The sequence below is a fragment of the Mytilus galloprovincialis genome, chromosome 8 (assembly GCF_965363235.1).
Source record: "Mytilus galloprovincialis chromosome 8, xbMytGall1.hap1.1, whole genome shotgun sequence".
Lineage (NCBI taxonomy): Eukaryota > Metazoa > Mollusca > Bivalvia > Mytilida > Mytilidae > Mytilus > Mytilus galloprovincialis.
Genome location: NC_134845.1, coordinates 82,199,913 through 82,344,091, shown reverse-complemented (window position 1 = coordinate 82,344,091; position 144,179 = coordinate 82,199,913). Strand labels below are relative to the sequence as shown.

Genomic DNA, 144,179 nt, shown 5'->3' with positions numbered 1-144,179 from the left:
ATTCTCGAAATCATTAAAAATGAAAACTCAATTGATATTCTGTAATGAGAATAAATGTATATATTTGCTCTTCCGTTATCAAATTTGAAATATTATACCAACTTAGATCTGTTTATTGGGACTGTTTTACCACGCAGTAGTTGTTACTTCTTAACTGTCGTCATTTTTGGAATGTTACAGTTTAGCCAATTCATATCGCAAATTGCTATTTTAATTTTGGCGTATCTTTGCAGTCTTTGCGTCGTGTTTGGAAATTTTGAAATTGTACCAGCGTCTCTGAGGTTCGCTTAAACTGTTTTTTTTTGTGTATAAATTTCAAGATTATGATAATTTTATAATTAGATATAGGAAGATGTGGTGTGAGTGCCAATGCGACAACTCACCATCCAAATAATAATTTAGAAAAAGTAAACCATAATAGGTCAATGTACGGCCTTCAACACGGAGCCTTGGCTCACACCGAACAACAAGCTATAAAGGGCTCCAAAATTACTAGTGTAAAACCATTGAAACGGGAAAACCAACGGTCTAATCTATATAAAATATAAAAAAAAACGAGAAACACGTATAAATTACATAAACAAACGACAACTACTGTACATCAGATTCCTGACTTAGGACAGGTGCAAACATTTGCAGCGGGATTAAACGTTTTAATGGATCCAAACCTCCTCCCTTTTTCTGAAACAATAGCATAACATCACAACATAGAAAAACACACAATAAAATATCAATTGGCAGGCTTAACTCAATCAAAAAACGTACATTAATACACTATAAACGAATAAATTTGATCTGCAATATCTGAATGCAATTGCACAGTTAATAAAATATTAGGGACACACATTCAAGTCCAAAAAAACACACAAACTAGTCCAAACAAAGCCAATTAGAATAGATTGACATGATTCGTTTTACATCGTGATCATACTGATGAAGGATATCTAACAATTGTTCATTTTATTGTTATTTTATGGTGATATACCCTTTTAGACTCAAAAAGTGCACATGTACAAAACAACACCAATAACAAAAAAAAAAGAAAACTATCAATGTAAGTATTTAAAATATTTCGGATAATAGATATCCTTCATTAGTATGATTATGATGTATGCAAACGAACCGTACGTTTGCGTTGTATCGCAAAGGTTTGCGCTATAACGGAAAGGTTTGCGTTATAACGCAAAGATAGGAAGAAAAATAAAAAAAAAATGTGTGGCGCTAATAGATCCTAATACGCTTCCGTACCATACCTAAGTGCATTGTAGTTATTTTTATAATGAAATTTGAAAATTTTCACACACTGTTTGCATTCAATAAACCTTTAAATTTTTCATTATCGGAAACTTTGGTCCAATATTACGAAAAGTACCGTTTTATGAGGTTATATATTATAACGATTTTATCAATGAAAAAATTGTCAAGTTTGGTACATATATCACACTTCATTAATGAGATTGATTTTATAACGTAACTTCTTTTTATAGCCGGTCTTTATATGACTTCGGTATTTCTGCTTTCAAAATTGGTGGGGAGTTGGAATCGACTTTCCGTGGTCTATACAAAAAAGATGATTGACAATGAAACAACTCTCCTTGACACCAAATGACACAGAAATTAACAACTATAGGCAAAGTACATTCCGCATAGTCAGCTTTAAACGGCATCGAAATGACAGATGACAATTGAAATGACCTAATTTATTTACCAAAAAAATGAATAAAAAAATATGTAACACATCAACAAACGACAACCACTGAATTACAGGCTCCTGACTTGGGACAGGCACATATATAGATTGTGGCGGGGTTAAACATGTTAGCGGAATCCCAACCCTTCCCTAACCTGGGACACTGGTGTAACAACACAACATAAGAACAAACTATGTGTTTGGAAATTTTGAAATTGTACCAGCGTCTCTGATGTTCGCTTAAACTGTTTTTTTTTTTTTTGTGTATAAATTTCAAGAATGTGATAGTTTTATGATTAGAATAGATTGATATGATTCGTTTTACATATCGTGATCATACTGATGAAGGATATCTAACAATTGTTCATTTTATTGTTATTTTATGGTGATGTACCCTTATAGACTCATGCAAAAAAGTGTACATGTACAAAACAACACCAATAACAAAAACAAAAAGAAAACTATAAACGTAAGTATTTAAAATATTTAAAATATTTCGGATAATAGATATCCTTCATTAGTATGATTATGATGTATGCAAACGATCAGTGCACTAGTATCGCAAAGGTTTGCGCAATAACGGAAAGGTTTGCAAAGATAGGAAGAAAAATTTAAAAAAAAAATGTGTGACGCTAATACGCTTCCGTACCATACCTAAGTATATTGTAGTTATTTTTATAATGAAATTTGAAAATTTTCACACACTGTTTGCATTCAATAAACCTTTAAATTTTTCATTATCGGAAACTTTGGTCCAATATTACGAAAAGTACCGTATTATGAGGTTATATATTATAACGATTTTATCAATGAAAAAAATGTCAAGTTTGGTGAACATATTACACTTCATTAATGATTTTATAACGTAACTTCTTTTTATAGTCGGTCTTTATATGACTTCGGTATTTCTGCTTTCAAAATTGGTGGGGAGTTTGGAATCGACTTTCCGTGGTCTATACAAACAAGATGATTGCCAATGAAACAACTCTCCTTGACACCAAATGACACAGAAATAAACAGCTATAGGCAAAGCACATTCCGCATAGTCAGCTATAAACGGCAGGGGTTAAAAAGTTTTGTTACAGCTAACTAGCCCAGGACTTATTGGCAGCCGGATTTTACTAGCCCTGTTAGGAGAACTGCTAGTCCATCAAAACTGACCTGCTAGCCCGAGTATGCCTTAAAAATTAGAGTTAGCTGCATAATACAAAGTGGGTGTAGATCCCTTGTTTTGAAGGCAGCATTAAACACTGTATTTAACATTTTTTGTTGATCTGCTATTTATTCTGTTGGTGCTTAACCATGTTAACCTAACTTAGAACTTTGTTCCCACATAATAAACGGCATCGAAATGACAGATGCTATTGAAACGACCTAATTTATGTACAAAAAAATGAATAAAAATAAAATATGTAACACATCAACAAACGACAACCACTGAATTGCAGGCTCCTGACTTGGACAGGCACATATATACAGAATGTGGCGAGGTTAAATATGTTAGCGGAATCCCATCCCTTCCCTAACCTGGGACACTGGTTTAACAATACACCATAAGAACAAACTAAAAATCAGTTGAAAAAGGCTTAACCCATCAGATGGATACAAATACTGAAATACAAATACTAATATAGAAATATCTAGTCGCGAAGTATTTGCCGTTTGAATAATTACATATAAATAACATTCAACAGTCATGGATGACAGCATAACACCAATGGTTTGATTATTTTATAAAGAATAAGTATAATTATAATAATTCATATTTTGAAAGTTGAAATCAGATATGCTGTGAGGTTTTCACACATACCAGAACTGGATCTTCAGTGGCCTTCACATATGTGTTAGCTAAATATGCACACGGGATATGTTGTGGTCTTCACATATGTGTTACCAAAACGGGATCTTTAGTGGCCTTCACATATGTTATACCAGAACGGGATCTTTAGTGGCCTTCACATATATGTTACCTGAACGGGATCTTTAGTTGCCTTCATATATTTGTTACCCAAACGGGATCTTTTGTGGCCTTTACAAAAAACTTACCAAAATGGGATCTTTTGTGGCCTTCACATGTGTGTTACCCAAACGGGATCTTTTGTGACCTACAGATATGTGATACCAAAAGGGGATCTTTTGTGGCCTTCAAATATGTGTTACTAGAACGGGATCTTTAGTGGCCTATACATATGTGTAGCCCAAACAGGATACTTAGTGGCCTTCACATATGTGTTACCCAAACGGGATCTTGTCTGGCCTTCATATATGTGTTACAAAAATGAGATCTTTTGTGGGCTTCACATATGTGTTACCCAAACGAGGTTTTTGTGGTTTTCACATATGTGTTACCAATAACGGGATCTTTTGTAGCCTTCACATATGTGTTAGCTAAATATGCACACGGGATATTTTGTGGTCTTCACATATGTGCTACCAGAACGGGATCTTTAGTGGCCTTCACATATGTTATACCAGAACGTGATCTTAAGTGGCCTTCACATATATGTTACCTGAACGGGATCTTTAGTTGCCTTCATATATTTGTTACCCAAACGGGATCTTTTGTGGCCTTTACAAAAAACTTACCAAAATGGGATCTTTTGTGGTCTTCACATGTGTGTTACCCAAACGGGATCTTTTGTGACCTACAGATATGTGTTACCAAAAGGGGATCTTTTGTGGCCTTCAAATATGTGTTACTAGAACGGGATCTTTAGTGGCCTATACATATGTGTAGCCCAAACAGGATACTTAGTGGCCTTCACATATGTGTTACCCAAACGGGATCTTGTCTGGCCTTCATATATGTGTTACAAAAATGAGATCTTTTGTGGGCTTCACATATGTGTTACCCAAACGAGGTTTTTGTGGTTTTCACATATGTGTTACCAATAACGGGATCTTTTGTAGCCTTCACATATGTGTTAGCTAAATATGCACACGGGATATTTTGTGGTCTTCACATATGTGCTACCAGAACGGGATCTTTAGTGGCCTTCACATATGTTATACCAGAACGGGATCTTTAGTGGCCTTCACATATATGTTACCTGAACGGGATCTTTAATGGTCTTCATATATTTGTTACCCAAACGGGATCTTTTGTGGCCTTTACAAGTTACTTACCAAAATGGGATCTTTGGTGGCCTTACATATGTGTTACCCAAACGGGATCTTTTGTGACCTACACATATGTGTTACCAAAAGGGGATCTTGTGTGGCCTTCAAATATGTGTTACTAGACCGGGATCTTTAGTGGCCTATACATATGTGTTACCCAAACGGGATCTTGTCTGGCCTTCAAAAATTACAAAAATGAGATCTTTTGTGGGTTTCACATATGTGTTACCTAAACGAGGTTTTTGTGGTTTTCACATATGTGTTACCAATAACGGGATCTTTTGTAGCCTTCGCATATGTGTTACCAAAGAGGATCTTTAGTGGCTTTCCCTTTCTATATATGCTACTGTATACTGTTATGACAATGGATTGATTTCATTAATTATTGAGATTTGTTTGATTTAAATTCATTTTATTGAGTGTTTCTCGAGAATCGTTGATACGAGTGAATTTTGTATTCAAATTTTCATAATCAAAAGTGAATACATTTTTAGGTAACGGTCGTGTAGGTAAATATTTTTTGTAAAGTGCATTTGAAGGCGTGAACTATAATTATCATTATAGTAAATTTCCTGTTTCAAAATATGGACTATGAAGGTAAAAGTACTATTTAGGATATACCACTTGTACTTATATTTTATATCTAAACGGGAAACTTGTGCACCCTAAAAGCTTCATAAAAAAGACATCAAGTGGCATTTTGCGTTTTGGGGTTTTTGTGATAATTGATGATTTTTTATTAACAAATAGTCGATAGACTTGTAAAATCTAGTGACAAGTATTACATGTAAATTTATAATTGTAACCGTTGAAATATTATTTACGTTAAACGACAATGTGGACACACCAAAAACACAATAAAAATACATTTTGCTATCAAATACAAGTAAAAAAAAAAATTTTTTTTGAGTTGTAAAATTAAATTGATTATTATCAACAAATGATTAATCGACTTTTATAGTTCAGTGACAATTTGACATAACCGTCCCATATTAGAGACATAAACAATTATGAATACATATGCTGCTTAGTAATAATTGGAGTAAACAAAGTAGATTTTTCAGTTCCCACAGTTCTTATTAATCATAGATATAGGAAGATGTGGTATGCCGGAGTGCCAATGAGACAAACCTGCATCAAAGTAACAATTTATAAATTAAAGTAAACCATTATAGGTGAAGGTACGGCCTTCAACACGGAACCTTGGCTCACACCGAACAGTTAGCTATTAAGTGCCCCCACAATTACTAGTGTAAAACTATTGAAACGGCAAAACCAATCTATATATAACAACGAGAAACACTTATGAACCACATAAACAGAGGACAACCACTGAGCATCAGATTTACTTACTTAGGACAGGTGCAAACGATTGTGCACAGTGGGATTAAACGTTTTAATGGTACCAAACCTTCTCCCTTTTCTGAAACAATAGTGTAACATAATAATATAGAAAGACACACTATAAAATATCAATTGGAAGGCTTAACTCAATCAAAAAACGTAGTCACACAAATTCATGAACACACAATTGATGAACGAATAAATGTGACCTGTGATACAATGCAAATACATAGTTAATAAAAAATATAAGGGATGAATATGTTAGGTAAAAAGTAAATAAATAGGTGAGTACAAAAGTACCTTTTTCCAGAAATATATTCAAAATAATCATAATTCCTGGAAAAGTATGTAGGAGTATGATTCTTTATGATATAAGTGCATACACATTATTATTTATGAAAATGCACAAGTGTATGTAAGTGTTTTTGATGAGTGACGGAAGCAATCCACTATTTCTTAAGTAGAGTTGGTGGAGATTAAAAATAAATATTACAACTATATCACGATTGTTTATGCGTACATGCATTTGGCTTAAATATTTTTTCTCTCTATACTGTATAAATCATTATATCCGGACTCGCAGATAAGATATTCTGACATTAACGATCTTCATTAAGGATTATAGTTTCCTAGATAGGTTTATATAATCACTGATATGTGTGTTTGGCAAATACTGGAAAACATTCTGTTTATTTAACATTACACCTTTATAATATAATACACAAAAGTATAGTCCAAAGTTCTTAATTACAACTACTTCAAGAAGAAAATCAGTTTATTGACTCGAGATATGGATGAACGGCTAACAGTTTTGCAAATAAGCCCTTCAGAGTGAAAATTTTCATATATAAATATCTAATAGAGAAAAAAAAAAACCATAACGTTTCTTATTAAATAAGTCATACTTTTTTTAAAAAGTTGAGTCAAGTCAGAAGAATATTTGATTAACAAAATTTTATACAACAGCTGGTCAAACAAAAACGACCTCAAGTATAGCCAAAATACAATATTGTTTAAATGATGCCAAAGTTACACAATAAAGTTTAAATATAGCTATAAAATGTATAATAACAATCGTCTGGGTAATCCGTTGGATTTTGTGATAAAGCGAATTTTATATGCCCTTCAAGTTATCTACCAACAAAAGTGCGGGATCTTCTCGCTGTATTGCAGACCCATTGGTGGCCTTGGGCTGTTGTCTGCTCTTCTCGCTGTATTGCAGACCCATTGGTGGCCTTGGGCTGTTGTCTGCTCTTCTCGTTGTATTGCAGACCCATTGGTGGCCTTGGGCTGTTGTCTGCTCTTCTCGTTGTATTGCAGACCCATTGGTGGCCTTAGGCTGTTGTCTGCTCTTCTCGCTGTATTGTAGACCCATTGGTGGCCTTAGGCTGTTGTCTGCTCTTTGGTCGAGTTGTTGTCTCTTTTACATGTTCCACATTTCCATTTTCAATTTTAACGTCTGTCCAGTCAGACATTGGCGATTTTGGTGTTTTCTTGTAGTAGAAGAGTATTCGGTTATACCAATCAGTATACGGCCTCGGTGAATCCGCTCATTCCTCTGTTCTACGGAATCTACCGACAGTATTCATAAATTGCCGATCTTTTGAATATAAAACGCGATGCCCTGTGACCCCGATTCATAATGAGTTATCAATAAATTATATAAAAAAACGCGACAAAAAGAATGTTCGTCCTATGCATAACTCTTGTATATGCCAAAAAACAAACCCTCTGTCCTACCCAACCCATGGTATCTATACAGGAGAAAGAGAAGAAATAAAAAAACAATTCCAAGCATTTTTTTAAGGGTTTTTGAACTCTCTAGCTATTTAATTTCGCAAGTAAATTGTTTAAAATGAAAACTTTATAACAACCCCAAAATAATATCCAGTGGATTATCCAATGACTAATTTTAAAAATAGATACATATTAAAACGATGCAAATGGAAAAAAATGTCGATACTGAGAAGAATATTAACCAAACCAATGATCCCGAAATTAAACATCAAATATCAGATGTGAAATTTATGGAGGGATTTAAAAGTTAAAGGTGAAATATCACTTCCTCGGTCACTAATTCTAAGAACTTCGTAAAATATTATTGAACTCTATCGCATAAAATATTATTGAACTCTATCGCAATTTGTTCCATTTCCAAATATACAAAATTTGTTACCTTACTAATATTGAACTTTTTCCAGCGATCTGTGACTACATACAGCTGCCAGCAATTAGTTTAGTGAAAATATCGAACGAAGTTTATGCTCATTATATTTGTTATATTTATTTACAATTCTTGTTTTAATTCTTTTTTGTTCACATGTTTTACTTATTTGCTTTGACGGCGTTAAAAATGAATAACACAAAAATGTTTAGAACGGGAACACTTTTAAAAAACAATCTTAATAATTTTCAACCTTCGAACCGTGACCTACTTTTCCCTATACGAGATTGTCAGTGCAACCTACATTCATTACATATATTATATGATGTCTTCCCATAGTTGTCTCACCTGTACACGTGACACAAATACACCACTAGTGTTCAAATAAATGTTATCTCTTGGCCTAGTTATTGGTAGGTTCATAAGTCTAAATCGGATCCCGAATTAAAAGTCGAATTGATTTGTAAAAAGTGAATGGCATAAACATGGCCGTATCAGATTTAAAGAAATACGTTCTTCCAACATGGATTTTAAATTGGTTTTATCTAACTGCAATTGTGTGCACCTGGGATGCATCTTTTATTTTATGTCGACCTCATAGTTTGCCGGGTGGTGCATGGAATGCATTATGGTATTTATGTAAGTTGACAAATATTTTTTATTCATTCATTTATTTGTTTTTTTATTTGTAGGTATTTATTCATTTATTTGTTTATTTATTTGTATTATTAATTAATTTTACATTATTATTTCGTTTATCTAAAAAAAGGAATATCTTATATTATATATTCCATATATATATATCTGATATATACATTCCTTGTTGTGTGGGCCTGTAAAATATCATCTAATATATATAAATACATATGCACTGAGTTTATATTTTTGTACACTAATTTATTTTCTTGTATTATATATATGGATACATAGTCTACATATATTTTTTTTACGGGGACAAAAAGTGATATCGGATAAGTATAATTATATGAAACAAACAACCTAAGTACATTTTGTGTTTCAAAAGAATGCAGCTAATTCAAATAGAAATGAAATTTATGTAAAAGTTTATAAGAAAATAATCTTACATATTTTTAAAACTTATTTTGGATGTTGTAATATTCAAAAGGTGGCTGCGGGTCTACGGCGTCAGGGGAAATCCTTATTTTCAATCGGAAAGATTTTTTAAGAGGTGGCAGCGAGTCTACGATGTCGGGGGGAAAATCCTTATTTTTATTCGGTAAGAATTTTTTTAAGAGGCGACCACAGCGGGTTTAAGATGTTAGGGGAAATCCTTATTGTGTGGGCATGCAAAATATCATATGCGAAATAAATTTAGTACATATCAAGATGAAAAGCTATGAGAAAATGTACATGAGAAAATATCCCATTCAAATATTTAGGAAAATTATATTTAAGAACAACAATCTGCTTAACTTGAGAATACAAGGGGTTTCTTTACTGAGTTATAAATTGTGTAGAATAGTTGATTTTATTCTATTTTTTTTGTAAACAACTGATTTTATGTTTGAGGACATTCCCGGTGTTCCTTAAAAATAACATACTCAATAAGTTGTCAGCCTTCATCATGTAAAACAAGGATTGTGTGTTTTTATGATTCCTACATTTCTTTACTGAGTTATAAATTGTGTAGAATAGTTGCTTTTTACTCTATTTTTTTGTAAACAACTGATTTTATGTTTTAGGACATTCCCGGTGTTCCTTAAAAATAACATACTCAATAAGTCTTCATCATTCTGTGTTTTTATGATTCCTACATTGTGGTCCTAAACGAGGGTTTTTAGGGGGGGGGGATGCACAGGATAGAGAATAATATGATAACTTATTTGCGAAACAAAACACAAATTTTGGTTATAGCAAAGATATAGACAAAACAAACATAAGAAAAACTCGACAATAATAGTGGACAAAAATATGAAAACTATTGAAAAGTGGATAAAAACATAAAGAATTGAAAATAATAGGTCGCTTAATGATAAGGAGAAAGAATAGTGGTTAGCTTAGATATAAAGAATTGAAAAATAATGTCTTAAAGAGATAAAGTATATTTGTAGAAATTACTGACTCTCTTAAAGTTTTCATTATGTTTGATCATGTTTGTTTTGTCAATGTATTTGCCATAACCAAAATTGGTTTTTGTCTGTTTTGCAAATAAAGAACTCTAAACGACGGTCACTCAGAATGTAACCATGTTCGGGTTGCTTGTCTTTTTTTTTCACTCAACAGTCCACTTTTAATCTGGATATCTTATTCACATTTTAATCCTTATCCTTTTATCTTAACCACAAACCAGGAAGAAAACAAAATGTTAAGTCCTCTGTATAAACTCGGTTATAAGTACACATGTTTTAAAACTAAATACCTGTATTTTACATTAGATATTTATTTTATAACTTCGTTTCTGTAGAAACTTACACGGAGGACGAAACACTCGCCCCCACTGTATGTCCTTTAAATGTTAATCAATATTGTTAGATAACTGTAAAATTGTTTATCAATTTTCGAATTTGCATTTGAAAATTATCATGTCAAGTACATGAACGGAATTTGTGTCATGCCTTATTAAATCATATCCCTCATTTAAGGTGGTACCCAACACTTTCACTAAAATTAATTTGGCTCGTTTAATTTTCATAAAATTTTGACAAAGTATTTACTTTGACCCTTTAACAAAAATATAAAAATTCAAAAATTTTGAACCAACCATTTTATCAGAAAAATTGCACTGGTTATATATAGCAGTTTGACAAACACCAATTTTGATCACTGAGAAGCTTAATGTTCCCTTTACAACACAACGTAATTAAAACGCTTAGCTGACTTTACAGAGTTATCTCCCTGTAGTGTTGGGTACCACCTTAATAAAAATTCACTTTTATTTGCGATACCGTTCCGTCGGATTCTTTAATTATTTTACTTTCATTCTGAATTAACATGAAATGATTGCCACTGGACATATTAAACAAACTTATTAAACATGAAAAAATAAAATGAAGAAATAATAAAGTAGTTTTTTTTTTTACTTTACTATGTTTGTGTTGCTGTTTTGTTTCTTTCTTTATTGTACTTTCGTCTGAATTAGCATGAAATGATTGCCACTGGACATATTAAACAAACTCATTCAACATGAAAAAATAAAATGAAGAAATATTAAAGTTTTTTTTTACTTTACTATGTTTGTGTTGCTGTTTTGTGTCATTCACTATTGTACTTTCGTCTGAATTAGCATGAAATAATTGCCACTGGACATATTAAACAAACGACAATCAATCAATCAATCTACCTTTTTTAAACAATCAAACCATTTGCGGTAGCTCAAGGCAAGAATTTATATATTAAGATATTACTATACAAATCCTTGCTCAAGGTCACGACTATCTCCCAATTTCATTCAAAATATATGTCATTCCTTATCTATTAATTAAACTAGTAATTCTATAGATATTAAATAATTGTTGACAAGGCCAAAATATTAAGGTTGACATCAATACACTATTGTTTGTTTATGTAACGATATATAATTATTTATTTTAATGTCCTTTAAATTCTCCAACCTAGATTTTTTTTTTATCGTTTCATTATTCAATAATTAATAACTAGGCTCTGAATTACATTTAAAACCGACACTGTAGCGGTTAAGTTTTTATAAGGTTTGAAACGTAACTTTATAATATTTTTTGGTGAAAACTTACTGCTAGCAGAGTGGCTGCTAGCGAGTTGCTGTCGGCTAGCTTGAGTCTATTAGAATTAAACAACAACAACTCGGTTAGCCGATTAAAATTCTATTTATCAATGTTTTTCAAAGGAGTAGGTACAGTAAGACCCCTTTTTGGCCCCAAATTATAGCAGTTTTAGAAAATTGTGAAAATGTAATCTTTAAGCTATATTTTGGAAAGTAAAATGCCTCTTCTACATAAATATGGGCAGTTTTTTTACAATACAATGGCTTTTTGCACATATATCGGGTAATATATAGCATCATTAAGTCATGCTAAATTACTGAAATCTTCAGAATTTGAGCATTTTAGTTAATTTCAGACGCTATCCGTCTTAAAATGAAAGTGGCCGCATTCGTGTTCATTCATAATATTGAAATGTAAGTTGTATTTGATGATAATACATAACTTATATAAAGTTGGAGGATGAACACGAATGCGCCCACTTTCATTTTTGACAACAAACATCTGAAAACACTATATATGAGATAACACAGAGGTCAACTTACCACAATCTCTGAAATAATTACTCCAGACTTTGGCATGTTTGATAGATTTTTCATATTTAGGCTTGAATCGGAGCGTTTTTAATCACTAAATCAGTTAAAATCTTTTACTTAACCTAATTGAATCAAATTATTATATAAATAGACACTTAAGAGTTTAAAAAGTGTCCAAAATCTTTCGTTCGATGAACCTGAAATTTGAGGACAAAATCGGCCCTTACCGGACCTACTCGGCCTTTATACGAATATCCTTAATTTCCATTTGATTGAGATTCCTACATTGTTTTCTCATATTTAGTTTACTAGAGGTAGACTTGTTGAACAATATTCATTTTGGTGTCGAAACAGACAAAAAACTGCAAGCCATATTAGATTTACAAAGTATGCAAGTATTTGGTTTTATTAAACAAATATTCTCTTGCCTGTGATTGACCGGATTTGAAAATTTGTCATGACCCAAAATATATTACAAAACCGACCTGACCTTGCTCTAAAACAGAATAAATAGAAGCATGGATATATTTAGAGATATCAAGATAACTATATATATTTAAAAGGAAACGATATGATATAACGATAGTGATATTTATAAAAAAAAATGTGTGGTACACATGTACTTATAAGTTCGGTACATACATGGTAAGCACACCGACACATACATGTTGGACCCTATTTCATTCTTAACGTGTATGTTCAAAGTCTGGAGTAATTATTTCAGAGATTGTGGTAAGTTGACCTCTGTGTTATCCCATATATAGTGTTTTCCGATGAATGTTGTAGCCGGCATGAACCAGGCTGTTGGTGTTTACTTTTGAATTGATTCACATTTCGTAATAAATTATCCCTTATTAAACTGAATGGGGTATGCTCATTGTTGAAGGCCTGTGATTGTCCTTTAGTCTTTGATGGATACCTACCACGTCTCTTTATTCATATGTATATACTAGTGGTATAAAAAAGAGAGTATCAACTAAACATGTCAACACCAAAGCGACAGCAACCTAACACGATATTAGAAAAAAAAATGACTATTCGAATGCTGGTTGACAGATGCATGCAATACAGCCGGTACCAATGCAGGCCAACTTTTGGTTCTTGCAATATGATTTAAATAGAAAACATTTTCACCTAAACATAATTCATTGTACTTAAACAAGGTACATAGTACTTAATTCAAAGACAACTTTACTTGGCCTCAAAAAGGGTTTGGCTGCTTTTTTTTGCTCTGTAGGATTTTTCAGTATACGGATATGGATAGTACAATGCACATTGATAGAAAATAATAAAATATCGATGCCAATATATGTGCATTGTATATCGTAAAAAACTGCCCATATTTAAGTAGCAGAAGCATTCTTCTGTCCAATAAATAACTAAAAGTTTACATTTTAACAATTTTGTAAAACTGCTATATTTTGGGGCCAAAAAGGGGTCTTACTGAACTTACTCCTTTCTACTTAACTATCACAATTTCCTTGACGAAAACAAATCCGAAATATTTGCTTGGGTTCATTTGTTGGTTCGTTTTTATTAAGCTTAGTCACTAAAAATGCTACTATGCAGCGACAGGCAGGCAAAGGAGAAAAACATTAATTTGCCGAAGTCGGAAAAACAGGAGAGAAAATTGAATTATTATTCGATTTATTAAGTGCCAACAAAAACATGTTTCATGTATTATGATATCGGAATGATTTATATATCCTTTAGGACGCATAAATGAACTTTTTAAGCTTAAAGAACCGAGCAAAATCTATAGTTATTTTCACGCTGATTCTTGAAAGCTTGTCAAGTAGGATGAGAGAATTTGCAACATGACAATTTCTCAAGAATTCATTTCTTATAGATCTAATTGCAATAAATAGATTTTTTTTGTTTAGTTTTTGTAAAAATCATCAAAAATAAATATTTTGTTTAAAAAAATATTAAATAAATGGAGTGAAATTATTTAACCAAATAATAATAATAATAATAATAATAATAATAATAATAATAATAATAATAATAATTTCTGAATAATAATAATAATAATAATAATAATAATAATAATAATAATAATAATAATAATAATAATAATAATAATAATAATAATAATAATGCAGTTTTTTTTTATTAATACTGATTTCTAACTATTCATATCTAGAGTGAAATATGATTATTGATTGTGTTTTCCACCCAACACCCACTTAATTATATAAAATATATAATACGAAATTATTGTGATAATTTTCAGTACAACATCGTTTTTACTCGGTGTTAATGACGTTGTTTAAAATGAGTAAAATTATCAGAATTATGGGAAAATGACGTCTGTGTTTTCTTCTTTCTATTAATTATTCGCCTACACGACGTACATTATATTATGGAAATAGAAGTTACATGAATTAAACTGATGAATGTTCATTTATTTGTTTAATATATACTGCGGTCAGACTTTAATAATAGTTTTACAGGTCAAGTTCAAGTTCTTGACCACTTAACGGACATTCATTACATTTTTATGTGTAATTGACTAAAATGGTCAAGGATTAACCCGGTAGCTCAGTACATGGCAGCCAAGTTCAAGTTCAACGTCAAAAAAGTCATGTGACTGTTATGAAAGAGATTTTAATAATATAAGGCCCTGAATGGGGGTTACAGAATAGAAACTAATCAGCGAAGTCAAACATAAAAAAAAAACAAAAAATCGGTGCCAAAAAAAAAAAAAACACGTTAAAAATTGAAAATAAAGGCAATAAAAAAGAAAGAAAAATTGCGGAATTGAAAAACGAAAGAATTTATTAATAAAGAAACCCCCCACGGCGGCCCTCTTAAAAATAGGTTCGAATATCGTAGAAGTTATGAATAATTATATGACCACGGTGTCTAATAGGTCCAATAACATGTGACTTCGGGGCTCTATTGTCTATGCTAGTGTGTTATTTGTTGTAATTAAGTATATACGTATGCAATTATACGACCGCAATTTTTTTTTTTGGGGGGGGAGGGGGGGGGTATACCATAATGGTAATACTATGATGTCGTCGTCCTCTGCGTCGTCCGTCTGAAGACATATTGGTTTACGGACAATGACTTTAGTTTACGTGAATGGATCTTTTTGGAATTTAATAAGAAGGTTCAATACCAAAACAGAAAGGTTGGGATTAATTTTGGGGATGATGGTTCCAACCTTTAAGGAATAAGGGGCCCAAAACAAGCATTTTTCTACTTTAAGGTTAATAACTTGTGTATTTATAAGTATTTCAATTGCTCTGAAATTGTTCCACAATGTTTAATACCACAAGTAGAAGGTTTTGATTCATTTTATGGGTTTTGGTGCCAACAGTTTAGGAATTAAGTGTCAAAAAGGGGCCAAAACGAGCATTTTTGTAGTTTCTGGACATAACTTGTATGTAAGAGTATGGATCTGTCTGAAATTGTACCAAAGGTTCCATATCCCAAAAGGAAGGCGGGGAATGAGTTTGGGGGTTATTGCCCCATTCATGCAGGAATTAGGGGCCAGAAAGGGCCAAATACGAACATTTATCTAGTTTCCAGATAATAACTTGTGTTTAATTGTACGGATATCTCTGAAATTGTACTACAAGGTTCCATACTACAAAGGAAAGACAGGGGTTGAGTGTGGGAGTAGTTGCTCCTATGAGGGATTAAAAAATTTTGGGGGGATTCCAAATTTTTTAAGGGATTCATTTTTTTTTCTTCAAAATTTCAATTAGTTTCAAGAAGAAATCTTTAAATGCACAGTATTGCGCAATAGATTTGTAAGATCTATATATAAGTTTTGTGTCAGAAACCTATATTTTGTCAAAAATTTGATAACAATCCAAATTCAGACAGTATCGAGCTTGAATATTGTGTCCAAATTTGGTCCAACTGTTCAGGGTTCAACATCTGCGGTCGTATCAGGCTGCGCTCAGCGAAGCATTTATTTTTAATTGAAATAAAGTCCAGACATTGGACTACCATTAAATGAACATAAACATGCACGTGTTGACATAATCGAACGAAATTATTTAACAACAATACAATTGTATTATATGTCTCTGGTATTTATATTGACATTGGCGGATCTAAAAAAAAGGGGGGGGAGTTGCAGCTCTTGGACGAACATCAATGTATTTGAATCGGGACATGTAGTTGGAAACCCCTTTTTATCCGGGGTTGGAAACCTCTCTTTTGAACCTGTTTTGTATGAGTAAAAAAGGTGTTCGTATCGATTTTGATAAATTATTTATGTACTGTTTTGTGTTTATAAATGTCATGCTTTCCGTTAAGAACTCTTAATTAAACAATCGATATTCCTATTTCTGTTCTTATATTCTTATGAGTGCTATTGGAACAATTTCTGTCGCATGCCGAGTAAACTTACCCAGCAGTGGCGTATAAAAAAAAGGGGGGGGGTCCGATGGTTGCAATATAATATTTCATAGTTCTTTCTTCAAGTGACCAACCATTCGTGGCTTATAAAACCTTACTTGGAAAAATCTTTAAAAGTGTACACCAAAAAGTAAGTATCAATACAGGAAGTTGATTACCTTAATGGCAAGTTTTGATGCATGTACACTTTAAAAAGTATTGTTCCCAGAATGCATTTTATGTGATAACTACCACATTTAATTCTAACTGAAGCTTATTTCTTTTCTAGATAAATATTACATAATAGTAGACAGACGCTATATGGACGAAGAGGATTCCTTTTCTAGAGGAATAAGTTTGTATGTATTTATGGATTTATGGACAGTTTGTAGGAACGTACACTCGACTATCTCTTATTCAAAAACTGTTTCAATTTTTTTTCTACGTTTCTTTTTTTTTTTGGTGGTGATATCATTTTATAAATATTCTTTATTTCAATTATTTTTTTACGGATTGATTTGCAGCTTCCTAAATAATGATAATTGTTATTTCGTAATAAAGCACACGATATTTTGAAAGATAACTGATTTTTTTTGGTATTTGTTTTTCGATTGATAGATCAATTTACATATTTTTATTTACGTACAGAGGAAATAAAAAAAAATCAATATACATAAGATGATGGCAATGTATGTCAACAAGACAGCAACCAACCGACACAAAGAACCAGTAATAAAAATTCACCTCGTGGTCAACATATGGGTTTCAACCAAACTCCGAAACAGCGGTTACGTCCTCTTTACTACGCTACGTTGACTTTTAACCAATAGTTTAGCGAAGCAACGTCACCACTGTTTCGGAGTTTGGGTTTCAACTACATGTCAAGCTCGTTCCGAGTGCAGAAAAAAACATGGCTTAAATATATCGTGCATATTCAAGATGAGTACCCTCTGCCAAGTGAAAAAGACAAGAATTGGGATGCCTCATGTGGTGCAGGATATATGTTTACCCTCCCGAAGCAATAGAAAGCATACCCGGATTTTGGGTTCGGGTAGCTCTGTCTTTAAAGTTAAATTTCATGGTAGTTAAATCGAGAATGGAAATGGGGAATGTGTCAAAGCGACAACAACCCGACCATAGAGCAGACAAAAGCCGAAGGCCACCAATGGGTCGTCAATATAGCGAGAAACTCCCGCACCCGGAGGCGTCCTTCAGCGGGCCCCTAAACAAATATGTATACTAGTTCAGTGATAATGGACGTCATACTAAACTCTAAGTATTTGTTTTGTAGAGAGTCGAAACTGTCCTTGTATATCCCGAAAACAGGCGTTTTGGACTGTGAGGTTAAAATTATAAAGAAAGCAAGCCGGTGACTTAATCGGCAGGTTCTTTCGACGTAGAAAAAAACATTGCATCAGCCTTGTAAAGGAATGCATAGGACGGGAATCGAATCCACGTACACCAGTACGCCTAAGTCTAGTTTTCGGTTTTAATTTAGTAGCTGTTTTGTAGATGGTCTTTTTTTTGTCATAATGATGCAGGTTTTATTTTTTACTTATGACTTTAACACTCCTTTTGTTATCTTCCATTTTAAAGGAGTTTTGGAAACGGAAACTTGAGTGTTGATCGAAAATTTACTAGATGTCTGGTGTGGCATTTTTGACTTCGAAGGTCAAACATATGGACATATGACCCCACCCCCCTTGTTGAACTTCCCGACCCCTGTTTTTAACTGTCAACATGTTGAATCAGTCAATTGCCTTTAAATTACCAACCCAGTGGCGAATAAGTTTGGATTCATTTAAATGAAAAATGATAAACTAGAACAATTTCCTAAATTCGTAAATATTTAAAGAGAGATAACTGTAGCACAAATCTCGTAATTTTTTTTTTATTTAACTTTAACATGAGGGTTTGGATGGGGTTAAATGATTAAAGAATAATGCCCTTAAAATGAAGATTAGAGAATAACGGGCCAAAAGAAAAATGAAGAATAGAGATATCCGTGGTCGAATTTTTTGAAGATTAGAGAAAAAGGGGTGAAAATTAAATGTTTACAGAATAACAGACCCCTCCCCCCAATCCAGACCCTCTAACATCTATTCTTTTTCGGATTAGTGGAGCTGGATATTAATTGGCAAAAAAGTAAGTTATTGAAATGTTGGACTACCATTATCCTCAATTACAATATGATCACAGAACGAATTGACAAAAGAACAACTGCAGCACAGTGAATAACTCAGTTTTGGTTTTTCATCACTACTAAGGCTAATTGAGTTGTCTCCCATGTTGCTTGCAAATTGATTGGAAGCAATTAATAATTCCATTGCTAGTTAAAAGCAATTTTGGTTGTTTTGCTCTGATTCCTAGCTAAGGTCTAATTAGATTATGTCGAATTATATTAAAAATATATATATATACAACTCGTCTAAACATCAACCCAACAATGTTAGATCTGTAAATTTGCTTTCGCAAATTTTTAGTTCTTCCCTCGCCGGGATTCGAACCCATGCTACTGTGATATCGTGACACCAAATCGCCATCACTGCAGCCGTCCCGCTAGACCACACGACCACCTGGGCTCTCAAAAAAAGAGCTTTCGCTGGCCATGTGTTACCTTTCCACGTCAGTTTTAATCTAGCGGCGTACTACAGTACATGATATATAAGGCATGAAGATATATAGTACTAGCGAACAGTCGAAGATTAAACCTATAAGCGATCGAAAGTACATTATAGCAGAATCTTTGTTACCTTATTAAAATTAAATACCAAGTTGGTCATATAGTTTGATATATTCCTATTTCATCAAACCTCCTGTGTCGGTAGTGTACACAATATGTACCCCACTTTTGAACGTCAATGTTGACATGGTTGATTCGACGACAAAACAACTATAAACTCAGCGGGCTGACAAAAGTAACACACACCATACCGGCAACAATCCAGAAACTTCGAGATTCCTCGGGCTATCCCTCGATCTTATGCCGGATGGAATTGTATGTATTCAGTTATTTGTGTGACACTAACAAAAGTCAACACGTAATGAAAACCATGATTCATCCGTAAATGGCTTCTTTTGACTTCTAAACTACACGATAAAAAACTCAAATAAACTATCAAAACAAAAAACAAACCAAAACAAACAAACAGACAGACAAAACCTTCTATTTTGATATTTTCTTTTTACTTTTTCAGATTAAATGTTGTAGAAGTGGTTCTTTCTGTACTAGTTATAGTATTGGTATGTTTATTATGGTGTCAGACCACCAATTACTCCCTCCAATTTAGAACGTATGTAAAAGTAGTCCTACTTTGACACAAAATAGTGCTTTTGATGTCATTGTTTACTTAAACTAACCAACAAATTTGCAGAAATGAAACTTTTGGTGAAAGGGAAATATATTTAGACTATTTTGAGCCAAAATTCACTTGTCTATGAGTTTGCATTAAAAATTCAGGATTAATGCGCTACATAGTACACTAATTTAAGATTTCCAGAAAACCGGGAGTTATTTTGGTAGTACCTGTTTTTTCAAAATCAGAAATTTGTTACAAGACTTTAAACATTGGTTGAAAATTGGCATGTAGGAAGGTGATACATGTACAATTCAGGATATACCTGGTTTCCTTGAAGTTAAACTTAAGGTAAAATATTTAGAAAGCTGTGAAAATTGCAAAATTTGGTTGAACAGATAGGGATTTTTAATTGGTGGTCTGACACCTTATGTTTATATAGTGATGTTGGAAAAAACCAAGAAATATGTGTTGACAGCTCCCATTTTGAAACAAAATAATTTTCTGTATCTGCATGTTGCATGCATATTGTGGATAATGTGTACACTGATTCTCTTTATATGATTTTTCTCCATGTGATAATCAATATATACTTGGTACAGATATTTTCTCTGTAGAAAACAGTGGATTAAACCTGGTTTTATAGCTACCTAAACCTCTCACTTGTCAACAATGTGTTAACAAAACAAACACACGTAATAGGTGAAAATGTCAAAAATAGGGGTACTACAGTCAACATTATGCTATAATCTTAATCACTTTAAATCAAACAAATATATATGGCCGGAGATAACCAACGACCTTTCAGAGAAAAACTGACAATCCTATAGTCAATTAAGATTGAAGTCTATTTTATCCGCACGAGCGGGGTTCGAACTCACAACCTAAGTGTTGACTGGCTAGTGATTATAGTAGTTACTACTTAGACACACGGCCACCGATGCCCCTATGTAAAAAGGAAGCACACTGCAAAACTGAAAGGCAAGAATACAAAAAATTACAATAGCACAATGACGGGATGTATAAGTACAGACCCACATCATATGTATCAAAGAAACACAAAAAGGCATATAGACAATTTTTAAAGTACATTACCAAAATTTAAAGACGAGAATACATTATAATTTGGTGTATCATTGGCTATCATATCACATATTCTAATTATTATGTACGATACACATCAATAAAGGTTTAAATAAATATACGAGAATGACATAATGAATGCTTAACTTATCCATAAATGATTAAGGTAAAAAAAATCATCAAAAAAATGCGGTTTGCTTCCATGACACATCGTTTGCAGATGAAAATTATGAATGAACAAGAATGTGTCCTCAGTACACGAATGCCCCAACTTTATCAAAAACTACCTTGACCAAAAACTTTAACCTGAAATTTGCACTATCATTTTCTATGTTCAGTGAACCGTAAAATTGGGGTCAAAACTCTAATTTGGCATTTAAATTAGAAAGATCATATCATAGGGCACATGTATACTAAGTTTCAAGTTGATTGGACTTCAACTTCATCAAAAACTACCTTGACCAAAAACTTTAACCTGAAGCCAAAAACTTTAACCTGAAATTTGCACTATCATTTTCTATCAGTGAACCGTAAAATTGGGGTCAAATCTCTAATTTGGCATTAAAATTAGAAAGATCATATCATAGGGAACATGTGTACCAAGTTTGAAGTCGATTGGACTTCAACTTCATCAAAAACTACCTCGACCAAAAACTTTAACCTGAAGCGGGACAGACGGACGAACGGACGAACGGACGAACGAACGGACGGACGAACGGACGCACAGACCAGAAAACATAATGCCCCTCTACTATCGTAGGTGGGGCATAAAAAGTTAAAATTTTCCGATGAAAAGCTGTATAATTTTTTATTTTGTTACACCACACTAGTGGAATATAAGCAAACATAATATTAATCTTTTTCAGCATTATCAAAAGAGCAAGCACACACGGTTGATGGCGTTCACCGTATCAGTGATGACTTTCTGGAAGACCGTACTGTATTTTGTAATGTTTACAGAATATTGCGGAGCAGGACCATTGCGGGTACAAAATACAATAATGCAAGAAATATTTATATACCTTATTCCTAACGGTATATGGGTTGTTGTTCCTTTTCTGGTAATGATTCAATTATGGAGTCTTTTAGCAACAGACAATAAACAGAGTTCAAAGTTTAATTAATTTCATTGTAGAAATTGGTTTTTTAATGACGTCATGATACTATGTCATACTTATGTTGCCAGTATGTAATTATTGTTTTATAGATAAATGTTATATGATTCAATTCTGTGTTCTTTATTCTTTTAACATTTTCTTTCTTCTTTATGATTTTGTCTTTTTACTCTATTTTTTATATTTATAAACACCCCGATTTCTCAATTCATTATTTTTGGGCATATGTTTCTCTATTCTTTATATTTATAAGGCAGATCGGATCATCCATGCAGAAAGTTTTAAAAGGGAGTTCCAATCCAGGAACCCCACCCCCCATCTAGATCGGCTACTGATTTTTTTATCCAGTTAACTGTATTATAGGCATATTGTTATCTTGTCCATAAACCCCATCCACACTGGCCTATTTTTGACAAAATGATGCATGACATTTAACCAAAACCAAAACTCAATTAGACGTACTTCTTTATATTGGAATTCCGATTAGAAATAATTCATTTGGGTAAACCTGGTATTTCCTTCAATGCATTTTATTTTATATTGATAAACTCATCATAGATACCAGGATTTAAAAAAATACGCCAGACGTACGTGTCGTCTACACTCTAAAAAAAAAGTCTCATAACTGACGCTCGAATCAAAAAAATTGAAAAGGTGAAATACAGAACGAAGTGGAAGAATATTCAGGACAGTTGAAATGAAAAATCCAGGGAAGAGTCTCGGGTCAATTGTATTTATTTTCACGAATTTCGCGGTTGGTTTATTATCGCGAAAATAAATACACGCGAATCTAAATCAAACCTTTCAATTGAAAGGCAATAACTATAAAACCTCGAAAATAAATACCCGCGAACATGTTGCATGAAATACACAATTCGCAAAAATAGGTACCCGCGAAAAAAAGTACAATTAATTAAGTACAGTATGACGTACGGAAACTTCGTAACATAAGGCATATGTATACAAGGTATGAAGCATCCAGGTCTTTTACCATCTGAAACATAAGCTTAATACAAATGGTTTAAACGACCACTGCCACCGTCTGGTTGTAATTCTGTACGTATAAAAAGAAGACATGGTATGATTGCTGGTGAGACAACTCTCCACTAAAGACCAAATGACATCGGAAATGAACAACAATGCATTGAAATTAAACTATTTTGAAAATCATAAAGCAATATATATAACTTGATTGGACTCCCAATTTTTTTATGGATAATGTTTTGGCATGAATGTATATTATTGATTCATAGTCACGGTCAACTCATTTTAGTAACAAGCAATATCTTCCAACTAGTTTCCATTCTAGCTGGAACATTTTTCTTTTTTCGGTCGTCTCATTATTTATCATTATAAAACGTAATCATGTGAGTAAAGCCCCAGTCACACTGTCACGTTTTAAGAGCTACGTTTTACTACGTTTTGAAAGCGTAGCGAAACGGGAATATACGTAACGAACGAAGCGTATCGAAACGTAGTGATCCTTTGTTAAAAACTTAGACCTGCCCCGTATGTTTTGAAAATTCAAAAAACAAACCTAGCGAAAATTGAAACGAAGTAGAAACCTAGTAAATACTTATCAAAGCTAAGCGGAACGCAACAAAACGTGCTTACTACGTATCGAAACGTGTCAACGCGTGGTGGAAACGTGGGTCTACAGATACGTAGCATTTTTGTTCAAAACGTAGTTGTTACGTAGAATTTTTAAACGTAGTAAAACTTGAGTGTGACTGGGGCTTTAGATCGTTTTGGTGTTTGCATAACGTCCAGTGGCATATATATGATTAAGAAGGAACACATATTGATAATGATCAAGAAGGAACGCACGTCGGTTAAAAAAAAATAATCGCGGAACCCAATGTCTCGTCTACTTTTGCTGTAAATTGCAGGCTCAACAAAAACGAGAGAAAAAAAGAAGTAAAAATATTCCTCTTGATACTGTCTTTTGATTGTAAGAAGCTTCTGTCCAAATTTGGTAAAATTCCAGGATAGTATATGAATCTAATAAATGTTTTAAAAACTTTAACTACAGACTGTATGTAATTTAAACTGGATGAAAAACTAAGTCCATTTATAAGTAAACTACAGATACACAGGTACAAAATATTAACAAAACGACGACGGAATGTAGGATCGCTTAGTCTCGCTTTTTCGACTAAAGTCGAAGGCTCGACAAAAACACCGGTTGATTATGATAAAGAAGGAACATATGTTGATTATGATAAGAAGGAACACATGTTGAACATGATTTAAATACTTCATTTGAGTTATTATAACTATAAATAAATATGCAAAGATTTCAATTAAGTTTTGCTTTTTACAGAGAATAAATAAACATATATCAGTTTTAAATAGCACTTCTAATGTGAATAGAATTTACAACGAAAATCTATCATCTTATGGGTTCCACTGCTTTGTCGTCAATGTCAGCAGCATTTTTCTCTTCGTCAGCTTTGTTCTCCTTGTCTTCTTTGTCATCATTGTCATCGTCGTCATCGTCACTATCGTCGCTTTCGTCGCTATCATCGCTGTCATCGCTATCATCGCTGTCGCTACTGTCGCTACTTGAACTATCTGAATCCGAATCGCTTGCTTTAAAGTCATTACCGTCTTCATCGATCCATTTCTCGTATAATTTTCCAATAAATGATTTTTTTTTGGCCACTCTTAATGTTGCCTCGGTATCAACAATAACGTTTTGTCCCAATCTCAAGGCGTGATTCTCGCAAATGATCAAATGATCAGCTGTAGTTAGAGTTACGTACACTCTATTTTTAGCAGTATGTGGATGGAATGGAATTGAACGTCCTGGTGGAATTCTGGTATACCCCTTAAGTATCGTGCTGTTATCATATTTAGTGTATTCGTTTGTCTTCCCACCGACGCCAACGTATCCTAATCTGACGCTGCCGCCGACCTCTCGTTTTGTTCCAGCAATGGCTAATGCATCACCTTTAACTTGCGCAAATACTATATCCGAATACGCATTAGAAACGTATGTGTTTGTCATCTTTGAACATTCAATGGCTTGAACCTGAAATGTTATATTCATTCGTTAATCAATAATCTTCACACATCTTTATTTATTATTTTTCATGTAGATAAATATTTTTTTGGGGTGGGGTTTTATTCGGCCTCTTATCCATATATTTGTTTTTCTGTTCTATAAACTCTATCCAGGATTCTGTATTTTATCAATAGAATTGAAGTTTGTCCTAGTATCATACATATTTACACAGTATATAAACAAAAATAAAAACAAAATACATGAATGGTTTAAAAAAAAAAAAATGATCTTCCCAAGGATAACTGAGGAATAGAACCATTGTCACCATTGGTCTTCCTCCGACCGTCAGTTAAACCCATGCCAAAGTGCGGCGTCCGTTTGGCTTCTCGCAATCGGGATGTATCAAGTATGCAGTCACGTCCGGCCAGAATGAGAACGTTCAATCCGATGCCTCGTGTACAGAGAGTGCAAAACTCTTTGCACGTTAGGAACCCTTGCAACAATTGATTGGTCCGAAGTGACCTGTTGCAATGCAAAATGTCGGACCAATCCAAATATGCATGAAATATTTGCCACTGTATGTTAATCGACCAACAATCAATTTATCATATAACTGATCAAACTGGATCTTTAGACATATGTGTGGTGCCAGGGCGATGTCCCAATATTTTAAGATTGTTAATAAATGATCTGCCAGAAACGTTTTCATAATGTACTGATCTAAATGACAGCATAATTGATTGTCTTATGTATGCAGATGACATTGTTTTTTTTTCTCTCTGAAAAACAAGATGGGTTACATGAGAAAGGGAATAGGTTACAATTATATTGCTCAAAATGGTGCCGGCGGTGTAAATGGGCACTAGCTGTCAAATTAATGTTCACCAATATTATTCTCATTTTCTATTTATATGTTATTTGTAAAACACAAACTATAAAAAAAATCCAAAATAAACAATTTACAGGGCATGGACTATATAGTATGTAGCATCGTTTCGTGTGTATTTCAATGTTGACATTGGTTACCTTTAAAGAACTGAACAAGCACAATTCATGCGCTATCCATCTTTAGCTGAGGGTTAAATTGAAGTTCACATGAATACGGATTCAATGAGGTCGAATTATTCACTTCCAAGTGAAAAATTATTCATCATCAATGTTTAATAGCTTAATTTGACAAAATTGAACCATACTGGCTGCTAATAGCGAGTTATTATTTCATTAATATGATTACACAAAAGAAATTCTACGAAATCATACTTTAAATTTTTCATATATCTCGTATCTAGTGACCCTTTAAATGTAAACCTTAATAAAACAAAAGTTTTCTTTGTTTAACAAACCTGGAAAACATATGTTGATTGTCCAGTGTGAAATCTTTTAAGTTTTAAACTAGGAATTACTTTTGTATTTAGTGGTAAAACTTAAGATGAGCTAGCTATACAAGAAATCTATGAAAAGTTGTTTTGGATTACAACAATGCCTAGCACCATCAGATAATAGTGTCTCAGTTTTGATGAACATTTATGACCATAGAATTATCTCGCTATAGTGTATGTAAAAAAAAATTTGTAAGGGTTCCACGGAACCCAGTGTCTCGCCTACTTTTGCTGTTAATCGCAGACTCAACAAAAATGAGGAAAACATCAATAAAAATTTCCCTCTCGATACTGTCTTTTGATTGAAAGAAGCTTCCAAGTTTGGTAAAAAATCCAGGATAGTTTATGAATCTAATAAATGTTTTATAAACTTTAACTGCAGACTGTATGTTATGTTAACTGGAAGAAAAACTAAGTCCATTTATAAGTAAAATACGGAAAAAGTGATTTTTTTTTCACAAAATTTACTTCTGAATAATATCTTATGATCAGAAACAAGCTTTTGTCTAAGTTTGGTAGAAATCCAGGATAGTTTAATAAGAACATTATAAAAATTTTAAAAACTTAAACCACAGAGTGAATGTTTTGTTTCTGGCAAAAAAACTAAGTCCATTTATAAGTAAAATACGGAAAAGTGGAAATTTATTTTTACAAAATTTTCTTCTTGATACTATCTTATAATCATAAACAAGCTTCTGTCCAAATTTGGTACAAATCAAGGATAGTTTATGAAAGTTATTAAAATTTTAAAAACTTTAACCACAGAGTGAATGTAACGTTTCCTCGCAGAAAAACTAAGTCCATTTATAAGTAAAATACGGAAAAAATGGAATTTTATTTTTACAAAATTTACTTCTGGATACTTTCTTATGATCATAAACAAGCTTCTGTCCAAGTTAAGTAAAAATTCAGTATAGTTTAAGAAAGTTATTAAAATTTCAAAAACTTTAACCACAGAGTGAATATTTGTGGACGCCGCCGACGACGACGACGACGCCGACGACGCCGGAATGTAGGATCGCTTAGTCTCGCTTTTTCGACTAAAGTCGAAGGCTCGACAAAAAATGAGGTATAACCGAACAATTTATGATTATTTTTGACCTGATCAACTGTTTGAGCATGAACAATTGATATATAAAGCGGATTCCACTCTGGTGTTTTGTATGCGAAATATATGAGTCTTTTTTAGAACTTGATTTACTTACTTTTCTCACTGCTGTGTTATTGTCTGGTCTTTGAAGTATGTTTCTGTTTACAAAAAGAAAAAGATATATCACAAAAACTTCTCAGTGTGAAGAACAGTCATTGGTCAGTCTTAAATGGGGCCTGTATAGGGTTTTAGTTGTCATTTCAAAAAAAGTAATTATTCTGAAAAGTTTAAGTACATTGATATGAATTTACCCCTTAGTTTTATAAAACAATCCCATAGATTTTTGTTGACCCTAAGTTTACAGATGTGTTATAATTTAAAATCTAAATTATGTTGTTGCCTTTTCGGTCCGTTTTTTGTGAGATTATATATTAAGGTATCTGGTATTTGTATATATCAGTCTGAGTACTGTTAATCTATTAGTATTATAATCAAATATAAGTTGAATCTGAATATTGAAAACAAATAGTCCTTATTTTCAAAATAAATGGACACCGTTGGTATTATCGATACACATATCAGGGGATGGCTCAGAATTTTTGAACCGGGGAGGGGGGCATATTTCCTGAAAACCGAATATTATATTGCCGAGCGGGCGAATCGATAATCTCTTAAGTTGATTTTATGCTAAAACATTCTATATTTCCCAATCAAAGGGATGCACGCTCCTACACCCCCTGAATCCACCACTTCACATGAAACAATGTATTTATTTTCCATTTTTTTACGAAAAAAGTACAATTTACTCTTTTGCAATGGGGTTCTTTATAAGGAATTTGGATTTTTACCTACACCGAAAAAGATAATGTACCGAATTCTAGCAATGAGAAATTCGCGATTTGAAATATAACAGCTAGTGTACATGTAACATCTTGAGTATGCGTAAATGTAAGTGATAAATTTGTCCTGGTAAAATATGTTTGGGCGGACAAATATTACTAGTATAAAAAGTCCATGGTTACAGAATTTACTAGTATATTTAGTCCGATGTTAATAGTAATATATGTCCCCAGACTAATTTTCCTATGTAATTATGTCCTATAAAATCCTATAATATATTCAATTATATTTAAACCATGGAAATTAAAATGTTATGTTTTAGTAATGTAATGGTTAAAATGTCCATGCCCTTAATTTTAAAAGGTGAATATAAATGTAATATGTTTTAATATTGTTAAAGACAAAACGAAAGAGTTGTGTATCAATATTTTTAATAAAATTTGTCTCCAGACTAACTTTCCTAGGAAATCATGTCCATGTCATTAATAGATATAGGTTAAAATGCTCATGCCCTTAATCTTAAAAGGTGAATATAAATGTTATATTTTAATATTGTTAAAGAGTTGTGTATCAATTTTTTAAATAAAATTTATGTCCCCAGGCTAATTTTCCTAGGAAATCATGTCCATGTCATTAGTATTCCTAGGTAAAAATGTCCATGTGTTTTATTATAAAAAGGAAAATGTTATAAGCAATGGAAACTCAATATTCATGTTTTAATTAGGTTATAAAGTAAATGTCTTTTGTTTTAATTGAAAAAGATAAGGAAATATTCCAATCTTAACTAAAAAGTTTTTTTTTTCTATTTTGACTACTTTTTATGTTATAAATAAAGCTATTAGAAAAACAAGTCTTGGAACAATTTTTCCTAGGAAAGTAAGTGCCAGACATATTATACTAGCTATGGACTTCTTTTCCTAGGAACATTTGTCCTAGGACTTATATTCCTAGTAAAATCATGGACATGGACTTGCTCAACTAGGAAAACAAGTCAAATATTACTACCGGACTAAATTTACTGTTACATAAATACCGTAGGACAGGATTACTTACTATCTAAACTATGATTTCAATTTACCAGACCAAAATAAGGACTCGCAAAGTGTTCTCTGCTTGATATTTTTACTTGCATATGTCATGACAGATTGAAACATGGAGACGAACTTAAAAATCTTGTTTTAACAACTGACAATCGGAGGATTATAGGGTATTCAAACATCCAACTATTCCTTTCTTCACGAATTTCAACAAATATGACAGGGGCATTGGAATCGGAAGGGGTTGTTAAACTATTTTTTGCTCCTCCCGCCCTCCACCCACCCCGACATTTTATTGTTTGAGCATTGTTGTTCATGTAAACGCAGGCGACTATGTAACATGTTGAAGGTTACAGCCGATTACAATAAGTGTGTATGAAAAGGTAATATCGTTAGTTAGCTTGCATGCTAGCAGAACTGTTAAGTCATTATTATGTAAGGTAAACTACCCTTTTTAAGAGTAGACTCTTCCGACAGATAACCGATCTATCTGTCTGTAGGACTAGACTACTTCGAACGGAGGGAAGTATACCTTACCTAATAATGATTTCACGGTTCAGCTAGCAAGAAAAGCTAATCAAAAATATTACCTTCCTCTATACACTCACTGCAATCGGCTGTAAAACTGTCTTGGCTCTATAGAAAGTGTTTGATTTAAACGGATGTTGTTTAATTATATCCCATAAGACTTCCACTGATAAGTTTCCAGTTTTAAGTTGCTAGTAGTAACTGAAATTCAGCTCAAATACCGACTCTGTCAATACCTTTTCATAAATTCTACATTAGAAAATGCCTGTACCAATTCAGCAATATGACAGTTGTTATCCATTCGCTTGATGTACTTGAGCTTTTGATTTTGCCATTTGATTAGGGACTTTCCGTTTTGAAATAGCGAAAATAAAACTTGAGAACAACATACAAATTATTTTCTGTGCATGTTGAGTGATGAATACTATATGTTGATCAGTATGAAAGTCAATAGATGAAACTCGTTATTGCAGTTCTATACACCGTACCACCACAGGCGCTTGGGTATATGATACAGATTTTTTTTTTTATTAAAATATTCAATTTTCTATATTTATAATGCATATCTCACCTAGTTTCCAGTGATTTAGACGACTTAGTGAAAATGCCAAATTTTACTATCCATACTGATAGATATGCATTATAAATATAGAAATTTTAATATTTTAATGTATATTTTAAAAAAAACCAAACAACAACATCTGTATCATATACCCAAGCACCTGTGGTACGGGGAAATAAATGTCAACACACTATCAAGTTCAATTTTTGAGGTTACTGGTATGAGGGTTTGGATGGGGATCTTCTAACACTTATTTTTAAATTATTTTCATCAATAACTTCCTTTCTTTTATATTTGAGCACTCTTTTATTACTCTCTATCAGTCATAAAATTAGTTACAGAGCATTTGTCTATGTAGTCTTTAAATCGCATCCGGACCCTCATATACTAGAAAATATTCTCACACAAAATCAACAATTAACTGAATGGTCAAGTGTTTCAATCAGAGAAGGCTCGTGAGTTGGTTCATCATTGTTTTTACTGATTTTGTTTAGGGTTTTAAATAAAACTGTCAGCTTCAACTGTGACTATATCAGGCTTCAATCGTGTCGCTTTGTTTGACTGTTTTACAGATCATGATTAATCAATCAGCAATGATTCGGGAGGTCAAGGTCAGATAAATCCTGCTTTACAGACATCATTCCAAACAGATGTATACCAAATATGATTGACCAATTGCATATGTAATGTAAGAAAGACCAAACCATGAAACCTTACATTGACCAATGAACCATGAAAAAGGTCAGACAGACATTCATTATCTCATACACCTTATATAGTTGAACAATTGCATATCGTATCCAAGATAGACCAAACTTAAAACTTCACATTAACCATGAAGTAGGAAAATAAGGTCAAGGTCAAATGATGCATGCCATACATACATGAACACCTTACAATCATTCTATGCAACAAATGAAGTTGACTCATTGCTTATACATGTTATAGTAAAATATGAAAAAGAAAACCAGGAAAACTTAACATTGACCCATGAAAATGAGTTCAGGTCAGAGAGACACCTTACACTCATTCAATGCACCAATTGAATGCACTAAAATATAGTAAAAAATATTACTTGTACTATATTTGTTATAGACTTGTCAAAAGAAAACTATAAATTTTGTTGGGTAGTTGTCCCATTGGTAATCATGCTACAACTCCTAATTTTATATTTATTATCATATGAAATGATCTAAAGGGGATATTCAAACTGACTTAATATTTGAAGAAAAATAACAATTGTCAATGAAAATAGAGTAAATCCACAAAACATAAGCAACACGAGCCCCACCAAAAACTGGTATGAACACAGTAGCCCCAAAAGGGTAAGCATTTGCCTGCAGCTCCCATCGTTTTGAATATAGTAGGCTAAGGTGGTACATAAAAAATCAGCTAAATTTAATGCTTTTATCGCTTTCTATTATCAAGGAAATATTAAGCTTCTCAATGACCAAAATTTGTGTTTAGTTGGCTTGCTTGCTTAGTTTGTCAAAAAAATTGCTCAACCATTGTAATTATAAGTGACATCTGCAAACAATATACATGTATATACAAAGGCAAGGTTAAACTTGAAAACATATTTAGATTCATAACAAGAGTGCACACGCTGAAATGTCTCGCCTTCTATACTAATCATTGATATTATGTTGATAGTCCTAAGTATAAAGCTAAGCTTTATTACAACTGTCACATAAACATAACATTAACCAAGATAACTAAACAAAGACCAATGAACCTTGAAAAAGAGGTCCAGGTCAGATGAACCATGCCAGGCAGACAGGTACAGCTAACAATGCTTCTATACAACATATATAGTTGACACATTACTTATAGTTTAAGAAAAATAGACCAAAACACAAAAACTTAACACTGTAATGAACCGTGAAAATGAGGTCACGGTTAAATAAAACCTGCTCGACTGACATAAAGATCATAAATTATTTCATACACCAAATATAGTTGACCTATGGCATATAGCATTAGATAAAAAGACCAAAACTCAAAAACTTAACTCTGACCACTGAACCATGAAAATGAGGTCAAGGTCACATGACATCTGCCCGCTAGACATGTACACTTAACAATCATTCCATACAACAAATATAGTAGACCTATTGCATATGGTATGAGAAAAACAGACCAAAACACAAAAATTTAACTATAACCACTGAACCATGAAAATGAGGTCAAGGTCAGATGACACCTGCCAGTTGGACATGTACACCTTACAATCTTTCCATACACCGAATATACTAGCCCTATTGCTTATAGTATCTGAGATATGGACTTGACCACCAAAACTTAACCTTGTTCACTGATCCATGAAATGAGGTCGAGGTCAAGTGAAAACTGTCTGACAGACACGAGGACCTTGCAAGGTATGCACATATCAAATATAGTTATCCTATTACTTATAATAAGAGAGAATTCAACATAACAAAAAATTTGAACTTTTTTTTCAAGTGGTCACTGAACCATGAAAATGAGGTCAAGGACATTGGACATGTGACTGACGGAAACTTCGTAACATGAAGCATCTATATACAAAGTATGAAGCATCCAGGTCTTCCACCTTCTAAAATATAAAGCTTTCAAGAAGTGAGCTAACGCCGCCGCCGTAGCCGCCGCCGGATCACTATCCCTATGTCGATCTTTCTGCAACAAAAGTTGCAAGCTCGACAAAAACCAGGAAAAAACATCTGCTCAAATCTAAGTAAATGTATTCAGGTTAAATACCACCTATTCACATTCTTTGCAGATGTCAATCTTTATTCCAATGCTTGAGCAAATATTTTTTAAAACAAAGCAAGCAAGGCAAGCAAGGAAAGCAAGCCAACTAAAGTCTTACTCAACAAGCATTAGGAAATTAGCTCTAACAAAATTTTGAGTCCGGCCTGTCTAAATGCTGTACATGGTGTATATTCCTTCACATTTTTTTCTAAACCTTGTTGTTTCTGTCAGAATTAAAACTTCAGCATCATAAATATAACAAGTTTACATTACATCATTTAATTGTAACATATATATTATCACAATATTGCACTTGTCATAAAATTTCAGTTGAGATAATATGAAACCGTTTATGGTACTTTTAATTTAACACATTGTCTCCTTGAATTGTGTAATTGTCTGGAATGTTCAACATTAAGGAGGTAGACCTAGGTTAAGGGAAATAACTCTTAAAATCATCAGTACGTTTGTGTCAACCATTTTCATAAATATATTCTAAGCTTCTAAGCTTCTAGGTTACATAGATTATTTCCAATCTGTTTCAGGTAAATGCTTAAAAAACATTGATGAAACTTGACTTTAACAAACACATAACTGATTTAAAGAGTTATCTCCCTGAACCAAGGTCTACCACCTTAATACATTGACTAAATGTTTGTGTTAAACTTGTAGATATTTTCTTCCAAAGAACTGAGTTTTCTTCTCAAAGGCTGGAGATACTATCGGTTTGTTGATTTCATAAAATGGATTCATGGAAAACTGGAAAATAAAGAAAAGAAGATTGAAGTATGAAAAATAGTAAATACTATTCATTGAGTCCATGTGATAGCAATTCAACAAAACAAATGCACAAAACAAACTAGAAATTAACAATTAAGGGGAGCTAACTCTATAATTAACTATCAACTGTATTTCAAAATTCTTCTAAATTGCCTTCAAGATTCTTACAAAATCGGGCACTTAATTAACAAAGAACATTAAAATATCGCATCCACAAATGAACATTGATCATTAATGTAAAAAAAATTGGGGTTGTCATATTGTAGCCGACATTTGGCACAATCTAAATTCATGGATTTTTGATAAGGTTCTTATCGAAATTCAACATAATTTGAAAATTGTCATTGTTGGCCTCTATGAAAATTATAAACTGAATTTTATTAAGAATAAAGTTATATTACTGACAAAATACTTTATTCACAGATGTAAGATGCAAGATATAAAACCTAATATAAAAGGTCTTCAAAATTACATAAAAGAAAACTTGATTTTAGAGAAACATATTTCTTCAAAATACTTAAGTGTGGAAGAACTAAACTTGTACTGGAACCCCTGGGCTAAGGTTATTGATTAAATTGATACATGTATGTATATGAGCATTTGAAATTATTTGTACACTGTTATACCATACCATACCATATGTATGCTCACTTATTTCTTGCACTACTTTTACTATATGAATGAAAATATTATTACTATACTTAATCCATAGATTTCTAAGTGTTAGTTCATAGAATGCTTATTATGCTTATTTATTTCATTTGCTTGCTTATTGTGCCACAAGATAAATATATGTTGATACTTGTAAATTCATGAAGAAAAAAAAAAGAAATTAGAAAAAAACAAAAAAAATAAATGTAAAAAAAAAGAATATGCTATGAAGTTACTCTGTGAATTTTCGTATCAATTTAATAAAACTGTTGGATATTTTGGGCTGACAAACTTCTTAAGGTGGTACCTAACACTACAGGGAGATAACTCTGTAAAATCAGCTAAACGTTTTAATTACGTTGTGTTGTTAAGGGTATATTAAGCTTCTCAATGATCAAAATAAGAGTTTGTCAAACTGCTATATAACCAGTGTAATTTTTCTGATTAAACGGTTGGTTCAAATTTTTTGAAATTTTTATATTTTTGTGAAAGGGTCAAAGTAAATAATTTGTCATTTAAGAAAATTAAACGAGCCAAATTAATTTTAGTTAAAGTGTTAGGTACCACCTTAATATGTGAAAAATTACGTTTTTTTAATATGGGACACTCAAAAATTTCCTATGTATTTAGATGTAGTGAAAAAACTTATAACTAGGTGCATAGTTCAGTTTTCTTTCCATCTGATATCAGTGCTACTCATCATTAACCTCAGACTTACAGATAATTACAATGTTAGTTCAATGTCCTGGATCTATCATGAAAATAGTGATTGATTGGTGTTTAAAGTACATCAGTTTTTGTTGGTGGAAGAAGTAGAATTGCCCAGAGAGAACCACTGTTTTTTTGCCAAAAACTGACAACTGAAGTCAATTATAGTTTGAGTTAAACACACCTGCCACTTACTGAGTTTGAACTGACAACCTCAGTGTTGACAGGCTAATGATACAGTAGTTGGACTATTCAGCCACAGGGATCCTTTGAAAATAAAGAAACGACATATTCCCTCCTAGCCTTGGACACTGGGGACCATTTAAAAAAGTTTGGACAAATACCAGCATGGAGCAATGGAAATGTCAAATTCCCCTGTCTAGCCCCTTTTTTTAGTCATAAGAGAATCTGATGGTACACCTTGCACTTTGAATGACAGTACCGGTATTACGCTTACCTTTATATATGTCTCATAAATTTCATTGAAGAAATTCTTTATACCATCTTCATTTTTAACTTCATGAAGCATTATAAACCTCATTCCTGATACACAGTTAAGGAAACAATACTAGTTAAGGGGGCTCGCAGGTCTAAATCAATTTTTTTATTTAATATAAGATTTCGCAAATTTTTTCTATAAATAAACTTTTTCTTATACCTAATAGAAAAATAAAATAAAAAAGAGGGGTCACCGATCATTTACGCTTACAATCTGCCTTCAAAAGAATCATACATTTTTGTAAAGGTACTTTTTTTCTGTTGAACTAATAGGAGAAAATGAGGTAATATCGAAATAAAAAAAGAACTTAATTACAGAAATCGCTTAAATTTTACAATTTTTTAGTTGATGTATAGCTTAATTAAAAACAATAATAAAAAATATAGGTCACCGATGAGTAAAAAAGATGTTTCAATTTAAATGCAAAAAAATTGCATTTTTGCACCAAAGGGAGATAATTTGGAGCTTTTTCAATGATACAAACATTTTAAAAGTCTTCTGGGGCCAAACCGAATCGATTTTATATGAATTTGGTTAAATATACTTACCATGAAATTACATTTATATTATATAGAATATGTTTGCTTTCACAACATGTTCTCATCGCAATTAACTAGGTGATTAAAAATTACATCCATGAGATGTACTCACCTAGGTCATAGTTCACCTGTGTAACATACACTAGCTTTAGTTTTAATTTTTGCGTTCAAGAGAACGCATGTTTCTCGTCGGCAAGGATTTTTAACAGTTTACTGTTGAAAATCCTTATGTTTTATAAAAGACAATAATTTGTTTTCGGAATATCGATATACGATTAATTTAATGTAAATCAGAATACAGCGCTTCTGCCAAGTTTCTGATATGCACGTTTTCGTCATTTTTACAGCTTACGAGTCTGGAAATACGACGACATAGAAAATGACCTTTGTTTAGCCGCCATTTTCAAACATTAAATCGGGTCCGAGGAAAGGCAGATTTTAGCTGTCAAAATCGGACATGTTACGTGAGTGCTACGTTTTTAAAAAGATATATATTTAAACGGATGTTTATTTCTTTTTTCACGCTCAGCTGACCGGATTTTTCACTGCATTAGAGCAATGCTACGAAACGGGTCGAGTGTAAAGTTTGGATAAAGTCGATTGTTTACAATTTGCAGTCCGTACACGAGACTGTGTAAACACATCACTATATTAAAATCAGAATAGGTATTATGACCAGATCTGATTGTTTTTCATGTGGAAAACGTCCGTATGGGAGCGTATACCACTATTGTCACTAGAACCTCAATTGGTTCGATTGTTTACAATTTGCAGTCTGTTACGTGTACACCTGGTACACGAGACTGTGTAAACACATAACTATTAAATCAGAATAGGTATTTTGACCAGATCTGATTATTTTAATGTGGATAACGTCCGTATGGGAGCGTATACCACTATTGTGACTAGAACCTCAATTGGTTCAATAAATTTCAATCAGAAAAGGGAATCTGCCCATTTCTGATTGTTTTATTTGGAAAACGTTCCATACAGGGAGCGTAGATAAATACATCACAATCAGAATAGGGATTTTGCCCACAACTGATGATGTTTATTTGGTTAACCTTTCATTCAGGGAACATAAACCATATTTATTGAAAATAAAACGTGCTCAATGGATCACTATAGACTTAAAATAGAATAGGGATTTTGCCCAAGTCTATTTGATTAATGTTGACATGTTTCATACAGGAAACATAGGAACTAGAACAACATGCATGATTTAGAATCTGTAAGTTGCATTCATTCTAATAAAATACAGATTTGATATCTTACATAAAATTAAATCATAACTATTTATTTATTGCACATTGATATTTATGGAGCATAGAATTGCACGTGGATGATTGTTGCAAATAAAATAAATTAGAATCAGACTAGTGAATTTAAGTCCAGGTCTATCTGACTTTTCTAGACATCCTTCCACCCAGGGAACATTATGTCTACTTTTATTATATTTTAAAACAACACAAGTATAGCTAATATTTGGTTGCACATTGTTTTTTGTGATGAACCAACAGTTTAGTCAATTAACATATTTGCTCATATTGATAATATATTGAACAAGTGTCTGGAAATAGTCAAGACAGATATTAAAGACGCTAATATTTGGTTGCACATTGTTTTTTGTGATGAACCAACAGTTTAGTCAATTAACATATTTGCTCATATTGATAATATATTGAACAAGTGTCTGGAAATAGTCAAGACAGATATTAAAGACACTGAAAATGATACATTGTTATCTAGTACAATACAAATGTGATTGTAGTTTAAGCATACCAATACATACTTCTTTTAAATATGTCCAGTTTAAATCAGGACAGTAATTCTTAGAAGCCTGAAATATTTTTCCAGAACAGCAAATTGCTGTAAATATTTAATTATTTTTTTACTGATAAATAATTCTCCAATGCTCTAACAGACATGGAGACAGTAAGAATGGAGCACTGTTCTAAATACAGTTGATAGCTTGTGACAACTCTTTTTACTTATATTAAATTTCATGGTCAGTTTACTTATGACAAGAAGAACATGAATATTATAAGTATGAACTGCTATAACCAATTGTTTGTTTTTGTCGACAGTAAGGAAACAAAGGCTTTTATATGTTTTTATGTAAACATTAGATTGTCTATTGAATAAAGAATTTAGGGGATGCCATGATGCATTTCACAAAGACTCATTCAAGGTAATGGCTTATATATTGATTACATAATTCAGAGTGTACATTGCCAATGCATTTATTAAATATAATATGTACTAATTCTGTTTTGTTTTGAGTACAAAAAAAAAAAAAAAAAAGAGGTGATAACGTAAGACTTAAGAGACTATCTTACCCTCACTATATGGGAATCACTGTCAAATTATACATATATCTTCCAATCATGAAAGCAAAAGGAGTTTGGATGCTCTTTTAAAGATAGAAAATTATGCCTTAATTTACATCTTAAGTTTTCTAAGCAATGCCAACAGATGGGCAAGTTTCTGCTATAAGGATTCATTCATTGGGTCCGTTTTATTCTTATTGTGAGATTGGTAGAACCCAACAGTTTATGCAATGGCTACACATTGTTTTTCCTAGAGTTAAATATTGATTCAGAATTCTGAAGTATAGAGGACTCAAATATGCTGATTTATAGAAACAAGATTATCATTAATTTAGATCTTGTAAAAAAATTAGTAAAATATTGGTAAATAAATAAATAAGATTTAAAGCATTGTGGATGCAGGATTTATTTAAAATGCTAGACATGGTCTAGGAAATTGAAGTAGTTCTCAAGATTTGAAACTATCTATTATACAGCTCTTTATATAAACCTTTTATTTAGTCAGTCTTTACAAGATGCAGAAAAAAAGAAGAGGTTTTTTTTGGAGTAACACATGATGTACCAATATAAACATATAATATATATACATTTCAATTGGTTCTCAAATTTTAGCACCAGTGTAGAAGCAGTTAATCTTACAGCAAAATGTAGGAAAAGCAATTTATTTAAAAGACTGATTAATAGTTAACAAATAGCTTTCAATAGTCTAAGAATAGTACATGGAAGTAAAATATAGTATGATAATTCCATGATTATATCAAATCAAATGCGAGACATTTTCTTAATATTATACCTAAATATTAAAATGTCACTGTTTATGTTTATTTTTGCTCATTATAAGCATAAAGTTACAAAAATCTAGTCTGGTCAAAGTCAAGTTGTATATTATCTATATGCAGGAAGGTTTTCCGAATGCATGTGATTTTAACCTCGGAATTGATGGTAATTATTCACTTTTCAATTTCCATATTAACAGCCAGAATAATATAAATATATAGCATACAGTTAGTATCTTATGCAAGAATATGCTACACAAAATTGAAATGTGTTTATTTTAAACAATTACTTTGAATTTTGATTCAATATTGTTTTGAAAGATGTGATTATTTAAATCACATTAATTTTGTTTTTGCCAAATCTGGGGACAAATGCAAAATTCTTCTGAGTGACTAAGTTAACCAAATGACTGGGTTGAAGTCACAAAATACTACCAAAAGCTGTTTGGTTGATATATACATGTATTGAATAATATCAGAATGTATAGGATTCAGATGAGGTGAACCAAGACAGAAATAAAATGAGCATTTTTGATAGTGAAACCATTTCTGAAATAACTAAGAACACTTAAGGATACTGCAAGTTGGTACAAGTGTTTTCCATATTGCCAAACAAGTGTTTTTCTTTAAATACAACTATAGAACTATATTTGACAAGTTGCATTTTAGTATTTCTGATAGCGAAATAATTTCTGAAATTAATATAAACAATTGTCAAGAGCAACATACAAGAGTTGTTCATTATGTCAAATTTTTGTTTCTTTAAATTTGGAACTGTACATGGCAAGATATTCTAGAAAGTTAACCGTTGTGAATGTTAATTAGAAATATCAAAACATTTTATTTTAGACAGATTTTTCATAGCTGGAGAAAATCATCTGTTAGCATTCTTTTTGGACTTATAAGGACAACAATCATGGCTTTAATTCAGCTCAACATCCAAATGTTCTGTGGAAGCAGTATATCAATGGAAACATGTATACTGAAACTTTTCCACTGATTTGTCCATTTCTGTATTTTTACACTTGAGTAGTCCAATACAAAACAAAAATATTGTTCATGGTTGAAATGGTAGACATTGTATTCAAAGGTTCTACCACTCATAGAAATTTTATCAGATTTTTAAAATTTAGTCAGTTTAGAGAATTGTCATTATACAATAGTACAAGACTTCTCTTGATGAAAATATTTTATTCTAAATCTATGAAATATTAAAAGTAGTATATCTAGCAGAGAAGCAAATTCTCAGGGACTATAACTTTAAAAAAGTTTAAAGATTAATCCAGATTTAGCATAATCATGAAACAACTTTGGTTTGAGTCTTTAATAAACTTTGATTGTATTAAGGACACCTATTTACAAAGTATATTTTAATTGTTTATAATTCTTTAATTAAGTAGAAAAGAATTTATTTCGAAAGATGTGATATTGATCAGGTTATCAAAAGACGACAGCAATCATATATTATCTGTTATTATATTAATATAGAGAAAACAATGGAAAGTTAAAGAAAGGTAATAATGTTTCCAAATAAACTTAAGTTTCAAAGTGGAAAGTAATGAAATTAAGGTTGGATTAGTTCTTGTCGATTTGTACAAGCAACAAGAACAACCTATTCAGAAATAAATGCTTATTTACTGTTGCATAAATATTACAACACATTTAGCTCATAATGAAGGAGCTTTAATATAATTATTTCTATACTGACCTGCAGATTATTTATTCATCAGATATAGAAATATGGGGTATATATATACATGTGAGTGCCATTGAGACAACTCTACATCAAGTCTATTAATTTTGCATACTTGTATTTATACAATCTGCAAAGTTTGCCATTGATACATATAGTTATGCAGCATAGCTTCATTGTATAATAAATTCAGTAATTTCGGTTTTTACTAATATCCGTATTTACAAAATTTAATGGAGTTACTTTTTAAAAAATTTCACATAATTTTTTATATGTTGAAATTGTATGTGTGTGAGAGAATTTATCCTCCACCAAATGAAATACTGCTTGTTAATCAGTAAATATTCTATATAATATAAATGTAATTTCATGGTAAGTATATTTAACCAAATTCATATAAAATGGTAATTTTTGAAATCTCAAGAAGAGATTTTATATGAATTTATAGGGTTAAATATACTTACCACAATCCACCACCACCCCTGGAATAAATTCAGTTTTTTTGTTCACTTAATTGAAATTATTCAATTAAACGACAAATTAAAACTAAAGCTAGTGTATGTTACACAGGTGAACTATGACCTAGGTGAGTACATCTCATGGATGTAATTTTTAATCACCTAGTTAATTGCGATGAGAACATGTTGTGAAAGCAAACATATTCTATATAATATAAATGTAATTTCATGGTAAGTATATTTAACCCTATAAATTCATATAAAATCTCTTCTTGAGATTTCAAAAATTACCATTTTTTTGGTTAATTTTTGTATCATATCATAAAGTAATAACTAATAGTGTAATAAATAAAATTTGTTATGAAAAAACAAATGTTTTTTATTTGCTGAAATTTTTGTACCCGCAAGCCTCCTTAAAGCCATTTCAAAGAACCTCTTGACATGCTTGAGTTGTAGTGTAAATAAAATTATTACATTGGTTTTTTTTAGTGTCTCACTGAAAGCTTATAATGAGCAGTGTTTTGATGACAACAGACAAATAAAATTATGGATTTATAAATAATAAAGACAACTATAGTTTGTAATGCAGTGAAGGTTATGATCATTGTTAAAGGCAGATCGGTGACCCATATAATTGATTGATTGTGTTTAACAACACTTTTAAGCACCACTTTTGGGCTTTTTCGAGGTCGCCAGTTTTTATTGGTGGAGGAAGCCTGAGTGCCTGGAGAAAACCTACGACCTTCAATAGGTGACGCATATATGCCTATGTTTGTTAACTTCTATATCATATAGTCTCTGGTGGAGTGTTGTCTCCCTTGCAATCATACCTTATTTTCTTGTTTTCATTCAAACACTCTTTAACAGCCTTATAGTCAAAAGAACTGAAGAAAAAAAGAAACTATAACTTTCCATAAGTAAAACAAAATGTATATGCCTATGGGAGATAACTCTACATCCAAAACTAATTCACCTGTACAAGTATTTACAAAAAACACTTGTGAAATATCAATGAAAGTGAAATTTATGTTAACATTGTGTGTAACTTTAGTTTGGTTAGTTACCAGAATTTAAAATTATTGCAGATTTAAATATTAAGTCCTTGTTTTTATGTGTTATCTTTAAAATTTATGAATTATTATTTATATCATTATTATCGTCAATATATTTGAAGGATACGACTAGCTGTTACGAATGCTGAGACAAACCACTCATTGAACTTGTCAACGATCTTGAGATACATGTTATTTGTTGCCCACATCTGTTCGTCTACCAAATCTAAGGACTCATGGGCTACAAACTGGTTTAAGTGTCGGTGATCATCTTTCTAAAAAATATATAATAAATCATGTATATTTATTTTAAGTGCCAATGGTCAACCTACAGCCAAGAAATTACCTTTGTTGAAATTCTGCAAACATCCCAAAGAGCAAATTACATGTATGATTAATATTGTCCATATGGTATATGTCCCTGTTCTAAGCGACATGTACACGAAGGTCATTGTGAATTTGTCCTATGATCTTTCTAAAATATGATACTTCCGAAATGACTAATCTGTAGTCAGGTGGTCAATCACTGTTTTAAAATATTTAAATGATTTGAAAAATTGATTTAAGAGGGTACATAACACTACAGGGAGATAACTCTGTAAAAGCTTAACAATGATTTAAATTTTTGTTTGTCAAAATGCTATATGTCCAATGAAATTTTTCCAATAAAATGTGTGGTTCAAGTTTTGGAAATTTTCATATTTTTATCAAAGGATCAAGCTTAATATTTTTTTCAAAATTTAATTAAATTTAAATGAGAAAAAAATAATTTTAATCCAGGCCTTTGTACACCATAAGACTTAATTTTCTTTCTGTAAAATATATAAATCTCACTCTGCATGGAAGGAACAAATGCATCTTCTTAATATTGTATATATACATGATATGAATAACTCTATTTACTACAAATTCTTCAACAGGAGATAAAAAATCTTCAGTTCATTTACATAACACCTTTTTGGGGGGATTAAAAACAAAGTTCGTCATGTTTAACCCTGCCAGGTTCATTACATGTATGTGTCCGTCCCCAATCTGTAGCCTCTTATTACGTGGTTGTTATTGGTTCCTGTCTATCATTTGTTTTCATTTCTTTATATAAATGAGGAACATGTTATTTTTTTTAGGTAGTTTTCACTTTTAAAATGTTTTGTTCTATCCTTTTATAGATAACTGTAGGTACAAATGAATGTGTTTTGCTCATTATTGAAGGCTATATGATGTTAAAATCATTGGCAAGAAAGATTACTACCATTTGCTGATATGCAAATCAAAACATAAAGCATGCTATGTATGTGCCTGTCCCAAGTCAGGAGCCTGTAATTCAGTGGTTGTCGTTTCTTTCTGTGTTACATATATTTGTTTTTCGTTCATTTTTTTTATATAAATATGGCCGTTAGTTTTCTCGTTTAAATTGTTTTACATTTTCATTTCGGGGCCTTTTATAGCTGACTATGCAGTATGGGCTTTGGTCATTGTTGAAAGCTGTACAGTGACCTATAGTTGTTAATTTCTTTGTCATTTTGGTCATGGACAGTTGTCTCATTGGCAATCATACCACATCTTCTTTTTTATATGATTTATAAGAATAATACCTATCATATTTATACTAAAAAAATAATGTCAACAAACCTTTGGTTCACTGCTTCTACTTCCAGGAGAAAACTCCATTTCAAATATTGGGTTGTCATGGTGACCAACTATCACAAAATAATAATTCCCAGCCATCTTTTATTTGCCTTCATTTACTTTTTAAATCTCAAGTTCTGGAAAAATAGATTTATGAATATATGCATTAGTACATGGGCATACATTTTTTGTACATGTATAATATGTAGTTCATATAATTTGAAAAGCAGGCAAATCAATTGATTATCAATTTTCACAATGCAATGCATGTGATTGTGGTAAGTTCACTCTGAAGTTTTTCTCTATATTCAATAGCTAAAATTAATGGCATGGTAATGAGTGTTAATGTACCAACTCAATAAGCCAACTGGTTCCCCGCAAATAACTCTGGCTGCTGTTGACGGATTTACTATGAGCAGCAGACCACATGACTTTGTTAAGTAGAGTGACCATGGTGACCAGAATCAAGACTATTGAATCTTAAGAGCAGTATTTGTGGACTTCAATTGGTCCCTTTCTAATTTATAAACATGATGAACTGACTGGTTGCTGTACAGTATGTCTTTCTATGTTGTGATGTTACACTATTTTGTTCAGGTAAGGGTGAAGGTTGCAAAAGAGGGACGAAAGAAAATAAACTGACAACACCATGGCTAAAAATAAAAAGACAAATAATAGTACAGAAGACAAAACATAGAAAACTTAAGACTAAGCAACATGAACCCCACCAAAAACTGGGGGTTTCGGGTGATCTCAGGATCTCCGGAAGGGTAAGCAGATCCTCCTCCACATTTGGCACCCGAAGTTTTGCTTACATTATTACAAATTGCAATTGGTACCTATTAAAATGTTTATACCCGCTGCATTTGTTTGCACCTGTCCTTAGTCAGGTTCCTTGTATGATTTTCAGTGGTTGTCATTTGTTGATGTGGTTCATAAATTAAGGGGGCTCCTGGGTATAAATCAAATTTTTTTTCTAATATACATGTAGGATTTTGCTATATTTTTTTATAAATGAACTTTATTATATACTTAAAAGAAAAATGAAATAAAAAAATGGGGTCACCGTTCATTAAAGCTTACAATCTGCCTCCGGAAGAAGCATACATTTTTGTTAATGTCCTTTTTTTCTGTTGAACTAATAGGAGAAATAGAGGTAATATTGAAATAAAAAAATAACCTAATTACAGAAATCGCTTAAATTTTACAATTATTTAGTTTATGTACAGCTTATACATGTTATATGAAAACAATAATAAAAAATATAGGTCACCGATGAGTTAAAAAAGATATTTCAAATTTAATGCCAAAAAATGGCATTTTTGCACCAAAGGGAGATAATTTGGAGCTTTTTCAATGATATAAACATTTTAAAAATCATCTGGGGCCAAACTGAATCAATTTTTTGGGGTGATTTTTTTAGCATATCATAAAGTAAAAACTTATAGTGTAATAAATAAAATTTGTAATGAAAAAATAAAGGTTCAATTTTTTGCTGAAATTTTTGTACCCACGAGCCACCTTAAGTGTTTCTGGTTTCTCATTTGTTATACATGTTATATAGAATAGATAAGATCATCAGTTTTCCTGTTTTGGATGTGTTTTTTTTACAAGTTCAAATATTCATATTGTTAGATTTTCTGGCATTTCGTAGAATGGGGGCTTACTGTTCGCCATGAGAGTCTATTGGCCCTTGGTATGTCCTCCTTACTTTTGTTTATGGAATGACTGTAATCATGGTAATATTTTTTCTGTCCATGAAGAAATAACATCAAAAATGCGGTGCATACTGAATAACCTGCGTAGCAGTACAGTAAAAATACTGTTTGGGCTAACCAGGTAATTGTTAAAGTTGCTATCAAAAAACTCACAATTGTCAGATAAATCTCCTTGTTTATGTATTTTTTAGTCTTTAGTCTTTAGTAAGTGTCCCAAATGACACTGTAAACACTTTTGTACGTTTCCTCTTTTGTAGTTTCTTCACATATGTAATGTTCACTCATGTACTTAATTGAAATGGTGGCTGCTGCTTAAAAAATTTTGACTTAATTTTGATATAGATTTATAGTGTTTTTTGCTGTATAGTGTTTTTGAATCTACCAGACTCCGTTAAATAATTTTCCAGATGGCACAATATCTCATTTCGATTGTCTCTATTAATGTCTTCTTCATCGATTCCTAATAAGGTGTCTAAATCCATGTGTATATTTCCTGTAATAAAGTAAATAGATGTTCTCATCCTCTCTCTAGCCTCCTCATAGTTAGAACAATGTAAAAGGTAGTGTTCTACAGTTTCTGGCTCTCCACAGGAACAGTTTTTGTCTGATGATGGTATAATTTTGGATTTATAATCATTTAGATCACAATAACCTGTTCTCAAACTAGTAGTAGTTAAAAATGACCATTTGGATGGTAAATCTTTTGGTATTTTCTGACAAACTTTTTGATGATAGTTGTAATAATTTCTGCCACGTTGACTCCCATTGGTTCTGCCATTTTCTTAAAACACTTTCTCTTGCTGCACGTTTTATATCCTGCCTGGTTACTTCTGATGGTTCTTCTATTTTTTCAGCTTCTTTAGCTCCTTTTTTGGCCAGTGAATCAGCAATGTCATTTCCTTGGATATCAGCATGACCAGGTGTCCATTCAAAATTTAATGGAATTCCATTCATCTTTAATACTTTCATGTTTTTCTTAATTTCTCTTATGACTTTGATGTAATTCTCTGATTTCCAGTTTAAAGTTAAAATTCCAATTGAGGTCTGACTATCTGAAAAAAGTGTAATTGAGTCTGTGTTTTGTCTGTTTTCTGATATTAAAAAGTGGTCAACAACAAGTTTAATGGCGATCAGTTCTCCGAGTAGTATTGATCCTTTCTTGGATACAGCTTTACTAATTTCAATTTGTGGTTGATTATTTGATGGAAAGATGACAGCACCTGCTCCTACAGGGACAGGACTACCAAGACAGGACCCATCAGTAAATGCTATACATGAATTTGCTGGAAGATGACTTAGTTTTTCCATTATTATGTGTTTTCCAACATTTTTTTGGTCTGTTGATCTTGATTTGGAATTTCCAAGGTTTTTCCAATAATCTGGAGGAGATTTATATCTTTGTATCCCATTAAACTGAAATTCTGCTTCTATACCATTTACATCAACACCTGTACATACCTTCATGTCTTCTGCCTGAAGAATCATTTTTCCCACTGGAGATACATATTTATGCAAAATTATGCCCCTCCCCCTTTTCAGCAATATTGCAGTCTATCAATCTGACAATCATTTAAAATTAGTTTAAATTTGTAAACATATCAATGAATTCATTTCATCGTTGCATACATTGATACCTTGTCTTGTAACGTGTTATTTTTACCTGAAGAAAATTGTTTACAAATTTTTCATGTTTGTTTGGAGGCTCTTGTTTGTGGATGTCAAAATGAAAATCGATAAATCTAGAAATATTCAGAAAGAAAGATCCGAGAACATCCGGAAAAAACAAAACATAGTCCCGTCTTTATGCTATTATAAATAGACATATCTTGGATAAATGATCATAAACTGATACAATTCAAAATACTTAGTAAAACATGATTTATATGACTGACTTATCAAATAATGAATTTCTTCAATAAAAATAATATTTAAGTAAATTATTGCGCGGCGTCAAAATGGCTGCCATGACATTTTTGTAGACGCAGAGAACTTTCATTTTGTACCTGTACCTGCATGACTCAGAAATATTAATGAACTAAATTGCACGAGCATATAAAGTAAATCACATACAAGATATATCAGTACACCATTCAATTTCTCAACTGTTGACATGCAGTGAAAAAATATAAAAACATAACTTTCATCATTCATGTGCAGACTCATCTGCATGCCCGAGGCATGTTTCCCCAACTTTTTACAAAGCACAAGTCTTAACATTTTTAATCTTGGTGATCAACCTGCCAGAATTAGAAAGTTTCACCGAACTCCTCTGGCTATTTTTAGCCAAACTTAGGTACCCAGCCCAAATTTGATAGCCTGGCTGGGCATCAAGTTCTTGCCAATCCCATACCTGCCAACTTTTCAAATGCCCATGGGGTTTTGGTGCAAGATGGCTGTCATAGTCCTCAAAAAACTACAAGGGGGCCTTCAAATATATTTTAATTTTGTCTTTTGGCTTCTTCATACTTTAATAAGCCTAAAGTCATTGTAAAATTAATTGTTTTGATTAAAATTGTGGACAAAATTGCCCTTTCAAAATTTAATTTTACAATTATCATGCTGTCCGAACATAAGATCTAGAAGACCTTATCCTCATTTTGCTATCAAATTTTGTGGTAGTAAGATGCATATTTTTAAAGAAGGCAAATAGATTCAATTATATAAATAAAAACAGGGAAAAAAGAAGGTTACAACGCTGTTTTCTTAAAAATTGTAAAATTTTGAAAAATTTACACTTGTATGCAATTGTCTACCATTAAGTAGCTGCACAAATATTGCATGACAAATAAAGAAACATTTCAGTGTTTATTGCATGATGTCAAAAGTTTAAAATATGCAGGGCTCTTGTCAAATCAGAGACATTTCAGCTAATACTTATGCAATGAATGACATGTAAAAATCATTATTCCTCACACAATTCATAATGAATATATATGTTATTTCTCAAATCATATCGTGTTCATTATTGTTCAGTTTTCATGGGCCAGGTTGAAGCCCGCCTCCCAGTGTGGGGTTTACTCGCTGAATTGAACACCCATTGCTCATTGGTCAGGTTGTTGTCTCTGACACGTTGAATGATTTCCCTTCTCTATTTTATGTTCTGAGTTATAACAAATTTATAATTTATATTTAGGCCAAATAAAATAGTATGTGTGGTTCCAGTTACATCTGAAAAAAAGTTAGGGTAGGTAGGTAGGGATTTTTTTTTTTTTTTTTTTAAATTGAGTCTATGGACAGTCAGGGGACTTACTTAAATCAGTGATTTTCTAAATCACGTACTGATTCAAGTAACATTATGTCCATAAAGGTTTGAAGTAAGAGTTGTCTTTCTTTGATAATCACCTATTTAAGTAGTACAAACTTATCACTAGAAGAAGTGATTTAATTTTATTGTAGCTTTAAATATAGAATACTAATGATCCAGGGACTAATTATGTTGCTAAACCTATCAGAACCAACATCTGTGTTGTCTAGGATGACCAGGTCATTTCAGGTGATGACCTTGTACTGAATCTAAAATAATGACATAAAAATCACTTGTTTAAGTATCATACCTCAATTTCCTTCCCATTGACCCAAAAATCACTTCTTTAAGTATCATTACTTTAATAACCCCATCTAATTTCAACACCCCCAAACAGTGAATTTTTTATTGCGAACAGTAGAATTTTATTACATAATCTGAAAGATGAAACCTTGAACTTTACAGGAAAAATACTCCTACTGCTGGGAAAAGTCTGTGAAGAAAGTATCAGTTCATTATGTAAAGCCATTATTATAGCATTTTTTCACCTAAAATAGAATTTGCAACTAAATGATAGCATCAAAGGCATGATCCTTGATACTTAAAAGAAGCAAAAAATTCATTTTTTTTCAATTTTACTTATGAAAAGATATTATCCAAACCTATGTGTTTAAAATTTTGGTAAAACTACAAAATCACAATTTGTGACAAAACTTCGAATTTGCTACTCAAATAAGTGATTTTGAAATCACTTATTTCAATAAGTCCCCTGACTGATGGACAAAATGATGGAAGCAACATTCTGACTTTAACAGTGCTTAATGAAAAATGAATAAAATCTTTAGGGTATTTTGAAGACGAAAAAGAAGGGAATGTAGGGTTACTGGAACCACACATATATTTTTATTTGGCCTTACCCTATCCTACTCACAATCCACAAATGACTCAAATTATTATGAAATACAGAATTTTGTGGTTCATTTCAGTTACCCAAAGAAATAAATGGCTTCAGGGGGAGGCAATCCGTTCAGAAAGCCATCAGCAACAGATCCAAGACAAAAGAGTACATGGCAGAGAACAGCTAGTGCCTCAGACAAAGATGATAACATAAGCTTAAACAGTTTACCAAATGATCTTAGACCAAATAACTGGGTTAGTATCACAGATAATTTGGTGGTAAAAAACAAAATGACCATGACAGAGGGGTTGGGGTAGTACTTCTTAATCATAAGCTATAAAAGATCAGAAAGAAAGAAATTGTACAGAGATTTTATTACAAATTTTCTTAAACATGTTAAAAGTTTTAAAAGTAAAATATTTATAGTTATGATATTGTAAATATTGTAAATAATAATATTGTAAATAATATTAAGCTACTATTTGTCCTGAATTATTAGTCTTAGGCATTTTTATTGTCGATTCATTATTATTTGTTGGATACAGATAATAATGTATCATGGATTTTGTGGGTGTCAATTATATTGCATCTATGAAAATATGTTTTTTTCTTGTTTGGTTTGCAGTGTTATGCTTAACATTTATCATTTATTGATGTTGCATACCTAACTTAAAGTCTTACTATTATGTTTTGCACCACTACAGAGTGTTTGGATTTGAATCCAGGTTTAAAAGAAATAATATCGATTAAAGCCTGTTGAGATTAAAGGCTTGTTATACATGTATACATGCTTGAGTGGCATTTCAATTTTCATTAGTTTTAACTTCTTGTGAGAGGGGTATTCCAAATAGTTAATACATTTTAAAGAATTTTATGTAAAAAATCCAGACCATTTGTGTAATCTAATGAAATTACATGGTGATCTCACTGAACAGTGATAGGTTTTAACACAGGACTCTTTTGAAAGATAAGTCTTTTCTCAGATTAAATTTTCATCATCAACTTTATCATCACCTCATTATCAACAACATTATCATCAAAACATCAACTGTATCATTGTCTATATACAATTCACAGCTCTATATGGTGTTTGTTCACCAGTTTTATTCAAATAATATTTATACACGCGCACATACACCATGTACACATGTAGTAAGTTATATTTAGAACTGTAGCTCCTAGACCTGTATAATGTAGACCATTCTTCTTACTAAATTCTTAGTTCCTACTCAATTATTTTCTGTTTCATTTTCAATTTGATGATTTATTGTAAAGTTCAAAGATATTAGGTTTTAAAGTTGTTACCCTATACCATATTTATAAAACTAGACAAAGTTGTTCTAGAATCCCTTGGTTTGCAGATTTTGGGTCTAAATTTTAATTTTTTATATATACAAAAATGTAGTAGTCTGTGTTTTATATGGCTAATATAAAATAGTCAAGTGTACGCTCACAGTTGACCAGAAATGAAAATAACAGCAGTTGGCAATGTGCAAGAATTCTTATGATGAGAAATGGTGAAAAACTGTCACATGGAGTAACTCAAATCCTTTTGTAACTGTCCACAGTGGGCAAAACATCTTGATTATGTATATCATTTTGCTTTTCACACAAGACAGCTAGCTGCTGACATGCACAATCGTTTGATATTATAAGCATATCATACATATAGCTAGGGATTCAACATTTTTAAAATGATGAAAACTTTTAGGTGAACTTGGGTTGGAAGAGCAATTACAATGTTAAATGGAAAAGAAAAGTACACCCAACATATGCATTGTTGTTGGTGTATAATTCTTAGCCTTTTTATATTTTTTTTAATATTAGCCCAATTTATATTAGATTAAATGATTAATACAGTCTGCACCAAAAACTTTTTCAACTACTAGTCCGAAGAATAATATTCTGACATTTTTCTTATTAGTCCAAACAAAGTTTTGAAAAAACTTACTAGTCTGAAAGAAATTTTACCAGTCTGGGGCATCGGAGTAGTGGCTAACCGTGCAGACTGTTAATAATCATGATAATGAAAAGAGAAATTCTTAATGAATCTCTTTGCATATAATTTACTGCAAATCAGAGCTTTCAAAAGAATAATAAACATGATAAAGGCCAATAAATATATATAAACGTGTTTACTGCCTCCTGGCATAAAAAGTAGAAAAGGTAGGAAGATAAAATGATTTTTCTATCAATGAAAAAGACATTGACAGGGCTGAACAAAAAATGTGGGTATTTTGACTGGGCATACCGTTAAATGTTCCATAAAATGTGTAAGGGCATGCATGAAAATTAAGGCTAGATAAGGAGGCAGGAAACCATTTATTTATATTTTTGTCCTGACATTTTTGCCTGATGAAAGAAGAAAAACAAATGGTTTTTTAATGGAATTCTTCAAATAACAAGTTATATAAACTTTTGAAAGCTTTGGTAAATTGAAATATCTTTAAAATATGTAGGACTTTTCTGATTGGAAGCCTAGTAGAACATTTGATAATTCTAAACGAAGGAAAAAGGGAAACCCAGAGAGAGAAAGGGAGCAGTCATTGTCTCAGGACTCGCCACCGCCATCGGAACAGCAACACAGAACGCCCTCTACATATCCTCGTACCCGCATCACTCCTAGCACTCCTACATCACAAAGGGTAGCCCTAGAAACCCTTAAACAACAGCTAACTTTTAGTGACAACGAGGAAGTAAGTACTTTCATTTTGAAAGTCAGATATAAATAACTCAGGGGTTTTCCAATTTTTAATAAGGTTAATATTTTCTACAATTTTATTTGCATGAAAGATTTTTTTTATATCTTGATTATCTTTTCTGAAATGACATACAGTATTCTAATTTTTACACTTTATGAATAAGGCGTAAGAGATGTACATGTAGGGTATATATGAATGAGACATCGACCCAATGACACAAGTAGCCAAATTATAAATAGGTACATCATTGTATGTAAATGTTCAGTTTTCTAAAAAGTATCATTTGTTGTAACAGAAGTCGAACCAATTTCCCCTGAATTTATATCACACCTGGGCAATGATAAAGAAAAATATACCAGGACTTGAAGGAGTTTGAAATAACATTATTATTGAAATTAAAGTCTTTGAATTGACACATGTATCAAAGTTTTCTTCTTTCTTACAAGAATTAAGCTATACGATTAAATTTGATACAATTTTTCATGAATTATCTCACGTATTTCTCACTGTAGCCTGTTTGCCTTAATATTTCATCTCTCATTCTTAATAGAAGCTTTTAATTTTATTTTAAACACTCATTAATATTGTTTTCTATTTTCTCCTTTTATGCCGACTAATGCTAACAGTTGTAGTGTGTTTTATTTGCTATTTTGCTGCATTTTATCTAATCATATTTTTATAGTATTTCTACTACACATTTATGTACTACCTAATTTATTATTTGTACTAGTTGATTTATGAAGTATTTGTACTAAATTATAAGTTTTAAAACTCTTAGTACTTAGTCATCATCTCAGGTTCAGTCATGAGAGGCAAGAAACTAACTGCCTTTGTACTGCTAGCAATCATTGACAAATTATTAAGCAACTAATTAATGTTTTGTATACATATACATGTTACTTTGAATTGCATTTATTATTTTCCACTTAGATTTTAAGGAAGTTTGTATCTTTGAGTTTTAAAAAAGACAGTAAACCAACTCGGACTTGTATTTTGAGGTTTGTTTCTCTTTGAAAAGAATAAACTGATGCTTCATGGTAAAATATAATTGAAGCATTTTGGATTGATTATTATTTCATTAACGTCAAACTGCATTTGTAGAAATTCTTAAACTTAACTTTAATAAATTTATTTTTTAATGAATACATCTTCTTGATTAGGAAAGTCTGACAATTTTTGTATTGTTGTATATACAGTCTAATCCTTAACACTTTCAGTGATTACTCGAGGCTAATTACCTATTTTTACCTTTTGACACAAAAACAATAGCAGGAAATGGTGACTTCCTTTTTTCTTGGACTTTTCCCATATTAATTTCGAGTTTCTCAGACTTTTTCCCTGTTTGTATCTATTTTGTTAACAGAAATGTCCACTGAAAATTTTTCGAGATTGGCTTTTTCAAAAAGTGGAAGATTCCAAATTTTAACGGGAGGGACGAAAGAGGGTCTGAAAAGTGGGAGATTTTGACTCCCGCCGGAAGAATCGCATGTATGCTACAGTATGTACCTATATATGTCGGTGAGACAGCAACTTAACACAAACAAACCCAATGATAGTATATTTAATTTGCATTTGCAGACTCTGGTTAATAGTACAATGGTTTATAATTGTATGGCCTATATTTACTAATACTACCATTACAATTTATGATCTATTTTGCTTTTTTCCAGGCAAGTCTTGATGGCGAGAGAAACAATGAGAGGAGTGTTCCAATCCGTCGCGGTCGACCCCCAAACTTTACGAGACAAGATACCTCCAGTACTGAAGGGGCAGGGCCTAGAAATGACATGTCTCAACAGAGAGGAAGAAATATGGCCAGTCCAAATAATGTAGAGGACTTCTTTTCTGAAGCTGGGGTATGATATCAGAAGTGTAAATAGATAAAAGAAGATGTGGTATGAGTGCCAATGAGACAACTCTCCATCCAAGTCACAATTTCTAAACAGTTAACATGTAGGTCAAAGTACTGTCTTCAACTCAGAGCCTTGGCTCACACCGAACAGCAAGCTGTAGATGGTTCAGACACCTACCTAATCATGTTAATATTTTCTGATACTTTTAATTTAACTTGAATATTTTATTTTCATCCCACATTTGCCCAGTAGAAATGAATAGAATGATGAGAAATTTGGTCAGCAGCTCCACTGTGATGAATTTTAGCTCTGATCTGTTAGAGTTCTTCTTCCTGCTTGCTGCAAGTCTAAAGAAATGAAACTTCTTGTTTTAATATCAAAATAAGAAGATGTGGTTTGATTGCCAATGAGGCCAACATTAAAAATATCTTTGTTTCCCCTCTCCCGACTGAGGTTGTTAGGGTATGGGTAGGTAGGTAGGCAAATTATTTTATTTTATTCCTTGATATGGTTTTCTATATTGGATTTGTACAAAATTCAACAGGTAAGGCTCAAGTCAAGAAAAGTGGGGTATTCCCTGTATTCTAATTCAGTGTACACCACAGTTTTCTGGTGTTAAAAAAAAAACAGTATACAGGGACCTTCTTTTTTTTCCTATTCATTTAATTTAATGAAATCTACAAAAGCGCACATTCTACTTGTGATACTAATGCCTATTGATAGCAAGTGTTTTTTTAGTTAAAAAATCAAGCTTATTTCAAGTCTAATTTGATGCATAACTCACAACAAAACAATTCCTTTGTTCACCAATTCATACCTTGATCATCAATTATGAGATGACAAAAAGATACATGTATGTTAATCACTTGGGAATTAAAATTCAATGAATAAAAATTTTCAATAGAAGTGAACATAATTCAGTTATGTTCAGTTACACCTGGATCATGCAGCTTGGTCAATTGATTCCCAAACAAAGATTTGTATTTTTTTTTCGAGTTCTAGAAGAAACAAGGCTTCCCTTTATATTCATGTTTTGTATTTCCTAAAATACTTTTAATAAGTAATACGAATTCTACTGATGCATGTATAACGTTAAAACGTGTCCTTTTGTAATTTTCATGCCATAAATTGAAAAAGGAAATCCAATTTAAACTGTTTTTTTTTTACACCAGAAAACAGGGACGTTCCCTGAAAGCAGGGAATACATGTATCCCACATTTCCTGACTTGTGCCCAACCTGTTCACAGACAAAGTAGATAGATTTTAAAGCACGAGTCAGACCATTTTTACTCAAAGTCTTTAAGATTTTATCCTTTAAACAGGAACAGAGGTTAGACACAAAGCAAATCAAGATGCACTCAGCGGATTGAAAGATGCTTCATTTTTTTTTTCAAAAAAAGATCACCCTTGCAAACAAACAAATCGTGTGGGAAAGCATTTTGTTTGTTTTTCTTGATTCCGAATCATGTAGACGCTTCAATGCAAAAATACCTTAATTTAAAACGCTCGTTGACTACAGCATCGGAAAGGTATCCCCAAAACCAAACAATAGTTGACTTCAGCATCGGAAAGATATCACCAATAACCAACATAGCAAAAAACAAAATAGTGGACAAGAATGGCCAATAAAATTTTTCGGGTAGCGGTGATTTTACCGGGTCAGACGTGTGAGGGGAAACAAACAATATTTTATTTTTGGCCTGATACAACTTTCCAACATATTCCAATGAAGTGAGTGTAAGCAATTTATATAGGCAACCATACAGTCTTCAACATTGAAAAAAAACAAACCCATACCGAATAGTTGACTATAATTGTTACTTAATTTTCCAGCCCAACCAAGGAGAGATTGTAGGAAGATTGATGCAGATAAGAGACTATATAAAACAGGCTAATGTGATGATAGATGCACTAAACAAGTCTGGGAACCCGGTAAGTTTGGGGTATAATGCCATGTTACCTATTGTAACTAGTATTGGCTAGAAATGGAGGACTAAAGGTTTACTTAATATGTGAGCCGAGTAAATGACAACGGTAATGGACAAGCATCAGTTGATTTGATTAAATGTTTACTTTATCTCACTGTATATACTGTTCAATTTTTTATTTGCATTTATTGTAATATTTAATTGTAAAAAAAAACAAAATAAGTGAGTTTAATGATTACGATTTGAAGAACAATTGGATATAAATAATGCATTCAAAAATACAGAAGTTATTTTTGTGACAGTATTTAGTACTTTTGACATGTGGTTGAGTAAAAATCTCATTGAACCATAAAACTGACCGACAAAAAAACAATTTAGAATTTTATCTGGGAAAGCCCGATAAATCTGATTTGTTGCGTAAGGACTAAATGTTTACTGGACCAAATTTACTTCTAGCAAAAAATTTGAGGACTTCAAAATCACTGTGATTGTTGCATTTTATGCTATTTTAGACTGAACACAGAAAAGTGGGTAAATTAGCCCAAGTGGTTGCCTCATTGAAGGAACAAGAGAAAAATTTGCTTGATAATCTAGAAGAACGCTGGGTTAGTGATGCGTTTTAATATATTATTTACTGAAATTGGAGATTTATGCTGGAATTTGAACAAGTGATACCAAAAAGTACAAACAAAGTGACTTGGTTAAAAATCACTCTTGCTGGTGGTTTTTCACAGTGAAGGCTTGTGATTGTGGGTGAATCACTCTAAAATACCTCCCTGCATAGATTAAGAAATCGGATATCTGTATGTTTAAATTCCAGCATCAAATTACATGGTTATATGTAGAAATTGTCAGTGTGGTCCTCAGAAATACCATCATTTGTACCATGCATATTTTCTCTAGCCTCAGCCAAAGATTTCATAAGCTGATACTCTTCAATGCTCATTCAGTATATGTTCAGCTTGTTTGTTGTATTCACTTGCCACAAAGACTTGCAAGAAATATTTTACAGTACTATCATAAAAACCTGATAATCGGTACAAGTATATGACATTGTGTTTCTGAGGAGCCATACTGACAAATTTTACAATGTAATCCTTGGTTTACAGCAGATTTCATTGAGTATGTAGCCAAAGGTAGTATCTTTGGTTAGCTTGCTTGTTAGCTGAACCGTGAATTCATTATCAGGTCAGGTATACTACCCTTCTTTCGAAGTAGCTTAGTCCAACAGACAGATAGATTGGTTATCTGCCGGACTAGTCTACTCTTAAAGGAGGGTAGTTTACCTGACCTAACAATGACTTCACGGTTCAGCTAACAAGCAAGCTAACCAACGATATTACCTTTGGATACACAATCAATGAAATCTGCTGTAATGTGTGAGCATGATTTGTGAATTTTGTTTTCCTTACTACAGCAAGCTCATAGGGAGGACCTAGGAAAATTAAGAAAACTTGCAGATAGCCTTCAAGAACAAGAAAATAGTTATTTGGGCCTTCTTCAGCAGGCCTTGGTAAGTAGGTTTTCCAGCAGGAATTTAGCCTAGTTCCTTTGTATACACACTCATATATCTATTCATATTCCTGGTGAGTACACAGAAGGCTTTTCTTTTAGGATTTTATCCTACATGTATGTATAATAGGGATGGAAATGAGCAAGGGCCTAGTAGCTCATTGTTTGAAGAAGTCATGATTTTTTAAGAATTGTTTCTAAATTTAAGTTCCTACATTGCTTCATTTGTAGTTGTGAGCTCAGTAAAATACAGGCTTGGAGACCACTTCCATTTAAACTAGAATCAATATGACAATCATACTAAAAAAAAAAAACAGTAAATTTTATTGCTGATATATGCTTCTTGATTGATTCATTGAAGGCTTTGACAATAGTAAATTAACCTGCACACTCCTATAATCATGCATATTTAGATTTATTCGTCTTATTGGATTACAAAATGTACATACTGCATGAAATATCATTTTAACATGCCCATTTAAATAGCATAAGGTATTTCCTATTATTGACACTAAAATTCAAAGTGGAGTTCTTTATAAAAAACAAACTTTTTTCCATGTTAAAAAAGGTGATTTTTTTAAACATATGTAATTATTTGAGTTGTCATTTTGAGCAAATATTTCATGGGTATTCTATATAGGTTGCATTTCTGTAAATATTGACAATGCAGTCTCCCATAGGAACTCCTTTTACAGCTCAAACTGTACCACTTTTACTATGAAGTTTTGAAAAAAATCTTATCCTAGAATTGAAAGTTCATTTGCACCACAATTTTTTTCAAAGGTCAAAATATTGGGCTGTGCGGCATATTTTCAACGTTTATATGCCCTGAACTTCTCAGAGTTTAAACTAAGTTAACAATAATTTTTCTTAACTACCCCTACCTCGAATGAAAGGTTAGCACAGATCTCAATGTAAACAATATGCACATGTAAATGTACTGGTAACATTCCCAAGTTATGTCTCTGTGAGATGGTACACAGAGAGCATAACTGGTAACCAGTATGTAAACAAAATTAATTTTCTATGAATATTCAAGATTTCCACAAAAGAGGCATGTTTTGAGAATCAGCTGTATTTACAAAGTGCAACCTAAAGTATTAAAATAATATAAAAGTTACAAACTTACAAATATTTGCCATCATCACATATATTAAGTTTTTGAATGGACAACCATCACCCATCGTCTGTTTCGGTTTAAACATTTTTTTCTCTCAATCAGCTGAATTACATTAAGTACATTAGGAATTTACAGTGACACTCAGTTTATAAAAGCGTACTTATTAATACTTAAAGTATTAATGAGTTGTTTTATTTCAGACAATGAAGGTAGAAAATACTGCTGTGGACGGTAGAGATGATGTGCCCCGCCCTGATTCAGCAGAGGACAGACAGTCTGTTGACATAGATGTTAAATCAGAGTCTGACGAAACAGCTACAGTAAGTTCTAACTCTTGGAGGAGGATTTGTTTTGGTTGGGGGAGGGGGATGAAGAACAAATGGTTTGATTACTGTTCTGGCTCAATAATTGTCTTGATTGAACTCTGTTTTCAAGATGATAGTGGTTCTATGACCGCTGCAGTTTGATAATTTGTGTTTTGCACTAATCATTTTAATTTTGAAATGTTCTCTTTTGATTTGTTTGGTTTTTGACTTATGTTTAGTTCCATTACAACATACATGTAAATTATTTACATTTGAAAAAAATTAAACCTTAAATATAATCATTGAAAAAATGTTTGGATCAAAATAGAAATTATTGAATTTGTCTCGGATATTAAAAATTAAAAAATATAAAATTCTTTAGACAAAAAAATAATAAATTAAAATTTATGAAAAAATGTTGTAATGGAATAATGACTTTAATATATTACTCTTATCTTTTTTTACTGTGCTTAATATTGTAGTCTCTGATTGTGATAACGGGAATAAAAAAATACTGTAGTTACCAAATTCAACAACTAAAAATCAACTATCATTTTATATTATGAAATATTCAATCAATCAACCATTTACTGACTGATGTTTTTATAGATAAACCCTTTTAATAAAAAGGTACACACCGTGCATTTCTCAACTAGTTAACTTTATATAAGTTAATATTGGAAAAAATTCATTGGCCAAATTGATATTGCCATAAATGGTTATCTTTTTAAAAAGAATGTAGTTCACTGAATTTTATATTCTGCTATGAGTGTAGTCTTGATTTTTCCCTCATTTTGTTGATTATGAAATTTTATACAAACAAATTTCTCACTAAACCAATCAAAATTTTGCAATGGTCATTTCCTAGCAGTAGGGAATCATGAGTACTTAAATAACATGATACATTTCACCAACAAAAAAATATTTATAAAAATACGTAAATTTCCTTCTCTTCTTTTCTGTAACAATCTTCCCCTTTGCTTAGTTTTGCAAGAGTTACTGTTCTTGTGGGCAAGTATTTCGATGAATAAATTCTGCAAAGTATCTTTTTAACAAAAAAATTTCTTATTGATGAACTCAAATTGATTAGAAATTTTTTCAATTGACTAAAATTTGCATTACAATATATTAGAATCTGCATTAATACTTGTTCTAAGAATGTAACTCTTACAAAAAGAGGTATGAAAAGAGCTCTTGTATGTACATGGATGTGTTTCCTTTTAAGGAGCGCAGTCCTAGTGCATCATCTCGGCCAAGAATTGAAGATAAACTTGGTATGTCTGAAGACGAGGATTTAGATGACGGCACTTCTCCATTCTCTAATGACAGAACACTAATACCAAGTCGAAACTATGACCAGGTATGACCCCACAAAATACTATTAGTATATGCAAATTTGATAGGGCTATAGGTTTAGGTAGTCCAACTTATTCAAGCACCACTGATGAGTCTAAAGTTGATGAAACAGTTGTCTGGTGTACTAAATGAGTGGTATTTTTGAAAAGTTTGATATAGATAGATAATAGTGTCTTTATAGGATATGTTAAGTCCTTAGGATTTACTTTGACGTACTGCTATAATTTAACAAGAAGTTTGTTTTTTCTTCAATGGCAATAAAACAATCTTAAACATTGTATTAAGAATTAATGTTTTTTTTTCTCTTTATTGATGCATCAATCGGATGAAGGGGAGAAAATGAGAAGGCCATTTACAAATAATACAACAACTTTTTCCTTTACTCATAAAATTATAAAAACAATGGAATATTCCAGAGGATTAAGTCATTAATTCTTCTTCTGTGTCTCAGCCTGATGTGAATAGGAACACCTCTATATGGAATTTATTAAACTTGTGGTACTGGTTAATACTGAAATTGTTTGTTGTGAATAAAGTAAACAAGCTCAATTAATTATACATGTTATATGCTGCAAATCTGTCAATGTTTTATCATAAACTGCTTTTGTTTTTTCTTTAATGTATTTTGTTGTATATGTTTTGTGGTTTTATTTATTTCTGTTTATTTTATCTGTTTAAATTAGGTTTATTCACTTGTTGAAACTAGCAGAAATAATGTTGTGGTCTTCACAATGTTCAATATTTGCTTGATATGTCTAAGACATATGTCTAAATGTCTGAATAAGTTAGAAGGTTAAAGATTGGAGTATGCTATTTATATTACGGCAAGCTTATTTTCATTAGCGATCAATTATTAATTGGCAAGTCATGAAAACAACAAATTCCTGCTGGTGATTAATGGTTACAAAGACTAGCTAGTTTGTAATGATGCAATGGAAAGTATTGATATGATTTTTGTGACTTCTTGTTCATCTAGTTATATAATTAGCAGTACAACTTTGGTCACCTAAACCTTATTTCATATAAATATTTACTCTACTTAACAGGATAATGATGTTGATGAAGGTGATCCAGAAGGTGATTTAATGGCACTGCGGCAGCAACAAGAATTACTCCAGAAACTATTACAACAGAAAGAACAAGTGAGAGATAACAAGAAATATCAATTTTCCTTGGTGTTGAAATGTATAAAGGAGATAATTGTATTGTATTTTTATCTCTAACAGCATTAATTTTTGATTTGATGGTCCCAAATTGAGTTTACAGGCAACACTCTTAGTGGTGCCAGAACCAACTATTTGCAACCATCAAATTACCAATTGATGTCGTTTGAGCTTTAAATACAATATATTTATCTCCATTCTATTGAAAACTGACAGAAAACAACATCAAATCATACATTAAAAATCTTGCGCATACATTTTCATAACCATAATTGATGTTATGAAAATTGGTGAGGTTTCCAATCAAAATGAAGGCTTCAAAGATATTGCATTAGAATTTGGATTAATGGATTTCATCAGTGATAAAACCACACAGAAAACAATAGTTATTGTATTTATTCAATGAGCCACTAGATGTACTTCGGTCAATGCTTTTACACCCCTATGAAGTTACAAAAAGAAGCATTCAATACTTATAATTACATTTTTTTAGCAATGATCATGAAAACACGAATTTTATTATTGTTTCATTTATTTCACCTGTGCACTTTATTGTGGGACCACATGTTATCATGAATGAAAAGTTTTATTAAGCAATGCAATTGCTTACGAAATAATGATGTGCAATTAGCCAATCAGAATAAAATATCATAATGAAACTTGCATCTAATGTAATTATTTATTCAATGAGCCACTAGAACAGAAAAAAGTTAAGATAGATTGACCAATAGGAGATAAATCTGTGGAAACGTTTCGTTTGGTTGGCAATAATTGATAATAAAATAACCATCACCAAAATAAATTGAAGATTCATATTTATATTGAACCTTGAATCAGTGCAACTTTTTTTCAATTATCTTTATTTATGATATTAGAATAATCTATTATTAAGATAGATTATCAGTAACAATATCAGTCCAATACAAATCAAACCAAGGGAGATAATGAAATAAGTTACATAAGAGTTATCTTTATATTTACAGATGACAGCATTGAAGGAAAGACAAAGATCTTTGATAGCTCTGCAGAAAGATGCTGAAGCCAAACTTAATGAAGCTAGAGCGTATGAAGGTAGGAGAGAAGGTGAAGATAATTTTATTACTCTTGGTGACACATTATTTTTTTAAAAAGTTTTGGGGAAAAAGTGACGAGGAGGGGTGTCAAAAGATCAACAGGTCAAGATGTATTTGATAAGATATTTTTCAGATTAATCAGACAATTACATTTGGAGTTTTTATTATGAAATTTCTCTGTTTTCTGTTATTATCTTGTAAGCAATTATAGAAAAAGAAAACAGGAAAAATTTCAGCAAATTAAGATATACTAATAAGTGTAAAGAGTTATTGCCCTTGAAAGATGAATTGTATAACAAAAAGTTTTGTACACAAACTATGTTAGATATAGAGTAAATATTCATGAGTCTAATATGTTTAGCTAGTAGGACCTACATATAAGACAAAAAACTAAACTTGTCTTTTCACCTATATCCTTTTAAAAAGAGTTATTGCCCATTATTTTACAAAAGATGATTTTACTCAATTCAAAAGTAGTGGCAGAAACTATGATAAATGGCACATATAAACATGCATTAAACAGCAAAATAATCATTGATTCAAGATCTGTGCAAAAAATTCCAGGTGAGCAATTCAGGCTCTCAGGAACATCTTGTTTGCTTTGTTTTCTTGCTGCTTGCAAAGATAAAGTAATTTAAAATTTGAATAATCTCTAACTCTTTATTAACAGCCTCCATGAACAGTCTAGGAGGACAGCAGCCTCAACGTCAGAATCGGCCAGCTGCTGACAACATATTTGCCAACATGGAGTCTGATGGTACACCTAGTTCCCTACAAGACATTAGACAACATTTTAACCTACTGAGGAACGAGCTGAAGGAGACAGTCAGTGCTGGTTCTAGAAAAGTGGAAGTATGAATAATATATTAATTTTTAGCGGTTTTGGTTTACATATATTTTAAGCAATCAACAAAAAAGAGGGCATACAGTATAACCAGTGTTCAATATCAATATAGACAATGTAAATGGTAACAGTTAACACTTAGGACTGTTCCATTATTGAATAGGTGTGGTCAGGATTCCACAGGAAGCATTTGTTTATATTCGATGGGTCTCACTGAGATATAAACAGCAGATTAAAGATTGTATTTGACCATAAGTTTTATAGACGGCAACGTTTAAGAAAGTTTATAAGGTATTTACACGCAAAAAAAAATTCAGTCGGTCAGATATAAGACTGCAGTACTGAAAATTGTTTATTTAGTCTTAACATTGAAAATAAATATTTCTTGTAACTTAAACTGAGAATATTTTAACCAATTATATAAATTAAAATGATTTTTTTCAGAAAAAAGACGACAGAACTCGTCAGAGTAATCCCGCTGTAGAAGCTGCGGCCAATGAAGCTGCAGCTGCATTAGATGACAATCGTTCACAGTTACAGAACAAACTAGAGGAGTTACACGAGAAAAAACAGAAGATGGATCAATTACTACAGGAGTTACAAATCCTACGATCGGAAAGGGTAGAAGATATAATGAACAATGGACTACAGGATAATAATAGTAAGTACTTAGATTGAGGGCAGCTGATTTAGATTGTTATACTGTATATATGGCCATATGGGTTGTTATTGCATTAATTTTTGTTAAATTATTTTCCTTTTGGATAGTTTTAACTTTGGCTGTGTTTAAAATTCATGTTTTATGGGATTTTTCAATGTATTGAAACAGTGACACATAGAATAAATTTATCTGAAACAAGAAAATTCACTAATACTTGTGTATGGAATGTCTCTGTTGTATTCTGTATCTAAGACAGAAAATTGCTAAAAAGTATTTGTATATTTTTAATGAAGTATTATTATTATCTTATCTGAACTTATTTGAATATTCCTTTGATATTTTTTATTTGTTCTTGTAATTTCTAAAACTGTTAGAAATGTGTTTTGATTTATTTTTTGGGTCACAATCTTGAAAATATCATGTTTTCACTGAGTCTGGTTCTGGATTACTATAGATATTACTTTACCTGAAATTTGGCATCTACAATTTGTCATTTAACAAGTTCTTGGACACTTATTTTGATGAAATAAATAAGTAAGCAGTGACATTAGCTTAATATATTTGAATACATTTTGTTTCGATTTTGCTGACCAGGAAACTACAGTCATAAGCTGTGCAATTTCCATATAATGGCCCAGATATGCCATTGGATGATTATTTATATTAGACCCTGTTTTCAGTTTTGATTTCCTATTTAAGGTACCAGTGCAGCTGTACCTAGAACAAACTCCCAGATGAAAATATCTTCCTCTGAAGCTGCATCACAACATGCTGAAGCCACTGAACATGATGCTGAAGATGTGCTCAAAATGTTGGAGGCTGAAGAAAAATTTAGGTAAGGACACGTCAAATTAAATTGAAAATAAAGTTTAAGGATTTCAGACCTATTCTGGTCTTGTTTTTTCTTATTTTTTTTTTCTTTCATAATCTAGATCATGTAGACTGTAATTTGCATTTCAAAATTTCAATTAAATGATGTGGGGACAATGTTCTTTCAAGAAGAATACAATCTTTTGCTGATCTTAAGTAATAAGGGGCAGCAATTCCATCTTTAACATTTACTTTGAAGTACGTGTGCCTTGTGGAGGTTGTGAAAGTATTGCAGTACAGCAAATTGTGTTTATATTAATCTAAGGAAAGAAAAAAAAAAATACATGAATTTGTAGCTATAGTCTCCTAGATATGTGTTGTTATTATGGAAAGTGACAATATTTCTTCATAAGGTAGGAGTGAAAAGAAGTATTAGATTGTGGATGTTAATCAATTGCTATAAATAAAGTTTTACACAGATTTGAATAAGAATTTGTCTTTTTATACCCCCGCTTTAAAAAAGGGGGGTATACTGTTTTACCTCTGTCTGTCAGTCCGTCCCATGAAACTTTCGTCACATTTTTCTCAGGAACTACACATCCACCCTTTCTGTAATTTGGTATCAACATTTATATATGTCAGCCATACCGTGTGATGCGTTTTCAGATTCATCACTTGACAACTTCCTGTTTACCGAACACTTGTCTGATTTTACACATGATAGCCAAGTTGAAAATTTTCGTCACATTTTTCTCAGGAACTACAATACAAGGATTTCTGAAATTTGGTTTCAGGATTTATATAAGTCAGCTATACCGTGTGATGCGTTTTCATATTCATCACTCGACAACTTCCTGTTTACCGAACACTTGCATATTTTTTACACTATTAATATTATCCACTTGCGGCGGGGGTATCATCAGTGAGCAGTAGCTCGCAGTTTCACTTGTTTTATCTATATTTATATCATATTGATCATCTTTGAGTATCAACACTTAAATAATGATATCGTAACTTGACTTTTCTTCAGAAAATTGAAAGAGGTGAAAGAGAGGCTGAATCAGTTGAAATCATTGATGTCGTACTACCAGACAGCTGAGGAAGATGGGAATGAAAATGATGAGAGAGCGGCTTATCAAGGTCGTCTAGAGCAAGGGTCAATACCTGTCAACAATGAACAGTTAACGTGAGTTTAGAAATTAAAATATACCAAGGTTTTCAAAATCATGGATAGCTGTTGTCAGTACAATTTAACAGTTCCCAGATGATAGATATAGGAAGATGTGGTATGAGTGCCAATGAGACAACTCTCCATCCAAGTCACAATATATATATTGTTTTTACATTTCACAACAACATCCTGAATGACTTGATTTTTTCCAATTAAGTCAAATTACACTGATTTTTTCGTACATTTCCTTTTTATATCAAAATAATTTTTATGCCCCATTTATTTTATGTTTGTATTCCAGCTTCTTACACCCATTAAAGCAGGTCAATATAATGATGCCATGTGCAGGAGTGGTTATAATAGTATTAAGGTGGTACCCAACACTTTCACTAAAATTAATTTGGCTCGTTTAATTTTCATAAAATTTTGTCAAAGTATTTACTTTGACACTTAAGGTGGTACCTAACACTTTTACTAAAATTAACTTGGCTCGTTTAATTTTCTTAAAATTTTGACAAAGTATTTACTTTGACCCTTTGACAAAAATATAAAAATTTCAAAAAATTTGAACCAACCGTTTAATCAGAAAATTGACACTGGTTATATAGCAGTTTGACAAACACTTATTTTGATCATTGAGAAGCTTAATATTCCCTTATGAACACAACGTCATTAAAACGTTCTGCTGATTTTACAGAGTTATCTCCCTGTAGTGTTAGGTACCACCTTAAACAAAAATATAAAAATTAAATTTTTTTTAAACCAACTGTTTTGTCAGAAAAGTTACACTGGTTATATAGCAATTTGACAACCACCAATTTTGATCATTGAGAAGCTTAATATTCCTTTTACAACACAATGTTATTAAAACGTTTAGCTGACTTTACAGAGTTATCTCCCTGTAGTGTTTGGTACCAACTTAAACACCAGCAATCAATCAATCAAAGGACACATATATTAATTTATACATGAAGGCAAAGTTATTACAGTGAGGTACTAGTAGAAAAAGTTCGCTCTGGAGATGATGTGGAGATGAGATCTGTTATTTACTGTATTCTTATATTTCAGTGAGGTACCAGTAGAAATAATTCGTGCTGGACGTGCTGTGGAGACAAGATCTGATGATGATAATGAATCTGAAAGTAGCTCTGCTGAGGAGGGGACAGAATCTCATCTCTCTAGTCTTGGTCCCTGGGGTGATGACCCAGAAATACAAGAAAAAGTCAAGTACGTAAAGATTTAATTGAGGACATCTTTGAAATATTCATTGTTGATAATAAGATTATGTTATGTATATGTCAAGGACAAAGCAATCCAAGAACCCCTAAAAACAAACTTCTACTGGTCAACATATAGTCTACAAAATCAATAAGACAGCAACAAAAATGCTTTAAAAATCAAATAGATAGATACTTTAAAACTTAATACAAGTTGTATAATGTATATTAGCCATTTGACAGTTTATGGCTGTTTCATAATTAAACGGATGAGGGTATTGAGAGGCACCCTTATTATTACTCCAACCACCCTTGAAATAAACAAAATCGTCTTACTTAATTCTGATGAAAATGCAACCACCCTTATATGTTTAATTTGGTTTAATTTGAGCAACTCCAAGCCTTTCCTCCTGGCTGGACAGCCTTTATTATATACATTGTATTGTCTGTGTATTGTAGGAAACTAAAGGCAGCAAAGGACAAACTAAAACAGTTACAAGATCTGGTGTCCATGGTACAACATTCTCCTGACGCTGCCCAGCTGTCGTTACCAGAAAACCTAATGGAGCTGGCAGGAAGTCTAGATGATGGGGAGTATGCAGAGGTGATGGACAAAGGGACAGAACTCAGTGAGGGAGAAATAGCAAACGACCAGGAGGAAGAAAGGTAATGGCAAATAGTGTAACATATTATGGTAACCTTGAAAAATTCAGATTCAGTCCCTTTTAATTAGTAATTGCCCCTCTACTAAGGGCCTGATTCTTTATAGAGTAGAAATGTTTCATGGCTCCAAGAATTTGTTTTGAGCTTTATGCATGCAAGAGCTAATCAGGTGATCAATTTGTGTAATCTAGATAGGTAAATTGTGAGCTAATCTGAATGATCAATTGACAATTTTTAGGCGTTCATGTGCTAACGTAGAGCAACATTATACATGTATGACAACTCAATTACTCAGGTCTATATCATGGATGTTCATTATTTTAATTATTATGCCTCGGCCAGCCAAATAGTATTTAAGAATTAATATTATACACTTTTAAGTTTAGACAGTCAGGATCAACAAATATTACATTCATATATTCTCTTCATACCTGTAAAATGGAATATCAGTGCCATGGAGTGGAGTGGAGTGATTGAATTTATATTAGATATGCTTAGTTTAATCAAATATATAACATTTCAGAGACACATTTTATGCAGCTAAGATGCAGGAACAGATGGATGAGTTAGATGAACTGAAATCTGAACGTCAGAGGTTACTGAACATACAACAAGAACTACAGACTTTAAATGCTAGATTTCCTGTAAGCTTGATGTTATATCTGTCTAAACTAGAATAATTTTTTTTTAAATTGAGTTCTTCGATAAATTCTTTATTTACCTTGTAAGCCAGCACTTGAAAATCTGACTATGTTGATTTTGCACATAGTATGGCTTATTCTTAAAACTTTTAACACGTTGAGATAGATAGAATAACACAGACTTCAAAAGATCTTCCTTCAACAGTGTATTCCCCAAATAAAAGATCACTTTCTATGTTAAAAAAAAAACCAACAACATTTCTTCACCATTTCAAATTAAAAAAAAAAAAAGAAGTATATATATCACAAAAAATAAAATTGAGAATGGAAATGGGGAATGTGTCAAAGAGACAACAACCCGACCAAATAAAAAACAACAGCAGAGGGTCACCAACAGGTCTTCAATGTAGCGAGAAATTCCCGCACCCGGAGGCGTCCTTCAGCTGGCCCCTAAACAAATATATACTAGTCCAGTGATAATGAACGCCATACTAATTTCCAAATTGTACACAAGAAACTAAAATTAAAATAATACAAGACTAACAAAGGCCAGAGGCTCCTGACTTGGGACAGGCGCAAAAATGCGGCGGGGTTAAACATGTTTGTGAGATCTCAACCCTCCCCCTATACCTCTAACAGTATTTTCAAATAAATTAAAAAAATAATTTTGAAATTTGTAAGAAGAAAATTAAATAATTTAGATTGCAAAAGCATCTTATCTTTTAAAATCGATGAGCACCTGCAGTATTGCAAAGTACTTATTGAGTACATAATCTATTACAGTCAGAGGTTGCAGAAGGAGACCAGGAAAGAGATGCAGAACCAACTCATAAAAGACACAAACAATCTAAACAGATACCTGATGAACCTGAAGTTGAGGGAAGTGATCGAGCACCTGTTGTCACATGTAAGTTGAGTACCGGCAATAGGGGCATCTTATTTTATTTAGTAATTGTATTCCACCATATTTTTTTCAGTTTGTTGCTTGTAAGCTTTATCCAAATTAGTGGTATATAAGGCATTTTTATGCTCCATCAAGGGGCATAATGTTTGTCGGTCTGTGCGTCCATTCGTCTGTCAATTCGTACGTCTTTCTCATTTCAGGTTAAAGTTTTTGGTCAAAGTAATAATTGATGAAGTTGAAGTCTAATCAACTTGAAACTTAGTTCACATGTTCCCTATGATACAATTTTTTTTTATTTTGATGCTAAACTAGAGTCTAATTTCACAGTCCACTGACATAGAAAATGTAAGTGTGAGTGGGGCATCTGTGTATTAAGGACACATTCTTGTTTTGTACTATCCAGTTGTTACATGTCAAAAGATTGCACTTGTTACTTGTGGGGCTCTTCTGACTTTTATTGGAGATATCTCCTCACAAGAAATTTATTTGCTAATTTTGTTTGAGAAAAGGGATAATACAACAAGAATCACACAATTATATTATTTAAGATACCATTTATAAAGCACCTGTTGTGTATCTCGTTCCTTTCGTATTGATAGCAACTGCAAAATTAAAAAAAAAAGTAGAGGTATGACTGCCAATGAGACAACTTTCAATCACAGACCAAATGATATAGAATTTTGAAGCTTTAAAGTATATTTTACAAAAATATGAACTATCTATATGACTGTGTTAAAATCATTTTATAATTCTCAATATATTTTCAGTTTCCTCCAATGATGAAGTTTATGACAAAATGAGAAGACAGAGGATGCTGAGAGAGGAACTACGACAGAAAAAGAGAGAAGTGGAAGCTATAATGAAGAAAGATGGCTCTAGGAAAAATTATGGAAAAAATCAGGACGCTCAGAGTGACACAGTGTCTTTCTCAACTGATGCATTTGGGTAAATACTGTCATACTTTGGATTTATTCATTTTCGTTGGAGTCAATTTTTCGTGAATCATGGAAATGTGATAAATTTCGTGGCTATTTTATTTCATAGATTAGCCAAAGTCGCATACAACCTTAAGGGGGTAGACCTTGGTTTAGGGAGATAACTCTTTAAATCAGTTAAGCGTTTGTAAAAGTCAAGTTCATCAATGTTTTTTAAGCATTTACCTGAAACAGATTAAAAATAATCTATGTAACCTAGAAGCTTAGAATATGTTTTTGAAAATGGTTGACACAAACGTACTGATGATTTTAAGAGTTATTTATAAATGTGTCTTTTATTGAACATTACTTTACGTTACATATTCCTGGATATTTAGTTTCATGGCAATTTTTTTAACATTAAAATTCAAGGTTTACCAGTACCGAAGAAATCCACGAAAATTGGTATCCAACGAATAATAATAATTCCACAGTACACTGATTGATCTTGTTTTCCCTTCTTCAAAATTAGAGTTGAATAGTTTTATAAATGACTTGGAAATTCCAATTAGATTTTGTAAAATAGGACATTTTGAATAATCTTTGGAAGGAATATTTGTTTGAATTAAGGAGATCTAGATGAAGGGCAGATGTTCATGAGGTAAAATTCATTTGTGAAAGAATTTTATATTTGTATAAATATAAATGGAAATGTCTAGCAAAAGTACATGATGAAAATTCCTGACAACAATAAAAACAAAATCAAGTGCAGAGAAATATCTTGATCTCCCTTGATGCAGTGGTATAATCTATATGCATTTCATTTACTGGACTATATACTAAGAAAAGTAAAGCATATATCTTCATGTACTTACAGAGGAGCAGCCAGTGCTGATGCTACCATGGCAACTTGGGGAGGTTCCACAGTAGACAACATGGAGAGCATCACAGAAGATGGAGTAGATGGGAACCAGGCTAGTGATAATGATGAAGTGGATGATGGTGAGTAGATTAGGGGACCAGGTAAAACGGTTTCAGTAGACATGGCAAAGGGTAGTGAGGATGAGGAGTTGAGGGGATCTAGGGTAGAAATTATGAAGTTAGATTGAATATAACACAAGTAATTATTAACACATAAAAAAAACCTTAAAAACGAGTAGTAAACAATTCCTTCAAACTTTCAATTAGCCTTAATTAAGGAAATATTTTGAGAACATAGTCAGATAGATTAAACTTATGATACATGTATATGGAAATTTCTCGCAAGGTTTTAATAATTGAATATATTATATCCTCCATGGCAGGTATTGAAGTTGAGCTGAAAATGTTAAACTTGAAAGAAAGAAAATACATAGAATAACAGATTTTTGTCAGAACTACATGTATGTAAAGCATGGGATGACTGACATATTTCAGTTTATTTGTAGGATATCCCAGTGATGGTATTGTACAGGTTGAAGAAGAAGAGGAGGAATTTGACAATGAAACTTACACAATTGAAAATGATGTACGTCAGCGAAGAATGGCTAGAGCAGGCAAAACCAAACAGAGGACTTATCCTCGATCTCGTACTGAACCTAAAGGTAGATTTTACCTGACACAGGGTTTTAAATGCAGGTCAAGGACATATGAAAGTTGTGAGAGAATCTAAATTACAGCTGAATGATTTTTGTCAAATTCACTTTTCCATGGTTTAGAGTGAATGTTTTAAGAGCAAAAAAACGGGTCTGGACACTTTTCCTTTAAAGTAGACTTGCCATTAATATTTCTTTTATTTTTAAAAATTCCAATTGGGAACATATTTCTATTCTTTAAATATTTTTATTCTATAAAATCCAAAATTATTTTATAAACCAAATCTGAAGTTCAGTTTATCTGGACAGAAGTGTGCTTTCCATGCAGAAAGTAGTTTTCAATGTGTCAACATTTTGTCTGATTAATTGCATTGAATGTCAGTCAAATATCAGAGTTCCTGAAATCATGAGTAACATTGAAGTTGGTACCTAACACCTTGACTAAAATTAATTCGGCTTGTTTAATTTTCATAAAATTTTTAAAAATATTGACTTTGACCCTTTGACAAAAATATCAAAGTTTCAAAAAACTTGAACCAGACACATTTAAAAAAAATGATTGGATTTATAGCAGTTTGACAAACACTCACTTTGATTATTGAGAAACTTAATATTTTGTAAACAATAGAATTTGGTTAAAATGTTCAGCTGGTTTTACAGAGTTATCTCCCTGTAGTGTTATGTACCATCTTCATGACTAATTTCAAGAAAAAAATGAAACCACAGTAAACTTAAGGTGGTACCAAACACTACAGGGAGATAACTCAGTAAAGTAAGCTAAACATTTTAATTACGTTGTGTTGTTCTCAATGATCAAAATTGGTATTTGTCAAACTGCTATATAACCAGTGTAATTTTTCTGATAAAATGGTTGGTTCAAAATTTTTGATATTTTGATATTTTTGTTAAATGGTCAAAGCAAATACTTTGTCAAAATTTTATGAAAATTAAATGAGCCAGATTAATTTCAGTGAAAGTGTTAGGTACCACCTTAAGTTAAACAGCATGGTCAACACTGCACTCCAAATGGTGATCCTGCTTGTTTGTTTTTACTCAGAACCAACAGGACTGCTTGTTTTTAAGAAAACTGATATTCTTGTAATTGCCATCAAAATTAATTTTCTATATTTTAGGTGGGGCTCGACCAAAGCAAAGAAGTTTTTCAAAGAAACAAAAGAAGAGCAGACAAAGACAAGAGGTTTGTAGGGTGAGATCGATGTTGAATTACATTTTTTTAGGAATTGACTTTAACAGACTTTTAGTCTATATTTAAAAGGGATTTTTTGATCAATTTTGTAAATTGCAGTTGACAGAATTCTAATTGAAATGACCTGTTGTCAGAAAATAGACATGATGAAGTGTTTTTTTTCATAAGAGCCTATATGCCCATAACATGTAGTTCAAGTACACAAAGTTACCCAGAATAATGGAAAAGAAAGGTTGGTGTTAATAGTTCAAAACACAAAATGAGAGCACTGAACATGCATGTAAAAAGGGCAGGAACACAAAAAAAAAAGTAAAAAAAAACCAACTCTTTTCTCAAATTCAAACTAAAATTTTATAACAACTTGTTTGATTTACGATTTTGATATAAAAAGAAATGATGTTCCCATTTAATTTCAGAATTTCCGATCAGCAGAGGATATTATTCAGGATGATGAACCAGCATCTTTACAACAACAGATTGACAGACTTACAAACTTGTGCCAATCTTTGTTACAGAGAGACACACCTGGCCCTATAATGCAACAGTCTCCTGCAGGTAAGTTACTGAACTATTAAAATAGAATAACTTACCAATAAATGTCTTTAGGATGAGAGAGGTATATGTTAACAAAACACAAAAAATTAACAAAAATTGATTCAGCAGAGATCACTAAAAATTTGTTCAAGTGAAAACCAGACCTACACCATCTCATGATATTCAGTCGAACTCCAGCCTATGAAATGCAATGATGCACGCTTTGTTATATCATCAGGCTATGGGTACCAGCAGAACCCAGACATTCTTATTTTTATATTCTCTATACTGTTGATTCATTCATTTTCGTGGGTATCAAATATCGTGGATTGCAGAAAACTTGCATTTTTGTGGATATTTGTTTTTCGTGGTTTTGCCAATCACTATACAGAGCCTATTGAAAACATGTTATTGCGTTAAACATTTGAATTGGTGGTTCACCTCTTACCGTGAAACCAACGAAAACTGGTATCCAACAAATAATAATGAATCCACAGTAAATCATGTAATAAGTCCCCTTGCTTTTTTTCTGGCTATGGGTACCAGCAGAATCAAGACCTATCTTGTAGTATCTCATGTAGTATAGCTCTCTTGTTTTATTTTCAGGCTATGGGTACCAGCAGAACCCAGACATACAACAACAATTCCAACAGCAGCAAAGTTTGATGATGAATCAATGTCTACAACAAATGTGTATGCAACAGATGGAGTTACAGAATCTCCAACGGCAACTCAACATCTTCACCGACCCCTACGGTGGCGACATACGGCTACGATCTCTACAGTCTCTTCCTACAGACAGTCGCAACATGTCGCCTAATCTTGAATCTCGACAGCAACCTTTTAGTGTTCAAGTTCCTCAATTCCCTAGTAGTTACTATGGCAATAGGCAAAGTAATGATAGCTCTCCTCAAATGAACAATGAAGGATTGTTGGTGAATCGGTCAACGTACGGTCAGGGTAGTGGGAAGAAAGCATCTAGTGGTGGTAGGAGTAAGAACAATTATGAACAATATTATTCTTCTGAGAAAAAGGAAAAGTCACAGAAAAATGTACAAGAAAGAAGTCAAGAATTCCAAGATACACCAATGCCATTGTTAAATTTTGATGAACAAAGAAATAGACGAAAGTAAGTGTTGTTGTCTGATAGTAGGAAAAATCTTGAAATCGGTAAATTTTTTGAATTTGGCAACTCAATATGCAAATCAGGCCTCGACAATAACACTTGTCCGATTGTCCGGTACCAGAGGTAAAAAAGGTCGGACAAGTAAAAGCTATACCAAGGTTGTCCGATGGGACAAGTAGAATAATTCTGCAGAAAATAAATTTTAATCCAACTTTGATGAACAAAGTATAATTATTAACAAAAAAACAAGAAAAGAAGATTTGTTTGACATCTTTCCTTTTTAAACTGAAACTAATTGAAACTTTTTATTTCTCAAGACCCCTCAGACTTGCAATCGATAATTTAAAACTGGTTCTTTGTCAAGTACTTTTAACAGGTAAAAAGCACACTTTTCTCGTAAACCAGTCTTACCGATCTCATTCAACCATGCGCTTTTTAGATAAGGTAACTTTAAAAGACAGTTTGTCACCAGCTCAGAAATGATTCGGCTCCAAGTTTAATAGACAGTTGGGCACCGTAGGAGACATATTTCATAGACATGATTAATAGACAGTTTGGCAAGGCAGTAGACATTTCTGGACCAAGACAAATCAGAACCTCTTTTCCTACCTTAGTTTGTTGCTTTATAATAATTAATACCAATGTCCATACTGTATTTTTTAAGAATGAGGAAATTATTTACCATAAAAATCATCAATCATGTTTGATCTTTATGTAGAAAAAAACAATACTTGCAATGTAGTGACCTATAGTTGTTAATTTCTGTGTCATTTGGTCTTTTGTCTCATTGACAATCATACCTCATATTCTTTTTATTGATTGCATTTGAATAAACTTTTTTCAACTTAAAAAAAAAAAGGACAAAAATCCAATGAGTGTCCATTTAGAGGCCAACCTCATGTGCAAAGTATGAAGAGACTTAAGCATTGATAAAAACTAGAACCTAAGTCCTGTGACACAACTAAATTCAGTTGTTCATGGCTCATATCTTTTAAAAGTATTTCAAAGGATATAAATCAAATTCTGTTCATTTTTTTTTAATTCATTTTGTTCCTTGAATCAACTTGAAATGCAAAAGGTTAATATTAAGATTATTTTTGGACAAGTTACAATTTCATTCGGACAAGTAAGTTTTGGTATGTACTTGACAAGTTGAAAAAAAAGTTATTGTAGAGGCCTGCAAATGATACATATACTACATGAATTTATTTGTTTTTGTGGGTACTAATTTCGTGGATTAAAGAAAACTTAGATATTTGTGGATATTTAATTTTGTGGTTTTGTTGAAGTCTGCATTAAGGGGTCAGACTTTGGTTCAGGGAGATAACTCTTTAAATCAGTTAAGCGTTTGTAAAAGTCAAGTTCATCAATGTATTTTAAGCATTTACATGAAACAGATTGAAAATAGTCTATGTAACCTAGAAGCTTAGAATATATTTTTGAAAATGGTTGACACAAACGTACTGATGATTTTAAGAGTTATTTCCCTTAACCTAGGTCTACCTCCTTAAACTCTAAAGAAAATGTGTTATTCGTTTAAACTTTAATTTTGTGGTGTATCTGTACCCACAAAATCCACAAAAAATCAGAAACAAATGAATAATAAGGAATCCACAGTATTATAGATTTAAAAAAGATCTTTTTAACATTAGAGTAAAAAGAAAATTCTGGTTCACTGATCTAGCCATTCATCTATCATGTCTATCTGCTTGTTCATTTGTACTGAGTATCATATATATTTTGGTTTGCAAACCATGTCATCAGGTACTGTTCACTTTTCAAAGGACATTATAAATTTTAGAGCGGAAAAGGGAAATGTGTCGAAGGCCACTAATGGGACTTCAACACAGCGAGAAAATCTAGCACCTGGAGGCAGGCCCCCTAAACAAACATATATTAGTTCAGTGAAAATTAATGCCATAATTAACTCCTAAACGTATCTTATAGTGGGTTATTTTTGCAGGTGTAAAATTTCACGATTTTCATTGAATAAAGTATGAAATATTTGGACGGTCATTATTTTGGTGGATTCAAAACTTTTTACTTGATTCCTTTGCAAGTGCAGTTTAAAATTTGCAGAATTTATTTTGGTGATTTCGTTCTATCCGCGAAAATATGTGAAAATTTACACCCGTGAAAAATGACCCGCTGTACGGTATAAAAGAACTAAAATTAGAGAAGACCAGAGGCTCCTGACATGGACTGGAGGAAATATGCCCCATTACCTCTAGCCAATGAAGAATAAACAAACACATAGCAATACTCAGTTTTATAAAAGTCTGAGACATTTATGATCTGATGAAATATAACTGTGACACATGTTTTATCCTTTGTTACAGTATTTTTTATTATTTTCAGGATGAATTCAGGAAAAGATTGGTCAACAGCCTCATTAGCATCTGATAGTAAACACGGATCAGGTCAGTTGATTTTTAGCTCACCACCAAAATGGTCAGTTGACCCCTTAAGGAGCTACTGTCCTTTATAGTCAATTTTTAACAACTTTTATTAATTTGGTAAATTTTTTAAAATTTTTACAAAATAATTTCCTCTGTAACTAAAGGGCCAAGTTCATTATAGATAGAGAAAACTGTAAGTAGCAAGAATGTTCAGTAAAGTAAGATGTACAAACACATCACCATCACCAAAACAAAATTTTGACATGAATCCATCTGTGTCTTTTGTTTAATATGCACATAGACCAAGGTGAGCGACACAGGCTCTTTAGAGCCTCTAGTTACATCACTACCTTACAGACTCTGGGTATTAAGGAACCCTCATGTCCATTTATCACATCTTCTGTTCATCACACTTTTGGCTGCCAGATGAAAAATAGGGAACTGCTTTTTGAAATTAATTGAAATTTTAATGTATATTTTGGACAACTAAAGACAATTACGTTTAATTTTCTTGTTTTCACTTTTACTGTTCTAGAGTTATGGTACTTTTTTCTTGAAAAAATTAAAATGGGAAAAGTAAAATGGAGGAAATTTCTAGAGTAGATAAACAAATCATAGATACCAGGATTGAAATTTTGTATTTGTGCAAGACACACTTTCGTCTACAAAAGATCATCAGTGAAACTTGAATAAAAGTCATTTTTTATTTTGTAGAGAGACCAGATAGAGAAGAAGAAGCCAGAAGACAAGGTCTGTCCTTGAGAGCTCGGCAGCTGCTAGAAGATATGTATAGACCAGGCCTTAGTGCTGGAATCAGTGGGGCAGGCTTCAGGGAAAATATCAGCATTGCTAGTACTATGTCACAAGCACAGGAGAGTCCTGGTAAAGATACTAGGTAAGAACTAAGTGCTGGCATAAGTGAGACATGTTTCAGATCTAGAGAAAAAAGGATATCTGTATTTAGTTAAATATCTTCATTCATAGTTCATCTTTACCTAATTATACCCCCGCTTTAAAAAAGGGGGGGTATACTGTTTTTATACCCCCGCTTTAAAAAAGGGGGGGGTATACTGTTTTACCTCTGTCTGTCCGTCAGTCCGTCCGTCAGTCCGTCCATCAGTCCGTCAGTCCGTCCGTCAGTCCGTCCGTCAGTCAGTCCGTCCCATGAAACTTTCGTCACATTTTTCTCAGGAACTACACATCCACCCTTTCTGTAATTTGGTATCAACATTTATATATGTCAGCCATACCGTGTGATGCGTTTTCAGATTCATCACTTGACAACTTCCTGTTTACCGAACACTTGTCTGATTTTACACATTATAGCCAAGTTGAAAATTTTCGTCACATTTTTCTCAGGAACTACAAAACAAGGATTTCTGAAATTTGGTTTCAGGATTTATATAAGTCAGCTATACCGTGTGATGCGTTTTCAGATTCATCACTCGACAACTTCCTGTTTACCGAACACTTGTATGATTTTACACATGATAGCCAAGTTGAAAATTTTCGTCACATTTTTCTCAGGAACTACAATACAAGGATTTCTGAAATTTGGTTTCAGGATTTATATAAGTCAGCTATGCCGTGTGATGCGTTTTCAGATTCATCACTCGACAACTTCCTGTTTACCGAACACTTGCATATTTTTACACTATTAATATTATCCACTTGCGGCGGGGGTATCATCAGTGAGCAGTAGCTCGCAGTTTCACTTGTTTATTCTCTTGTGAAAACGCTATTATCTCACAAATAGAATTGAACCAAAAATGCCTTTGAATTCAAACTTACTTTTCTGCAATTGACTTTTTAACAGAGTTCTCTAAATCTTTCTTTTCGAGGTGGTCTGGAAGAAAATGTACTGGTCTTCACTATAATTTTCTCTTGTAAAATACCAAAAATGTGTTGGTCCTTTGAAAAACAAAGGTTTGGACCTCCACTTTTTGAGAACTCTGTTTTTAGTCATGACCATAGCTGTGGTTGATCAGAACTAGAATGAAAGGGGTTTACTCAATACAACTTCATAAATAACTTTATTTAATCATCAAACGCAGTTTTAAAAAATTTCTTAAAATACAGGTTTGAGTTTGATGGTTTTGGCATTTCCCCTCATGTATACTTAGCAAAACAACATAAACTTTTGTTTATCTATTTCTGATAAATCAATAGAAATCACTTTTCTTCTTTATTACATAAAATCAGACGATTGAGTAGACTTGTTCTAGTTTTGCATATTTTATTCAATATCAGTCAATGAAAAAAAAAAAATCTTCTTTATTTATTTCAGAGATTCAGAAGATGGAGTAGATTTATCCTTATTTGAAGCACTGAGAGAGGGTATATATGCTGAAGTAGCTACTTTAATATCACAGAATGAAAACCGACCACATTTCCTCATAGAATTGTTTCGAGAATTACAGAAATTAAACACAGATTACCTTAGACAAAGAGCTTTGTATGCCATCAGGGATGTGGGGTCAAAGTTCCTCACAGAACAAAATAACGATACATCGGTTACTGCAGTAAGTTTATTAAAGGAGTATTTCACCTTTAATGAATAGGAACATTTAGAATAAAGTTGGATAAATGAGAGAAAATGCATGTGAAGGTTGAGACTCAATTATATTTACCATTTTCATGAAAATATGATCAGTTCAATGAGGAGTTAACAATTATAATCTTTTAAGAATGCTGCCACAAGATCTATGATTGCATTATCATTTGACCATGAAATTTCAGGTGTAGATCATCAATTTATACTTTTTTCATGAAAAATTTATCGATTTCTGTGGACTTAAGGGGGTAGACCTTGGTTCAGGGAGATAACTCTTTAAATCAGTTAAGTGTTTGTAAAAGTCAAGTTCATCAATGTATTTTAAGCATTTACCTGAAACAGATTGAAAATAATCTATGTAACCTAGAAGCTTAGAATATATTTTTGAAAATGGTTGACACAAACGTACTGATGATTTTAAGAGTTATTTCCCTTAACCTAGGTCTACCTCCTTAAATGTACAAATTTTACCAATACTGCATGTTTTCTAGTTAAATGAATAGTCTAAAGATTTGTTTTTACATTTAATTGTTGTATATTTTAATTACAGCCAGCTCCAGCCTGGATAAACACAGATGCTATCAATCAAGGATCTGATACAGACGACTCTACACCCAGTGAAAGTATTGTTACAACAGATATGGATGAAATTGCGGTAAGGGCTTTTCCAGAAAAAAATGTATGGGGGGGGGGGGTTGGTAGGCAGTTTTTGTCAGCACCCGCCACCCAGACAATTGTAATTGAGAATTATAGTGCATTATAGTGTGAAAAGTTGCTCTGATACCCATCACCCATGTATTATTAATACAATGTGCCTTCCAACCCCCCCATACATTTTTTTCTGGAATAGCCCTAAATTAAATACTCTTATTTATTTTTTTCTTCAACTGATTTATTACATTGTGCAGAAAATTCTGTTTTGATCACTAAATAGTGATTATCAACTGAACCAAGTGTTATTTAGACCATCTGAAAATTCTGCCAATGGGAGATAACTGGTTCTATTTGATTGAAACAAAATTTAGTGATTGTATTTTCCTTAAAAATATGAAATAATTCTAGTTAGAATGAACATTTTACATGTACATTATTAGTAGTTGTCAACTGAACCAAGTGTTATTTAGATCATACAGTATTTTCAAAATTTTGCCAATGGGAGATAACTCTTGTTCTATTTGATTAAAAAATAATTTGAGAGATTGCATTTTCCTTAGAAATATGTATTAATTATTATTAAAACGAACATTTTACATTATTAGTAGTTGTCAACTGAACCAAGTGTTATTTAGATCATACAGTATTTTCAAAATTCTGCCAATGGGAGATAACTCTTGTTATATTTGATTGAAAAAAAATTGAGTGATTGCATTTTCCTTAGAAATATGTATTTATTCTAATTAAAATGAACATTTTACATTGTAAGTGGAGTCTAAATATTGTGCATCCAATGCCCAAAAAGTTAATTCTTGAATAGCACTCATCTTCACAGTTTTTAACCCAATAAAGGGGAATAACTCATGGTCAGTTGAATTTTTTTAGCATTTATGAAGAAATGAATGATTGTCTCAGAATAATTTTGGCTTTAATGTAGATAATACTTTAAATCATTTACATGTATGCCTGTTACAGGATGTTCCCCAGGGACGACGAACACAGTTACAGAATAACATGTTATTACGGGGAGGATCTATAGCCAATGATGCTTTTGATTACATAGAGAACGCTGACAATGACAGCTCCCTGTCAACACCGTCTAACAGTTACTGGGAGAACCCATTTGCACAGGATTCCCTTGGTGATACTGCTATTAACTTAAATAAAGTAAGTCAATTGAATAAAGGTTATTCATATTTCTGTCTATCTGCAAATTCATTCCTAAAGTTACTGTTTTACTAACAGTAATAATAAGTGACCAGTTAAGACTTATCTGATATTTTTTTATGAGGAAAGGGTTGCTGTACAGAAAAATAAAGTAGTAAAAGCATTCTTCTGGAAAAAAAAGTAAAAAAAAAAAGTTAATAATTTAAATGAAAAAACAAGAACACTCACAGTTACTGAAAGCTAGTTCAAAGCCATTACATCTATTAAACAACTTGTGTTTCCCCATATAACAAATTTAGAGTAAAGATGTTGTAGACAGTCTTAGAAATGCATGAACTTTTGCAGTGCTTAATACAATAAAAATCAACAGTTGGATGTTTGGCATTGGCACTCGTACCACATCTTCTTATATCTAGTTGACAAAATGTAGAATCATGAGTTTGCAATATATATTCAGTTATGTTTTACTTTCCATATGTACATGTATGTATTTTATCACATCATATTAAATTAATATATTTTCAATCTACAGGCATTACAGAAAATGAGAGAATGTGAAAAGAAGATGGCATCAGAAGAGGCCAAGGTGAAGAGTTTAGAGAGTGCACGACAGAATCGTGAGCTGTCAGAACAATACAGTAGTTCTGCTGTCGACCAGGGAAGTGATAAAGAAAGTTCTGTATCATCACTATCAGTAAGTCAACAGGTAACAAGGGTTAATATTCTAGGCATGTTGCACTCTCACTGTTACTCACCAGTTTGAAGTTAACAGACAACATGCACAGCTTTTTACTCTGTCACCTTAATGATTTTAACAGGTAATCAGATAGTATTAAGCATGTGTCTCTCGCTCCCTATAGCTAATTGTTTCCTTTAATACATTGCTTCTTTATAATTGATTGAGCCTTGCGATAAAATTTATTTATTTATTTAGATAAATCTGATAATACATAATCACTAACTGCTTGAACATAAGAATCTGTTTCTCTGATGATTAAAAATTACTTTTAATTTTTTGTTAAACGAAAATCTGTATGAGTGCCTTCAATTTCACAAAGTTGTCAATTTTATTAATACCTGTTTAGAATATTTCAATCATCCAGTAAGTTGATAAAGGTTATGACCCGTAACTAATCCAATCATCTTCTGAGATCATAGGCAACCACGTTGATTAAATTTTTTCTATACAATGGGTTTGTAAAGGTTTTAATTGCCAAAGAATGAATTGGTTGTACATGTATATGAAGAACTTGAATATTTATCATTAATAATCTTCATGCAAAAGATAAGATATTTTATTCTAAAGAACAATCTGTTCTACAACATATGAAGCTTTTCTCAGTTTGCAGGTTTAAAAATGTTGATATCTATATTTTTTCATTACAAATGCTGCTGCTCGGTCAAAAACTTGCATGTTTTGCATGATGTTTTTCACACTCTTAACCTAGACCTGCACTAATTCACTCAAGATAATACGCCCAGTCTGTGCATTTTTGATTTTTTTCTAGAATTAATAGAGGGAACAGGAATCTAGTTTTGTGATATAAGATCAAATAGGACCTCAAATATTTAGTTCAGATAATGATATATATTTGTAAAGCCTCAACTACTTTAGAAAGACATTTGTCATGAAATTTTTATGTAAAAAGATAAGAATGATGAGAAGAATTTCACAAGGATAAAGATGATAAAAAGCACATGCTCCCACCCTCAAAGTACAGGATTTTCTTGTTGAAGACCCATCAGTGGCATTTGGCTGTGTTATTCTCTTTGGTCGGGGTGTTGTCTCATTGACACATTCCCCATTTCCATTCTTAATTTTACAATTTTGTAAGCTTTTGATATTTTAAAAATTGAATTTTTGATTGAAACTTTAAATGTACAGGAAAAATACTTCTTTGTATTGCAATATTAGTAGATATGGACAATTTATTCATTCTCAATATGTAATATAGCAATGAAATCAACAGAAAGATGTAAAATTGCAGGAAAAAATTATAGTTATCATTCTAATTTTTGAACTCTTGCATATATCATTACAGCCCAAGATAGACACCCAGCAGGTGGATCGCCAGATTAAAAGCATTATGACAGAAATCATACCCGTGATCAAACAACACATGGATAACGTGTGCTCCTCAGAACTACTGACGTACATCAAGAGATTAGTTCTTTCATTGACACGACAACGTGATGGGAGTCAGTACTCCAGGTTCTACCATACCCAGTTGGGATCATCACTGCAGGATACTCTGTCAAAGTTTGAAGGCAGGAAGTAAGTTACTTTTTTATTTATAGAATTGACATGATTTTTAAGTACATTGTAAGTTGTTGATTTGTAGATGTTAGATTACTTTATATCATTTTCGCATAAATGTTGATTTGTTCGACCTTTATATCTTTATTGTAGTGACATGGATTATTCAACCAATGGAATCACCCATAGGAAAAAAATAAACATTTAATCTTGTCATTATTATATAAGGTTTGTGTTTGCATGAGAATAGTTTTAACAAATTGTTGTTTTTGCCATGGATTCTGTATTCTTGAAAAATTTATTCTATGGAATGGTATTCTTAAATATTCTGCATGACTTTGTCAGAATTTTTTTTCAATGAATTAGCTTCTTTCATTTTGATTCAAATGACATTTGTGTGTGTCCACCTTTTAATCATTTGAACATATATTACAGAATGAGAGATTGCGGTGAAGATTTGTTAGTAGACATGTCAGAAGTTTTATTTAATGAGTTGGCTTTCTTCAAATTGATGCAAGGAATTGTGGATGTTCCCTCAACATCTGACCAATCACAGCAGACTTCTCCATTCAAATCATCAGGGACACAGGTATATTTTGTTCTCAAATCCCTCAGTTTGTTTTTATCCGTCACTACTGTTTCAGACCTGTAAAATTCCTGATTTGTAGAAGTTTTTCTCTCTAGAGAGTTATTTGATCTGATACCTGAATACTCAATTTTGTACACTAAATATCTCAAGACAGGCAATTTGAGGAGTAAAACATACAGCACATATACTTAACTCAATTGAATGCAAAATAGAGGCGAAAAATACCAGAGGGATATTCAAACTCATATTAGTTGAAAAATAAACTGATAACAAACACCATGGCTAAAAAAGAGACCAACAGACACATCAAAGCACACAATACAACAAAGAAAAATAAAAACTGAGCAATAAGAACCACACTAAAAACTTGGGGGTATCTCAAGTTCTCCTGATGCTTGAGTGGAACCTGCTCCATATGTGGCACCCATGCAAGCACATCATGATTCCCCATGAATGTAAAATTTTTAAATATCTCGGCATTGCATTTCTGCAGTTTTTCCACATTCACCTTCACTAAAATTAGTTTGGCTTGTTTAATTTTCATAAAAATTTTGAAAAGTATTTACTTTGAACCTTTGACAAAAATATAAAAAATTCCTGAAATTTGAACCAAGCAATTTATCAGAAAAATTACACTGGTTATTAAGCAGTTTGACAAACACTAATTTTAATCATTGAGCAGCTTAATATTCCCTTAACAACACAACGTTATTAGAATGTTTAGCTGATTTTACAGAGTTATCTCCCCGTAGTGTTATGTACCACCTTAACTCTTCAGACTTTTTAAATGCCTCGTTACAAAACAGTGGAAAACATTTGAGCAAATTCATTGCATGTTTGATAATAGTATTACCAAACAAGTAAGAATTTATTTTGTATCAAGTCATATTTTTCTATTTTTAGACACAAGAAGTTGAACAGGATGATGATGAGGAGGATGATGAAGAAGAAGAAACAGATCAGACTCAGGAATCAGATACAGAAACTACTTCCTCTACTGCTGAGGAACAAGCCATCAATACCTCTATCAAGATGGTAGAAAATGAGGAGGAGGAGCTAGGCAAGGTCAGAGTTCAAGTTATCTCAGATTTACATAGTTTTCAATCATAACTGATCAAAATTTTTAAATGACTTGTTGACTTTAACATGTTTAATGTCATTTTCTTAGATAAGATTACTTCCCTTTGAATAATCTTCAATTCTTGTTAATTTGTAATAGAGGACAATGAATTGAAGTTTTATTGTTGACATGTTTGAATATAAAAATTCTACCACATATTTGCATTGATAACCAATTGAATTCAACTACATGTAGTTTGATTTTAAAAATTTAGTTGTCACAAAAGTCAGTGCATGCAGCATTATCAATTGTCACCTTTATTGTTTTAATGATAATCAAATACAGTTTTTTTTACACTAATGAGAAAGCATTCCACAGACAAAATTATTTGATTTACTGTCCAACATGTTTGGCAATCACTGCTGTACTTATTATGTGTAATTCACAATCAGTGTCTATACAATATGTCAAACTTTAAATTGTCCAGCAGTGTTCTCCCCAGGCCGTTTTAGCGTCGCGGTACCGCGACGCTATATTTTTTCACCGTGATGCTATAATAATTCCCGCGACGCTATAATTATTTTGAAGATGCTATTTTACTTGTCCTCAATTTTGAACTTTCATCTATTATCGATTATGATCATAAAAATTATATCACCTTTAATTGTAATCCCTTTAAGTCGGACACTAAAGGCAATTAAGAGATTAAATAGCTAGGTGTTAATGCCCTCAGGGTGATAACTGTTTGGATGCGAATATCCCAAGCTGACACTTGTGACATGACTAATACCACGTGTCTGCAATCACCAATTTCGACATGGAAAAATGCAATCACAAAACATTTCGAAATCTACGTTTTGTAAGACGAAATTTCAAAGATTGAAACGATTTTAATTTTTTTTTAAAAAGGTCCTTTATTTGTGCATCTCTCCAAAAATTACTTTCTTTCTCTTCAGGTAATACGAGAGCGAGAATTTTGGTTTAGAGCTAAACTAAGTTTAATACTTCTTTAAAAAGTTATCATAATTGGCTTAAGTCTATTTCTAATCCATTTAATGCATTAAAAGCGTCTTATTCATTCACAATCTCTTGTCAAACAATGTTTATTCTCGGACTCATTTTCGTAAATTTTTCTACGGCCGCCATTGCACATTTTTGTGTAAACTGCGGATCGGAACCGGACCAGATATGACAAAAATCCGCATTTTCATGATAATGACAACAGATGGACAGTAGACAGAAAAAATATACCAATAGAGAAAACTACGCATTAATAGACTATTTGTTAGATAACTTTGTTAAAAATACATATCATTTTGATGTAAAGATAAGAAACAACTGGGACTAATTTATTGAGTGCCATGAAACAATTAATTTCATAAACCTGATAAAAAAGTTTTTAAATTGATTTTTTTTGCTACTTTTGCTACTTTATCTTTACTTGATATAATATAAAAATAGTTAATTTTGTGTACTAGATATTTAGTTTTGTATATAAACAGGTTGATCTATAATGAACCATTCATTCATTTGACTTACTGTTGGGTAACTGAAACCACATAAATAATTCTGTAACAATAAATGAATAAAGAAAACATAAACTGAAACAACTGTTTTTGTGGTTATAGTTTAATTGTATTCTCAGTTATGAATTGAACAATATAAACTAAAACATATAAAGGAAATAGAGTATCAACACGACGCGACAAACGACATTAAAAAAAATACAGTTATTTTTTTTACGCAAAATGTGATGCTATCCAAAATTTCTGGGGAGAACACTGGTCCAGACAATAAAAAATTAAATTAAATGAGTGAAATTTTGTTTTATACAGAGCCGAGATGATGACTTTGCTAATGAGGTACAAGTAAAAGATTCTGAAGACAAAGACGAGGACACTGAATCTCCATATAAAAGATCTCCAGTACAGATAGAGCTGGCTGTGTCAGAAACTAAACCATTCACAAGGTACTGGGTCACTGTAAATAGAGATTGCTATGTCAGTAACAAAACAAATCATAAGTTACTCTATCCCTGACAAAATATAGCTGAACCATTTCCAATGTACTGTTATTGTCAGGGTTTCGACCCTTCTTTTCAAAGCCGGAAAAAAAAAATTTGGACATGAGATAACACAAAACAACAAGAAGCGAGACGTTAGGAAAACCTAGAATTTTGACAACTGTTTTTCTAACATCAAGAAAGGTTCAGTTAGGTTGGTGAGAGATAGCCATTTCAAGACGTTTTGCATCGAGTCATATCAGGTACTGGCTGGAGAGTTGAACATTCTAAAATGAACAGTACAGGAAAAAAAGACATGAATACACACACTCAAGCCTATGCTGTTGTATTGCAACAATTGAAAAAATAAATGGGGAACTTGAAGACTGTTTTGATACAACATTCTATTTCTGTTCATCAGAAAGGTAAAAAACCCACAAAAGTTACATCAACAGAAAATAGATTTTTGTGCACTATGTAAGATTTAAAAGTAAAAGAAATGAATGTGTAAAATGCTTTCCTTTGTTAGGGTAATGTGTTTAAATTTGAATGTTGTTCATAAAAATCTTTATCAAATCTATTTATAGAATCGGCAGTGATGAAGATGACGAGGATGCATCAGAATCCCAGAGTGCTGATGATCCATCAGAGACAGCTGTGTCGCGGGACGCCATGATGGAAAGGTCACTTGACAATGATGACGGGACCACTGACGGAATGCCTGATGAAGATTCGTTTGTCAAGATCAGTAAGGAAGACGCAGACCAAGGAGCCAATACATCAAAAGACTGCAAGTCATCAGAGACGCAGTGTAATGGAGAGGTTAGTTATTATAAATGATACTTGCTCAAAACAAAAAAGGAGATGTACAGTCTTCGCAATAAACTTTTAAATTGTTAGGTCCAAAACTCAATTTTTGGAAAATTTAAGTTAGATTCTGTTGGCCTGTAGAGATGATTTTTACAGGCCTGAGAGCAAATTTACAAGCCTGGACTGTTGGGCATGTGGTTCAGAGTGAATACTGGATGTAGGGTTCATGTCAAACAAGGAGGACAAATACTGTGAATGGATTATATTGTTGGTGTTGATTGTAGGGTATTGACCAAAAATGGTATTGCCATTGATACTTAAGGTGGTACCTAACACTACAGGGAGATAACTCTGTAAATTCAGCTTAACGTTTTAATTACGTTGTGTTGTAAAGGGAATATTAAGCTTCTCAATGATCAAAATTGGTGTTTGTCAAACTACTATATAACCAGTGTAATTTTTCTGACAAAACCGTTGGTTCAACATTTTTGAAATTTTTATATTTTTGTTAAAGGGTCAAAGTTAAGACATTGTCAAAATTTTATGAAAATTAAACGAGCCAAATTAATTTTAGTGAAAGTGTTGGGTACCACCTTAATTTCATAGTTTTGACATCTAATTGGAAATTTGTTACTTTTGTGGCTATTAAAGCTGAAAATTTAATATTACCTACTAATGGTTTAGTGTGTTATTAAAAAATATGTTAAAAAAGAGGGACGAAAGATACCAAAGGGACAGTCAAACTCATAAATCTAAAACAAACTGACAACGCCATGGCTAAAAATGAAAAAGACAAACAAACAACGGCACACACGACACAACATAGAAAACTAAAGAATAAACAACACGAACCCCACCAAAAAACTAGGGGTGATCTCAGGTGCTCCGGAAGGGTAAGCAGATCCTGCTCCACATGCGGCACCCGTCGTGTTGCTTATGTGATAACAAATCCGGTAAATAGTCTAATTCGGTAGGTCACATTCATGAAAGGGAAGGGGATTGTAGTTACGACGTAAGGAACATATCCGATATCATTTGTTAAAACTTCATTCAGCATAAATGTACTTCCCATAGAATATTACAATGCTCAAATTTCATTTTTATTTCAGGTTTTAATGAATGGAGAAATTACAATTGATGACCTTCCACCATCACTAGATATCTGTCAGGTACTATACTTTAGTTAATTCACTATTATAAAAGACAAAAAGAAAAGTAAAACAAAAAGAAACTCAATTATCCTTATCAGTCTGTTTGTTAGCTTGATTAAGTGTTAATATAACACCTTCATGATAGTGAAATCTATAAAAGATGTAGATGACCATAGACATATCACTTTAAATTTGATGATTTCACTCAAAAATTAACATTTGTTTTTCAGATAGTTAAAAGAACAAGTTGCGTTATTTCCCAATAAACTGTGGATCCTTTAATTCCTTGATTACCAATTTTCTTGGATGAAGGAATTGAATTTTAGTGAATATTTGATTTTGTGGTTGGCATACAAACGTTCATATTTGATCATTGGCACTTCTTTGAACATCTTAAGGTAGATTCATGGTATACCGCCATCTTGGATTGTACAATCACAGTACAAAATCGGTCTAGTTAATTGCCCAAATCAGCAAATTTGGAAGCAGATTTGCAATTTAATGGTTAGACAGTTTATATATATAAAGAAAACTTGTTAATTTATTGTATTATTCAAAGTATTTTAACAAATATCAACCTTTTTGTTTTTTAAAATCATTTTTTCAAATGAGCCATTTAAGGGGAGATAACTCTTTTAGTACAAAATTTATACTGGGCTAATAGGGAAATTTTTTATTTTTACTTGTGGCAAGAAAACAAGTTCGGTGACACCATGTTTTCTTTTTATTTTCTTAAAACATATTATGAAACCTATCTTCACATAATTTATTTCAAAATTCTATCTCATAGATTTTTTTGTATGCACTCTTATGTGTTTTTTCATGAACAAACTAACCAAATTTAGGCAATTTTCAACGACTCATAGCTTGAAAAATAGCACGGTGACCCATACTTTTTATTATATTTTTGAAAAAAGCATAGTAAAATCTTCATTTTGGGAAATTATAAGAAAATTCTGTCTCAAAAAACATTCACCTTAATTCGTAGTTTACCTAGAAATTGGTGTCAGACTAAATATAAAGAAAATCTAGATGGACAAAAGGTAAAAAAATCAAAATCAAATGTTAAAATTTAAAGTCAGGCAGGGGTCTTATCAGTGTGAAATACTAACAACAGCACACGCCATGGCAACCAAGGAAAAGACAACTTTGAGTTAAAAGTCATTAATGGTTTTTTTTTTTTCTTTCAGGGTGGTATTCAACAACTAGTTCAACAAGAACAGGTAAATAACTCTGGTACTGCTGCTGTTCTGGCTACCATGGAAACAGAACAGGAACTGGCAGGGGATGGACTATTTCTTAAAGAACCAGGTACATAATTTTCAAGGTAAAGACACTCAAAATGCTCTACCAGGAAGGTTTGTTTGAAACCGTCCAGAAAATTTCAAGGTCTTTAAGACATCAGGCTACATTTCCATTCTCAAATAAAAAGAAATGTGAATAGGCAAACTTTAGCCTTATTAAAACATGTTAAAATTAAATGAAATTATATACTGTGGATTCTGTATTAATTGTTTATGAGTAAAGGTTTGATTTTTTTTTTTTTATTTAGAACACATTTTTTCTATGCATACTATGGCAAAACCATGAAATCAAATATCCAAGAAGATACAAAATTGATTTTCCACAAAAATAAATGAATCCACAGCATTATAAATTTGGCTTTCAGAAATTTTTATCCACCTGGAATTTTTATAAACTTGCCACCAAACACAGATGAAGTTCAAAGTTGGGTTTCACCATTTTTGAGCTATATGTAAAAATGAATAAAAAAATCATTGCTTATATTTACACTAAACTTTAGTTTGTCTAAGTCTAATGTAATGAAGCTCTTACAAAAGCTTATGACCACCAAAGACAAATAAAGTATGAATTTGTGTGCCTTATTACACAGAGTTGTGTTACTTATTATTAAATGGAAAAATTACTAAATTTTCTATTTCTGCACTTTCCCTTTTCCTTTCAATTTCTGATTAAATAATTTGTTTTGCAGATGAGTTGAAGATGGAATAATACAGAGATACAGATGATATATATTTATATTCCTTAGAATGTGTGATGTAGACCAGGAAAACCAACCATATCAGACAGCTGTTAAATTATGTTAATTATATAGTTACTGAATTCCATTTTGATATGTACAATTAAAGTAATGTGATAGGTTCATACATGTACAAGTCAATTTGTTAGGAATAATTTATCTATGAGGATTTGCTCTAAAAATGAATCTTGGTAGTGATTTTTGTGAAGGTTCCTTGCGAGTCTGTACACATATTTCACGCATCCAATTTGATTTGTTTTAAAATCTTTCTTGGGAGCAATTCTTCCAAATGGATGTTATTGGATTTACCAGAGAAATCTTTATTTAGATTTAGTAAATATTATAATCAGGGCTATTCCAGAAAATGAAAAACAATATATGGGGAGGGGGAGGGAGAGGTACCTTTTTATGGTGATAACCACTACACATGCATTTTACTTTGCTTACAATTTGTAATTTTTGACCTTCCTCTACCCATTTATACATTTCAAGTGCCATGCAATCAAGCATATACTTTTTTCAGGGAATAGCCCTAATTCATTGGTTGTTTTCCAGGACGGACACTTACAGCTGAACTAATTGAGTGTGTACTTAAAACATTAAAATTAAGTGTACTTGACGTTTGTAAGGTGAACTACAATTTCTTAAAAGATTGCTATTGTACATAACGAGGCAGATTTCTTGGTCATACTGTTGTAACATATTCTGTGATTTAAACGACTTGTAAAAACTATTGTTACTCTTAAAAGCAAGTAAAAAATATAATTTTTTTTTGGATGGTTTATCTTGCAAAGAGGTCACTTTAACCTCATTGTTCTGTGCACATACTTGAGTAAATTAGCTGTAATGATGAAAAATCAAAATACGTCCCATTATGTATCTATCTCATGACTTTAATTGTACATTTTACACATAAGTGCTTTATAGATTTAAAGAGGTAAGGCTTCTGAGGGCTCCATAGAAAGAAATATATTGTCATAAGGAACTCTTGCTGTTAAAAGACGTAGACATATTCTAATGACATCTCTTGTACATCTTATACATACGTGCTTTGTAAGTTTATACTGCATTCATGGGACTCTTGCTGTTTATAGACATATTCATATTATAATTACATCTCTTGTACATCTTATACATAAGTGCTTTGTAAGTCTGTACAGTATTCATTTTCTTATTACATCTAAGATGTTAGAATTGATATAGATTTTTTACTTGAAAAAATGGTTGTATGGGAACAAATTTGCAAAAATTGTTGCCCATTTATGTATGTGCAAGAGTTGTCTCTTTTGTCTGTATCATTGCATTTAAAAGTTAGTTAAAGTTTCTAGAAATATTAAAACAAGTAAAAAATTAAATGTTAATAGTTAATGTTAAAAAAAATTGTCTACAAGCTTTCAAAAAGAGTTTTTTTGTAGTGAAATTCATTAACAAGATATTGACATTATCAAATAGAATATTAAGACATGTACCAAAAATGTATATATCAAATGCTGTTCTAAGAAATTTTTTGAGTAAACTTTTGCTGACTATGAAATGTTTTTGAATACTATTTATGTCTCATAGTGAAGGCAAATTGATTGAAATTTAATTTTTCTAGAGAGAAAAAATGTTGTATTATATGAGAAATGATGTTAGAATATTTTTATTTGTTCAATGCTGTGAGGTCAGATCTACATGGACAGCCTTGTTCACACTAAGCATCAGAATGAGATGTCAAGTAACAATCAGATCAATTGAAATTGATTTTAGGTTGAGAGTGTATATCTAAAACCATATTTTCAGTAGCTACAAAGATGGTTGATAATTTAGTGAAGTTGGACCTAATAATTGAATGTTGTTGGTTGGAATTTTTATTTAGGTTGAAATTTGGTGTGAATTCAAATGAGAGTGTTAATAGAAATATGGTGGTATTATTTGGTAAAAAGAAAAAGAGAAAAAGGAATCAACAAAACTAATTGAACCAATTTGGGCGGTATAATACCACCCCATACCCAAACTCCCACCAATTAAAATAGATAAATAAAAAAAACTTTCCAGACAACTATTCTAGGTACAAACACAAAATTTGATGGAGTAAAGATTCAAATCTCTACCTTTGAGTTTCTACACTGAAACATATAGTAAAAAAAAATTGGATGTCATTTGGGGAATGAATAAGTAAGAAAATCTAATTAATTCTTGTACATGTATGAAATTAAATAATGCCTTGAAATATTATAAAGTTTTTGTTTAAGTTGTTTTCATTGTATTATTTCACTTGAAGATAGTGCATATGTTCAGAATATTTCTTTCCACCTTTTTGATATGGGAAATGTTTTACATTTAGGAAACGGTGATTATTGACATTGTTAATCTCTTAAATCAATGATTAATCAAAGTTAATCAAATTGTTGTAAACACAAGTTGTTATATGTGTATGACCAATGTTATTTATATACACAAACCACATTTATAATCAATGTATAGTTTATTTTTTACATTGTCAGATCATAATTTTAAAGTTTTGTGTTATAGTTTGTTGTGATTATACATTGAGCTTCATTAAAAAGTTTCACTACAGAAAAAAGTAGTTGCTTTTAAGGTCACCTTTTGTAGTATTGTGGTCCTACAATATCTTAGTAGTTAACTGTCATACAAGTCTACCATTAAAAGAGGGTAGTACAGCTAACTTAATGACTTAACGGTTCAGCTAGCAAGCAAGCTAACCACAGATGTTACCTTTACCTACACACTCATAGCATTTTGTTGTAAAGAAGATTGAGAACACTTTTTTACAAGAAAAATTATCAGCATATCAGGATATAAAATGAGATTTTCGTCATGACATCTATTCTAGACCACATGTTCATATTGTGCATTGACATAGTGGAGCGAAACTTGATCTGTAGAGCATTTAGTTAATTTCCTTTTATCATGATAGTTATCAAAGGTACCAGGATTATAATTTAGTATGCCAGAAGCGTGTTTTGTCTACATAAGACTCATCAGTGACGCTCATATCAAAATATTTATAAAGCCAAACAATTACAAAGTTGAAGAGCATTGAGGATCCAAAATTCCAAAAAGTTGTGCCAAATACGGCTAAGGAAATTTATGCCTGGAATAAGAAAATCCTTAGTTTTTTCTTTTAATTTTTGTGAACAGGAAATTTATAAAAAATGACCACATTATTGATATGCATGTCAACACGGAAGTGTTGACTACTGGGCTTGTGATACCCTCGGTGACGAAACGTCCACCAGCAGTGGCATCTTGAATGTGACCAACAGAATAAGACTTATCAGAGGTTTGTTACTTATATGAGCAACAGGAAGGGTGCAACATATGGAGCAGGATCTACTTATCTTTTGGAGCACCTGAGATCACTTCAGAGTATTTGGTGGGATTGGTGTTTCACAGTCTATATAAAAAAGAAGATGTGGTATGATTGCCAATGAGTCAACTATCCACAATAGACCAATGGCACAGACATTAACAACTGTAGGCCACTGTACGGCCTTCAACAATGAGCAAAGCCCATACCACATAGTCAGCTATAAAAGGCCCCGATAAGACGATGTAAAACAATCTAAACTTGGTGTCCGTCGTCCATAAACTTTTAAAGAAATCTCCTCTGAAATTACTAGGCCAAATCTAACCAAACACGACCAAAATCATTATTAGGATATCTTGTTTGAAAAGTGTGTCCAGTGACCCGGCCAACCATCCAAGATGGCCACCATGGCTAAAAATAGAACATAGGGGTAAAATGCAGTTTTTGGCTTATTACCCAAAACCAAAGCATTTAGAGCAAATCTGACAGGAGGTGTTATTTTTGATCAAGTCAAGACCTATCTATTCTAAAAAAAATAATTCAGATGATTTTACCAGTCTGTTATTGGGTCGCTGCCCTAAAATTAGTAATTTGTAGGAAATTCTGCTGATTTTTGTTATCATCTTGAATATTATTATAGATAGAGATACATAAACAGCAATAATTTACAGCAAAGTAAGACCTAAAAATAATTTAACATGACCAAAATGGTCAATTGACCTCCGAAGGAGTTATTGCCCTTTATAGTCAATTTTTACTAACATTTTCCACTGAAAGTAATGGGCCAATCATCATAGATAGAGACAATTGTAAGCAGCAAGAATATTCAGTAAAGTAAGATCTACAAACACATCACCAAAACACAATTTTGTTATGAACCCATCTGTGTCCTATGTTGAATATTCACATAGACCAAGGTGAGCGACACAGCAAAGAGCCTCTAGTTTTCCATGTTAAGGCTGTGGTAGTTTTGTTTTTAACTTATAAGTTTGAAGATCCCTTTCGTATTTCTTATCTCCCTTTTGTGTGTTAGTAAAAATCACTTTTCCTGGCATTTTTATTCAAAGTTCGTTATAAAGTGTCTGTTACTTGTCAATATCTGTATAGTTGAAACATGCATCAACAATGAATTAATCAATATTTAGTTGTAATCTTCCTATTAACAATGGTTTTCTGAAATTGTCTCGTTAGTATATTTACTGTAAAACATGGATATAAACATACCAACGATCAAAGTTTAATCTGCCTTTGAGATAAAGAACAGTAATAGAAGCGATGTTCCTTTGCTTTTATTTTATGTAATTGCTGAAGATTCTGAGTTGTCAATCTTTCAATTATCTCGAATTCCTTTAGTATTAATTCTATACTTGACCGGTTGAATACCTATCCCGAACGAACAACTTGATCTCATTTATTCATTGGTCACAATTCGTATTTAACAAAGAGAGAAGGATATTAATTTTAAAATTAACCAACAACACTATTTCTATTAAATTTGAAAACTATTTCTATTACACATCTCGTGCAATACAATTTTGGGAAAAAGAAAAATCACAAAAATACTGAAATCCGAGGAAAATTCAAAACGGAAAGTCTATAGTCAAATGGCAAAATCAAAACCTCAAACACATCAACTCTCATATTCCAGACATTTTCTTATGTAGAAATTTCTGCATTAAACCTGGTTTTATAACTAGCTTAACGTTTACTTGTATGATAGTCCACACAATAACATTATATTGATCACAAACTGACAGCAGTTTAATTCTGAATAGTTTTGAAAATAGTAGGACAAACTTTGTAGTTCAAATTTCAAAATGCAGCTGTCATTCAAGAAATGGTATATGTGTGTATTTCTTTTTTTTTCATTACGATAACTTGAAAAAAAATGTAAGATACTAGTAACTAAATAAACATTTTCGAAGCTACTTGTAACTCGTCAAAGAAACAACATTAAGCTGATGTCATTTAAATACAAAACACATTGTCTTTCTCTTTTATTAATCATGAGTCTTTTTCACAACTTAATAAATAATTAAAAATAATGATGATAAAAGTATCTTTATTTAAATTCTGATTAAATACATTTTCAAATAAGGCTGTAAATATACAATATTAACTACATGAATAAAACATAATTAAAGGGTAAAAACAATATTCTTGAAAGCCACTGCAAAATATTTAACAAAGCAAATTGATAAAATTGTATTGGTAAAATAACCTCATCATAGATACCAGGATTCAGTATATGTATAAATCACGTTCCTAGTTATCCATGAATCTGTTTATTTAGTTATGTATGATTGTACTGCTCTATATTCAAAGGGACCCATGATTGAGAATAATACAATATATTTATATATACATATGGTATACATAGTTGTTAAACTGATTAATTAAAAGCTAGCGAAATCTCTCAATTCATCTAGGTCAACTTTGCCTGATGTTTCTTTAAAATGTCCTAATGAAACAATGTGTGATATTAAAAGACATGTATATAACCAGTCAGTACCGAGGTACAGACTACATACTTGAAATTACCATAGGAAACTCCCTTCTGTAAGGAAAATAAAAACTACTAATTCACGAATCACACGTCTAATAAACACAGACAATACATGTTATCAAACTAGTTTCAAATAATCAATGTTGACAATCAAAATAGTTTACAATTATCTAATAATGCATTTTTTGGGGATAAAAAGTGAATGCAATATGCATCTTGCTTTACAGCAACACTTCAGGATAAAGGTCAACTGTTAACTCATTCTTGTGCGAATTGAAGAACAACACTAGATGTTGTGCCAAATATTCCAATTCTGTCAAGGGCTTTAAGTAATCCTAAAAGTGTTGGCTTTGGGCTTGATCTTTGCCTCCACCTTCTAAACACCTCTTTTGTTTGTTCCAGAGGTTTTTTGTCATGTTCCTGCTGAATCCGTTGTAAAGTGGGGATGTCTATATCTAGTTCGATAGCAATCTGCATGATTCTAGTTCCGATATGGTTGCACAATTCATGAAGTAGATTAAAAGACGGGATTTTGTGTAAGCTTTCTTTTGAATTTTCTGGAAATAAAAAAAATTATATATAGATATAGGAAGATGTGGTGTGAGTGCCAATGAGACAACTCTCCATCCAAATAACAATTTAAAAAGTAAACCATTATAGGTTAAAGTACGGCCTTCAACATAAACACATTGATATTTGACCTCTTGAAATTAGGTTGCTGTAAATACATGTTTGATAATTAATTTCTTTGAGGCATTATGAAGAGTTAAGTCGAAAAATGTTATGTATATTTTTTGTCAAACAAGAGAAATAACATAGATGCAATGAAACACTTCAAAATGGGACCAAAAACTCCAAAGATAGTTTAAATTTGTTTCCCTAATGTTTCTCGACGTTATCGATGTACGAAATGTGATCACATATAAACCACTTTTGCTTTTATAGAGAATATATTAAAATAAAGATCAATTCGATCATATAAAACCACCTGATACTCATTGCAATTATTTCTAGTTGTACATATGTAGACAATTTTGACAAAAATACCGAACTTCTAGTTATTTACGAAAAGGGAAGGTCAATAAAAACTGACAAATCAAACGTCAGATTTTACCAAACAACCGAATGAATGAAAACAGAACTGTCCTATTCCCGTAAGACATATAAAACTTTCCAACTGATTGGTTGTGATTGATATTTTACAATTTGTTCAAATTAAAAACACTTAACCCCGAATAGGATCAATCAGTTGATATTTAACGTTTCGTTTTTCTGAGTAATTTAGAAAATAGTAACTAAACAAAACTGAAAGATAACTTACCAGGAATGTCTGGAATAACGTCTCTAAAAACCTGAAGAGAAAACATATTTCTCTTTTACTTTTTATATAATGACAGAAAAATCAGAAGAAAAAAACATACAAGATTCAAGAATTCCCTCAACCCAAATGTTCTCGGAAAAAACCCAAAAGCAACATAAATTGATGCATGTGGCGAATCTGAAACCGTTTTAATAGCCCAAAGCCGATACACAGAAACAACAAATTCTGAAGGCTATTATGTCAACTTAGGGGTACTGTTAGACGTTCACAAACATGTTTGATATCGTCCAATTATGTATGTACCTGCCCAAAGTCAGAAGAGTTTAATTGCGTGGTTTTGGTAAGTTGCTGTATATCATATTTGATGTTCGTTTATCATTTTGTACAAAAATCAAACTATTAGTTAAACCCTCAAATTATTTTGTTGTTGTTGTTGGGAACTTTGTTAGTTTACTATGCGGTATATAATGTTTGTTCATTGTTGCATTGACAATCATACCGCATCTTTATATATCTATATCATTCATCTGGACATGTAAACATTAAATACAATACCTGCTATGAAATTGTCTTATGTAAAAAAACCTTTACATAGATATGTATGGTTGGAAAACAATGTCATAATTAAAGAAGAGAAAAGATTCATCACACCTTGTAAATTTAATGTTGCATAATGTCCGAAATGTACCACCACCCTCCTCGTGTATATTGTATACATCTAACAAAGATGCTTAAATGGTGAGCAGATGCAAAATTCGGTTTGAACCAACCAAACAGTATGCAATATAGTTTTATCAGATGCATCCATTTATAACTGTATGTAAAATCTTTGATATTAACACACGCTTACCTGACAAAGTAAATGTCCACTGAGTTCTGAGTTTTTCAGAACATCTTTTAGGTGATCGAAGGTAACATGTCGTCTTTTAAGCATACAAGACCACAAAGCCATGAATTTCAGATCATTTGGAGGTTGGTGCTGAAACTGGTACTCTAAATCATTCCATTCTGACTCTGAGAGCCCCAGTTCAAGTGCTACATCATGACATTTCTCTGGAGAGATTTGTGATGCTATTCTTCTGATATGTTGTGGCAAGGGACTTTGCTCCTTTTCTAATTTTCCAAGTCCTACCATGAAATTATCATTTGCAACATTTTCATTTATTATGGTGATAAACCAAGTATATAATTTTTTATTTGATATTGACATAAATTATATAGATTTTGAGATATTGTAATCATCGACACCACAGTTGTATTATAAGAAAAAAAGTTGAATACAATTGTTAAGACGTACGAAGTTTAGTCCAATTGTTCTCGAACTTTCCACAATTCGATATCTGAATCATGAACAAGAAGCCAATTGATGTTTTCTCAAAGTTGAAATGAACATGAAATCATGGGTTGATAAAGATTGATAGTTATGTATTAAAAATGTCACTTCCGGTCTAAAATTATAGGTTCGTACATCCCAATTAAAAATATATTGTTTCAAGGTTCTTTTCTATGAAAGAATTCAAGCATTGCTATTTCTGAGATCATTTACAGTTGACATTGTTATGGTCATATTCTTTGAACCTAGGAACTCTTTTGACCAATATTTTGTAATAACGACACGAAGCAACGAACAATGTAGAGATTTCTTTTGTCATAATTTTTAATGAATTCTAAGGAAAAGGCTAACCAAGAACAAGTTGTAATTTAGGTCATCACTTTTGAAATTGAGCTTTAACCTCATTTTTTCGTTTAGTAGATCAAAGGTCTCTAATCGAAAAGATCTAGGTATATTTAACTTATAGTTGATGAGTTATATTTATATATACAGATGTGGAAATAAATCTCATTCACAGTTTTTACTTCGACAGTCACATTGGTGTCCCTTAACTGTTTTTCGTTCTATGGTCTGGTTATTGTCTCTTTGACACATTCCCAATTTTTATTCTTAATTTTAATTTAACAAAAGTATGAAAATGAACCGGATAAATTAAACATAAAAAACAATTTGACATGTGCATAATTACCTGGACACGAGCTCACGCAAATATTAAATGGTCCCTGGTGTATCTGAAAAAGTATAAAAAATGCCTTAATTTAAAAAAACAAAACAAGTATAAGTTAATTTAATTTTGGTAAAGTTCACGCAGGAACAATTTAACGATGCATTCGATAACACGGAATTTTAATAATCCAATTATCGATTATATTGTGTTAGTTTTGAAATTCATCGACGAAAGTGGCAATTATAAAGTTTGAGTATCGAAATGAGTTTACTTATTTGAAACTACGGGACTAAGTTTTTAAAACAACTAGCATGGCTTGAAATTATATTGTTTAACGACACCACTGTTAATGCAGATTTATTTTAAAGGATTAAACAAACAGTTCGTACAAAAATACCTTACCTTTTCTGAAAACCAAACAGAGAGATATTTCACTGGATGGTGTTGTTTATGTTTATTACAGATCCATATCGATGATTGCATTTCCTTGTGGTTCAGGAAACATAGGTCTGATCTGCAAAATACACCAAATTCAATGTTGAACGGCACGACATGATTGCGTCCTTGTGAACTTGCATCTTCTGATAACGTTGAGTAAAATTCTGATATTCTTTCAATTGCTACTGTCAGACATTCTTGTAGAGAAGAGGCTAGTGTAGGAATTATATCATCTTTTGTTTTGGCATGGATAAGTGAAACAATCACTCTGTTTTCTTTTACTTGAACTGCTACGTCATGACAGCTATCAAGTTCGATAACTGTTAGATCACTGAACAACATCTGTGTTGTTTTATTGCCTTCTTTATACATTTTAATTTTCCATCCTGATACGAACGAATTGATAAACCGATATGCCAATGCAGGTGGTATAACCTGTTCAATGAAGGTATAAGCAAGTATGATCGAATTGTTTGATTTCCAAAACCGTCCAAGGAAATTTGTGTCGTTGCTTTTGTTTATCATACAGGGGACAAGGAAACTAGGAACATCTTGTACTGAACTGGTTATATCTTCAAAACTTGAACTAGGAGCAATTATTACATCTAGATGCACTAGTATCTCAAGCATATATTCCTTGTATGGCAAAATATGACGAAACATCTTCTGATGCCAAAGACGGAATATTGCGTCTCTTTCAATCCTTCCATTTTTTTGAAGTTCTTTAAAAATCGTAGAATATATTTCCTCTTTTGGCCAAAACTGTCTCTCTGTCACTATTGATCGTAGGACTTCAACCAAGTATGCTGGTGATATAATGATGAAATCACGAAGCCGTCCGACATCAAAATACAACAGTTTACCAAGTGAATGGTGTACTTTCAGGAATGTTTCCAGCTGCTTTTCAGATAAAACCATGTCTTCATTTCTTGAATTCAGTTGCTTGAGTTGATCGCGAGAAATAATGCTCATTCCTTCTTCTGACTTTTGCGCCAACTGTAGTTCCAAAGGAATCCATTTGGTTGGCATTGCTTCACCCCATCTTGGATGTTCTATAGCTCTTTGCATGAGAACAGATCTAAGCTTTGCAATTTCTTGATCTCCTGGATTTGTTGCATCAACAAATATTAACGGGTCAAATTCCAAATGATCCAGACCAGCATGAGTTTTAAACAAACTGTGAAGATCTTTTTCGAGTTTTCCCCTACGGGTTTCCTTTGTCCACTAAAATTAGGAAAAGAAATTTATTATCGTGTTTTTGGAATTTATGGAACAGATTATCGTTATAGAACAACTGATTATAACAAGAAGTGTTTTAGGTCAGACATTTAAGTATTACAATCAAATGGACAATTTTTATTAAATGTATATGTCCTTAACAGTTACTTTAATTACTATTGTAAAATGATTTTTCAATATATAAAGGAATTACTAATTTTTTAACATCACAACTGAATGTAAATCAAGAAAAGAGATTCGCACGCATCACAATCACTGTGTGTGATTTTTGTTCACTATGACACCAAGGTAATTGCCGATTTTTTTTTTTATCTTATTCACTCACACTTGAAATATATAATTTCTTTCATTTGGTATGAAACTGGTACTTTGACGATGTCTTAATTGTATTACAATCATTTGTTGAGTTAAACACAAATACACATTATTTGCTTAACTTTTCCAATCACTAAAAAGTGTAAAATAAGCATGATCATTTCTTTCATTAAACATTTAGTGGGTACATTCACATAAACAAATTTAGAAGATTAAAACATAATTTAATTTTGTTTACATCTACATGATCTAGTATGCTATAACTCAATAAATATACCAACCTTATAATTTTGTACGCAAAGGTTTTTCTTACAAATACCTTCAAGCTTAGACCTATGATTGAACTATTTTACCAATATTTATTAATCTGTACCAATTAAGGAATATGACAGTTGTGATCCAATTGTAGGATGTGTTTGATGTGTTTGAGCTTTTGATTTTGCCGTTTGATCAAGGACATTTCGTGATGAAATTTCCTCGGAGTTCAGTATTTTTGTAATGTTACCATCTAAAACCAGGAAATTTTACAGCCCCTACTAAAAAAAGATAAAAAGAAGTAGGGACAATAAGACCCAGTTTTGGCCCAAGAAAATAAAATGTTTGACAACTATTTTCAAATTAGCACATCATGTTTTAAAATGCATCGAGTAAATAAATATAAAAAGAAAAACGATTTTTTTTTGTTATCTCATTTAGTTGTCAGACCACCAATTACTCCTTCCACTTTAGAACGTATGTAAAAGTAGCCCTTCTCTGACGAAAACAGTGCTTTTGATATCCTTGTTTATGTAAACTAACCAAACAATTTGCAGAAATGAAACTTTGTGAAAGAGAAATATATTTAGACGATTTTGACTCCAAATGTACTTGTCTGTGAGTTTGTATTAGAAAGCGAGATTTAATGCGCTATATAGTATACTAATTTAAGATTTCCCGAAACCAAAGGTTATTTTTGGAGTACCTCTGTTCGAAGGGATTTTTTTTCTTAGATGGCTTTAAAGGTATGCTAAAAATTGGCATGTAGAAAGCTGAAACATTTACAATACAGGATATACTTGGTTTCTATGACGTAAAACTTAGGGTAAAATATTAAGAAAGCTGTGAAAATTGCAAAATTCGGTTGAACAGATAGGGATTTTTAATTGGTAGTCTGAAACCTTTACGTCATATATGTTCCGTATTTATGAAAACAATGAAATATAATATATTTATGCTGTTTTTGCATCGTAATGTCATCGCGCACAGAATAAAAACAACATAATCTCACCAAATTTAAAGTTGTTTCTTAGGTGCAAATAAAGTTTGACAATGTAAATATACAGTCAAACCTAAGTAAACCGGACCCTGATTAAACTAGTGTCCTGTCCATTCCGGCCAAAACTCCCATTTTTTTTAAACTTCAAAGTCTTGGGAAAAATACCCTTTTTAAACTGGACCCTGTGTATCCTGTATTCCGGTCTTATTGTGCAGTCCCAATTCTCTTAATATCATTATTACCTGTCAAAACCAGTTTGTCTAATTTATTTCAAATGATCGATATGCAATCGAAACATATTTGTTTATACAATATGGCTTTTCATGATATGAATTAGCTAGGTGTTTAACTGTGAACTTACAATCGTACAGTAGTGAGTTGTATTAATTATTAAACGCTATAAACGTGTTAATTCAGCTAAAAGACGCGCCGGATATATCTCGGATTGAACTCACGTTGTGACTTGGATATTTTTTTTTCAAATCGCGGAGTAAGACATTTACATCGTGTTTTCAAAATCCCGTGTTCCCTGTTGTGAACCCCTGAACCAATGACCCTGATAATGAAGAACACCCGGATGACGACAATCAATTGGCATTGTACACCGAACGAAAATATTTCAATTGTAATAAAATTTCGTTTGATAATATTCTGGCTTTATATCAGCCATACCAACGTTGGAAATTAACGATCATGGAAGTAAAACGAAACTCTGGTGTCCAAATCCGAACAACGCGAGTATAATGATGCAAATGAAAACAATGATAAACAAAGTGAACGTAAAATTGATAAGTCGGAGAATGAAACTTCTGAGGTCTATTTGACATAGGAGGATATGTAAAACACGGTTAAAACTTATTTTTTTCTATTTCGTGGAACAACCAGTTTCTTAAATTTCTGTAGCTAATGAATAACAAGATTCAAAATAACAATCATACGAAATTATAACGTTATTGCATTTTCTATTTTAATTGATCAGTTTATGATTTTCAATCAGAGAGAACTTTAACATGTAAAATATCGGACGAAACAAGTCAATTACTTCCGGTCAAAACGGAAACCTGAATAAACAGGCTTTTCTTAGCCCCGAAGCCGGCCGGTTTAAACAGGGTTTACTGTACTTGAAAATTGATTAAAACCAGGATAATACAGATTTTTTTTCTCTACAAAATATACAAAATTCGACATTTTGGTTGCCATGGTAACTGACAAATGTGAAATTTGGTTTTATTTTCTGAATGTCTTGTACCTAATTCTAGTAAGGACAAATTTTAGAAAATGTATGATAATTTTTGAATTTGAAGTAATATTTTAGCAAAATAAGGGCTGTATACAGTTGTAACCTTTAAGTTATAAAGAATTAAACTACTTACGTCGAACCATTTCGCGTCCTTATGAGTTGCAACAAAAATAATCTTTGGAAATCCATCTTTTGACCTACTGCAATACGTCAAAATTGAGTTGACCCAATGTAACAGATAGACTGAAAAAAGATTTGATTAAACATTTGTTTGTGTATACATTTTGTAAGTATTTTGTAAATACACCTACACTACAGTATGGTGTATCCATTTTAAAAAATCCCCTAAAAGGTGAAACAATACTGATTTTTCATTATTCTAAGCGGTTAGTAGCAGATTTACGTACCTTAAAAATGTTATACCACAAACCTGAGGTGTAAAAATTGGTTTCGACAATTCATGTCTCTTCAGTGATGATAGGAACGTTATTTGAAAGGCAATATAATTGACATCAATTCAGGATTGACACTTGAATTTCGAAAAGTCGAAAAAGGATGAACTTATTATTTCAACCAAGAGGGAAAAATAATACAAGCCTAAACGAAAATAAATATAAACAAGTCTAATTTGAAAACAACGTTCAAATTTATGATTGTGTTGGATAAAAACAGCATTTTTATACGTGTGCATGCAAAACAAATATCTTGGTAGAGGGTCTAAATAAATATACTCTCATCCCATGTGAAGTTAACTGTTTCATAGCCTTAAAGAGACATTTATCAGAAGCTAAATGGTTGATTAATGTTTCCACCCTATTTATATAGACACGATTACGGTTACCATGGTAAACGGTGGATCAAAGTGATCCGGTGGTTCAGTTAACCGACAGATAATTATGTATTAGTACATCATTCATAAATTTATAAAAGACATTTTATGCTTTGTTCTAGCATTTGATTTCGTAAAGTCTAAATACCACACGTTAAGATATTGATAAGATAAATTCGTGACACAACGTGGTAGTGACTTTATATATATGAGGTCAGTATATTTCATCTGGTGAACTGCAATTTTTATACCTGTGCATGCAAAACATTTTATTTGGTAGAGGGGCCTAAATAAACTGTTTTCTAATATTGAATTTACTGACCAATATGTATCGTATTAAGTCACCTCCTAGGTATGTAAATATAATAATATTTAGATAGATATGCTTGTCAATGTGTAATCATCACTATTTATATATTTATTACGCTTTAAACTTAATCACACACACGTTTTACCTGCCACTGTTGGTTTCCCAAAGTGTCCTGGTAGAAAGCAAAGATCTGGCATGTTTTTGTGTATGTCAATACTCCCATCAAACATTAATACAAATATTCCTCTGCTTGTGATGAACAACTGGTGAGTCATGTAATAATCCTTCTGACCTCCAAAGTCCCAGATATCTATGGGTACTATCCTTTGCTTGTATTTACCTTCCTGCACTGCTTTCACTAAGAGCTGGTGTATTTTGTCATTTGACATATCAGTTATTATTTCTTCCAACCATTCACATTCTAAGTCATGTGTTACAGCCAAGTTATTTGGATTCGTTTCTGTCTTTTCTGACAACTGTTTAATTTCCTGATTTTCAGTCAATTTTTCAAAACCAGTTTTGAAAACATCAGGTGGTTGCTCTAAAGAAGGAATACTGATTCCCTTCTGTTTGGTTTTAAAAGAAGTCTTTTCAGCACTTGGAAGATTTGGAGTATTTCCATCACTGCTTTTAAAAGCAATGCTTTCAGATTTGTTTCCCGCCCTTTTAGTCGACAATGATTTAGGGTTTGTAGTATCTACTTTTTGTGATTTTGAAGCAGTTATTGTATAATCTCTTCTCAAAGATACGCCTTTATCTATTTCAGTTTTATCATCATGTAAATGAGCTGCTTTATCATCAATATGTGTACTGTTGTTTTTGAAGCGTGTAGGCACTTTTTCATTTCGGCGGTCGCTATCGTTGGTGAATGATTTTGTGTCTTCGATTGCCATCGACAACAGCATGTTTGTCATTACCTCCTTTATTACGTTACCTTGAAAAATGAAATTTAATTTACAGAAAAAAATATAAGCTTGACATTGTATACGGTTTGATGCAATTTTGTTTTAAGCATTGTTCGAATGGAACTAATTAATCTTATTATGTATGAGTTGATAAAATCTGGTACATTAAACTGTTCTGTTTCTTCAAAATCAACAAAGACCTTATTGTGCTGAATGTTACCATGATTAGCCTTAGACGAACTAGTTAAACAATTCACACATTTAAGAAGGGATTGTGTATAGAAAAAGCGGAACCTCTTTTATGTCATTCGTGACACATCCGTCTTTTACCTACTGAAAACAGAAACGCGACAAGGATTTCAAGCAGAAAAGACAAATAACTTTCTTTCTTATAAATGCAAATCTGCATTTGATTGTACTGTAATTTGTAAGTCAGGACCCAAAGGAAGACCAGTTTGTTGTTATAAACTTTGTTCACCCTCTTTGAATAAATAATTCATTATAATTCCATTATTATTACTATTTATGAATTGAATGCTTCGTTTTGTTACTTCATTGCCGAAGTACATTTTGTATGAAGCGTGGAAGCGCTTCATTCTAAAAATATGCGCACGGTCAACGCTTTTACAACCCTATGAAGTTACAAAAAGAAGCATTCAATACTTATATGAATGAATGATTTGTTATAGTGCAACCTATATATATACAACTAATACATATCAATACAATATTACATTATAGCCAGCCAGATAGGCTTACGATGCACGGACAAATTAAAGTTCAAAATAATATAGTAATAGTTGAATAATTTCTCTTCTGATACGATCACAGTCCAAGATAAAGTTCGCTATACTTTTGTTGTTTTTAGATTATAATTACATTTCTTTTAGCTATGATCATAAAACACGATTTTATCAAGTTTTTATTCAATTTACCTGGGCATTTTATTGTGGGTCATCGTGTCATCATAAATGATAAATTTTATTGTGTAAGTTGCCTAAGGAATAACGCGAGATTGCAGAGTAGCCAATCAAAATCACGTATTATAGTGAATATATATCTAATGTAATTATTACCATTAACTGCAAACAAATGTACTTCCTAAAAGACAGAATTGCGACCACGATTTTAATCAGAAAAGATAAAATCAAGAAATTATTTTGGAAGTTAAGAGGCGCCATTAAAATTAAGTTGATCGGAATACATATCTGTTTCACGGAAGACCTCAAAGAAGATCCGCTATTTCTATCCACAATTTCTTCTTTACTTGTGCGATTTCGCAATAATCAAAATAGATTTATCATTTACGATTTTTACTTGCTTGAAATGTACCTCATTTGAATCATAATTGGCATACCCTATTTTTTTCAACGTAGCTCAATTTAAAACTGTCTTTCTAAAGTTTCGGTGATTTTCTCTTCGTTTTTGTTCTTTGACCATGGTGTTTTCGTTGTTTCACGATTTGTTCCTGGATATATTTGTCTATTTTTCTCTATTTAAAAAGTGTGTCTAAAAATGTATCTTTCTTAATTAAAAATTATCTTTCAATTTAATACAGACAGTCCTTATTAACTTCCCCGTCAATTGTTATGACGATCAGAATTTTCCTTAAAACATTACTCAAACTTGTTAATGATATTATTGAAATAACATCAAAGCACAAACCTTTTGGAAAAAAAACCCACTCCAACTTGTCAACGTCCATTCCAGCTCTTCCCATGTATATCCAAATCCCATCAGTAGATTGTCTTGTTTTCGGCAATGTTTCATCGACAAGAATTTTGGCTAAACATGTTTTTCCTACATTATATGGACCAACAAGATAAATCCGGTTCCAATAGCTTTTCTGTGAGCTATCGTTCAGTAACATGTTTAAATCACTTACGTTTTCAAGCCCCAAACCTCTTAGATCTTGCGATAGTAGAGCTAGAATAAGATTTAACATGTGTTAAGGAAATAAATACTACTAGTATTAAAATGCGAATGGAAATTAAAACAGTATTTTGGCATAATATCTAATTTAAATTCTAATATGACGTCCTTGTTACGCTTTGTAAACAAAGCCGTGTTCTAATGAGCACAAAATATGTTTGACACATGCGCACGAACTTACTGTGTATATTTACGTTATTTTCATCGTTATCCTTTAAAATATATAAATTTAAGCAGCTAGCATAAACTTTTATTATATATTTTTATAAAACAACATATATTTACCCTGCTCCTAGTTTTTAAACTTATCAAATATGAAATGTAATGCACAGACTCCTCGGGGAGGAAACGGGAAAAGCCAAACATTTTTATTGTAATTTCGTACGCTTCGACCTATAAAAATACTGAATTTGTCCTATTAGAATCGAAATAATTCCTTCGTGTCAAGCTCTATGCTCATTTTAACATGGGTAGGCATTATATTTGACCACATTTTACACCTCGATAACGATCAGTGTAAAATATCGACAAATATAATGCCTACCCATGTTAAAATTAGCATAGAGCATGACATGAAGGAATTACTTCTTAAGTTAAGCTGTCTAATTCACAAGATACAAATTAAATCATAAAGCGATTTTTCTGGTAATGCATCAGCAGTTTATTTGAATAAAACATAAAATTTACATGAAATATTTTAATTTGTAAAAAGATTCACCTATTATAATATATAGACTTGCCGCAACCGTATCGTTTCAATATGTTAATGTGTCTCATGATAACGCTGGTGGCAATCCATCGTTATTTAGATTATTTATTAAGAATATGTTTCTAAAATTTCCTATTCATAAATTAGTAAAGTATTAAGAAAATAAGGAATAGTTGAATATATGAATATTTTTTAATTATATCTTGTGTACAAATAAACTCATCATAGATACCAGGATTAAAATTTTATATTTATGCCAGACGCGCGTTTCGTCTACAAAAGTCTCACCAGTGACGCTCGAATCAACAAATCAAAGTAAATCTTAAATTAGTGTTTCACAATCAAACCAAACGACAATTATTTTTTTATAAATAAAATCTGATTTGGATTACTATTGAGCTCAACTTAGATATGAATGCATTTTTTGTGACAATTTTTGGGTTGAATTTAATGAGGATCACATTTAAACCAAAACAGCGGAGGGAAGGGGTATTAGATTCAGATCAATCTGACTTTATTTAGATGCGAAATTTCTTAAAAAATTAACACAGTAGAGAAAACAATTGAGAAGGGGTGTTGAGAAGTTAAAGATTGAAAAGTGAAACATTTTTTTAAATTGATGGTAACATTTTTCAAAACAGTTATTGGCCTATCAAATCAATATATAATTTAATCTGCACATTCGGATGAACCTTTAACGGTTGATAAGAGTCAACCGAACAATACAGATTATATCATTTATACTGATTTGATTGGCCAATACACAATTCTTGATTAACCATCATCAGCGGCACAATCAAACTTTGTCATTTGAAATCTAAGGGATATTGAAACGACCTTAAAAGGCTTTAAGAATGCACGCAACAAATCTTAGTTTCACAGCCGAGTAATTTCCATGCTCATATAGCTTCAATGTAAAAGGCTGTTTTATCTGGATTTTTTTCCACATTTAGTAACAACATAAACATATCTAAGCTTGTCAATAAACACACGACATAACAAGAAAGGAATAGTTCCATTGCAAACTATAAGTACCTATTTAAGCCGCGTTTAAACCCGTTGTGTTTGTTGACATATGTCATATGTCAGGAGTCTGATCTGTAATAGTTGTCGTTTGTTGATGTTGTTCATAAGTGTTACTCGTTTCCCTTTTTTGATATATATTAGACCGTTAGTTTCTCGTATGAATAATTTTACACTAGTCTATTCAATTTTGAGGCCTTATATAGCTTGCATGCGCCATTGGGTGTAAGCCAATGTCAATTGTGACTTAGATAGAGATAAAATTGAGAATGGAAATAGGGAATGTGTCAAAGAGACAACAACCCGACCAAATAAAAAAACAACAGCAGAAGGTCACCAACAGGCCTTCAATGCAGCGAGAAATTCCCGCACCGGAGGCGTCCTTCAGCTGGCCCCTAAACAAATATATACTAGTTCAGTGATAATGAACGCCATACTATTTTCCAAATTGTACACAAGAAACTAAAATAAAAATAATACAAGACTAACAAAGGCCAGAGGCTCCTGACTTGGGACAGGCACAACTATGCGGTGGGGTTAAACATGTTTGTGAGATCTCAACCCTCCCCCTATACCTCTAACCAATGTAGAAAAGTAAACGCATACCAATACGCACATTAAAATTCAGTTCAAGAGAAGTCCGAGTCTAAAGTCAGAAGATGTAACCAAAGAAAATAAACAAAATGACAATAATACATAAATAACAACAAACTACTAGCAGTTAACTGACATGCCGGCTCAAGACTTCAATTAAACTGACTGAAAGATCATGATTTCATCATATGAACATCAGGCACAATCCTTCCGGTTTTCTCCTTATATCTCCCCCCAAAAAAGAAGTAAAATCACAAAAATACGGAACTCTGAGGAAAATTCAAAACGGAAAGTCCCTAATCAAATGGCATAATCAAATGAAACTAGAGGCTCTCAAGAGCCTGTGTCGCTCACCTTGGTCGATGTGCATATTAAACAATGGACACAGATAAATTCTAAACAAAATTGTGCTTTCATGATGGTGATGTGTTTAAGCATCTTACTTTACTGAAAATTCTTTTTGCTACAATTATCTCTATCTATATTGAACTTGGCCAATTAATTAAAGTGGAAAATTTTTTCTAAAAATCTACAAAAATTTATGAAAAATGTTAAAAATTGACTATAAAGGTCAGTAACTCCTAAAGGGGTCAACTGACCATTTTGGTCCTATGACTTATTTGTAGACATTATTGCTGTTTACTGTTTATCTCTATCTATAATTTTATTCAGGATAATAACCAAAAACAGCAAAATTTCCTTTAAATTACAAATTCAGGGGCAGCAACCAAACAACGGATTGTTTGATTCATTTGAAATTTTCAGGGCAGATTCATCTTGACCTGATAAACAATCTAATCCCATGTCAGATTTGCTCTCAATGCTTTGGTTTTTGAGTTATAAGCCAAAAACTGCATATTACCCCTATATTCTATTTTTAGCCATCGCTGCCATCTTGAACAGTTGACGGGGTCAATGGACACATTTTTTAACAAGATACCCCAATGATTATTGTGGCCAAGTTTGGTTTAAATTGGCCCAGTAGTTTCAGAGGAGAAGATTTTTGTAAAAGATTACTAAGATTTACGAAAAAATGGTTAAAAATTGATAATAAAGGGCAATAACTCCTAAAGAGGTCAACTGACCATTTCGGTCCTGTTGACTTATTTGTAAATCTTACTTTGCTGAACATTATTGCTGTTTACTGTTTATCTCTATCTATAATATTATAGCCAAAAACAGCAAAATTTCCTTAATATTACCAATTTAGGGGCTGCAACCCAACAACGGGGTGTTCGATATATCTTGACCTGATCAACAATTTGAATCCGTCAGATTTGCTCTAAATGTTTTGGTTTTTGAGTTAAAAGCCAAAAACTGCATTTTACCCCAAATGTTCTATTTTTAGCCATGGCGGTCATCTTGGTTGCTTGACCGGGTCACTGGACACAATTTTTAAAGTAGTAGTTTCAGAGGAGAAGATTTTTGTAAAAGTTAACGACGACGGACGACGACGGACGCCGGACGCAAAGTGATGAGAAAAGCTCACTTGGCCCTTAAAAACACATCAAACGAATGGACAACAACTGTCATATTCCTGACTTGGTACAGCCATTTTCAAATGTCGAAAATGGTGGATTGAACCTGGTTTTATAGCGCTTAACCTCTCACTTGTTTGACAGTCGCATCAAACTCTATCATATTTACAACGATGCATATTAAACCCGCTGCGTTTGTTAACATCTGTCCTAAGTCAGGAGTTTGATATTTCCCAATTGATACGATATTCCCGTTCTTGCATTTCCTATCATGATTTTCTTGATAGAGGGTTTCTTCTCACAAGAAAGCTATTAATCCAAGAGTTCCAAATCGTGAAATTGAAATTATCCCCTCGTAAATTTTACGGACGACATCACGAGTTGGTTGACCGTTATGGAATAACCGTTTCACAAATGATATCGGATATGTTACTTATACGTCGTACTAGTAAATAAAATCCACTTCCCCTTCATGAACGTGACCTACCGAATTAGACTATTTACCGGATTTGAGCAACACGACGGGTGCCACATGTAGAGCAGGATCTGCTTACCCTTTCAGAGCACCTGATACCACCACTGGTTTTTGGTGGGGTTCGTGTTGCTTATTCTTTAGTTTTCAATGTTATGTCATGTGCACTATTGTTTGTCTGTTTGACTTTTTCATTTTTAGCCATTGCGTTGTCAGTTTATTTTCGATTTATTAGTTTGTCTGTCCCTCTGGTATTTTTCGTCCCTCTTTTACAGCTGTACGATAAAAATTATTGGCAAACATCAACATAACATTATCAAGTAACAGTATGCTCACCATCCTTTTTGTCCATGTTGTCCTGAAATTAAATCATTGAAAAACTTATAAAAAAATGTACAGTTTATGATACGACACATCAAGTTAGATTAAATACCAACAAGTCTTAATTTTGTTCCAAATTTGTCGCTGTCTCATACTGTAAAAATGAACAATACAAAAAAATAATGTGTCTAGTTAGGTACCTGACAATAAATAAATAAGTCATTATTCTATCTCAAACTCCTTTCTATAACAGTATACCCCGTCTTTTAAACATGATGTTTGATAATCTGTAGCGGGTACCGAAGAGTCATAAGTGTAGTTGGGCAATTATTTGTATGAATAAAACGTTCATTTCTATTGTTTAATTTACTTTTAAAAAGTGTTAATTTGGAATCTAATGATCATTGGTATGAAAAGAAAATGTCTAAATGTGGTTCAAAGTAAAGTATGTTAAATTTGTACATCTGCACGACTTGACAGTGACATCAAAAACAATCTTTTTGCAACAACGTGTCATTGTAACTGGTATGCTAAACAATCTAAATAATGATATCAAAGTTTAAAATGAGCATGCTAATTTTCGTTTTTATATTGAAGAACAAAACAACTGAAGAAAAAGACCATAAACCATAAAAAGAGATTAATTGAAAAAAATAATTTCCTGAAGATGATACCTAAACTTTTAAATCTTAAAAGTATGATTAGAAAGAAAAATCATATTCCAAGTAATAGATGACGAAAAATTATACTTTGACTAAAGCAAATTGGAATAAAAACTTTTCAACTTGTAAATGAAGATATGTAAAAACATAAATTAACAAATTGTCTCTTGAGACCTATATTGATCATTACAAAGCATTTGGTTTATTTTGGGGTCACATTCCATTATGGTCAAATGTTATTCATGAGTAACTGTGACCTCGATAAACTAATCACAAAAACCAGGATTAAAATATAGGCCTAAAAAGATACGCAAAGATGAAAAGCAAATGTTTGACGCAAAAACATTGCATTTATTTTTTTACATAATTATGAATATTGAATGAGAAAATAACATGTTTATGCAAAACGAACACAGTGTGTAATTTAGCTTCGTATAAGTAAAATTGCGTAGAGAAGGCAAATAGTAATGTTAAAGTTTTTGTTTTCAGTAAAAAACAAAAAATCTATTTATATTATATTAAAAAAAATTGCTGTGGATATTTTTTTTTCATCATTGAAAAATGTAGGAAAACATGGTTAAAAGAAAAAAATAGCATTACTTCAAAGAATTTTTTAAAGCTTTATAGTACGTGCCCCGTCTTGAAATATAAAAATGTTATCAAGTGTCATGTATAAGTACATTTAAAAATGTGTTGGTAAAAATTCTAAAATAAGTGATATTCTAAAATAGAAAAAATATAAAGACTTAAAAAACGTTATCCTTGAAAATCTAAGCTATATATTTAGATTCTTAAAGCTTCAGTCACAACTTAACAGATAGCTCGATCGGATGCTGAATGGATTACTTTTTTCAATCGGTTCATGTCCGTAAGACGTCCGTCCATATCCGTTTCATGTCCGTTTAGCGTACGTTTTATCCGTCGACGCCCGTTTTGTCCGTCGGAAAATTTAAACCGTGTTCAAAACTTTGAACGGACGTCCAACGGATGAAGTGTCCATTAAAAGTCCTGTAGGCGTCCGTTTTTTACGGTACTCGCTCGTTTCGTTTCCGTTTTGTATCCATTACTTGTCAGTTATACATCTGTTGGAGGTCTGGTAGACAAATTTACCAATGGATTTCTACCGGACGTTAAACGGATAAAACGGATGATGAACGGATCTGAAACGGATAAATGCCAATTGAAATTTTCGCGTCAGAAATACCAATCATTTGTATGTCATTTTCTTGAGTGTCATGAATTCTTATTATTCATAATCGATCTAAGAGTAAGGACACGTCTTCACAATCAGTCAACTATTATTCAGGCCAGACACTACTCTTTGGCGGCATTTGAAGAACAAACTAAAACCAATTACACAGAAACGTTTTGACTATTCATGCGATTAACATGTATTATTATTGTCGTCTTTAATTTTTCCGTATATCTTGTTCATCTGTTTTATCCGGTACGCTTCCGTTAAGTGTCCGTTTTATGCAGTACTCGTCCGTTGGCTGTACGTTATACATCCGTTCTGTCCGGTACGTTATCGTTTCTCGTACGTTGCATATTCGGTGTGTGTACGTCATGCATTCGTTACGCATCCGTTTAATTTGGTCAGTGCATCAACGGACTCCCAACGGATAACAATTTTGTCAACAGACTACTTTATGTCCATCCGTTAGGAGTTTGTTCGTGTTATCTGGTAAGGTGTGACCACAGCTTACAGCTTACATATTTCATTGTAATTTTAAAAACTGTGACAGTCTACGATCTTTAAAGTTTAATGCAATTGGTTAAATATCAAATTATAGTTGAGCATAAACTTGTATGAAGGTAAGATATTTTTTTTCAATTTTGTCTGAAAATAAAATCACAAAAATACTGAACCTCGAGAAAAATTCCAAACGGAAAGTCCCTTATATTGCAAAATCAAATGATAAAACACACCAAACGAATTGACAACAACTGTCATATACCAGTCTTGATACAGCCATTTTTAGATGTAGAAAACGTTAGATTTAACCTGGTTTTATAGCGCTACGCCTTTCTCTTGTACGTCAGTCGCATCAACTCTCATTATATCTACAACGATTCGCGAACAAAACAGACATAACAGGTAAAATGAGCAAATTCGGACTGATATTTTAAGAAAAGTTTTATTATATTATTTTATTAAGTTTAAAATGTACGTTAACGTTGACTTATCAGTGTCATTGTATCAATTCTCTTTCCTGTTCGTATTCCGATTTTGATAGTCAAATATATTTGCCACAAGTATTACTGAAGAGGCATCAATTGTCGAAGTGTTTCTGGTTTAGCAAAGCTGTGATCATTAAGTTATTTACTGCAGGCTGGATACTAATGGTGTAAATGGTAATAAAATGGAAGAGTGTAACTCAAAATGTATACTAGTTATGAAAACTGAACCAAAAAAGATAGTTATTAATTTACTCTTGCGAGAAACGTATCACAGACAAGTGATAAATATAAATATCTAAGGGTTGTATTTAGTTAAAATAAAAATAGTATTACGAAAGATCATATTCAAAACAATTAAAAGTTTGGATTTAATGCGTATAGAAATCTTTCGTATATCTGTATATTCCTAACCTCAATCATGCATGTGTTTTTTTTTTGTTTCACATACAAATAACAGGATGGATTTAAGACTCGTAAACACTCTGTTTAGGGTTTTTCAAATTTTATTAATATTCTGGAAAAATAAAACAAGAGGCTCTCAAGAGCCTGAATCGCTCACCTTAATCTTTTGGGTTAAATCTCTCATCAATGATTATTTTGGCTTTTCAATTTATTTAAATGTTCTTTAAATCGTCCTATTTTCTTCAAAAGCCAAAAAAAAATCATTTTCTCCTATGTTCTATTTTAGCCATAGGAGCTATGTTTCTTGACACACAAGGAAGTGAAATATAAAATTTACACTAGATACTCTGAAACTCATTTAGCCTAAGTTTGGCTGAAATTGATACAGCAGTTTCAAAGGAGAAGATTTTTTAAAGTAAGTCAACATGATGAACAAATTGTGAAAAAAATCTTTAAAGGGCAATAACTCATTAAGGGGTCAACTGACAATTTTGGTCAAATTGACTTATTTGTAGATCTTATTTTGCTTAACATTTTTGCTATTAACAGTTTATCTGTATCTATAATAATATTCAAGATAATAACCAAAAACTGCAAAATTTCTTTAAAATCATCAATTCAGGGGCATTATACCTTAAAAAAAACCAGTTAACCACTTCGGCTGACAATTTCAGGACAGGTAGACCTTGACCTAATAAATACTTTAACTTCTTGTCTTATTTGCTCTAAATGCTGGAGTTTTTGAGATATAAGCCAAAAACTGCATTTTACCCTGTGTTCTATTTTTAGCCATGACAGCCATGTTTTTGACGAAATAGAAAATAAAACACAAACTTTATTTTATACACCCTACTGATCATTCAGTTGAAGTTTGGTTGAATTTGGTTGAGTGGTTTTAGAGGAGAAGATTTTTTGAAGTTAGCAAATATGATGAACAAATTGTGAAAAATTGTCATTAAAGGACAATAACCCCTTTAGGGTCAATTGACAATTTTGGTCGTATTAACTTATTTGTAAATCTTACTTTGCTAATCATTTTTGCTTTTTACAGTTTATCTTTATCTATAATAATATTCAAGATAATGACTAAAAACTGCAAAATTTCCTTAAAATTATCGATTAAGTGGCAGCAACCCAACAATGGATTGTTTGATTCATCTGAAAATTTCAGGGCTGATAGATATTGACCTCATGAACATTTTTACCCCATGTCAGATTTGCTCTAAATGCTTTCGTTTTTGAGATATAAGCCAAAAACTGCATTTGACCCCTATGTTCTATTTTAAGTAACGGCGGCCATGTTTTTTGACGGAATCGAAGCACAAACTTTGTGCATGATAATGAATTCATCCAAATCCATTCAGTAGTTTCAGAGGACAAGATGTTTGAAAAATTGTAAACAACGACAGACGACGACGACGACGACGACGACGACGACGGACGCCAAGTGATGAGAAAAGCTCACATTTTCTTTTAGGAAAGGTGAGCTAAAAAGTCCAACCCTGATATAATAATAGCACATTTATAATTATCACAGTTACTCACAATAGTCAGCACTTCAGTGTTGACATGCATATCAATTATATGGTCATCTCTATACATTTCATGTTATATAGTTATCAAAGGTACCAGGATAATAATTTACTACGTCAGACGGACGTTTCGTCTTCATAAGACTTATCGTTGACGCTCATATCAAAATAGTTATTAAGCCAAACAAGTACAAAGTTGAAGAGCATAGAGGACCTAGCTGACTTCTGGGCTGATGATACCCTCGAGCTCGGGGACGAAACGTCCACTATATAAAACTTTGAATTTTTCGAAAAAATAAGGATTTTCTTATACCAGGAATAGCTTACCAGGGTGTCTTTAACGCGAAGAGATAGGGCTCTCTCTTAACACGGATCAGCCATTTATCGTCTCCTTCTCTATCTCTGACTATCCACGTTTAATAAAATAAAGACCATACTCAAGAAATGTGTCAAGGAAGAGCCGAAAATTCAGTCTGTGAAATTTTCCCTCCGGAGCGGGTATCGTTCCAGGAACCTTTGTGTTAGTAGTCAGAAGCACCAACCACTACACCACTGCTCTCTTTAGAGAATTTTAAAGCAAGCAAACAATAGTAAAAAAGACGACAAGAGGAGTCGATAAATGTTGCAGTCCATACAATATAAACTCATCAAACTACAGTTATTGTAAGGTACAAGGAAAAATATTTCGAAATGTGCATGTTACTATCCGTATAGATAACATTATCACGTGAAACGTTCCTTCGTTCATTTCATTTATTTATAGCGTTGCAATACTGTCACGGGTTTGGGTAGCGTGTACGTGACACATTTAACTCTACTAATAAAATGAGATTTCTGTTCATGGGATGGGGAAAATATACGTAAATCAAATCGAGGAATAATGTAATACATGTATACAATAAATGATTTATTGAACTTCCAATGCTATTTTTTATGACAGGATTTCCAAGAGTTACAATAAAGTTAATTTGTTCTTAAGTGATCTTTTATTTTACTTTGACTTCATAAACCAATTTTTTCAAACGTGTCCGACTAGAACTCACTTAAATGTTGAAATTATAAATATTTCGTCCTAAATAGCTTTTTTCTCCTTAATATTTGCAACAAATTGTGATAATCATCTCAGTAAAGTAATTGTAAAGTTTCAATAAGCTATAAAATATAAATATCTTGCTTTGATATTAAATAAAATAAATTTTGTCTGTACCTTTTCTTTTTGTGAATATCTGTATTTTTCCGTATGTCCTTTCCTCTTTGACTGTCGAATACCAGAACCCCGAATATGCCAAACGCTCTTGTTTTTATATGACGATGCTCTATGTAGCTATAGCAATTGGTAAAATTTAGCTGTCCCAATGGTGCCGCTTTAGTTACAGCTAAGAGTGGCGCGAAATTCGCCACCCCTTAGGTAACGATTAGAATCTCGTATTTTCATCCCAACAGCATGTTACTTTTTTGTACTATCAATTTTACTCAGCGTCCGTTAAATAAACCTCAAATGAACTTTTTTTCATTGAAAACTATTACCAAATATAGAATCAGGATACATTTAGTATCCATATCGAGCCTCTGAAAGTTCCCTTCTATTTTCATCCAAGTATTCACATGTGCAAAGTCAACTTTCGAATACACATCCTCTATGGAATTTTGTACATCAGTAGTTGGTAAACATTGACCGATAAGACAACAATTTAAAACAAAAATGAAATGTTGGCATGCTAAAAGGTAAGACCAGAAAAAGTCCAACTGACGTATAACCTCTGAAACAGCTGGCATGTGCTTAAACGAAAGAAATCCTCTAAAACCAGACGTCCCACTTCGTACACAAAATGTATGTTGACTCCTCCACATGTGCTTACATTTACCAATCTCATTTACCAAATATTTATGTAAATGAACTATATCATTATCTATAACATATGTTACTTTGGTATACGTAATGTGCAAAGTTAATAACTTACACAACCTCTTGTAATAAAAGAGGGGGTGTCAGTTTGTAGATCATTACAATACCCTCTGTTTTAAGTGAGGTCGTCCGAACTTCAAATTTAAATAAAGGCATAAAACATTAAGACTGTTGACTTCATTTATGTTATATATATATATATAAATCCCGGCGAGGGAAGAACCAAAAATTTGCGAAAGCAAATTTACAGATCTAACATTGTTGGGTTGATGTTTAGACGAGTTATATATATATATATGATGCGAAAAATGTCATTGTTCATAAAACAACTTGTCACAATTGAAGTCAAATCACTTACTACTGTTTGAACATCTATCTATGTGGATATTATCTTCCGTCCCTATAATCTCGGTATTCTCTGCTGTCTCTATGATTTTCCCTATTATCCCTATTTTCTCTAATTTCTCTATTGTCTTTATCTGCTGTTTTTTGTTCATTATTATCCCTTAACCACTGGTTCAGCCCTTTTAGTTCATTAGCCATCTTTATGAATGCCTTGGTTTGCTCCCCGACCATTGAGGTTAGTTGTTTAACAATTTCTTCCCCTAGTTTAAAACTCATATTAATAAATTTGATGCTTCTTTTAAGTTTTTGTTCAGTTGGGAGGTGAAATTTTGCATTTGTTTGTCCATTTCCTCTTTGGATGTAGATTTGGATGATTTTGAAGTGGATGTTGTTGAAGAGTTTTCTGATTATAATCTTGGTGTTTCAACCACTGTAGTTACATTCACCACCTCCGTGTTATCCAAATTACCTGACGCAACAGTAGCGGCATCATATTCCCCCATCTCCTCTCTTTCTTCAGAAGACGGCAGAACTGCCAGTATTTGGTGACTCAGAGTACTCGCTTCTGAAACTGTAAGACATTCTTCCACAGTATGTGCCGCTGTTCTTCCAATTTCCCTTCTTTTCTGGCTGTAATGTTCTTGGCTTTTCTCTTTGTTGAATGCAACAATATCATCACTCGATATGAACTATGGCATATCAGAGTGTCCGAAGAAACTGTCAAGGTTGATGGTAATCCCTGACGTCTTCTGTATACCAACTATTTTTCTTATGCATTGGATACGTGTCAACGTGCTTGTCTAATTCCTCTTGTGTGTCACACCTGTAGTCACACAGGGTGCACCAATATGGGCACTGTGTGGCTAGTAAATGTTGTGTCCTTATGTGGTTGACCACATATTTGTAGGAGTTTATTACTGGTTTGCTAGTCTGGCACCTAACACATTCATAGGCATTCCCCCTCTTTGAAACCGGTGCTTTAGCATTCAGGATATTTGAAGTCTGATCTCTGAATTGGGTATGATCTCTGAATGACAAAAGTTCCTCATTTTCGTTCACCCCTATCATTTGAGTACTCTTAAAGCTCAGGCAAATGGGAATTAACATCCAAGTCCTTTGCAATATTCAAATTACTTTTACCGATAATCCAATTCTCAAAATATTCACAGTAAGAGTATCTCTTCTTACTATTTAACACTCATATAAAACATAATTATCACTAAACATCTCAACACATGGTTTTTGTCTGGGCAAGTGGGAAATATCCTCCAGGTCCCTTACAGCAACCTCAAAACATAATCACAAATCAAAATCCTATAATTCTCCGTCTATAACTCATAAAACGCATCTTCAACACATAGTTTTGTTTGGGCAAGTGGGAATTGACATCCAGGTCCCTCACAGTAACCAAAAATTCACAACTTCAGCTTCTATAAAACTCCATCTATAACTCATATAAACCATCTTCAACACATGGTTTTGTTCGGGCAAGTGGGAATTAACATCCAGGTCCCTTACAGCAGCCACAAAACATAATCACAAATCAAAATCCTATAATTCTCCGTCTATAACTCATAAAACGCATCTTCAACACATAGTTTTGTTTGGACAAGTGGGAATTAATATCCAGGTCCCTCACAGTAACCAAAAATTCACAACTTCAGCTTCTATAAAACTCCATCTATAACTCATATAAACCATCTTCAACACATAGTTTTGTTTGGGCAAGTGGGAATTAACATCCAGGTCCCTCACAGTAACCAAAAAAAAAAAAGCCGCTCTGAACTATTTTCACTCATAAATTTCACTTTAGTCTTTCAGAAATCAGCATTCAATTTATCTTGAATAATTTTCCTATTCATGCTCAAACTATTAACGGTAGCATATCTTTAAGGTCACCAATTAAAAGGGATCAGTTATGTTACTGTCTTCTTGAAAATCCATATCTATCATTTTTAACATCAGTGAAAACAACATATGGCGAATCTTCATTTCTTCAATTTCTAATAAAACAGACATATAAATTTTTGCAAAAGTATAATTTTTTATAATTTAATAAAAAGAACAATAATCATTACATAATAACATGCACAACTATTTCAAACACATTTAATCCATATATAAACTGTTTAACGGTATAATTCAGGAATATATAAACACATGAACTTCTGTATTAATACTAGTACATGTATAAATTAATACTTTTGGTCAATCTCTTCATTGCTTGAAGAACTTAGACAGCTTTCCAATTGTGAACTTTCCATTTCTAAGTAGCGACATTCCAGCAGCACCTGCATACGGGGTATATATCTCCCAATTGATACGATATTCCCGTGCTTGCATTTCCTATCATGATTTTCTTGATAGAGGGTAACTGCTCACAAGGAAGCTATTAAACCAAGAAATCCAAATGGTGAAGTTGAAATCATCCCTTCGTAAATTTTACGGACGCCATCACGAGTTGGTTGACCGTTATGGAATAACCGTTTCACAAATGATATCGGATATGTTCCTTACGTCGTAACTACAATCCCCTTCCCTTTCATGAACTTGACCTACGGAATAAGACTATTTACCGGATTTGTAATCACATAAGCACCCTAGTTTTTGGTGGGGTTCGTATTGCTTATTCTTTAGTTTTCTATGTTGTGTCGTGTGTTATATTATTTTTCTGTTTGTCTTTTTCATTTTTAGCCATGGCGTTGTCAGTGTGTTGTAGATTTAGGAGTTTGACTGTCCCTTTTGTATCTTTCGTCCCTCTTTCAGACCACTTTTTGTCTGATTGTGTGCTTTCTTTAGCCTATATGCTGTATCACATGTATCTTCTTCCTCTTCTCCAATCTCTTTTACACTATTACTACACTCATAAAGTGAACTTGCTCTCCTTATATTTTCCTGAATTCTCCTCTCATTTTGCTCTTTAAATTTATTGGATCTTCTCTCACACAAGCATTCAACTACTAAATATACAGCTTCGTCTATGTCGTCTGGTTTCTTGACATAATTCACAAAAAAATCATACTTTTTCATCTCATATACCCCTCATGAACCTCTCAAGCAGATCTTCTTTTCTTTGTTGTCGGTCTCTGTTGGGATAAGCTTCGTGGTGCAATCTTTTCAATTCAGCAGCATACACCTCAGCCTTTTCTCTTGGTTTCTGGTTTCTGCTAGAAAATCTTACTTTAAAAGATTTTGTATTTTCAATGACTCTATATCTGTAGCTTAGTTCGTTTACTAGATGAGTGTATCTCGCCAACACTCCTATGGGTAGTTGGGTGAATACTAAATCTCCTGCTTCTCCTTGAATTCTAGGCAGTAGCTCATCAAGCTTCTCTCCATCTGCCCAGCTTCTCCTTCTTGCTATTGCCTCAAATCTGTTTATCCAGACTTTCCAGTCGTCCTTTCCATAAAATGCAGGCAATTTTGGATGCGAACCATTTACTGTCCTGTCACTTCTTCTTGTGTGTGTCTGTCTATCTGTCACCAAAAATGGCTGTTCTAATGAAGGTATGTACTCAGTAGGTATTGATATGTTATATTTTTGAAAGTCAATAACTCCATTATGTCCTACTACTTGCCTTGGTGCAGCATACACGCTCTATTGTTTGTGTTAGTTTGCTGTCTCTTATTCTGGGCTTCTTTGTCTGTTTGTTTCCCTGTTTTGAACACGATCTCCTTGGCCTGAGCAATCTTGTAAATCTTGAAATCTTGCGTTTTGGTAATGCATGTTTTCTATATATATTTCTGGTCTGCTCAAAATGTTCTTCTCGGGTTCATTGTGCTGTCTTGTTTTATCTGTTGTTTCCTTTTTCGTCCATGTGACTGTGTACATTCATTAATGGCCTAGCCCGGATATCTTCATTCCATCTATTTACAAATCCCTCATGTAATAATTGTTGACACTCTGCTTCTAAAGGTGTTCTTGTCTTGAGCCTCTCTGTACTGTGTTGGTCCATACTTCCACATTCTTCTGTAATTGTTTGGAGACCTCCTTCCGTTCTAAAATTGTGTCCTAATTCCTCTAGTGCTGTCATGACAGTTGCGTGAATATGTGTTGATATTGCACGTCTAAAAATAGCGTTGTCCAAACTTGCTGTGAAGATCTTTAAGTTGCCGGTTTTCTCTTTATCGGCATTTTCTTCATGACCCCCATTCCTTCTTTTCAGAATATTTGCCGTAGCTTGAATGATTTCTCCATCATCATAATCCTCGTCTTGTGATTCACACATCTCCATTTCTGAAATGTAATCTTTATCTTTGTCTTCTTGTGACCTTGCTGGCTTTCGTCTTCCCATATTTTCGTAATTCATGCACGTTTAACAAAATAATTTTTGTATATCCTTTTCTCCAAAAAAGAGTCGTATTTTCAAATTAACTTGAGAAAATGACGTACACGTAAACTAGCAATTTTACTTCCAAAAGTGTAGAATCTTCAACGTTAAAAATTTCAAAATCGCTTGAAAATTTATTACATTTCACTAAATTCAATTCACCAGGCTGTATAGTTCGAACTCACGAAAAAACTCGCAAGTTTAATAAACGAAGTATATCGCACCGCCGGCCACCCATTTATATGTCACGGGTTTGGGTAACGTGTACGTGACACATTTAACTCTACTAATAAAAATGAGGTTTTTGTTCATGGGATGTAGGAAATACATGTTAATCAAATCAAGGAATACTTTAATACATAAATACAATAAATGATTCAATGAACTTCCAATGCTATTTTTTTATGACAGGATTTCCCAGAGTTACATTAAAGAAAATTTGTTCTTTAGTGATCTTTTTCTTTACTTTGACTTCATAAACCAATTTTTTCAAACGTGTTACTCTGCCTTGTACCAAATATTCGAGCCTTGTACCAAATATTCGAGCCTAGTACGAAATATTTGAGCCTTGTACCAAATCAATATATCGGGATTAACCCCGTATATGAATATGCAAATGTTCTCTTTTTGGAATTATGTCCGACTAGAACTCACTTTAAAGTTGAAATTATAAATATTTCGTCCTGAATAGCTTTTTTTCTCCTTACTATTTGCAACAAATTGTGATATTCACCTCGGTAAAGTAATTGTAAAGTTTCAATAAGCTATAAAATATATGTATCTTGCTTTTATATTAAATAAAATAAATTTTGTCTGTACCTTTTCTTTTTGTGAATATCTGTATTTTCCAGTATGTCCTTTCCTCGTTGACTGTCGAATACTAGAACCCCGAATAAGCCAAACGCTCTTGTTTTTATATGACGATGCTATGTAGCTATAGCAATTGGTAAAATTTAGCTATCCCTATGGTGCCCCTTTAGTTACAGCTAAGAGTGGCACGAAATTCGCCATCCCTTAGGTAACGATTAGAATCTCGTATTTTCATCCCAAAAACATGTTACTTCTTTGTACTATCAATATTATTCAGCTTCCGTTAAATTAAATCTCAAATAAACATTATTTCATTGAAAACTATTACCAAATATATAATCAGGATAAATTTACCCTCATCGAGCCTCTGAAAGTTCCCTTCTATTTTCATCCAAGTATGCACAAGCGAAAAGTCAATTTTCGAATACACATCCTCTATGGAATTTTGAACATCAGGAGTTGGTAAACATTGACCGATAAGACAACTATTTGAAACAAAAATGAAATGTTGGCATGCTAAAAAGTAAGACCAGAAGAAGCCCAACCGACGTATAACCTCTGAAACAGCTGTCATGGGCTTAAACGAAAGAAATCCTTTAAAACCAGACGTCCCACTTTGTACACAAAATGTATGTTGTCTCCTTCACATGTGCTTACATTTACCAATCTCATATACCAAATATTTATGTAAATGAACTATACCATTACCTTTAACATATGTTACTTTGGTATACGTAATGTGCAAAGTTAATAACTCACACAATCTCTTGTAATAAAAGGGGGCGGGGGTTCAGGTTGTAGATCACTACAAAACCATACTTTCATTTGAAATGTAAAGAAGCAGGAAAATCAGATTTTCAAACTATTGATAAAGAATCAGCAAAATGAACAAAATCTTCCTAAAAGATGAGATTTAAACAGAATCACAGCTTATAAATGGGGTGTACCTGAAACAAAAGGAACAAACTGTCTGCCAATTCATGAAATACAAAATGTCCGGAAAAGGTCTATCTAATTTACACATATTGTCAATACAGAATATTAATTTTGATAATTTAAGAGGGGGAATTTCAGAGATATTCTAATGCATGATGAGTGTAGGGTATCCCATTCCATTTAACAACATCTGGGAGTAACACTGATACAGTGTAACTAGATAAATAGTAACAAAGACACATCCCTTTCCATAAGTCAATCTAAAGTAATTGAAAATTATCATATGTGTATTTCTTAAACATGATAAGACACAGTTGAATTGTTATGATAACATGATCAGACAAAGTCGATTTGTGTTTGTTTGCTTTACATGATTGCAATCTCTTTTATATAATGTATCAAGTAGTTAGTAAGGCAGAAATTCACAAGAAGAAATTAAAGGACAAAAAATCTGAATATAGTTGTTATGATAATGTTTATTGTTGGGTGTTATTTGTTGCTCCAATATTTTTGAAAAACTACCAAGAACTCGGTTAAAGTTTGTAACGCGGATTTGTTTTCTCTGAATCTAGTTATGACATTTGAACACCGGTAAACTACTGTTTTTATTTATATATTGAATACATATGAAGTAAACAGCAAGAGTTACTAGCATTCTTGTCTAATAAAGAAGACATACTATCAAGGAGACTTCAAAATTAACTAGGTCCAATTTATCAATAACTATATGTCCTTTTGAGGGTCCATCTTTATTTGACCTACATGTGAAATGAAAGGATTTAAATCGAATGTTAACATATTAGTTCTTTGCGTTACTTTCATTTCTAAAACTATAGTATTATCTATATGAAAGAAGAATACATGTGTAATAAAGGTACTACACTATTTGTATATGGAAAAATATGCAACTCCTCCAAAATATTCATTAGAGGGATTGTATTTATATTTTTTCGTAAGTTATGTCTTCATGATTTGTACATTTACACATGTCCCTTTAGAAAATAATTTACTTATACGATATTGTCATTATTATAATGAATAATTGCCTAAATACTGGTATTTAAAAGAATTAAACTATGAAACATAACAATGTGTGATGATTAGTATGTTTTTCCTATTAATGAATACGTTTGCACACTTACTTTGAACTCAAAACCTAATAAAACTGCTCCTATCATAAAAGCCCTCCCAGCTTGGTCATGAAAGAGAACGGATTTGGACGGTCCAAAATATTTCTTGAAGAAATCCTGCAACACAAACCATTTTGAACATACACCAGTCATCATAAGAATATTTATATCTCCAACCTTTGGATTTTTCTGCATTTTCTCGATGTGCTTAATTATTGCATGAAAAGTCGGCTCAAAAAGACCTCTGTATGTGTCGTAAGCAATATGCAGTTTCCCTTGTACGTATGTCACTGTTTTTTTATAAGGAGATAGTTCTATGGCCTTCTCAAACTGCAAGTGCTTTTGATTTACCAATTCAACTAAGGTAATCGGAAGTCGGATACCATTCCTTCTGTCTAAAACTAGTTGTTTCTTTCCTTCAAAAACTACTTTCCTTCGTATCGTTCTTTCAAAATTACGAAATAAATTGATGTAGTCATAAGAATCTTGTAATATGAATGATTCCATTATTTCACGTCCACATATAAAACATAGAAATGTATAAAACGCCTCATCAATAGATTTTTGCCCCCATGGACCTTCACTCGGAGCAATTATTTCCTCTGTAATTTCATTCTGACATTTTTTATGGCAAGTTACTGTAGTAATCCCTGTCAAAGCACAAAAATAATTTTACTATCGTGTCACATTAGTGAAACAGCAGATCAACATGTAGACTTAATAATGAATGTCGTGTTATTAATAACTATGGCACAATTCTTGTTTAAATATAAAATTAGAAACCAAAAGTAGGTGACTAACATACGGTATTGTATATAAAATTTTCTCTGATAAAACTAGTCACTAGAAATTCTATAAAATGCAGAAATTTCCTATCCATGAGATTAAAAAGAAAACAAAATCATTGTATACAATAACTGTGTTGTGTTTGTTTGTTCATATTATATTAATTCATAACACTTACGTAATTTAAAATTACATTAGGATTATCTCCCCGTAATAAGAATTCACACCGCCATTCGCATTTGAAAAGTTCAATAAGGCGCTCAGCAGATCACTAAGATTTACGAAAAATGATTAAAAATTAACTATAAAGGACAATTACTCCTAAAGGGGTCAACTGACCACTTCGGGCATGTTGACTTATTTGCAAATCTTACTTTGCTGAACATCATTGCTGTTAACAATAATATTCAAGATAATAACCAAAAACAGTAAACTTTCCTAAAAATTACCAATTTAGGGGCAGCAACCCAACAACAGGTTGTCTGATTCATCTAAAAATTGCAGGGCAGATAGATCTTGATTCAAGTCAGATTTGCTCTAAATGATTTAGTTTTTGAGTTATAAGCCAAAAACTGCATTTTACCCTTATGTTCTATTTTTGGCCATGGCGGCCATCTTAGTTGGATGGCCGGGTAACCGGACACATTTTCTAAACTAGATATCCCAACAGCAGATTGTCTGATTCATCTGAAAATTTCAGGGCAGATAGGTCTCGACCTTATAAACAATTTAAACTCATGTCAGATTTGCTCAAATGCTTTGTTTTTGAGTTACCAGGTCACCGGACACAGTTTTTAAACTAGATATCCCAAAGATAGTTGTGGCCAAGTTTGGATTAATTTTACCCAGTAGTTTCAGAGGAGAAGATTTTTGTAACAGATTACTAAGATTTACGAAAAATAGTTAAAAATTATCTATAAAGGGCAATAACTCCTTAAGGGGTCAACTGATCATTTCGGTCATGTTAACTTATTTGTAAATCTTACTTTGCTGAACAGTATTGCTGTTTACAGTTTATCTCTATCTATAATAATATTCAAGATGATAATCAAAAACTGCAAAATTTCCTTAAATTACCAATTTAGGGGCAGCAACCCAACAACAGGTTGTCTGATTCATCTGAATTTCAGGGCAGATAGATAAACATTTCGCTTGGAATTATTTATATGCATGCATATGATGAAGCCATCTTAATAAACTTGATAAACATTTTGACCCATGTCAAATTTGGTCTAAATGCTTTGGTTTTTGAGTTATAAGCCAAAAACTGCTTTTAACCCCTATGTTCTATTTTTAGCCGTGGCGGCCATCTTAGTTGCCGGACGCCGGACGACGGACCCCCGACGCGAAGTGATTGGAAAAGCCTTATGCCAGGTGAGCTTAAAAGTATCTAAGATTTTGTGTGAACAATCAGTGTTACCAATTTGAGTGGCTGTGCTTCGGTCTAACATCAGCACCTCGAATTTTCATAATAGTGTTTTCATTAGTGGCAGCCCAAAATATTCGTCTAGCAGCTTATTTAGACGATTGGGTTTTAATGAATGAGGACAAACAAATGCAGATGTCAGATCGAGGAAAAGCGATTAATCTTCTTACAAATTTAGGGTTTGTAGCAAATCTATATATACAATGAATAACACACATAGGGACAGTGTTTGTTTTCTCTTAAAGAAGAAATAGTTTGTCCTACTTTAGAAAGCGTGTCAAAAATCCTTTCTGTAGCATAACCTATCTAATCTAAAACAAGCAAAATCAAGCAACAGCAAGACATTTTCTACAATAATTCAGATGTCAGATCGAGACAAAAGCCACTTAAGGACCATTAGTGTCTTGACTAGTATGAATGACAGCACTCTTTCTTATAACTAGAAGCTGAAATATTTGATTTACGATTAATTATGGACGTAAATCTTTCATTTGTTTATTTGTCTCTGAACGTTTTTTTCAGGTTCTCTTCAGGATGTTATGTAGGTATTATGGCTTCATCATGTGCATGCATATAAATAATTTCAAATGCAAGACTCTTTATGAGATCAATTCAGTTACACCTCCTTTATAATTGGTTACCAGTACTAGTATATCAAAATCTAGGAATAAAATTTCTTTTTCAAAACGTCTAAAAGGTCACTTCATACGGTGGTTAAAATAAAAAAAAAATGGTTTTGGGAAGATCAATAACACCTTTGGAAAGAGCAAAACATAAACTCATTATAGATACCAGGATAAAATTTTGTACTTACACAAGACGCGCGTTTCGTATACAAAAGACTCCTCAGTGACGCTTGAATCCAAAAAAGTTAAAAAGGCCAAAAATAAAGTACGAAGTTAACAGACACATCAAAATAAGGGAATGAAGGTCACATAAACAACAGTCTCATAGTTCATGATTCATGGTCAATAGACGAAATCTTCTCCACATAACCTGACCCTCAGGCTCATGCAATAGATGCTTTTACAATCCATTGGAACAAAATGTATGCATATGCATACCCTTCAATTTGTCAAGTACCAAACTAACATCAACACATGACGAGGTACGATTGTATCAAGTGAGGAATATGACTGTTGTTGTCTATTTGTTTGATGTGTTTGAGCTTTTGATTTTGCCATTTGATTACGGACTTTCCGTTTTGAATTTTCTAAAGATTATCTATTTGTTTACTAAATTGTCATGATAGTGTAAAACTCAGCGCTAGTCGCATTGACTGTCTTATGTATGCAGATAATGTCATTATATTTTCTGATCCTGCTGATGGACGTTAAAAGCGCTTGAAGGCATTGATATCATACTGCAATACCTGGTGGCTAAATGTTAACTTAAAAAATAAGTTTTGATTTTTTTTTCAAAGTGGACGACACATAAAAGAAAACATTCTATTTTAAAAATGAATTAATTCAAACTGTTAATTTTCAAATATAAATACCTTGGAGTTATATTCCAGTCAAGTGCCCTGTTTCATTATGCAAAAGGAAACCTAATTAACAATTATTTAAAAGCTTCATAGAAACTTGATAGATGTTTCTCTGGCTAGGTATATGCTAGTATTAAAACTTTACATCTGTTCGACCATACCAGTAACCCTATTATTTTGTATGGCTCAGAAATATGATGATGTTCCAAACTGACTCTGCATCTTGTCAAAGAGTTGTTACAAATGTACTTGAAAAAAATGTACCAGAATAATGTTGCTGATAAAATGAATTTAAGTTTTGTAAGCATATTTTAGGCTTAAATAATAAGTACAAATGTTGCTGTACAGAATTAGGACGAATTCCTATATATGTTAATATTATTATATCAATGATAAGTTATCAGCATAGATAACTTGATTGTATCTTAAATTTATTGAAAGAAGCGTTTTTTTTGTAAAAATTAAATGCATGAAAATAACATTATGACATGGTATTTCTCTGTTAAATTTATTTTCAAAAAGATTGAATTAAAAGAAAGTTATAATGAAAAGGTTAAATGCATTGGTTTTGAAAGCATGGTACAAGTATAATCATAATGTTACTAAAAAACTAAATATATATTTTTGTTATAAAAGTAATTTTAATATGGAAAAATATCTTGATATTCAAAGGTTTGAATCAAGACAAATATTATGTAGATTTCGCATAAGTGTCCAACAATTACGAGGGAGACAAAGAGCAACATAAAGAAAGGTCACAGAGGCCTTGCAATTATTGATAAACTGTCCAAATTTATAATAAATGTCTGAAATTATGTTTTCACAACCTCATGAGTACTGGCAAAATTTTAATAACTTAAGACTGCAAATCAAAATTCAGATGGTTAATGACTACCGAAGATAAACATATACTTGGAAAGTTGAGTAACTTTCTTATCCAAAGTTTTGAATCGAGATCAACAAATTTTGTAAATGGATAAATCTCGTTTAATTTATCTATGTATATTTTAAATTCCGAAAATTATATAGAATACATATTACTCTTTCTATGTGTATAAAATTGAGAATGGAAATGGGAAGTGTATCAAAAAGACAACAACTCGACCATAGACAAAACAACAGCAGAAGGTCACCAACAGGTCTTCATTGTAACGATAAATTCCCGCACCCGGAGGCGTCCTTCAGCTGGCCCCTAAACAAATATATACTAGTTCAGTGATAATGAACGCCATACTAATTTTCAAGTTGTACACAAGATACTAAAATTATACAGCACTAACAAAGACCAGAGGCTCCTGACTTGGGACAGGCGCAAAAATGCGGCGGGGTTAAACATGTTTATGAGATCTCAACCCTCTCCCTATACCTCTAGCCAATGTAGAAAAGTAAACGTATAACAATACGTACATTTAAATTTCAATTCAAGAGAAGTCCGAGTCTGATGTCAGAAGATGTAACAAAAGAAAATAAACAAAATGACAATTATACATAAATAACAACAGACTACTAGCAGTTAACTGACATGCTAGCTCCAGACTTCAATTAAACTGATTGAAAGATTATGATTTCATCATATGAATATCAGGCACAATCCTTCCCGTTAGGGGTATAGTATCATACCAGCATAACATATATGAGAAGAACATAGCCCGTGTCATGCCAACAACTGTTTTTTTAATAAATGTGTTTAGTTCCGATGCAAAGACCCTTTAAGTGAATCAATATTGTAACTGAATCCCTAAGTCTATGTAAAGGTTTTGTTAGTTTCTGCGGTGAATAAAGACATTTTTGTGCTATATACATGATATAAGGAATGTTTCCATAAAAAAATGGATGTGAAATACCTAAACGTATAAGATGTCTGCATGTTGAGCTATATTTTAGAATGATGTCCTTATACCGATGATAAAATTGTAAATCTTTTGACTAGTTTGTGATATGGAAAACCCTGGTGTAATAATTTTTCAGTAATACATAAATTTCTCTCGTTAAAATCTAAAACATTGTTATATACACGAGCGAATCGTACAAGTTGAGATATATAAACACCGTAAGAAGGTGACAAGGGAACGTCACCATCTAAAAATGGATAATTAACGATAAGACATGAAAAATCATCTCTTTTATCAAAAATTATAGTATTAAGCTTTCCGTTAGTGATATAGATATCAAGATCGAGGAAAGAGCAGTGGTCATTGTTAGTATTAGCTTTATTTAAAGTTAGTTCAACAGGATCAACATTCATACTGAAGTCGTCATTATTGAGAGCCAAAATGTCATCCAAATATCTAAAAGTATTATTAAATTTGTCAGATGTTGTTTCGATTGGTCTTTGCTGATTTTTGTCATAAATTGTAACTCATAGCAATACAAAAACAGGTCCGCAATAAGTGGTGCACAGTAAGTCCGCATTGGAATTCCGATAACCTGACGATATACGGAATCTCCAAAGCGAACAAAAATGTTATCTAGTAAAAATTCAAGGGCATAGATAGTATCAAAGGATGTCCAATTGACATAGTTTTGTTGTTGATTGCTTCTAAAAAATGACCTTAAAGAGTTGGAACATATATATTCACATTCTGACTTTTTAAATGCCCATTTAATTAGGTGGGTGAATTTTTTCTTAATGAGAATGTGAGGCAATGTGGTATACAGGGTAGAAAAATCAAAACTTTGAACAGATTCAAAATCACCAATATAAGCATGCAATTTATCAAGTACTTCCAACGAGTTCTTGACACTCCTAAAGTAATTAATTCCACTTTTTTCGAAAGCCTTATTTGAACAATTTACTATCAGGTTTTTATTGTACCAAGTTTACTGGTAAGAAGAATAGACAATTTAGTTGTGGAACAATGGCTTAAAGACGAAATAAATCTATATTTGTAAGGTGTTTTGTGAAGCCTCGGAAGCCAATACATAGTTGGGACTTTCATTGTATTTGGTTCTGCTTGTAAAGCGGCAGCTAAAAGTTTATGTCTTCATATATGTAAATGTCTTATATATGCGTTAATAAACTGCAGTCAAATTTCTAAGGTGCTTATCCAATTCTTGCAATTTTAAGATTATATGCATAAATATCTAGTTATTGGTTGCTATGTGTACACGGGAGAAAACTATATAATCAGCTGGGCTGCATTTTTGTGCAGCTCGGAACAACATATCTTTAAAGACTTTTAGGTACTGTTTTAAGGGGAATACTCCTTACAAAATGATTGTCTCCATAATTACATTCACTTTCATTTGCCTGCAAACTTTTCATTGTTCTATTGCATGTGTTTTATTTTATTTTATTATTATTTCATTGTTATAACAAAAATCATTGTAATCAATGTATGAAATGTAAAACACGCATGGGTCAATAATTAAATTATTTAAGTATTCTTATTCTTATTCTTATTCGTGTAATTTGACGTTGTTGTCTGTCAGTTTTATTAAAATGGAGCTAACAATATTCTATTTTAAGTTCCGGTGGAACAATTGGAGATTTGATGGTTGCAAATACCCGTTTAGTGGCTCCAAAGCGTCGCCAGTAAAATTAATTTGAGGCCACCAAATCAACAATTGAAACATATGGCGTCGGAGCTTAAGATACTATACAGTTATCTCTTAAATGGAAAATTCACAATTGGGAAGCCGAAATCACTTCTATTTGCCGTAAATTTATTTTAAAACAGTCACTTGTTTATCAATTATTCGATGTAAAACAAGATATGCGGTGGACTTAACTGTGTCTAACGATCCTTTATCTCAAGTCTTACAGGATAGTTGCTTTGAACATAGTCACCAAATTTTTAATGTCTGTATAACGGCATAAGTTTACTTCTTTACATTCCTCCTACGAAGATACTGTATTAAGTCAGTCTCACATGAATAAGGGAACTAGTCTGCAATGAGAGGAAATAACTTGTGTTTGTTGGAAAACTTAACAATTATGTTGTAAACCACGCAACTTGGTAAATATAAAAAAGAAGATGTGGTATGATTGCCAATGAGACACCTCTCCACAAGAGACCAAATGACACAGAAATCAACAACTATAGGTCATTGAACGGTTTTCAACAATGAGAAAACTAATGGCCAAAGTTATGTACAAAATTACAGAAAAACAAATATATAACACATATCAAAAGACAACCACTGAACTACAAGTCCCTTATATGGAACAGACACATACATAACATACAGAATGTTGTGGGGTGAATCATGTTAGCAGGTAAAAAAACCCTCCCCTAACCAGGGACAGTGGTGTAACAGTCCAACAAAGTAAAGTCAGTTTTAGAAATTAATTTGTTTGAAGTCAGGGAATTTTTCACCAAAAAATTATGAAAAATTTTACTTAATTTTTCCAGAGAAACAAAGATTTGATTAGGTTGTTTTGCAGTCAAAAACGAGTGTTACATCAAAATGTTGACGGTAAGCTTGTTTATAGAGCTCATAAATTGAGAGAAAATCTTTGTGAAAGCACTGTACCTATGAATAAATTTTTCCGTAACGATTATTGATTAAACATGGTCTATAAATCTATAGATATTGATGTTATTGGTAATAATACCGGTATTGCTTTTGCCTTTGATGGAATAAAACTATAACGGGAGGGGGTCGGTGACTTGGCATATCAAGAGATCATTTGTTTCTAAGAATTTTTATGATTAAATTCTTTGGATTGTGTTCTGATTGATGCATTAGTCTGAATAAACATCACATTTAAAATATTAACTTTAAAACACGTTACAAATGCAATCGTTGTGTTATGGTGTCAAATCGGATTTCAACCAATCAGGAAACGATTTGTTTTTTTTAAGGTTTTGAACGAAAAGTGGTCACACGGCCAAAAGTACTCACGAACGTGTTCTGTTACATAGTGTAACTTTCAAACGGGAAAGGTACTAGTCTTGTATAAAACTAAAATAGTCCATTTTTTTCTGAATTTTTTCAGCTCTCAATTTTTCTGTTTTATCAAAAGTTCAGGCTGAATTGAATATATATATATATATATATATATATATTTGATAAAGAAATGTCATCGTTTTGGGGAAATCATTTTTACTGGAAGTAGTACAACCTAGTAAAAACAGCAAACAGAAAGTAGACAAAAATGTTTTGACTTTAGGTTACGGAACTAATTATTCTTCGTGGCATGACCCACTTATTTAGATTAACTCACAATTCTGACTAGTACATACATTGTATGAACATGAAAAAATTATATGTAGCATTTTTAATTTCAATTTTCAAAGATCATCTGTTTTGCATGTAAGCCATTTGAGCAGTTAACTTCAAGACTGCAACTCAAATGCGATAACGAAAATAAAATTATTTGGAAAAGAGTCGACTATCTTTGAAATTCGGAAAGCAATATTGTTTTGAAAAAAACTACATCGTATATTTATAAAATTAATATATAGGTAGTGCTTCCTGTGTAGTTATACAGATGATAGAGCTAAATTGATCATTCAAGTGAACTAAACAAGATTTTGCCATAAATTGCATAATAATTGATAACAAAATGATTGCATAATATTGCATTCATTTAAATAATTAATCGTTTATCTATCTATATATACCTCTTTTATTAATTTATAAGCAGTCTTAAGAAAGTAACATCATTTTAAAGGTTGGAGATTGGAAGTAAAACCATCTTTGTATTTTGCTACCTTAATCGTGTTTATATTTTTTGTGTTTTTTTTTAAATTGGTCACCGTTCATTAAAGCTTCCAATCCGCCTTTGAAAGAAGCATGCATTATGTAAAAGTATTTTTTTCTGTTGAACTAAATAAAAAAAGAACTTGATTACAAAAATCGCTTAAATTTTACAATTGTTTCGGTCAAGATATTTAAATTTTAATGCAAAAATAGAATTTTGGCACAAAAGGGAGATAATTTGGTTCTTTTTCAATAATAATACACATTTTAGAAGTCAACTGGGGCCAATGCGATTTGATTTTTTGGGTTAATTTTTGTACCATATCATAAAGTAACAATTAGTGTAAAAATGAATTAAACTTGTAATGAAAAAACTGATGGTTTTTTATTGCTGAAACTTTTGAAACCGCGAAATTTATGATGATGGATACATAACGCCAGTGAGTGATACTTCAAACTAATACACGATATTCTATCTCATGATCATATTGCTTACACATTAAAAAAGGAGACAATTGAATCACCAATCTAAATATATTTTTAGACATACCTCCGAGATCTATTACCATATATTTTTCTCCCTCTCTGATTCTTTTCTTAACATCAGTAGAACAGGTTCGTAAATGAAATAGTGACACTGCATCTGATTCCTTGGCAATCCATACTTTATTTTCATTGATGCCAGCCTAAAAGAAAAAATGAATTTTAAATTAACAAATTAACAAATTAAATCTAAACCACAAAGAAAACTTAAAATTAAAAAAAATGTTGTGAAAACAGAAAGCTCTTATAAAGCAAAAACCACTTATATTTGTAGTATTTGTATTTTTATCAATCTGATGAGTTTTAAAAGCCTTTTTCAACCGATTTTTATAGTTCGTTATTATGTTGTACACCACTATCCCAGATTAAGGGTTGAGTTGGGATCCGTCTAACAGGTTTAACACTGCCATATCTGTATGTATTTGCCTGTCCCAAGTCAGGAGCATGTAATGCAGTGGTTGTCGTTTGTGTATGTGTTATATATATATATGTTTTCGTTCATTTTTTATACATAAATAAGGCCATGAGTTTTCTCGATTGAATTGTTATACATTGTCATTTAGGGGCCTTTTATAGCTGACTATGTTGTATAGGCTCTGCTCATTGTTGAAGGCCGTACGGTGACCGATAGCTGTTAATTTCTGTGTCATATGCTCTCTTGTAGAGAGTTGTCTCATTGGTAATCATACCACATCTTCTTTTTTTAAATACACAAATATATCATAAGTACATATACATGTGTGAGTGAAGCCTTTGAAAGCCTCTGACAAATGGTCTCATCAAAGGAAGACGAACTTGAAATTGAATCTGACACCAGTAGCACTAATTATTCAAGACAAATAGCATGAATGATTGTTTTTAACTTGTTTTATAAAAACTTTCTGTTCTATTTGTGAAAGACGATAGGTAGTATTGAATGACCTGAAGTTTCTATTTCCATGATAATTTCACTGTACCATATATGAATGATAATTGTTATTAAGTAGTGTAAATTATGTTGAATATTGATTATATGCACATGATCACTCTTAATGTTTCTTATCTTAGACTCTATGAAAAGGGGAAGAGATTTGACTATATTAAATAACTATATATTACAGATGTTGGTAAAATCTGTGATATCAAACTCCCGCCAAAAAATTGACTAAAGGGAGTACTTTTTACAAGATCGTATCCCAGTTTTTTTTATAATTAGTTTCTGAATGAATCTATAGGTCACCAAAGATAAATGATGAAATGTCGTTTAGCACCCCAAGCAGTTATATCAGTATATCTTTTTATTTGAGGAATAAAAAAACCCTAAAACATAATCTGCATGCTTGTGTACAGTCAATTAAAGGGATAGAAACAAATTGTTACTACCATTAAACCAGAATGCTTTTTTTCATCTTTCAAAATGGAAGAATACTTTGGCATGGAAAGAAAAGAACAAACAGACATATACGACAAGTTTTATAATTAAATTGTTCTGAACGCTTTCATATAAAATCGTAAAAATATAGCGTCTTTTATTACAAGAAAGAGACGTATGTTTGTTTGTATGGACACATTTTGAGTACAGTTTTTTACAAATCGATTAGCCTACCTACACTTTAACAAGACACATGTGCTTAATCTGTCAATCTAGGAAAGCCGGTCTTTATATCATGTGAATATATTTGACAACGATGTTTAATTCCATGACAAATAGGCAAATACAATGCTTTTTTAATTGATAAAAAAAATCAGCTACTTTTACCATAATTGCTGATTTCTTCATAAGATCTTTTTGCTTGTCATCCCATATAGCTGGAACAGTCAAAACGAAATAAAAGTCCTCAGCAACAAGTGTATTCATCAAACTTTTCTGTATCATATTAATTGCAATATGTTTGAAATAACCGATAGTTTGACTGATCACTGTAAGGGCTTCCAATGGTTTGCCGCTAAAATCCTTAAGCATATGATTACCTTCTCTCTAAATAAAAAAAAAATAAGCAGGAACAAATGTTAGATGTGTAAACATTTGAAGCTTAATAAACAGTAACAATCAACCGACAGTTTGAAGCAACCATAACGTTTACATGTTCTTTCATGTTACATAACCAGTACGTATTAATCAAAATATAACTTCTATCTTTTCCTACATGCTTAAGTTTATTATTATACATACGATTTAATTTGCAAAACAATAAACATTCATAGACGACACAATAATAAATGAATGCTGTTGTTGTGTTCCTCAATTAAAATAATTCATTGCATTGATAACACTATACACTGTTTTTCATATGGGATATTTCATTTCTTGAAAAACTGACGCTGCTTTTCATAATCAAAATTATTGTGTCTTACTATTTATGGAAATTGTGTATAATTATTAAAAGAGGAAAAAAAAGAAATAAATGATAAATTTTAAAAAATAATGTACAGTTAATTAACAGCGTATGCAGTAAAGAATCATGAACAAAATGGTTAATAAAGTAAGTTAGATACATCTGTCACGTGTACATGTTTTATATGTTCTATATGTGTGACTCTCCAAATTCAGGAGCATGTAGTTCAGTTGTTGTCGTCTGTTTATGTGTGTAAAAAAAGTTTTTGTTTGTGAATTGTTTTATTATGTAAACATGGGCAGTTTGTTTTCTCCGTTGAACTGTTTTATATTTTTCATGTCGAGTCCTTTTACAGACAACTTTTACGGTATTGGTTTTGCTCATTGTTGATGGCCGCATGGTTGCCTATAATTGCTTACATCAACTTCATTTGATCTTTGGTAGATATTTGCTCATTGCCAATTATAACATATTATATCTTTACTATGCGTAAACATTACATAAAACTTTTGTAGATAAATAATTAAAAAATTCAAGTGTTACTCAAAGGAAAAGTTATCTTTGGTCTGAATGCTTGCTTTTATTTGATAACACAAAATGACTCAAAATAAACAAACGTCAATAAAACAGGAGCAAAAATTGATTATGCGAGAAATGAAAAAAATCTAAAGTTTGTCTTTAACCTGTTAAAATCATTTAGAACTGAAGACTAAGTTGTGTACATTATGTTATTATGTATAACATATAACAATGCATAGTAACAAAATTAACATTGAAAAGTGTACAGATACATGTATTACAACTTATACTACCAGTGTGCACTTAACAATGAATGACATCATATCCTATCGTTGATAATAAAACAAATGGTCAAATTAAACAGAGGCTTGACTTTATGTAATAAGATTTTGTACAGGTTCCGACATAGATCAAAACAGGATAACATATTTATCATACTTAGATCGTTAAGAGCATACGATAGAGTAACATGGGAGGTTATGACGTTGCTCACGTAAATTGTTTTTTTCTTGACTTCAAACTGAAATATCAGGAAAAGATGCAATTTTCGACTGATTTACATGAAACTTAGTTAATGAACCCCCCTCATTGTAAAATGATATTTGGTTTGATTGCGGGTGACGATTAATTGTACCAATTTACCTTAAAAAGTCAACAATCCATTTATTTTAGAATTGATAAATATACAGCAAGCAATAACGTTTTTGTCTTCATTCATGAACATTTGACAAATATTATTTCTAAAAAAAAATGCATAAATCTTATGGATACTTATATAAACCAGATATAACAAATAATTTTACCAAAAAACCCAGCTTGTGATTATCTTTTGAAACAAAGGTTATGTATTTCTGTCGAAAGGAAAAATACGTCCAAAAATCCAAAATTTCAGCTAATATGTGAAATTTCAACCTCGTTTTACTCAAAAAGTAGCACATGCAGGTGTATTTGTTTTACATATTTGATTTAACCCAGTAAAAATAGCCTATATACAAATTTCAGCATGCGATCAAAACGGTATCGTATGTCCTTAAGATCAACAAAGGAATCACTTTGAAGCCATATAAAATAAATAGAGGGGTGAAAATATGATATAGACACCCACGAATAAGAATTTGCGTAATCATTCTTGGAATGATGGTAAATCCAGAAGAAATAAAATCAATTATGCACATCAGACAAAAGTGCTGAACAATCATCTTTAAATCATCTATTGCAGCTCTTATAAGTCTTTGAGTCTTTGAGTCTTTTTTACTCCTTGACTTTAAATTGTTATTGTCTTATAAACTATTGGGCTTCAAATATTCGTCTTTTGATCGTTCATGAGGAAATAGAATCCACAAATGCACTTCTGAGTCAGGGTTGAGTTCAATATCGTAGCTGCTACGTAGTGCTACGTAGATTTTGACTTTTGAGCATGTAGCTATAGACTAGTTGTTACATAGACATTGATAGCGGCAACGTAGCTGCTAGATTTTGAACTCAAGCCAGGAATATTGTTGATATATACTTTACACTGCTACATGCACTGAATTTAAGAGTAAAATAAAATACTAGTTTGTAGCCAGGCTTAAGCTTGTAGCCAGGATAATGTTACAAGGACTTAGGTCAAACTAAATGTACTGCGGCAACTATTACATACAAATCCCGGTATGCAGGTTGAAAATCATGTGTAAGTTATATGTTTACATGGTATGAATGGCTACAAGCTACTCATGGACTTCGTCATTGGACATTACTGTGCACCTGATTATCAGCTTGATTTCACCAAACAACAATATGACGTCTAAGCATCCAGGCTAAAAATAAAGCGTATGTTCTTTAACTCAGGTACGGACCTGCGAATTCGCAGGTATGCTCTAGTCTCGATAACGACCTTCATAACCTATCAATATTTTAAGCTTATTTTGACTCCTTATTAATGCTCTTTCGACTTAATGTATCATTCTTAAATTGAAGATTTTAAAAAATCAACTAGTAGGTACATCCTCAACGTTTATATTTTCAATAGATGCGAATTCCAAACGAAAAAAACTTTCGTGCTTTTTATTTCTAACTAAGAATTATCATAACCAGAGCTGTGTTTCTTTTTTTAAAATGAATTCTCCACTTTTGAGAAATTTACATTGTGAATAAATTTAACCGTTTACATTAATTCAACTATTTGCCTCTTTGTTGATTTTATACATAATATTTTCAGAATATATGACTGTTCATTTCATTTTTTATTGTTTCGTTCGATTCGTTCCAATTTTTTTCTTTACAGGTATCCCTCTCTCCATTTAGTTTTTATTATTTGGTGAAAACAACTTCACAAATATATAATATGATATATGATATATTCATATAACAAAAGACACGTTTAGAACTCTTGAATGGTTCGGTACAAGACATTTGAAAAATTTGGAATTTCAAATCGAACTTTAATCAAAATTCCCCCAAAACTAATATTTGAAAACTTTTAAAATTTTTGATTTGATAAGTGTTACACGCATTGAAATTGCTTTA

General features: G+C 32.2%; 3 protein-coding genes and 2 long non-coding RNA genes across 14 annotated transcripts; 2 read left to right on the top strand and 3 right to left on the bottom strand.

Annotated features, from left to right (window-relative positions):
* Window positions 1–13,127: 13,127 nt before the first annotated feature.
* Window positions 13,128–22,179, top strand: LOC143042676 (uncharacterized). The gene is made up of 4 exons (XR_012968085.1): window positions 13,128–13,284; window positions 17,201–17,270; window positions 20,109–20,154; window positions 22,157–22,179. It is a non-coding gene; the product is annotated as an uncharacterized LOC143042676 (long non-coding RNA).
* A 2,464-nt stretch (window positions 22,180–24,643) lies between these two features.
* LOC143042675 (uncharacterized) lies at window positions 24,644–28,228 on the bottom strand. Its single transcript, XR_012968084.1, has 2 exons — window positions 27,997–28,228; window positions 24,644–25,439 (listed from the first exon to the last, which is right to left on the bottom strand). It is a non-coding gene; the product is annotated as an uncharacterized LOC143042675 (long non-coding RNA).
* A 5,613-nt stretch (window positions 28,229–33,841) lies between these two features.
* On the bottom strand, window positions 33,842–53,248 carry LOC143042678 (trafficking protein particle complex subunit 2-like). Of its 3 annotated transcripts, none has more exons than XM_076215107.1 (5): window positions 53,162–53,248; window positions 44,694–44,827; window positions 43,192–43,339; window positions 36,175–36,260; window positions 33,842–34,337 (listed from the first exon to the last, which is right to left on the bottom strand). In XM_076215107.1, the coding sequence occupies exons 2-5, from the start codon at window positions 44,787–44,789 to the stop codon at window positions 34,239–34,241; spliced, it is 429 nt and encodes a 142-aa protein (XP_076071222.1). In that variant the 5' UTR covers window positions 44,790–44,827; window positions 53,162–53,248; the 3' UTR covers window positions 33,842–34,238. The 3 variants fall into 3 exon arrangements, with proteins under 3 accessions (XP_076071222.1, XP_076071221.1, XP_076071220.1); XM_076215106.1 differs by lacking the exon at window positions 53,162–53,248 and adding an exon at window positions 48,069–48,156; XM_076215105.1 differs by lacking the exon at window positions 53,162–53,248 and adding an exon at window positions 48,043–48,088.
* LOC143042677 (pericentriolar material 1 protein-like) lies at window positions 48,338–95,078 on the top strand. Of its 8 annotated transcripts, none has more exons than XM_076215102.1 (38): window positions 48,338–48,465; window positions 50,639–50,804; window positions 53,010–53,246; window positions 54,923–55,108; window positions 56,939–57,037; window positions 58,451–58,546; window positions 59,866–59,985; window positions 61,196–61,330; window positions 62,373–62,468; window positions 63,473–63,560; window positions 64,233–64,414; window positions 64,851–65,067; window positions 65,767–65,902; window positions 66,908–67,063; window positions 68,117–68,275; window positions 68,725–68,931; window positions 69,452–69,572; window positions 70,353–70,476; window positions 71,241–71,418; window positions 72,265–72,389; window positions 72,815–72,970; window positions 74,095–74,168; window positions 74,585–74,723; window positions 75,309–75,831; window positions 78,187–78,248; window positions 78,942–79,122; window positions 80,515–80,749; window positions 81,332–81,436; window positions 82,411–82,602; window positions 83,135–83,308; window positions 84,645–84,877; window positions 85,295–85,448; window positions 86,352–86,513; window positions 88,344–88,477; window positions 89,098–89,332; window positions 90,430–90,489; window positions 91,662–91,782; window positions 92,465–95,078. In XM_076215102.1, exons 2-38 carry the CDS (start codon window positions 50,655–50,657, stop codon window positions 92,482–92,484), a joined length of 5,772 nt encoding a protein of 1,923 aa, XP_076071217.1. In that variant the 5' UTR covers window positions 48,338–48,465; window positions 50,639–50,654; the 3' UTR covers window positions 92,485–95,078. The 8 variants fall into 8 exon arrangements, with proteins under 8 accessions (XP_076071217.1, XP_076071214.1, XP_076071216.1 ...); XM_076215099.1 differs by having other exon boundaries at window positions 63,473–63,572; window positions 74,095–74,159; XM_076215101.1 differs by having other exon boundaries at window positions 63,473–63,572; window positions 83,135–83,296.
* Window positions 95,079–98,553: 3,475 nt separating this feature from the next.
* Window positions 98,554–102,801, bottom strand: LOC143043578 (uncharacterized). The gene is made up of 5 exons (XM_076215823.1): window positions 102,055–102,801; window positions 101,674–101,716; window positions 100,503–100,780; window positions 99,653–99,683; window positions 98,554–98,888 (listed from the first exon to the last, which is right to left on the bottom strand). Exons 1-5 carry the CDS (start codon window positions 102,751–102,753, stop codon window positions 98,590–98,592), a joined length of 1,350 nt encoding a protein of 449 aa, XP_076071938.1. The 5' UTR covers window positions 102,754–102,801; the 3' UTR covers window positions 98,554–98,589.
* Between the last annotated feature and the right edge of the window lie 41,378 nt (window positions 102,802–144,179).

What these genes read in the sequence shown, in the direction of transcription:
- LOC143043578 (XM_076215823.1), bottom strand. Translation starts at nt 102,753, where the DNA reads ATGTTTCGTCATATTTTGCCATACAAGGAATATATGCTTGAGATACTA. An exon ending in TTGCGTGAGCTCGTGTCCAG is followed by an intron (nt 100,781 to 101,673) that starts GTAATTATGCAC and finishes ATTTCATGGTAG; the next exon opens with GACTTGGAAAATTAGAAAAG. An exon ending in GTGGACATTTACTTTGTCAG is followed by an intron (nt 99,684 to 100,502) that starts GTAAGCGTGTGT and finishes TTTTCTCTTCAG; the next exon opens with GTTTTTAGAGACGTTATTCC.
- LOC143042678 (XM_076215107.1), bottom strand. Translation starts at nt 44,789, where the DNA reads ATGGCTGGGAATTATTATTTTGTGATAGTTGGTCACCATGACAACCCA. An exon ending in AGCATTCGTAACAGCTAGTC is followed by an intron (nt 36,261 to 43,191) that starts GTATCCTTCAAA and finishes ACTGTGTATCAG; the next exon opens with GAATGAGGTTTATAATGCTT. An exon ending in TTTATGAGACATATATAAAG is followed by an intron (nt 34,338 to 36,174) that starts GTAAGCGTAATA and finishes TTTATTTTCCAG; the next exon opens with TTTTCCATGAATCCATTTTA.
- LOC143042677 (XM_076215097.1), top strand. Translation starts at nt 50,655, where the DNA reads ATGGCTTCAGGGGGAGGCAATCCGTTCAGAAAGCCATCAGCAACAGAT. An exon ending in GAAATACAAGAAAAAGTCAA is followed by an intron (nt 68,276 to 68,724) that starts GTACGTAAAGAT and finishes TGTGTATTGTAG; the next exon opens with GAAACTAAAGGCAGCAAAGG. An exon ending in CATCACTAGATATCTGTCAG is followed by an intron (nt 90,490 to 91,661) that starts GTACTATACTTT and finishes TTTTTCTTTCAG; the next exon opens with GGTGGTATTCAACAACTAGT.